Below are 144,179 nucleotides of genomic sequence, written 5' to 3'. Positions count from 1 at the left end.
TATCTACTGAACCACCTAACTACCCCCAATATTTTCTCTTGAAATCAACTTGTAGTCCTCTGATTAAAAGTATGAAATTAATAATTATTAATGCAATCTTTTTTTAAAAATCCTTATCAAAAAGGTCTAATTACTAAGATATATAAGGAACTAAATCAATTGTACAAAAAAATCAAGCCATTCCCCAATTGATAAATGGGCAAGGGACATGAATAAGCAATTTTCAGATAAGGAAATCAAAACTATCAATAAGCACATGAAAAAGTGTTCCAAATCTCTTATAACCAGAGAAATGCAAATCAAAACAACTCTGAGATACCACCTTACACCCGGCAGATTGGCTAACATGACCACAAAGGAAAGTAATAAATGTTGGAGGGGATGTGGCAAAATTAGGACACTAATACATTGCTGGTGGAGTTGTAAATTGGTCCAACCATTCTGGAAGGCAATTTGGAACTATGCCAAAAGGGTGCTAAAAGACAGCCTGGCCATACCACTGCTGGGTTTGTACCCCAAAGAGATAATAAGGAAAAAGACTTGTACAAAAATATTTATAGCTACACTCTGTGGTGGCAAAAAATTGGAAAATGAGGGGATGCCCTTCAGTTGGAGAATGACTGAACAAATTGTAGTATATGTTGGTGATGGAATACTATTGTGCTCAAAGGAATAATGAATGGGAGGAATTCCATGTGAACTTGAATGACCTCCAGGAATTGATGCAGAGCAAAAGGAGCAGAACCAGGAGAATATTATACAGAGACTGATACACTGTGGTACAATAAAAAATGATGGACTTCTCTACTAGCAACAATGCAATGATCCAAAACATTTCTGAGGGACTTATGAGAAAGAATGCTATCCACATCCAGAGAAAGAACTGTGGGAGCAGAAACACAGAAGAAAAACAACTGCTTGATCACATGGTTCCATGGGGACTGGGGATGTAGACTCTAAATGATCACCCTAGTGCAAATATCAATAATATGGAAATAGGTCGATCAATGACACATGTAAAACCCAGTGGAATTGAGATTGGCTATTGGAGAGGGATGGAAGGAGGGGAGGAAAAGAACATGAATCATGTAATCATGGAACAAATTTTCTTAATAAATTAAAAAAAATTTTAAAGCCTCATCAGAGTTCTCTCTTACAAGCAATACTATGTATTGGTTCCAAGGCAGAAGAGCAGTAAAGTCTAGGCAATGTGGGTTTAGAGACTTGCCCAGGATCACACAGCAAGGAAGTGCCTGAGGTCAGATTTGAATCCAGGTCCTCTTATTGTGAGGTCTGGCTCTCAGTTTACTGAGGCATCTAGCTGTCTGCATTAATGAAAGTTTAAGGGCGTTCAGAGTCCACAATGAGAGAAGTGATCATCTTTCCCTGTTCAGCGCGCACAATGATTATTGAGTTCACCTTGGGGCACTGAATTTTTTAAAAGATGTAGGTGACCAGTATGGTGAAGGACTTTGAGATCATGCCATGTGAGGACAGATTGCCTGAATTGGAGATGTTTAACTAGGGTGGAGAAGGGAATATATAGAAGAGATCTGTTACTGTCTTTATGTATTTGAAAGGTTGTCATGTGGAAAAGGGATTAGACTTGTTCTATGTGGCCCCAGGAGGCAGAATTAAGGAGCAGTGGGTGGAAGATGCAGTGAGGCATATTTGGCTCTGTGTCAGGTAAAACTTGCTGACGATCAGAGATGTGCAAAAGGGGAATGGGCTGCCTCCAGAGCTGGTAGGTCTCTCCATCCCCAGATATCTTCAGGCAGAGTCTGTGGGCACTTCCAAGGTCTACTGTAGAGATGATTTTTGATTGGGGTTAGGGATAGATAGCCTTGGAAGTCTGTAATTCTGGCAATAATACCAATTTGGCTTGAGTTTAAGAAGACTTGTAAAGCTCCCCTGGGTCTCCTTTCCACATGAAGCCTTCAGGCAAACTGGCATGTGGAGAAATCCATTTTCTGAGTTCATTGTGTCCTAACCTCACCTTTTTTCACTTAATGGGCTTTATGGGAAGAGGGACTCCACAAACATTTTACTCTCATGCTTCATTGTGGCATGGAGCTGACCATAGGTTCTTGATGGTTATGCTGGTGGAGAGGAGAACCCAGGGAATAGAATGAGTCTAGATTTCAAGGGCCAGCCTAGCTGTTCATGGAGGGGCACATCACCAATGGGCTGGCCACCTGATGATGAAATTTCTTTAGATATGGCAATTGATGAGAGAAGGAAAATGTTTTAAAATGGTTCGCCCATCCTTTATGACCCCCTTCAGCTTCTGCAGTGCCAATGACAAAATGGTCAGAAAGGGGACAGAAGGTGCCCTCACCATTCTAGATGTAAGATTCTTGTCCAATGAGTAATAAGTGAACGTATTGCTAGACAAGGAGGATTATATCAATTTTAGCTTCTTTTTATAAATGAAAGAAGCAAATTGAGGCTCAAGGGAAAGATGGCTCACAGGTACACTTCGGAGAAGCAAAAAAAAAGGTGTTGGAGGAGTAGGTATTGTTATATGCCCGCAAAGCTACAAGGAGTATTGTTTCAATGGATTGTCACATATAGGAGCACTCATGAGTAATTAAAATTAAATTGAAAATAATTGCAATTGATATATCAGCATCAATTGCTAAGAACAAATTGATAGAGAATGCAGTGAAGACCCTGAGATCCTCCAAAGCAAATCAGCAACCACTTTGAAATTTGGTATCTTCAATGAAGAGGTGGGAAACAAGAGGATGGGAAGAGATTTATTGGGAAATATATTTTCAAGGGCAGGGAGGAAATAATGAAACATAGAGGGAAAACTCTGGTAGGTTATATAGAAATGAAAATTGGTAGACACTGGATGATGAGCACTGATACCATCACAAGGATTGGCATTGACTACATTTTTAATGACATTATAGATGTGGGAGTTATCATTGCAATACCAACACTGACTCATCAGCTCTAAAATCAGAATTGATAACCGTAAAGAGAAAAGAATGTGACATACAATTAAGATTTAACCCTGAATTGTCTAAATACAATATAGGAGATAAAAAATAAAAAATGGACACCAGCAATTATATTGATACTAAGAATAATAATAATTACATCCAGAAGTTGAACCTAATATCAATTAATTGCTACAAGAAGGAGACCATAGGAGCTCAGAAAGTACCTTAGTCAGTGAATGTTGGATTTAACTTGCAAAAGGAGAGAAAGCTAGCTGCCAAAGGAAACAACAAGTTTGAATTTAAACTTATCAGTAAAATCTTCTGAACAAGAATGATGAACAATTATGAGCTTTGCTGTCTCATAAGGCAGGAAAAAAGTAGAGAAGGTAAAACCAGGCCAAAGAAAGCTTGGCAAGATATCTGTGCAAGCAGAGTCATCCCAAGGATAGTCAAGGCTAAAAACAGAAACAGGAGTATAAGCAGAAGAAAAATGGGGAAATATTTGCAAAAATTATTATACAGCAAACACTTTTCTCCCTCAAGCATTGTAGAACAATCACATTTGGATCCTCACATAGCATGACAGAGAACAAAGATAGAGAAAGTAGCCAGTTTGATGAGAGAGAGAGAGACAGAGATGGAGAAAGAGAACGAGAGAGAGAGAGACAGAGAGACAGAGAGACAGAGACAGAGAGAGAGACAGAGAGACAGAGAGAGAGAGACAGAGAGACAGAGAGAGACAGAGAGACACAGACAGAGAGAGACACAGACAGAGAGAGACACAGAGAGAGAGACAGAGAGAGAGAGAGAGACAGAGAGAGACAGAGACAGAGAGAGAGAGACAGAGAGAGAGAGAGAGACAGACAGAGAGAGAGATTTATGTTGAAGGAGATACAACTGTGAGACCATTGAAGAACCAATTTATAAAATGGATAATGAAGGAATTAGATTTTTTAAAAAAAACTTTGTGGAAAAAAATCTTGGACTTAATGGATTCTCCAAAAAAGTGACTAAGAAAACAATATTACCAATCAATATATGTATTCCTTCATTTATACAAAATCTTTATGAAGATCTTATGCACATAGATTGAGAGCATCTTTGATGAGTTTTTGGAACCAATATTCAACCACGGAAAATATCTTTATGATCACACAATGGACTAAAAGATAGAAAGACTACATTATGCTATTGTGCTTATTATTTGTTGATTACAAACTAGCATTCAACTGGGTAGAACAAAATGCTACCTCATGGACTCTTTTACAAGGTTCCTCAAATCCAATGGATCCATTTATCAGGCTCATTAAAGATGCTTTGGAAGATGTAACAACAGAAATAGTCCTGCTCAGTAATCCTATGATATTAAGTGAAGTATAAAACAGTGACATGGAGGCTCACCAAAAATATTCACATAATAATGAAGGAGACCCAGCACAAATTCTAGGACCAAGGGGGATCTTTTGTGGAAGATGAGGTCCTCCAGATGTTTCTCTTTGTAGACAATGTTGCATTGATTACATCAAACCCTGAAACACTGCAATGCCGCCTAGAAGAGAGTAATAATTATTCAAAGGAATTTGGGCTGTTCATCCACATAGCAAAGACCAAATGTATGAAAAATGTTTATTTTCCCAATTTTACATGCAACTGAATGAACACTATAGAATCTGTGTAACAGAAGAGAGGGCGAGCCAGAGCATACTATAGATATATAGACAGATATACATAGATATGCATCTACAAATATGTATACATATATAAATATCACATAGAGATGTTTAGAGAGAGAGAGAGAGAGATGTTTATATATCTATGACAGCAAATACAGATGGACAATGAAATGGGCTCAGAGTTGAATAAGATAAGGAAAGCTGGCTGGACTGGGAAATTGCAACAAATATTTATTAGTCCCAAGCTTCACATAATAGCAAAGATCCAGTCTGTCAATCTAAACATTTTTACTTTGGGTACACTATTGAATTTCAGTGAGACTTGGAACAGCCCTCCTTCTAAAGAATTAAATAAGATCATTACTTAGAAAAGAGTGGAAAGGAATCTGATGGTTATGAGTAGGTTGCAACATAGCCAATGAGGATACTGAAGAAGAGAAAATGATGCTACCAAAGAATTGTAGGAAAGAAAGAGAAGATGGACAGGTTCTTTGGTGGAAATGAGAGATATACGGACAGTCAGAGGGTTCCATTGGTGCTCTTCCAATGTCTGGAGAAAGTCCACAGTATCTCCAGGATGTTGAGTATACTCCCTATGGCAAACTTTTGGGAAGGCATAGATGAGGGCTATACATGCTGGACAAGCATAGATGGACTACAACTTTCTTTGGTGAAGATAATCTCCTGATGAGAACATGTATCCACTTGTGTATCTGAGTATTGGGAAGGAGGGAGTGGTCACAAGAGCACTAAATTTGAAATCATCAGGAGAACTAGATTCAAATTTTGGCACTGATATTTATTAGCTAAGGGACCATGGACAAATCACTTCACCTCCTGAATTTCAGCTTTCTCATCTATAAAATAACAATTTCTGCTCAATAAAACCCAAAGCACCTTCCACTGTTAAGATCCTATGATCCTAGAGACAGCTAAGTGGCTCAGTGGATTGAGAGCCAAACCTAGAGGCAGGAAGTCCTGGGTTCAAATTTGGTCTTAGATACTTCCTAGCTGTGTGATCTTGGGAAAGTTACTTAATCTTCATTGGCTAGTCCTTACTGCTCTTCTGCTTTGGAACCAATACACAGTATTGATTCTAAGACGTCTTATCTTCTAAGAAGGTAAGGATTTTAAAAAACAAGATCCAATGATCCCAAGTCAGGACCTACCAGACTGTCACAGATCCAGGTACCTAAGTTCCCAGACTAATGCTTTACCCTGATGAGATCTCCTTGGAAAAGTGGACATTACTTGATCCAGGGGCATCAGGCCTTCTCATTTCTGATCAGACATTTTAAGATGTCTGTCCAAATCAGGAAAGAGTATGCTTGTTTGCAGCCGAATATTTTCCCAACCACAGACTAAACTTAACCAGAGTTGCACATTCTTGGTTCTTGGCTTCTCCAATCATCTGTAAGTACTTGCCATGCTCCAATCTCCCAAGGAACAGTTCTCCAACTCCCCCTTTTCCCTCACCCTTCAATTCTTCCTTCTCTCATGGCTCCTTGGGGATGGATGGGGTTGTGTAGTCTCCCCAACCTAGTCTCATGCTTGCCCACACCCCATGGCTCCAATATGGAGTTCACCCAAGGCTCAAGTTTCTCAGAGTTGTGGCTTTCAACCTGGAACAGGATCTCTAGCCTTTTGGCATATCTTTAGCTGTCCAAATCTTAAAGGAGCGGCAAACTGTACTCTCTACTTTCTCAGACTCTTCTATTCTAGTTCAGATCCTTGTCACCTCTCTCCTGGATTCTGAAGAACTTTACTGTTTTTCATGCCTCCATTCATTCTCTTCTATCTCCAATCCATTCTTCATATAGTTGCTAGAACAGACTTCTGAAGGCAAAGATCTGACCATGTCACCCCCTCCCTTATTAAGAACATTAATGGCTCCACATACTATACAGAATAAAATACAAACCCCTTAATCTGGCAGGAATTTAAAGCCTTTTAAAATGTGTCTCTAGTCTGCCAGCTTTCTAGCCACTAGACAGGGGTGATCAAAGGTTGCTAATGTTGTCTAAAAGTGAGAATAGAATGGTCATTTGGTCTCTGTAACATAGAAATACCTGCTCTGTATTTCCCAAACTCATCCTCATCCTGCCATCACGCCCTCATCCCTCAGATAGGTTCTTTCCCTTCCATGAAGGACCAGCTGAGATATCATCTATTTCCTTCCAATCTTTAGCTATCTTTAAAGTGATAACACGTGTATTTGTGGCTGACTGCATAATCAGACCCAAAGAAGAATCAATATTCAATCAATGACTGTCCACATCAGGGATCGTTTGAGCCTTTAGAGCAGAAGACCAGATGTAATGACAACTTGGATCCTCCTTGAATGCCACAAGGTCATAAGATATAAGGCTATGAGAGCCTTTCAGAATCATAAAATACAAGTTCTTGTTTTTTAATTGCCAGAGGTTAAGTAATTTGCTTAAAATCACAAATATAGTAAGTCACCATTTGAATCCAGGGCCACTGACTCTAAATTCAGTGTTCTTTTATGACACTAAATCACATCTCCTGTGGTCTTCTCTATTACAAAAACAAAATGATAAGCCTACCTGCTAAGACCAGGACAAGAACCATATGAACACAATTACAAAACACTTCTCACACAAATACATTCAGACCTAAACATTTGAGAGAATGTTCATTGCTCATGAGTAGGCTGAATCAATATAATAAAAATGACAATTCTACCCCAATTAATTGCCTATGTAGTGCCCTACCAATCAAATTACCAAAATAATTTTATAGAACTAGAAAAAATAATGACAGAAGTCATCTGGAACAGTAAAAGATCAAGAATATCAAAGGAATCAATTAAAAAAAGGTTAAGGAAGGTGGCTTAGCTAGATTGGATCTCAAACTGTAGTAACAAAGCAATAATCATTAAAACAAGCTAGTACTGATGAAGAAATAGAATGACTGACCACTGTGAGATAAAACAGGTACACAATTCACAATATTAAATGGCCATAGTAATCTTGTGTTGAACAAACCCCAAAATCCAAGCTTTTGAGAAAACTCACTTTGTCAAAAAATTCTGGGAAAACTGGATTTGAACTCAAGTCTTCTGGACTCCAGGCCCATTGTTTTATCCATTACACCACCAGCTGCCCCTTATGGGTCACAATAAGTATTTCTAACTGAAGTAATTAAAACTTAAGTTGAACAAGTCTAACAATGGCCTTCCTATCATTTCTTGGTGCCAGAACTGAGTCCAGGTATATGGCCACCTTAGATACAAAAAGCAGAGGGCTTATTTAGGAATACTTAAAAACAAATTCTATTTCATGTTAGGAAATTATAGTCTTCAAGGGCCAGGCATATTTACTCTGCAACTATGTGACTCTCATGAGATACCCTGAAGCTCAAAACCTCCAGTAGATAGTAACACAGAAGGGTAGACTTTTCAAACCTTGCTCAAGGACTCAGATGAAATGCTTTGATCTAGTTCTATTCAGTACCACCAAGACAGATGGACAGCACCCAAGGCTGGTGGACAGTTCTCTACTTTAGGGAGATTAATTTGACAGTTGTTCTGGATAGATTGGAGGTGAAATTAGTGAAAAAAAGAGGAGATAGTAGAGGAGACCAGTTAGTAGAGGAGATTGGTTAGAAGTCTCTCTCAAGCCTGGAGGTATAAATTGAAATTAGATTAGGGAGAGCCTTGAATGCCATGCTGAGGAGTTAAGACATTATCTTATAGTCCATGAAGAGCCAAATAAAGGGTTTTTTAAACGTTTGAAGGAAAAGAGCATGATGTACAATATTGTGTTTTAAGAAGAATTCCATGGCACTGTATATAGGATGGATTGGAAAAAAGAGAGACATAGTGACATTTAGAAGCTATTGTGGCCATCTAAGCATGTGATGACCAATGGTCTATTCTATAGGAATGGCAGTGGGAATAAAAAGTGAAAGACAAACATGGAATATATTAGAAAATTACAGGCTCATTGATCTAGAATGGCAAGGGACCTTAGACACCATCTAGAACAATCTTTTCCATCTACATAGAAAGAGACTGAGGCCCAGATATATAAAATAACTTGCCCAAGGTCACACAGGTCAGAATTTGAACTCAGATCCTGTGACTACAGATTAAGTAGTCTGAGTTCAGTAGTCTTTCCTCTACCCTACAATATCTCTAAATCAGGAAAAGAGAAGTGATAAGATTCTCTCTGATTCACTAATGCATTATAGACATGAAATCACATATAAATTGAGTAGACTTGGCCACAATTGGATTTACAACTTATACTAATTTAAGATCAAGCCCCTCAGCTGGCCTGGGTCTCCTGTAGTTACACAGACATGCCTGATGTATTTTATTCAGGGAGTTTTCTTTTTTTTTTTATTTTTTAAGGCAAACATTTCTTGAATATTCAGTTGTAAAAGACTTATTTTAATTCATTAAACGAAAGAAACAAAAACCTAAACAAGGGGGCAACCAGGTGGCTGAGTGGATTAAAAGCCAAGCCTAGAGGCAGGAGGTCCTTGATTCAGATCTAGCTTCAGACACTTACTCACTGTGTAACCCAGGGCAAGTCACTTGACCCCAATTGCCTAGCCCTTATCACTCTTCTGCCTTGGAACTGATATGCTGTATTGATTGAAAGGTGAGGGTTAAAAAAACTTCACCAAATTTATCTTTTTCTTAATTAACAAATTTTATTTAAAGAAACATAAATTTTGAAGGTCTCCTTTTAATCAAACTTTTGGTTTTCCCCTAAAATACAGAGCAATCTTTTTAGCCATAAAGCATCTTTCCCTCTAGACCCAGCTCCCCACATAGGACTTGGCTTGAAACAGCAGCAGGGGTGGTTAAATCCCAAAGGTGCATCCTTTTAAAATAACAAATTGTTCCCCAATTGATAAATGGTCAAGGGACATGAACTGGCAATTTTCAGATAAAGAAATCAAAACTATTAATAAGCACATGAAAAAGTGCTCTAAATCTCTTATAGTCAGAGAGATGCAAATCAAAACAACTCTGAGGTATCACCTCACACCTAGCAGATTGGCTAACATGACAGCAACAGGAAGTAATGAATGCTGGAGGGGATGTGGCAAAGTTGGGACACTAATTCATTGCTGGTGGAGTTGTGAATTGATCCAACCATTCTGGAGGGCAATTTGGAACTATGTCCAAAGGGCACTAAAAGACTGTCTGCCCTTTGATCCAGCTGTAGCACTGCTGGGTTTGTACCCCAAAGAGGTAATAAGGAAAAAGACTTGTACAAGAATATTCATAGCTGCACTCTTTGTGGTGGCCAAAAATTGGAAAATTAGGGGATGCCCTTCAATTGGGGAATGGCTGAACAAATTGTGGTATATGTTGGTGATGGAATACTATTGTGCTCAAAGGAATAACAAAGTGGAGGAATTCCATGGAGACTGGAACAACCTCCAGGAAGTGATGCAAAACGAAAGGAGCAGAACCAGGAAAACATTGTACACCGAGACTGATACACTGTGGTACAATCAAATGTAATGAACTTCTCTACTAGTAGCAATGCAATGACCTAGAACTATTTGGAGGGACATATGAGAAGGAACACTATCCACATCCAGAGGAAGAACTGTGGGAGCAGAAACACAGAAGAAAAACAATTGCTTGATCACATGGGTCAATGGGGATATGATTGGGTATATGATTGGGGATGTAGACTCTAAACGATCACCTTAGTGCAAATATTAATAATATGGAAATAGGTCTTGACCTATAGGTCAATGATACATGTTGAACCCAGTGGAATTGTGCGTCAGACATGGGAGGGGGGGGAGGGAAAGAACACAAGGCTTGTAACCATGGGAAAATATCTTAAATCCTCTAATTAAATAAATCAACAAATTGTAACTTTTTTGTCTAATTAATTTTTCTCTGACTTAGTTGCAGGGGACTAGAATGCTTGGGGCAGTAGTTGGGGGAGAGAAGGGTGTTACTTAAGGCCAGACTGAGGGCCCTATTCTGCTATGGAGACACCTTTCCCACCAGATCCTAACACTCACAAAATCACAGAACACGAAAGTTGAAGTAGATCTCAGAACTCAGGTTGTTATTCACTCACATCAGACAGTTTGACCTGATTTGGGATATTCTTGGCAAAGATGTTAGCGTGGTTTACCATTTCCTTCTCTAGCTTAGCTGAGGAAATGAAACAAACAAGGTAAAATGACTTGCCCAGGGTCACATAGCTATTATGCATCTGAGGTCAGATTTTAACTCATGAAGGTGAGTCTTCCTGACTCTAATCCTGGTACTCTATCCCCTTTACCACACAGCTGCCCATGGTACTCTCAGCGACAACTGACAAGGACATCCTTCTGCTATATCATTGACAAGTGGTATTCCAGACTGTCAAAGAATGGGTAATTGGAGGCATCCCATTCTCCTTCTGAACAACTCAGATTCTTTGGAATTTCTTCCTCATATGCAGCTGAAATCTGCCTTTTTTGAAATTTCTACCCATTGCCTCTAGTTCTGCTCCCAGAGACTAAGCACAAAAAGGTCAAATATTCACCTTTCTTGTAAATACTATACTTCCCTGCTCATTCAGGATGACCATTCATTGTATTTCCTATAGATTCCAGCTACAGTTAAGAATCTAGAGCTGTGTTGGTGAACCTATGGCACAAGTGCCAGAGGGGACTGCTTTCCTCCCCCTCTCCACTGAGCCTGAGGGCATTTTTCAATTCACCTGACCCTCTGCCCAGCAGCCAATTGAGAGTGCTTCCTCCCTCCCATCTCTGGGATAAGGCAGCAGCTCACATGTGGCATGAAGGTGTAGTTTGGGCACTCAGTCTCTGAAAGGTTCACCATCATTGGTCTAGAGCATCAAGAAATGAAAGGAAATGTATAAATTTGCTGTTGTGTCTGAGATATGATGCTAATCCATTTTCAGGACTGTTTATACCACAGTTGGTTTCTTAACTATTGACTATTATTTATTCTTAGGCAATAAAGTTTATAGTATAGTGCAGTGGAGAGAGCCAGGGACAGAAAGTCAGGAAATCTGGATTCTTGACCCAACTCTGCCAATATTTTGCAGTGTAACCTTGAGCAAGTGACTTCCCTACCTTGCACTTCAATTACTTCCTCTTTAAAATGGAGGAAGGTGAAACTAAATAGTTCCTTTTAATAATTACATACTACCATTCTAAACTTGATTCCTCACCAGGAAGCCTCATGTCAGATTGCTATATCAAGGTCAAGAGATTGTATGACAAATACTGGTATTCAACTCACCTCTTTTGGGTGTGCGTGTGTTTGTGTGTGTGTGTGTGTGTGTTTAAACATATATATGTAGATAGATATACATATATATCACATAACATTATATGAAAAGAAGCTCTTTCTATAGCCCAATATCTAAGATTGATCTCCTCCATTGGACAAGCATTCTGACTGTCAGAAACTGTTTGTTCTTGGAACTAAGAGCATCATTCAGGAAAGCATTTTTGTGATCTCTGTAGCCAGTACCTCAGATCATCTCTAGGAAGGTCAATATTGACTATGAGAACATCAGGGGCCTGAGTTTTAAGCTTTGATTTCCCCTGTAGGGTCTTTTTTTTTTTTAACCCTTACCTTCTATCTTGGAATCAATACTGTGTATTGGTTCCAAGGCAGAAGAGTGGTAAGGGCTAGGCAATGGGAGTTAAGTGACTTGCCCAGGGTCACACAGCTAGGAAGTGTCTGAGGTCAGGTTTGAACCCAGGATCTCCCATCTCTAGGCCTGGCTCTCAATCCACTGAGCTACCCAGCTGCCCCCTGTAGGGTCTTTTATTGATCTGAAGAAGGCACCCTAGCTACCAAAAGATCTAGGCAGCTAGAGTCCTTAAAATTCGTTAGAAGCTAATAATTGAGTTCTATTGTGCCAATGTGAAGGACACCAGAGACCTAAGCTGGCCAGTGGGTAAACACAAAAGCCAGAAACACAAAGAAGGAAAATTGAGACTTTCCCTATGGTACTGAATTTAGAAGGTGTCAGATTTGGAGAATATGTGGAAGTACGAATAAAAGATTCAACAATGTAGAAACAAGAAAAGTTAGGACTTAGCAGAAATGAGCTAAATGAGTCTTACCTGGCACAAAGCTGATATGAACTCTTCCCACAACTTCCCTCCCTTCTCATTGCCATCTTGGGATCTGTCTCCCACTCACAAACTGGCATCCTGTTTCCAAGCACATTTTGTACTCTTTGTCCTGGATATGTTTGGTGGAGGGTCTTGACCCTGACCCAGACTGAAAAAACTCCTAGTTAGAGTTCTGGATAAACCCATTGACTGTTTACGCATTAAGAGCCTGTTTTTAGTAAGGGATCCATGCATTCGATGGTCCCCCAGGGCTCTAAAAGTATATGAGTCATGCCTGCTGCTCTTGTGTCTATTTTAATAACAATACCACTCAATATTTCTCTATTACTTCATGTTTTTTCAAGCACTTTTTTCTCTATTATCTCATTTGAAAACATTATTCTCATTTGATAGATCTATAGAAACTCATCCCAGAAAGGTAACTTGCCCAAGATCAATAGGTAGTAAATGTAACAGGGTGAGATTTTGAACACAGGTCCTCTGCACCAGATGGCATTGAAAACTTGAGATGCCCTGTGTGTGTGTGTGTGTGTGTGTGTGTGTGTGTGTGTGTGTGTGTCAGAGAGAGAGAGAGAGAGAGAGAGAGAGAGAGAGAGAGAGAGAGAGAGAGAGAGAGAGAGAGAGAAGGAGGGATGGGTGGGGAAAGGAGATGGAAAGGCCCAGAGGTGCTTAGGTTATATCAGTGCATCGGATGACAGTGCCAGGAGCCTGCAAGCTGCAGAGGCAAGACAGATGGTAAAACTTGGTGGTCCTCCCAGAATCTCACCAGAATGATGAGAGTTCCCATTCATTCATCCATTTCATCCAAGCTCTGTGAACAATCAAAAAACCCAAATCAGGATGAGATTGAAGGGGGAATGCTTGAAAGACCGGCCCCCATCCCAGTAAGGTAATATTGTTTTGTAGGGTAGTTTAGTCTTGGTTAGGAGCTTTTTACTTTAGCCTCTGAAAATGCCATATCATAGATTTTTTCTTTACTTTAGGGTAGTTGCTGCAAAGTCTCACATGATCCTAACTGTAGGTTCTTAGTACTTGAATATTGTTGGGGGTTTTTTTTTCTTACTGCTTGAAATCCTTTTTTCTTTGACATAAAATCTCTGGATTTTGGTTATGACATTCCGGAAGTTTTCATTTGGATTTTTTTTTCAGGAGTCGACCAGTGGAATCTTTCTATTTTCTTTGTGCCCTCTGGTTTTAACAGGTATAGGCAATTCTTTTATAAATTCTTTCAAGATCATGGCCAGATTTTTGTTCTGTTAAAGTTTTTAGTGAATTCTTTATTACTTAAATTATCTCTTCTTGACCTGTTTTCTTAGCCATGTTTTTAATCTTTTTAGTCTTTAGTTCACTTTTAAATTTTAAAAAAATGTAAACTGTTACCTTCTGTCTTAGAATTGATATAAGTGTCAGTTCCAAAGCAGAAGAGTGGTAAGGGCTAGGCAACTGGTGTTAAATGACTTGTCCAGGATCACACAGCTAGGAATTGTCCATAGTCATATTTGAACCCAGCATCTCCCATATCCAGACCTGGGTTTATATCCATTGAGCCACCTAGCTGCCACCTAGGTCGGTGATGGCGAGCCTTATAGAGACTAAGTGCCCAAATTGCAATTGTCATGCTGCATGTGAGCCCCCTGCCTTACCCTAGACAAGGGACAGAGGAAACACTGCCATTGGGCTGCTGGGCAGAGGGGTGGGTCATATGAAAAATGTCCTCAGGCACCCATGGAGATGGGGAAGGGAGAAGCTCTCTCTGGCATACTCTAGCACATGTACCATAGGTTTGTCAACATAACCTTAGCCCATATTTTTATTTATTTATTAATTATTCTTTCTTTCTTTATTTGTTTGTTTGTTTGTTTTGTTATTAAAACCCTTATCTTCCATCTGAGAATCAATTCTATATATTGGTTTAAAGTAGAAGAGCAGTAAGAGCTAGGTGATAAGAGTTAAGTGACTTGCCCAGGGTCACACAGCTAGGAAATATCTGAGGCCAGACTTGAACCCAGAACTTCCTGATTCTAGTCATGGCCCTCCATCTACTGAGCTCCCTAGCTGTCCCAGGTCATCTTTTTTTAAGGAAAGATATTTTATTTGAATATTTTTTTCTTTTCTCATGGGTGTAGATTATCGATCATTTCATTGGCATTTATTAAATGCATCTTCATCTAAATGGTAGAGTAGGTAGAGAGAGTGTTGGACTTAGAGTGAGGAAGACTCAGTTTGAATTCAGCCACAAACACTCACTTTTTAGTTATATAGCAAGAGGCTCTGATCTTTAGTCCCTCCATCTGTAGAACAGGTATAATGATAGCACCTACTTTAGAAGCTTAGTGTGAGGACTGAATGAGATAATGCCTAAAGTACTTTACACAACTGTGCACCATTTCGTGTTATTGTTACTATTATGATTAACCTACTATGTGCCTAATATCCTACTAGGTGCTGGAGATACAGACAAAAAACGAAATAGTCCCTACCCTCAAGGAGCTAGCATTTTATAGAGGGAGATGACACATACACTTATGCACATACATAATACACCTGTTATCTTTCCATGATAAATCCTTCCCAAGTGGCGTCCATTCTGTGTTCAGCTGCTAACTGGAAGGTCAGCACACTGTCCAAGGTTGGTCTCTCATTCTCAATATTAATGATTAAAACAAAAGTAGACTTTGGATTGAGGGGAGATGTTCTGCATTGCCTTCCTCAGCTGTTGTTTGGGGAGAAACTCACCCAACTGTCTGATCTCTTCCCTGGTCTGCTGACTTGATGTCCAAACAGAGTAGGTTTTTGGAGGCAGCCAACCATATCCTTTGTCCAAACTGTTTCCAAACTACAGCTATAAAGAGTTGGGGGGTTATTGGGGAAGGGGAAGTCAACTTTATAAGCTGCCACCTGAAGAGCGGGATTTTTTTTATAAGGGCATGGAGGAACCACATTCAGGAGGAAAGGGAATCATCATTCATCATTACCCCTTCCTTTATCCTTCTGATGATATTATTGATAGTAATTAACAACAAGTTGCATCCTAAAGTGTTTTATATATAATTTATACTAAGTAACATAGTGAATAGAGTACTAGGTCTGGAGGCAAGACAAACTAAGTTCAAATGTGGCCTCAGGTACTTCTAGCTCTGTGAACCTGGGAATGTCACTTAACCTGTTTGCCTCAGTTTCCTAATCTGTAAAAAGATCTGGAGAAGGAAATGGCAAACCACTCCAACATCTTCACCAGGAAAAACCCAAATGAAATCATGAAGAGTCAGACATGACTAAGAACAACTAAAAACCAGCAACACATGTGCATGTGTTTACATATTTATATACATATATGCACATATGTACACATATATATTCCATGTGTGTGTGTGCAATTTTTGCTTCTACTCTTCAAAGGAGATTTTTATTTCTGATTCGAAAGAAGAGGAGACACAAGGCAGGCCATTCTGTTCTCCTCTGACAGAAGGATAACCAACTAAAATGACTTCTATCTAAATATGTCTAAATATTTCTGCTTTAGGGGTATGATTTGGCTGAAAAGCAACAAAGTCTTCAGTTTCCCTGATTGCCATTCCTTAAAGGGGAAGGAGAAGACAAGGTTTTTCTTGGAGTCTTGATTCCTTCCCACCAAATGTTAGTTACACAAAAGGTCATCACAAATAGTGAAAAATGAGTAAATCTATTCATCTAAATGGTTAGCAAACAGAAATCAGAGAACTTCTATAGATTAGACTATGCCAAAAAATATACAAGAGCGAATGAGCTATTTAGATGGAACTGGTTCTCACCCAAGGGGAAATTGTTTTGAGAATAAGATGGCAAGCTGGAAATCAGGATACATTGAAGTGCCAACTCTTCTATCACCTGTGTGCTGTCTCCCAAGGTCTCTTTCCAAAGAGAACTGTGTGTGTGTGTGTATGTTTCTCTCCAAAAATAAAAATAAAAACAAAAACCAGAGAATATCCCTCTTCTAAAATTTCCAAACAAACCCTAGAACAAAATCTGGCATGTAGCAAGTTATCATTCTTTCCACCATTTCAAAGAATCTTAGGCTTAAAGGAATCTTAAAAGAGTGCAGTCTTAAAACCCAAGTTATACATAAAATATGAGAATTAGAAGGCAACTCAGAAATTGTTTGGTCCAACCCCTACTAAAACCATTGATTTCTTTCCACCGAAGTGATTTTTTTCATATAAGAACACCAAGAAAAAACCCACAGTCTACCTAGCCCAGAACTATTTCATTGACTCAGAGCTGGAAGCATCAGTTATACTGGTAAATGTTTAACAATTGACTCTCTAAGGGGAAAAAATGAAGGCACTGCATACTTTTAAATTTGACCTACATTATTAACATTTTATCCATCACTTTTAAAAATGTAGATGATCACCAAAACAGCACTCAGTTGTAGTTTACAAATTTCGGAAGTGTAAATACATTGAAAAGTTAACATCCATTTTGAAGAGCCATTTCAAACTGGATCTAGCACATCCCAAGCTGGAAGAAACCCTTCCCTAGTAATAGCTGCCATGTAACATTAAAGATTCCTTTTCTTCTGGGTACTAAAGGTCTTTTGACATCTCCAAACCTCCTCTGATAAATGTAAATATCCGGAGGAGGCTGATGGCTTAAGTTGCTCTCAGCACATTGCCTGCCTTCCACAATTCCCTTTAGCTAATGCCAGCTCTTCTGCCTCTTACTTGGTCCTAGGGTCAAATAAAATTCTTCCTGGGTCATGTCCCAAGGATGTTAAAGGAGATTCATTAGGGTTAGAAGAAACCTGGCTCCTTCTTCCCTAGTGAAGAATTTCTCTATAAATGGCCTGTTTTACAGCTTGTGTAAGAGAAGCCCTTCCAGGTGCTAGATCAGATAGAGCATAGGTCTGGAATTGGGAAAACCTGAGTTCAAAACTGACCCTGGGCATATTAGCTAATAATTAGTAAAGTGAAGATAATAGTAATATTGACCTTCCAGGGTTGTTGTAAAGATCAAATGAGATAATATTTGTAAAAGTTCTTAGTGCAATGCCTGGAATTCAATAAATACTTGTTTCCTCACTCTTCTTTAGGCATCCCGGGACTGAGGAAATGAGGAATAAAAAAGTACGTCTGAGTGAAATTGGTGATAGGATAGTGTAGAGAAGGGAAATTATCTATACGGATCATAGAACCACAGAATCACATGCTTAGAGCTAGAAGGAACCTTTCAAGTTATCTTATCCAACTTCCTCAGTTGACAAATAAGGAGAAACACCCAGAAATGAGAAGTAATTTATCCAACGTTGCACAGGTGGTGAGCAGAATGACTTGTAATTTCAACCAAGAGCATACAATCAACGATTTCGAGTTAGAAGGGAATTTAGAAACTGAGATTGAACCAACATCTACCAGGGTTTTGGTAACTAGTATGGCTTAAGCTAATTTTCCCATAAAAGGTAGCAAAACTGACTCTAGGACTTGACTGGCCAAGGTTCAAGCTGTGCCTCTGTTGATATATTATGGTGGGGACAGCTAGGTAGCACAGTGGATAGAGCACCAAGCTTGGAGTCAGGAGGACCTGGTTCAAATCTGGCTTCAGATACTTCCTAGCTATGTGACCCTGGGCAAGTCACTTAACCCTATATGCTTAACCTTTGCCTCTCTTCTCTCTTAGAAGACTTAAGGTAAAGGGCTTAAAAAGATACAGCATTATGGTAGCCTCTAGCCTTATTTTCCATAAAAAGTCCATCCAACAAAGCAGGACTGCTCTTATAAGAGTTGACATTTCCATAATGTTTTGAGGCTTACAAATCTCTTTTCCCTGCAATATCCCAAAGGCATTTTACAAATGAGGACTCTGAAAGGCAAGGAAGGAAAGGAACTTGCTTCAAGTCCCTTAAGTTGTGAGTAGTAGATTTGGACCCAGGTCTTTTGACCTCAGACTTAGTGTTCTTGCCACCAGTCCACAGCTGTTTCTATCTGTTTCACACCATTCCTGCCAGCTGTGAGGCTCATAGCCCACACAGTCTCTCCCTTTAGACATTTCTCTGTCCACAAGCTAACCCTATGACTAATAATAATAACCAACATTTCTATGTGGCTCTTTGTGAGTGGGTCTCATTTCATTTATTTAAATGCGACACATTTTACAGATGTGAGGAGGCTGAAGCAGAGGTTAGATGACTTTCTCAGAGACTCAGCTAGTAAGTATCTGTGAGTGATTGAACTTGGGCCTTCTCTATTGAAATGTCCTCTCAACTACACTGCTTATTGTGGATTATTTGCAATAACCTGTTAATGGGTCTGCCAGTCTCGGATCCCTCCCCACTCTAATCCATCCTCCATTAACCATCAAAGTGATTTTTTTTAAAGCATGTCTGACCATGTCACCTCCCCCCACCCAATAAAATCCAGTGGTTGTCTACTAGCTTCAGGATCAAATACAAAATGTTGGGTTTGGCATTCAAAGTCCTTTATTACCTAGCCCAATCCTACTTTTCCAGTCTTCTTATAACTTACTCCCCAACATATATTCTTTTGATCCAGTGATTCTGCTCTCCCTGATGTTCTATGAATAAGACTGTCCATCTCTCACCTTCAGGCCTTTTGTCTAGCTGCCGTCATGCCTGCAAGATTCTCCCTCCTCAATTCTATCTACTGACTTCCCTGGTTACCTTTAAGACTCAGCTAAAATCCCAACTTTTACAGGAAGCCTTTCCCAACCCCTCTTAATTCTAGTGCCTCTCCTCTCTAAATTATTTCCTATTAATCCTGCATATATGTATATATAATCCTTGCTTTACATAGATTTGTTTGCATGTTATCTCCCCAATTAGATTATAAATTCCCTGAAGGCAGGGAGAGTCTTTTGCCTCTCTTTGTAGCCCCTCTTTTTAACCCAGTGCCTAACACATAATAGACACTTAATAAATGCTGATTGATTGATTTCCTAAATCTTTTTTTTAGTTTTTTAGTTTTATTTATTTGATCAATTTAGAACATTATTCCTTGGTTACAAGAATCATATTCTTTCCCTCCCCTCTCCCCGCCCTCTCCCGACTTGCAATTCAACTGGGTTTTACATGTGTTTTTGGTCAAAACCTTTTTTCATGTTGTTGATGTTTGAACTAGGATGATCATATGGAGTCTACATCCCCAATCATATCCCCTCTGACCCATGTATTCAAGCAGTTGTTTTTCTTCGGTGTTTTTACTCCCACAGTGTTTCCTCTGAATGTGGATAGTGTTCTTTCTCATAGATCCCTCCAAGTTGTTCAGGATCACTGCATTGCCACTAATGGAGAAGTTCATTACATTCGATTGTACCACAGTGTATCAGTCTCTGTGTACAATGTTCTCCTGGCTCTGCTCCTCTCACTCTGCACTGATTCCCAGAGGTCATTCCAGTTCACACAGAATTCCTAAATCTTTCTTGGAAAAATCATGTGTCTTTTGAAGTGCTCTGGATAATTGTAGATCTAGACCTGAGGAGAGTCAAATACTCAACCATGAACACTTTAGCACAAATGATTAGCACCAAGCATGGCACCCTCCAATAGAGTGGCCACTAGGTAGACCTTTTAAGTTTCCAAATACTTTTATATATTCATCTGACTCTCAGCTGGTCCTGGTATCATACCTATGGTCTCTGCTGCTTAAGAAGGGATCCCTTGAGCCTGAGAGTTCTGAGCTGCAGGGCATTAAATCTGGCACCAGAATGATGATGTGCTCCTAGGAGGGGAAGACCAGCAGGCTACATAAGTGAATCAACTCAGGTTAGAAAAATGGAATAAGTGAAAGCTTCCATGTTGACCATTATTGGAATTAGATTGTGAGTGGCCACTGAGCTTCTAATGCAGTACCAAGATTGGAATGATAATAACAATAACATTTATATAACACCTACTATGTGCTAACTGTTACAAGCACTTTGAAAAAGTTACCTCATTTGATCCTCACTACAACCCTGGAAAAGGTGTCATCATTATTCTCATTTTATGAATGAGGTAAAGAGGCAACCAGGTTGAGTGACTTGCCCAGGATCACACAGTCAATAAGTATCTGAGGCTGGATTTAAGCTTAGTTATTCCTGACTCGATGCTAACTCTATCCCTTGTGCCACCTAGCTGCAACTAGGGAGAAACAAATTTTAATTATTTAATTAAGCACTTAATTTTGGAAGATTTTACTCTCAGGAAAACCCTATATCGTATGTTATCCCTGTTTTACAGAGGAATAAAGAGAGACTGGTGTAGAGTGGGTAGAGAGTGTATGAAGTAACTTGTCTATAGACACACAACTAGCAAACTCAGATTTAACCTTTATACCCAGCTCTCTTGCTCTCTCTCCATTAATTCATGTTGCCTCTTTATATATGGTAGGACCCACAACAATTTCAAGCCCCGGGTCCTGACTCTTAATAGTAGGCCATGTACTTGAATTAGAAAGGATGCAGACTTGTGAAGTGGTTGAGAGAAAGACTTGGCTGTCAACCAATAAAAAGTAGAGATTGTTCTACTGAAGCTGAATATGTAGGTCCAGCGGTGGCATGGAAGAGAAGATGGTCATCACAATCTTGAGGAACTTGGGAAAAAGAATGCTCTCTACCTCCAGAGGAAGAACTGTTGGAGTAGGAATGCAGGCGAAAACACAAGATTTATTACTTGACTATTTGGACATATGACTTGGGGTTTGGGTTTTACAAGATTTTTCACCTACCAAAATGACTAATATGGAAATGTGTTTTGCTTGATAACACATGTCTAACCCAGACTAATTGCTTGTCAACTCCAGGAGTGGGCAATAAAGAAGGGAGGGAGACAACATGAATCACATAACTTTGGAAAACTTATATGGAAATTTGTTATTAAAATAAAGGAAAGAAAGAATTTTTTTTTAAAGAATGGTCATCAGATTTGAGCAGGGTCAACCAGGGTAGGCTCCCTAGAAGAGATGACTTTAACCCAGGATTTTTGAGGGGGAAATATTATATGGTAGATGGGGCATTCAGCCTAGAGAAGAATGGTTTATAGAAACATGGCATTGGATTGAGCAATTATTCCTAGCTGTGTGGCCCTGGGCAAGTCATTTAACCCCTACTGTCTAGCCCTTATCACTCTTCTGTCTTAGAACCAATACATAGTATTAATTCAAATATGGAAGGTAAGGGGTTAAAAAAAAAGGGATGAGCCAGTACAAGGGATGATCCACTAATGACAGCTTTATAGATCCAAAGGTCTCTGAATGACAGAATAGCATAATTGGAAAGGAATCTTTGAAAATAAAATATTGGAACTGGAAGGGACCTTAGAAAATATGCTTATCAGAAGAAACTTTAGAATTAGAAACTCAGAGATGGAAAAGACCTTAAAACAACAACAAAATCACAATGGGAAAAAATCTTTGAACATAAAATATTATAGCTGGAAGGAATTTTAGGATAAAGATCTCTTTTTAAAAATAATTTTTGTTGTTATGAATTAGGCAAACTGATAACTTCTATATACACAAAAATAGAATAGAAAAATAGAAAAGAAGGATTGGGTATGAAATAGAGAGTCTCCATTACATCCAGTTTGCATGTCTTTTCAAAATGATATAATAGTTTCAACAGTTTAAATGCTATCCTACTTATCTGTGTTCTCTTCTGAACCTCCTATTCTTTCCTGCTCTTTAAAAAAAAATACTACAATACTTTCCCCCCCTTTTTATTTAGAAAATTTGTTCATGGTTACATAATTCATGATTCCCCTCCCCCTCTTTTCTCTCCCCCCCCCTCCCAAATTTAACAAGCAATTTCACTGGGTTATACATGAATCATTGTTCAAAACCTATTTTTCCATGCCACTCATATTTGCAGTAGAGTGATCTTTTAACATCAAAATCCTAATCATATCCCTACAAAACTAGGTGGTGGATCATATGTTTTTCTTCTGCATTTTTGCTCCCACAATTTTTCCTCTGAAAGTGGATAGCGTTCTTTCTCATAAGTTCCTCTGAATAGTTATGGATCATTGTATTGCTGCAAGCAGAGAAGTTCATTACATTTGATTGTGCCATAGTGTATTAGTCTCTGTGTATAATGTTCTCCTGGTTCTGCTCCTCTCACTCTGCATCAATTCCTAGAGGCCATTCCAGTTCACATGAAATTCCTCCAGTTCATTATTCCTTTTAGCACAATAGTATTCCATCCCCATCAGATACCACAATTTGTTCAGTCTTTCCCCAACCAAAGGGCATCTCCTCATTTTCCAATTTTTTGCCACCACAAAGAGCTCAGCTATGAATATTTTTGTATGAGTCTTTTTCCTTATTATCTCTTTGGGGTACAAACCCAACAGTGGTATGGCTGGGCCAAAGGGTAAGCATTCTTTTAAAGCCCTTTGGGCATAGTTCCAAATTGCCCTCCAGAATGACAATCACCCTTTTTTGATCCTCCTGTTTGCTGAACATAATTGATTCTCTCTCCTTCCTAAATTTCTCTCCCCAGTTAAAAACAAAACTCTTGTATCAAATACACAGAGCCAAACAAAATGAATCCACATGTCTGAAAATGTGTGCCTAGATGTGGTCCTCAACTCCTCACTCACACTCATCCCACCTATCCAATCTGTTTCTAGTCTTGATGTTTCTCTTTTCATAGTATCTCTCACTTTGGTCACTGGTTCCACATCTAGTACCCTAATTCACACCCTCATTGCCTGCAGCAAAGTCTATTAAAATGTCTTCTTAATTATTCTCCTAGCCTCAAGTCTTTGCCCCTGTCCTGTGTATTCTCCACTCAACTGCCAAATTGATCTCCCTAATGGGCAAGTCTGAGCCTGTCTGTCTCCTCCCCATACTCTCTCATTAAACTCAAGTGACTCCCTGTTACCGCCAGAATCCAATATAAAATGCTTCTGCTGGTTATTAAAAGCTCCTGCCCCTTTCCTGTCTTCTTAAGCTGCTTTTTCTTATCTTTCCAGTAGTCTTACACCCCTCCATTCCTTCTAAGATTCCAAGTCACCAGGGTATTGCAGCTCCTCACATCACACAGCTAGGAAGTGGCTGAGGCCAAATTTGAATCCAGGACCTCTAAGCCTGGCTCTCAATCCACTGAGCCACCCAGCTGCCCTGTAGCCATTATGACTCTTCTGCCTTAGAACCAATATAAAGTATTTCACTCTCCCCTAGGGTTTTCTGGTGTCTTGGATGGGAACTGGCAAAGGGTGGGGTAATTAGGTTCTCCACCAATAGCTCCAGCCTTCACTGAAAGAGTTCCTTCAGTTATAAAGGTATGGACCCTCACAACCCAGGTCCATTTAAACACTAATAGTTAGAGAGGGCAGCTAGGTAGATCAGTGGATTGACAGCTAGGCCTAGAGATGGGAGGTGTCCTGGGTTCAAATCTGGCCTCAGACACTTCCTAGCTGTGTGACCCTGGGCAAGTCACTTAACCCTCATTGCCTAGCCGTTACTACTCTTCTGCCTTGGAACCCAGTATTGATTCCAAGATGAAAGGTAAGGGTTTTAAAAAAACCCACTAATACTTAGAATAGTTTTTCAAAGAACTATCTATACCAAAAGTAGAATAAGAAATATACAGACATGATCCCAACACCGGGGCTTAGTCCCTTCTTCCCCATATCATGCCAATCTCTGGGGAGGAGAGGGGACTAGGACCATAGTCTGGCTACATAGCACCGTCTCAAGTTCCAGGTTCCAAGCCCCCTTTGAGCTTGAATCTCAGACACTCATTTCTCTGGGTTTCCCTGCCAGCCCAGCAACATCTCATATGCAGTCCTGGTTCTAATGTAGCCAGAGCTCAAAGTCCCAACTCAGGTGGGCTGGCCTGAAACTGAGGACAAGCAAAACAGGCCAGAAACAAATACCCGTGGTCCATAAGGAGTCAGATGAGGAGAACAGGAGAAGGAAGTCCTTTGCACCCTGCACTATGAGTGAATCAGGATCTTCAGTCACCTCCTGGACATAGTGGGAAAGAGCATGGACCAGGAAGAGCTCAATTATCTCACTCAGTCCCACTAGTTGTTTATTTCTTTCTTTATTTTTTAAACTCTTATCTTCTATCTTAGAGTCAATACTGTGTATTGGTTCCAAAGTAGAAAAGTAGTAACTTAGCCCTTTATAAAATAGGATGGGACCTGTAAGATTAAAAATTACTCAGAATCAGGACATAATGGAAAGGGATCCTGGGTAATGTAGTTCAAGGCTATAAAATTTCTATTTTACACAGACCTTAAAGATCATCTTTTTGCACTCCATCATTTTATAGAAGAAAAAAATGGAGTCATTTTGTAAGTAAGATGACTTACCCAAGGTCACACTGTATCAGCGGTAGGGTTAGAATCTATGGCACCTACCTCTGGACTTTCTTTTGTATAAACTGGGTGGGTAGAGGTTGGGAACAGTGGTTTGGTGGATATACAGATCCCCATCCCAAGTTGGAATTAGTCTTTGTCTGCAGTTTGCAAATTTCTCTTTTCTACACCATATGCTTAATCAAATGTAACATGAATGAGACAAAGAAAAGAAGGAAGACACCACCTTGTGGGCTTTGGTTTTCCCATCTCATTGTCCAAGACAGCCTCGCCTCCTTATTTCTGGGTCACGGGTATTGAAGGAGTTGCAGGATTTTCCATTTGGCCCAGCTTGTCAAGAGAAGCAGGGAGAGCCAAGGTAAGGACATGGTGTCCCTGTAGTGAAGCACGTTTCTAACATTTCTTGGATGCTTGTGGTGGGGCTCAGGAAAGGCGTCAACCATGGCTCTGCTGGAAGAGTTAGGGAGAGGGCGACTGAGGATGGCCCTTCCTTCTCTTCAGACAAATGCATGGGTGGCTTTTGCAGGGCCTTCCTGACAGGTTCAGGAAGAAGACTGTTAACATTAGTCCTTGGGTGGCCAGTGTGCAAGACAGAGAGGAACTGACTGAGGAAATCGGATCACAGACTAAAGCTAAAAGGTATCTCAAAGATCATCTAGTCCAATTATGCCTTTTTACCAGCTGATGAAGAAATAAATCCAAGGAAGGAAAAATAAATTGTCTAAGGTAGCACAACAAATAAGAGCTCTAGCTGGGATTGACCTCAAGTTCTCTAACTTCAAATCTAGAACTCCTTCCTCTGAATTCATAGGACCAGGATTTGGGCCACAAGAGGTAGACCATTATATGATCCAGTGAGACTAGATGGTGAGGTCATGCTTCCCATGGTGCTAAGGGTAGACCCAAGGTCAGAGTAAGGGGTCTCAGTCTGAGCTGGGAGATATGAGTGAGATTTGGAATCCAGGCATCTACCAATATCTCATTGTGGTGTGGAGAGTGAGTCGCCCTGGATTCTCAAAGGTGCTATCAGTAAAAAGGAAATTCTGGCCTTCGCAGAGGGCTTTTAAAGCCCCTTTAACCTTCAGCAAGGTTGAGGGTTGTAAGGGACCAAGAGAGAATAAAAGAGTGATGTCATTTCAAATATAAGTGAAGCATGTCCTAAGGCATTTGGTAGCTTAAATTCTGGCTTTAAATACATGGCTAAGGACACATGGGAACTGGGGACAGGAAAGGGAGAGCAGGAAGAACATGCAGGGGGGCAGAGACAAACAATACTGGAGGGAGGAAGGATAGAAGATAGAAACTTTGAGGGCTGGGCACTTGGATGGGTGGACAGTTGGGCAAAGGCCTCTCCTTTCTGCATCAGAGGTCTCAAGCCAAGCTCCTCATTCTGTGGCTATGTCTGCCCTGGTGGCAGTCTCTCCACTTGTCAGTTCTTCTGCTTTCACTTGGAGGGTTTTTTTTCAGGTTCTTTGTTTGTTGGCTTGTTTGTTTTTTGGTATATGGGTAAGAGACCATGGAACTAAGAGCCTAGAAGTAGGAGGGGAGAGAGAGAGAGAGAGAGAGAGAGAGAGAGAGAGAGAGAGAGAGAGAGAGAGAGAGAGAGAGAGAGAGAGAGAGAGAGAGAGAGAGAAAGAGAGAGAGAGAGAGAGAGAGAGAGGTCTGTACAGTAAAATTAACATGGGATTTTTAAAAATATGTATTTCTTTCAGAATGTTGTATTTAAAGTCAAATTTATTATATAGTTGGGCCCCTCATTTGTGGTTTTACTTTACATGGTTTCAGTTATCCAGGTCAACCAAAAGCAGTGGAAGTCTACCCTCAAAGTGCCAGAATTCTGAGTAGTAGCCTGCCTCCAGTTGCAATCTCGTTTGCTACCATTTTCACTTTTTTAGAGTGTGTTTTTTTTTTTTTGAGGGGGATAGGAGGCCATGAAAAGCCTCAGTTGAGAGTCAGGAGTGAGAAGAAAGAACACACACACACACACACACACACACACACACACACACACACACACACACACATATATATATATATATATATATATAGAGAGAGAGAGAGAGAGAGAGGTGAGCAGATATCTATCCACTTATATCTGAGGTTTCAGTCATTGCAGGTAGGTCTTCGAATGTATCCACCATGGAAATGGGACTCCTACTGTAATGTGAATTTATGTAAAGAAAGAATTGTCTGTAGTTGAATAGAAAGCCCTATAATTTTATTACTCCCTACCTTGGAAGTGACAAACTCAAAAGCCAAGGTCCTTAGGCAGCAGGATCTTTGTCTTTTTTGAAAGAACAAGTAGCAATCATCATCTTGGGAAGTGATTTCATGAGTTGCTTTATCCAAAACAAGTCATAATATGATAGTCAACCTCAGGATGATGAATCTTTCTGAATTTACATAGGCTGGTCCTAGAATGACAGACATAGAGTGTACCACTACCCCTGAATTCCCTCTCCCTATTTGCACTTATATGGGCAGATTGAGTTGACAGGGGAGCAACAAGTTCTAAGGATGTCGAGGCAGAGTCAAGATGGCAGCTTAGAAACAGCAAAAATTGATTCCTCTGTGAATACCCTTCTACACCAGTCAAAAACAAAGGGCATCAAGGGGGACAAAAAACCAAATCCAACAACAAGACAGAGATGTAGGACCCTCCTGCTCTATTCAAGTTCTAGGGATGGAAGACTATTTCTAATACTTTAATTCATGAGCCCCCAACAGTGTGTTTCCCCATGAACAAATAGCAAGTAAACTAAATTAGCTCTTAGAAAAGACATTTGTTTAGATTGCATAAGTTACATAGAATTCCTCCTCACCTACCAATAAAATTGGGCCACACTTTCCCACAAAGACACACAGAATCTATGCAGGGTCATAGAAAGTATACTTGAAGTACAATGATAATGAAGCATATGTATAAGGAACAGACATTGCCAGTAATGACTGATGGAAGAGGGTAGAAAAATCACTCCATTGTTCAGTTACTCATGTTCCTTGCAGAACATAGATGTCTACTGGCTGTGTTGTATAAGAGTTAAAATAGTTGTGGTCATAAACTGTAGTGATTAAAATAATGGATGATATAAATTATAGTAGATATAAGAGTGGATGAGAAAATTGTGACCGCAGAAAATATGTTTTCACTACAGTGTCTTGTTTTTAATTCAATATATAAGGTGGTCACCAGGGAAATATTCCCAATTATGAATATACCCAAGTCAACTGGGTTTTATAGCAATTTTAATTCATACAAATGTGGAATTAAGAAAATGAGAGAGAATAAGAAAGGGATAAGCATGAAGGGCCTTAGCCGAAAGGTCTAGACCTGAGTCTTAAGAGAGAGATCAGTCAGTCCTTAATCACTCACCATAAGATCTGTTCAAGCAAGGATTCAGAGGGACAGTCTCCTCAGAGGGAGTTTCAGCCAGAGTCAGCCTCCCTTCAGAGCCTCCTTAGATACCCTCTCTCAACAGCCTCCTTAGAGACTGGTTTTTTTTTCTCAGATTTCTCATCTCCTTATATAGGGAATTTTCTCCTATGTCACCTCCCCTAAGTTCTCCCATCTACCAATCACAGTAGACATTTTTCAAAGGACAGACCATTCTTAGTCCACACCTAAGAAGGTGTGGATTTTTGAGTAATTCACACCAGGAAAGCTCTGAGTAAGTTTCTCAGCTCTTTGTTCCTTGTAAATTCACAAGTTGCCTGACCTTTATAGGTACTTAGCTTAAGAACTTTTCCCCTTATTATAAGTATAGGTTTAAGTACTTTTCATTGTTCAGAAAAGAGTTTACAACTTTATCTTCCCCTAGGGCAGACTTAAGTAGGGGTGGAGTAGAGGTCTCACATTCCTGATCTAAGTAGAGTTCACTGCCCAAATGGGAAATGGTCTTAATCCAATCTTATGAAGTAGGGTCTGGGAATTTTTAAGGTTCACAATCCCCCCTGATGATCATTTAACATAATTATCTTGTAGTCCTAAATGCACTTCTAACTATACATATATGCAATATTCAATTTTCTAAGAGGAAATTAGAGTAGTGAGGGAGGAATAGAAAAGAAAGAAAGAAAAAACAATGTTTTGCTAGGCGCATTGACAGAAAGCCAAATTAGGGGCAGTCCCTTTTGGCATAAATGTGTATATTTACAATAAACATTCAATCAAACTTCAGTTCATTCTTGATCTTCTTGATGAAGTGTAGGGTTTTCTGTCATCTTTATGCAACAATTCATTCTCTGGATTTAGGAGTTTCAAGCTTCTTTCTTGAAGATCTTTTCTCGAACAAAATCAAAATTTTAGATTTTTATAAAAATACAATCTCAAACAAAAAATCAAAATTCTTAGATTTTAAATTAAAATACAGTTGGTTGTCTTCTCTTTAAATGGAAATTATTGGCTCCATTACCTCCAGCCTCAGGCATGGGTGGCTGTTGGATTCTAATCCACTCTGCTATTAGTTTGCATTTTATGGGTGAGTTCATTCCATTCACATTCAGAGTTATAATTACTAGCTGTGTATTTCCCAGCATTTTGATTTCTACTCCTGATCCTGTCTTTTCTTCTTTCACTATTTCCTTCTACATCAATGTTTGTTTTTAATCAGTCCCCCTAGTTCCCACCCTTATTTTACTTCTCTTTCTACTCCCTCCCTTCTTATTCTCCCCCTTATTTTCCCTGTAGTCTTTCTAAAATTGCCCCACCACCCTCTCCTTGTACTGCTTCCCTCCTCACCAGTCCATTTATTACCCTTCTACTCCCCTATAAGGCGCAAATCTATTCTCTGCTCCAATGGATGGGATTGTTCTTCCCTCTTTGGGTCAATTTCAAAGCACGTAAGAGTTGAGTATTTCCTATCTCCAACCTCTTTACCCTTCCAGTGTATTGATGTTCTCCCCCCTCCCACCATAAGCTTCTTTGTGACATATGAATTTACCCCCATTTGTTTGTTTCTTTTCCCATTTCTTTTAGTATTAACCTCTCTTTTTTAGCTATAGTTGTATATATATATATATGTATATATATATATACACACACATGTATATGTATTTATGCATGCATATATCTATATGTCCATTTATGTCTTGTCCTTTCATCCTATACAGTTTGTCACTGTTTCCTAGAAGTGTAATTCTTCTAGCTGCCCAGGTGATAACCACAGTTTTTAAGAGTTACCAATGACCTCTTTTCTTATAGTGATACATATCATTTTAACTTATTGAGTCTCTTAAATTTTTTTTGTTATGCTTTTCTTTTTTCCCTCTTTTTTAATTACATTTTGATGATTCTCTTGAGTTCTGTGCTTGGACATCAAATTTTCTGTTCAGGTATGATCTTTTCTTTGCAAATTCTTGGAATTCTTCTATTTTGTTGAATGACCATACTTTCCCTGTAAGAATATAGTCAGTTTTGCTGGGTAGTTAATTCTTGGTTGTAGACCTAGTTCCCTTGCTTTCCAGAATATCATATTCCATGCCTTTCGGTTTTTCAGTGTGGATGCAGCCAGATCCTGCGTTATCCTCACTGTGGTTTCATGGTATCTTCTTGGCAGCTTGTAATATCTTTTCTTTGGTCTGATAGTTCTTGAATTTGGCTATAAAATTCCTGGATGTTATCACTTGGGAATTAAGTACAAGAGGTAATCTGTGGATTCTTTCAATCTCCACTTTTCCCTCTTGTTCTAGAATGTCAGGGCAGTTTCCTTGAATAATTTCCTGTAGTATTGCATCCAGGCTTTTTCTTTTGTCATGGTCTTCTGATAGACCAATATTCTTAAATTGTCTCTCCTCAAATAATTTTCTAAATCCTCTGTTTTGTGAATGAGATGCTTCATATTTTCCTCAATTTTTTCATTCTTTTGGTTTTGTTTTATAGTGTCCTGCTGCCTTGTGAGGTCACTTAATTCTAGTTGTATTCTGGTTCTTAAAAACTGGATTTCATCCCTAGCTTTTTAGTCATCCTTCTCTTTTTGGTCTGATTTTCTATGGAGATAATATTTCATCCTCTTTACCTCATCTTTCATCTCCTTTGCCTCATTTTCCAGCTGATTAATTTTGGCTTTCAAGAAACTGTTTTCTGTTTCCAGATGACTTATCTTGCTGTTAAAGTTGTCTTCAGCCTCTATTAATTGTGCTTTGAATTACATTTTGAGTTCTTCCAAAGCTTGTATCCAATTCGCTGGGATTTCTGATTTATTGTTTGCTGATCCCTCCCCCTCTGTTCCATTCGCTGTATAGAAGCTATCTATTGTAATGTCTTTCTTCTTTTTCTGTTGTTTGCTCATATCCACCCCTTCTTTGCTCCCCGTATTTGTCTGTGCTCTTGCTCCTCTCATTTTTTTTTTGTTTTGGGGGCTTCTGTCAGTCTCTATTCTTGGATCTTTGACAGAAGATCTCTCGATGCAGTCTCTGGGGAAAGGTTGCTGGGGGTTTGAACTTCCCTGTCCTCTGGAGACTTTTTATTGGATTAAAATTCAACAGTCAATGAGGGAGGGGTGTGGAGCCTGCACTTCTGCACTTCTGAGTTCTGGAGACTTTTGAGGGATTAAGTTCAGTTTAGTTGGGCTGGGTGTGCTCTGAGGCCAACATCTCCTGTAAGGCTGGAGCAAATATGGAGGATCTCCACAGCTCTGACCAGGCTTCCAGTTCTATTCTCCTTCTCTAGCTCCTTCCCTGCCATCTGTGTTCGACACTCTGAGCTTGGCACAGCCCTGCCTGAAAGGTACACCCTCCAGACCAGCACCCTTGCCTGCCCAGAAGTTCCCTCTGCCTCTGGAGTCTCAGAGCTCTAGATGGGTGGGTGGGGGTAGGGGTGCTGGAACCTTCCTTCTGCCTTCCCCTTAAACCCAAGTGTTTTCAGATTCCAGCTGGGGGAGGGGGGAGAAACGTACCTTTTGAATTGAGTCCAGCAGGAGGGTTCCTTGGCTCTGTCTTGTTGTTAAGTTTGATTTTCAGTCCCCTAGGAGCATTCAGTTTGTGATCGGTAAGGAAGGGTATTCAGAGGTCTGAACTTCTGCTCCTTCTAGGCCTCCATCTTCCATGGGTGGCTGTTGGGTGCTACTGCCATTTCACCTAGAATGCTGCTATGATCTTTAAGCTTGGATTACTACTTGTTCCTTTAGAAAAGATAAAAGATGCTAATCACTCAGGGTCTCAGCTTTTGAGTTTTGAGCTCAGAGGCAGGAAGTATAGATTTCAGTATTCATCTACTTCTATTTCAGAGCTGGATTCCCTTACCCTAACTTGTAGTAACCATTCAATATATTTCTCAAATTCATGTTCAGATCTATAGAAATGAATAGCTGAAGAAAAAAGTTCTAAGGCAACTTGTGCCTTAGAGGTAAATACATTATCTTCTGAAAGCTGTATAGATGTAGTTTTGAATACCTCCCATTTCCTACTTGTGAAATGCTTCACTTATTTTTTTGTAAAGATTTTTTTTTATCAATTACATGTAATAACAAATTTCCACATTAGTTTTCCAAAGTTATAAGACCCAATTTGTCTCCCTCCCATCCTTCCCCCTTCTTGGAGCTGGCAAGAAATTTGATCTGGGTTATACATGTATTGTCATGAAATGCTTCATTTAGATCTGAAATGGCATCACCTTTACATTGTCTCTCTTTGTTCCTTACAACTCTAAACTTTATTGACGTTTAAAAGGATGAGGGGAGGGGAGAACCTTCACAAGCCCTTTGGGAATGCCAGAATTTCCACTCTACTGATATAGCCTTTGAGAATCCAAGGTCACTCACCTCCATGCCACAAAAAGACATTGGAAGATGATTTTGGTGGAAGCATTCCCTGGTTATATCCATTAAATTAGTCATTACAACAAATATTTTATTTATTTCCAAAAAGTCATTTCTTATCTAGTAGGAGTTTGGGAATTTCCCACATGTGTGCTGTTCCCTTCTAGAATTTTAGTTTCATAAGGTTATCAGGAGAAACTGATCAGCATGAAATTCATAGGCACTTGGACAACAGGAAGAGTCTGGAATTTTCTACCAAGATGTTCTGATCACATTCTGAGCTTGCTGATTTGTGTGGTTTGGGGTTTGTTTGTTTGGGGTTTGGTTTTTGTTTTTTGTTTTTTGCTCTGAACTGGGAAGCTGTAGCCAGGGAATTGGGGAATGTTGCATAAAGGAATTGTGGTTTGTGAATAAGGGGAGTAGCTGAGTTTCAATGAGCGAGATATGGACAGGAACACTGGGTGCTTGGTTTTCTTTCCCATCTGTTTCTTAAGAGTGCCCATCTAGGTTTCAAAAATTGATGGAATATCAGTAGAGAGGACTTCACAAGTCATCTTCAAACTAGACTTTATCCAGTTAGAGCTTTTGTCACATTTTTGAACGGCTCTCATAAGAAAAAGGAAATACTATTGTCCCACAGAATGGAAATAAGAGCAATGAGTAAAAGTTGCAGAGAAATAGATATAGATTTAATAAAAAAAAGAAAAATGCCTAGCCATTACAGCTATTCCAAAATAGAATGGGTTATCTCAAGTGGTGGTATATTACTCTCAGTGGAGGTATTCATGTAAAAATTGAATGGGTATTTGTTAGATACCTTGTAGAGGAGATTCTTGTTCAGATATGGATTGGATTAGATGGTCTCTGAGCTGTTTGAAATTCTGAAATTCTGTGATCCAGTCAATTTGATTTGACTCAGTTCAGCATCTATTTGCTCAGCTCTGACTTTCAGCTTCAAGGGAGTTATATCTATTCCCCATAAAACAAAACAGTGCGTTTTAGGTCAGCACGCCCATTAAGCTATGGCTGATTAAAAAGCCCCAAGGTCGCTAGGAGGAAATAACATGGAACATCCAGCACTCAAACTTAAGAGAAGGAGAGGTGAAAAAGAAAACAAGGTCCTACGTCTATTTCCTCATGATGACACGATGATAGCCTCTGAGCAGGAGGCAAGAAATTCCTAGAAGCTAGCTGGAGTGAAACATTTGGCCATAACTTGCCAACTCAACCATGAGTTTCATTTGCTGACTAGACAGTGACCTTCTTGGGGACTTTAAATGCAACAGAATTTGAGAATATTTGCTTTGTCCCAATTGGAACAATGATGGTGAACTTAAACTGTTTTCCAAATTCCTGGTTTTGAAGACATTCCAAATAGACTTGTTAAAGTTTGCCTACATCTGGGAGAAAGCACAAACACATAGCTTTCATGATAATTGTTTGAATATATATATTTCATTTATTTTCTTTTGCTTTTTTTGGTTATGAGTTAAGAAATTATACACAGTTAAACAGAGCTTAGTTTGATCAACTCTATTCTGTCATGCTCATCTCAGGGTCCATTGAATAGAAAGACAGCAAAAAAGATGTAGTTTTCCTAATGGGTGAGGCTCAAGCCAAGACTCTAATTGCATAAAACCACACAATTCACACTCCTAGACTAAAGAAGTAAGCTATGCCACACACAAAAGGGCAGGGCCGGGGAAGAAAGTTGACAGCTCTCTAAGAACCAGAGACAGAGCTTATTGTTTTCCCCAAGATCCCCTTAATATTGGGTGGAATGCAAAACTGCCTATGGGGCTGTGAGATTGTCTAGGATGTGATTCATACTGTATTTTTAAAAAAGCCCTTGCCTTCCATCTTAGAATATTGTGTATTGATTCCAGGGCAGAAGAGCGGTAAGGGTTAGACAATGGGGATTAAGTGACTTGCTGAGGGTCACACAGCTAGAAGTATCTGAGGCCAGATTTGAACCTAGGACCTTCCACCTCTAGGCCTGGCTCTCAATCCACTGAACCACCCAGCTTGGCCCCCTGATTCATATTGTTGAAGAGGAGCAAGACAGTCATTGACACTCTCACTCTATTCAAAACAGCAATAAGCAACGGAAGAATTAAAAAGCTTTTCTATCTATTGGATCCTGCCCTTAAGGAACTTCTAATCAGGTAGCATGAAGAGAACATAGAGGTCATCTATTCAAACTCCCTTCTTTTGGGAAAAAGAGGTTTGTAGAAATGAAGTGATTCATCCAAGATCACACTGTGAGTTAGTGGCAGAGCTGGGACTAGCATCCAATTTAGCTGTCTTCTAGCCCATTGTTCTTTGCACTTCATCAAGGACATGAAGTTAAAACTTCAGATCTTAAAGATGGAATTTCAGATACATGGAAAAAACATTTATAGTAAAAGAAAATTTTATCATATGATATGTTCCCTCCTCCTCCAGTTCTTCTCTAAGTTTTCCATATGGATTTCCAAAATTAATAAAAATGTATTCAGTAGTTTACAAACATTATGTAATTTCATTTTCTCAGCTATGAAATAAGTAGTATAAGTTGTACAAGTTCTGTCATTCTTACTTGACATTTGAGGAAAATGAGGTGTATATGAAATGAAATGTCCAAGGTCATACAGCTCTGTCAGTGACAGAGTTGGAACTCAAACCCATATGTTCTGTCTCAAGCATACTACTCCACATTTGCCCCTGCACATACTTGACATGCTATTGTAATTGCAAAATATACAAGAGAAGGAAGAGGATGTCCATTCCATATTCTCTTTGGGAATTACATCTCCCAGAACCCTGTGTGGAGCTCAGTAGCCTTTAGCATAGAGATGGTGAAACAGAAACAGGGGAGGAAATGCCATCTGATAGCTTGCCCTGATGTTCTTTTCATCTGGCAGCTGTGTTGAAGGACAGCACTCTGAGAATAACCTCTATTTTCAATTTTCATCTGAGTCCTGTGCCAAGGAGCCAGCACTCCTTTACATTGCTGTGCTAAATTGTGAGCAGAGAGACTGATGCTAAGACTGATCTTTAATCCCTGTGCTGTGAGTGAAACTGCTAGTATCCCTCTCCCATTGCACTAAAGATAAATAGTAGAATGACTTTTCAGTCTCTAATCCCTGGAGGTTTAGAGGATTGTAGCTTCAGGAAATAACAGACAGTCTGCTTGCTAATTGATTAAATTCAGAATTGGTTATCTTGCATTCTGTTTTAAAAGTCTTTTACTTTACTCTAATGTTATATTATTCTGGCATAACTGGGAGAAGTTTCACAGAAATGGGTCCTGGCGAGTTTTGTATCAGCCTTTGGCTGTTATGAACCCAAGACTGGCCAATAGGAGGCTATGCGAAGGAGTACAGGTAATACACAAATTGACCAGCGCATCTGCTCCCTTGGAGTATGAGAGTTTCCAGAATTTCAATAGCTGTAACGGAGGGAAGTAATACTGGGTTCTGTGCCTACTTATCTCACTAACTCACCATGTGACCTTTTGAGTCACTCCCACTCTCTAGGCTTCAGTTTTGTCCTATTTTAAATGAGGGAAAATAAATTTGATCATCACTAGACATCCCTTTCATCTCAGACGTTCTCTGTTCCGAGGCTACTTGTAGCTCCGATATTCTAGGTCCTAAATCGCCTTCCAGCACTGGCATCCTATGTTCTCAAGCCTTATGCAAACATAGGCATGTTCACAAAATATTGTCTAGGCCCACGTAAATGTCTCCAGAATTGGCATTTTGTGTCTAATTTTTAAGCTTGGATAATTTAAAAAATCAGTTGTTTTGATTTCTTTAGTCAGATAAATAACAATAATGTCCTTTATGACTGAATAGTCCACAATTTTTTTTAAATACCTAAAGACACCTTCGGTAATATTCTATGCTCTGAGACTTGTTCCAGCTCTGCCATTTTCTGTCCTGATGACGCTTCTGGTCCTGACATGCTATGTTTTAGGGTTTACCTGTCCAGCTCTGTGACTGAATGGACCATAGCTTTCTCCAGGTAGGCTGTAGCCTTGGGGCGACTCTGAGGCGGCTTCTGAGTGGCCTTGTCTGAAAGCTCCATGAAGAGATGAATCTTGCACAAAAATTCCAATCAGCAGCTAGCCTAAAAGAGGAGCAGTAATGAGAAAACAACATGGTATGTGGGCTATGGGGAGGAACCTAGTCAAATATGTGCTGAGGATTCTGCTGAGTGTTTTGGGTCAGCCAATACTATTTGCTTTTTTAAAAATAGGTGCCAGCCAATCATTCCAATGTGCTGTCCATTGTAAACATGATTTGAGCCCAGTGCATTGGGATATTAAAATCCAAAGGGGGCAGGAAAGTAAGGAGAGGGAATCTGTGCCAAGGCTTGGGTGATTGATTGCAGGGAGGGTTAGACTAGAGACTCTCGGACTGGAAGTCAAATTGAGGCTCCCAGGTATGGCCTGAGCACAGGCAAAGGGCCAGGATTAGGAGTTCAGCTCCTATTGGGAGGGGCATGGGAGGGGCAGGCAGGGGAGAGGGGCAGGCCGGAAGCTGATTCCAAGTAAACAGGCTGGGATCAGCCTTTGAGGCATCAGCCAAACCAAGCCAGGGGAAAAACAGGGAGCTGATTCTGAATAAACACGTGTGAGGAGCTCTGTATAGGGGTAAGATGGGGTTAGGGGGAGCCCCAGGCAGGGGAGTTGGTCTGGTGGTAGTGGGTACAAGTCTAGGCAGACAGATGGATTGGCTGCTCCAAAGGGTCTAGCAGAAGGTAGTAGGGGCCCAAATATGGTGTGAGGAAGCTTGAAAGCAAAGTGTATCTACACAGGGAAGCCAGAGGAGATGAAGCACTGGGCTAAGACCCCCCCCCCCCCCAAAAAAAAAAAAGTTCACTGAATTTGCAATAAGAGACTCTGGGTTCAAGTTTCAGCTTTGCAATCTGACAAGTAATGTTCCTTCTCTGGGCTTCAGGTTTCTCTTTTGTAAAACAAAAGAGTTAAAATAGATTAAAGATAAAGTTATACTTGATTCAAGGGATGTTTAACTTGGAGAAGAGAAAGTTTAGGGTAAAGGTGGGAAGGTCATGATGGCTGACTTCCAGTATTTTAAGGACTTTCCTACAGAACAGGGCTAGAACTTGTTCTAGATGACCCTGGAGTACAGGACCAGAATGATATAGACAGAAACAGATGATATAGAGGGGCAGATTCAAGCTTAACGTAAAGAAATCCATAGTAATGTTGTGGAGTATTTTCAATTGTGTCTGACTCTTTGTGACCCCATTTGGGGTTTTCTTGGCAAAGATCCTAAAGTGGTTTGCCATTTCCTTCTCCAGCTCATTTTACAGGGGCAGAAACTGAGTCAATCAGGGTCAAGTGACTTGCCAAGGTCACACAGCTAAGTATGTGGCTGAGGCTGGATTTGAATTCGGAAAAATGTCTTCCTGACTCCTGGCCCAGCCCATCTCCTACCCCCACTCTATCTATCTATCCATGGTGCCACCCCGCTGCCCTTAAACCATAGGAAAAGCTTCCTAAGGGGAGAGTAGGCTGCCCTGCCTCAGGAGGTCCTGCATTCCATCGCTGGAAATCTTCAGAGAGGTCCGAAAATCCCTTGTTGAAGATGCTGTGGTGGTTTGGGGTTTTGTTTTGTTCAATTTTATTGCATTTTCATGTTGTAAAAGATCATTCCTGGTTCAGGATGGGGTCAGACTAGATGGGGTGAAGTCTGAGCTTCACCCCAAATCCAAGATGTCTTTAGCCTTCTAGTAGCTCCTAAATTAGGATATTGAGACTAATGTGTCAGCCCATAATATGTCTCTAGAGCTCAGGAGTCTCCTTTTTTCCCCTTTATCAGATTGTAGACTAAGAACTAAGGAAGGAACAAAACATTTATGTGGTACTTAACAAATACAAACGCATAGACAATCCTTTGACCTCCTGGAGTCTACATACGAATGGAACTATTTTTTTTTGTTGTTTTGTTTTTCCTTAACCTGGTTTGTCTCTGAGGCCCCTTTGGCAGCCCAGGGAGGGAGGAAAAGAAGAATCTCCCTTGCTCTATAAAGGCCTGGGCCAATTCTACCTCAGTGCCCAGTTTGAGTGACAAGGATGTCCTGGAGTTTTTGAAAGCTTGATCTACATCATTCCCATCACTCCCTGCATCATTTTCTTAAATCTAAAACAAAAAATCACAAAAAAGCACACACACACACACACACACACACACTAAATGAAACTGAAATGTTGAGGATTTGCAGACTTCCAAAGTATAAACCCACCCAGAAGAAAGTTTAACCATCAGCTCTCACCAACCCAATGACACCAGCATGGGCTGGATTGAGTCCCTTCTCCTCCTGGAGATACCCCGTGACTCTCAACTCACAATATCTGTCTTTGGTAAATTTCCATGAATCAGAATCTCTAGTCTCTAATGAGAACACAGAGCCGATCCCTGCATTCTGAAAGGTTCTTTCCCATCTTCATTCTTCCCAAAAGGAGAGAGCCTTATCTCCCTCACCAGCCTGGGAGTTCCCTGAGGGCAGGATCAGGGACTAAGTGTTCTCTCTCTTTGCAGCCCTCAAGAGAAGAGGAGGAGGCCCAGCAAAACAAATTAAATCAGTAAGTTGAACTTTATGCAATGAATAGGCAGTGAGTAAGAAAAAACAACAATGAAATTTTTAAACATACAAACCTTCCGCTGAGTTGAACCAAAACTATAAGGTGGAATCGTGTATTCATTCCTTCCACAAACACTTAATTTTATTATGTTTAACTCAGCAAGAGCTGAATGAATTTCAACACACATTTTTGAATAAATAGGCTTTAAATGTGAACTTTATTGTTCTAAGACTGAATCAACCTTTTCTCTGAATTTCTACATGGGTGTATTTGCATATCTTTGGCCTGCTAGTCTCTGGACTTAAAGATTTTCTGTGAAATGGGAGAGGATAGTGAGTGGAGCCCAACTTGAAGTCAGAAAGTCCCAGTTCAAGTCTTGCCTCTGACCTAAAATGGCTTTGTAACCATGAGCAGGACGCTTAATCCCTAAATGCCCCTACATAGTTCTCAAAAACCATGAGCTACATAGGAATTGTTCACCTATACTGGCGAACGGAGTTTCAGAAAGATATTACAGGTTCAGATCTGTTCTGTCCAGAGTGTGCGTGCGCATGTAGTCTTGCAGGCTTCTTCCACTGAAATCTTCTTTGGCTCCCTCATCCAGGCAGGCAGATTCTCTGAAATCCTAGCAGACAGCACTAGTTTCACCTTGGCCATTGGGTGACCTCAGGCAAGGCAAATCTCTCTGGGTCTTGATTTTGTCATCTATAAAATGAAGGAGCTGGACTGTGTGATCCATCCCTAAAGTCCCTATTCTCTTCCTCCACTCTGGCTCCCCTTCTCTGTTTCCTTCATCGACAGAAGACACTTCAGCTTTGTCGTCTGTAAAATGGGGTACAAACAGGGCAGTGGTGATGCTCTGCTGCTGATTAGAACATATATTTCCTAATATAATATATTGATGATATATGATGATGATATATGATGATGAGCACGTAACACGAGCTCATCATTGCTAATCTTGCGGTCTAGTTTAATGTTCAGATTTATTGATGTTTACGTTTAGAAGAAAAAAATAATTTTAAAATGAAATGGGGATAACTATCCTTGCTGTACTTCTCTCCCTGGATAGCTGAAAAAAAAAAGGGAGGTGTTATGATTGTAATCTTTTTGAGATACAGCAAGTCAAAAATGCCAAAGCATGGGAGAGGGAAGCGTTGCCTTGGTTACCAGGCAGGCATCTCCAGGAACTCACCCCAACTGTGGGATCAAAGACCCAGGGGCGCCTCCACACTGTCTTTTGACACTTTGGGCTCATCTCTCCCTAATTTTGTTTGTCAAACACTTATTAAGGACCCACATGTATGTATGTCCATATACATGAAGTAAATATATAAAAGAGGGTTATTCTCTTCTCTTCTCCTACTAAACAAAGGAGATGAGGTGCTAGCAAAGTGTTAACTGGAGGTGATCCCTTCAGAATCTTTCACCCAAAGCAAAAAGCTTTCTCCCTAATGCATCAACAGGGGCCAGGCCTTTGGCCTGGCAGAAAGCAGCCTTGGGTCTGGGGATGGGGCAGCTTTCTTCTTCTCCCCTCCCCTCCTTTCAGGGCTCTAGCCATGGCATCTAGGGATCCACTCAAGAGAGAAAGAGAAGCCATGATTGAAGGAAGGTCCAGAACTAGACCAGAAGCTCTCTCCTAACAGCCCCAGATGCTTAGCTGAGGGCTCTTCTCCATAAGGAGAGAAAGGATGGCAAGGCATTATTCAGAAGTCTCGAGTTGCCTTGTCTATATGTGATCCCTACATGTATAAGTCACTATCATTATAGCCTGAGCCTACTGTCCCCATGGACAATATATGTGTGCGTATATGTGTGTGGGTATGTACACAGATGGTACACATGCATATAGGACCTTGGGCAAGTCACTTAACCCATTTGCTTGGGAGATAGCTAGATGTCTCAGTGGGCAGGGTGCTGGACCCAGAGTCAGGAAGACCTGAGTTCAAATCCAGGTTCAGATGCTTGCTAGCTGTGTGACCCTGAGTAAGTCACTTAACTTTGCCTCAGTTTCCTCATTTGTCAAATGAACTAGAGAAGAAAATGGCAAACCACTCCAGTATCTTTGCCAAGAAAACCCCATGGACAGCATTGGCATGATATGATCCATGGGGGTCACAGAAATCCAGATACAATTGAATGACTGAACAACAACAAATGCATATATACACATGCATATATACAAAAACAGATATATGGACATATATTTATACACACAGATATACATATGTATGTGCGTGTATTTGTTGTTCTTCAGTCATTCCGTCCTGCCTGACTCTTCATGACTCTACACCATATTGTCCATGGAGTTTTCTTAGCAAAAATACTAGAGGAGTTTGCCATTTTCTTCTCCAGTGGATGAAGGTAAACAAAGGTTAAATTACTTGCCCAGGGTCACATAGATAGCAAGCACCTTAGGCTGGATTTGAATTCAGGCTTTCCTGACTCAGGGTCTAGTACTCTTATCTACTGACCCACTTAGCTGTCTCCCTCTGCATGTATACATGTATAGAAAAAGATTATCTATATAAGTACATGTATCTATACATTTATATGTTTATATACAAAAAAGAAAGGGAGAAAGAAAGAGAGAGAAAAAAAAAGAAAGAAAGAGAGAGGGAGAGGGAGGGAGAGAGGGAGGGAAGGAAGGAAGGAAGGAAGGAAGGAAGGAAGGAAGGAAGGAAGGAAGGAAGGAAGGAAGGAAGGGAGGGAGGAAGGGAGGAAGGAAGGGAGGGAGGAGGGAGGGAGGGAGGGAGGAAGGAAGGAAGGAAGGGAAGGAAGAAGGAAAGAAGGAAGGAAGGAAGGAAGGAAGGAAGGAAGGAAGGAAGGAAGGAAGGAAGGAAGGAAGGAAGGGAGGGAGGGAGGGAGGGAGGAAGGGAGGGACAGAAGGACAAAAGGAGTGGGAGAAAGGAAGACTGGTTTAGAAGTGGATTGGTTTAAAACTACTGATTTCATTATGGTCTTCGTTCCACATATGACACTGGGCAAATACCGATCTCTCATTGCTCTAGATGATTCTCTCAGACTTGACGTGTTACAAAGATCAGGCCCTATGTCAATGAAATCCCAGGTCCAGGCTCAGTCCTATACTTTATAAATGTCTTTGCTCTAAGCTAACTATGAAAGTTAAGTTCTCTCATGGGAGTAGGAGGAATGAGTATATTCAATGAAGCTTCCTAAAATCCAAGGAGGTGAGAAAGAGTATCTGTTGGGTAGAAAGAGCCTCTGGAGAAGGGAATACAATAGATGGATAGAGTTTGGTGAATATACAATATGTGCTGAGAGAGTTGTAAAGTTCAATAACTCACAATTCCTGTCCTCTTGGAATGGAGGCATAGATCTCATTCTTTGGGGGCAGCTGGATGCCAAAATGAGTTTTCTTGAGTTCAAATATGGCCTTAGACACTTACTAGCTATACAACCCTAGCCAAGTCATTTAACTCTCCCTGTCTGCCTCAGATTTCTCATCTGTAAAATGAACTGGGGAAGGAATGGCCAACCACCCCAGTATCTTTGCCAGGAAAATCCCAAATGGATCATGAAGAGTCAAACATGACTGAAACAACTCAATAACAACAAATCTTTAGGAGCCTGACTCATTATATCTACCAAGATGACACTTATCTTATTTCATGGCCTCATAAAATGTTAGTAAAATTAAGTCAATTAGTACTTTTATTAATCACCTGCTATGTACCATTCACTGTGCAAGGCAGAGGGCAAAAAATTGGTTCCTGCTCTCAAGGAGCTCACAGTCTAACTGGGAAGACGTGTAAAACTATCTGTTGTTATTTAGTCAATTAGTCGAGTCTGACTCTTGGTGACTTCATTTGGGGTTTTCTTGGCAGAGAAACTGGAGTGGTCTGCCATTTTCTTCTCCAGCTCATTTTACAGATGAGAAAACTGAGGCAAGCAAGATTAAGTGACTTCCTCAGGGTCCCGTAGCTAGTAAGAAAAATTGGAGTTCATCTCAGAGGGAATGTAGGGCCTTACAAGCTAATACAAAGTCACAGAAAGTATTATTGGCAGATCTGGAAGAATCCAGGTCCCCCATTCCTCTAATAACCAGCAATTGTCCCTCCACCGGCACTTCCTCTTGCCAGTGTGCTCCATGCCCCACTACACACCCTACTCAATCTCCTGAGCTATTCTGACTACTCCCAGCAAGAACTTCTGCCTGTCATGCCTATCTATCTTTCAAGGCTCAGCTCAAATGCCCCTTCAGCTGTGAAACTCCCTGATCCCTCGTGTAGCTGGAAAGGCTCTCTCTTCCGTCTGAACCTCAATAACGCTTTCATATGTTATACCTGATTTGGGATTTATTTCTCTACATCTGTACATATCTTTTCTGACTTCCTCCCCATCCTTTACCCCCACAAAGAATGTAAAATGTTATATATATATATACATATATATATATATGTCCATATAATGTAAATTGGGTTTCTGTATATAAAATATATAAAAAAATATATATACATAAACATGTGTGACTATCTATATGTACATGGATATGTATACATTTGTATACATATGTATGGAAAGGTATGCTTCTGATTTATGGGAGCAGGGCATGGGGACTGGTTTATAGCTACTAGTTTTATTATATTACGCTTGTCCTACTTCTGACACATCCTAGCATGTGACCCTGAATGAATCCTAACTTCTCAGTGCTCTAGGCAATATGTGGCTTGTCATAAAGATTATATTCTATGTCACTTATGAGGTATTCCCAAGTCCCTTAAGACTCTGCAAATTCTCCCCAGGAAGGGTAAGACATTAAGTTGCATAGCAGGAAGGGACCCAGGAGAATATCTTAGTTCAATCTCCTCATTTTTCAAATGAAAGGGGTAAAAATAGCTAGCATTTATAGAGAATTTCATATTAAAGCCTCATGACAACCTGTGAAATGGGTTTCTATTATTATCCCTATTTTTAAAAATGAGGAAACTGAGGCTAAGAGACTTTAAGTGATTTGACCAGGATCACATAGCTAGTAAGTATCTGAGTCAGAACTGGAAGCCAAATTTTCCTTATTCTTATGTTTGGCACATTTCTATCCTAAGTACAGTATTCTATTCTATTCTATTCTATTCTATTCTATTCTATTCTATTCTATTCTATTCTATTCTATTCATCTTTCTCATTAACACATTCTGAACATCTAGACCAGTAATGGTGAACCTTTTAGAAGGGCAGACATGAGAAATGTCCTCAGGCATGCATGGAGAGGGGGAGGGGAGCAGCAGAGCTCTGCATCCCTTTAGCTTTCTAGTAATGAATTCTGGCAAATTCTGTGTTGGGGTGATGGTGCATGTGTCCACAGAGAGGGCTCTGAGTGCTCCCTCTGGCATAGACCTAGATGCCACCACGGCTAGACAATGGTTAAGAGCCAAGTCACTTCAACATTTGTTCAACCCAGTGAAATTGCTTGTTGGCTCTGGGAGGTGGGGAGGGAAAGGAGAGGGAAAGAAAATGAATAATAGAAACATAGAAAAATATTTTTTTAAATAAATAATTTTAATTAAAAAAAAGTTGTCAGTTACAAAACATCATTTAATCTAGTATCTGAGACATGATTCGAACTTCTTTCTTCCTGACTCTAGGGTTAAACCTCTATCTGGTGTCCTGTCTGGAAAATGAGAATTAAAGAAGTTAATCAAAATGCTCAAGGTCACATAGCTAGTCAGTAGCAGAGACAAGACTTTAAACCCAGTTGGGACTGTAAAAATTAATTTAATGTACAGCAATTTCAAATATTATATTTTGTAAGATTTATTAATGATCACTAGAAGTAAAAAAATAAAAAAGGTAGCAAAATAAAACCATATGCCCCTGGCTAGTCTACCTGTTCAAACAGCCTGTTCTACCAATGTCCCAATCCAGGAAGGAAAGAGGCCTAGACATGGAACTCCCCACAATTTATCTTCTGTCTATATCAGCATGTAATGACAGGAAGTCAGTGGGTCCCTGGGAAATGTAGTTCAAAGGCACAGGATTTCCAATTACAAAGGAGCTATCCTCAATGTGCCACCATGATCATTATTTAGACCTTAAGAAAGAACTTCAGGATGTACAATGGAAGAACATAGAATGGTAGTTCCAGAAGGGAAGTCTCTTGAAATCCATTCAGACTCTTTATAAATTGAATCCTATCAATGCCCAGAGACTGCATCAGGGGCAGATTGGAGTTGAGAATAAGAGAGAAGAGAGCTCTGCTCTTTTCACTCTCTTTAAGTCCTGTTAGTCTCTTTAGGTTCTTTAGTCATTTGAGGTACTTCATGTAGGGAATGGTAACCTTGCTATATCTTCATTTGAGGAAAAAATGAGGAAACTGAGACCCAGGGACAGAAGCATATCTGTCCAAGAGGGTGATTTCACATTCCATGTTTCTTACTGGATTCTCATAAGATCCCTGTAAGTTTTCAGTGGATCCCAGAGCAAGATCCTGTGGGAATGTTACATGTAAGAAGTACTAGAAGTAAGAGGCCAGGAGACAGCAGACTGGAAAAATGAAGAGACAAAATCCCTCTTCAGAATCATGGATCCCAAGAAAAGCAGAACTAAGACTGATGGAAGAAATGTAAGTTTCAGAGGCTGCTCCTTTTTTGGCTTCATATCTCTAACACAGTGCCTGGCTTAATAAATGATTACTTTATGGACAATTCCTTGTTGATTAATAAATTGATAAAAATTCTGGAAGAATACTTTGGAGGGAAAGTTGAGTTAACTTCCTTGAATTCTCCCTCAAACAATTACTATGTAGCCCATGAAGTCACTAAACCTTTATCAGCCTCAGTTTCCTCATCTGTAAGCTTGGCACACAGTAAGTGATTAATAGGCAGCTGGGTAGTAGGGTACATAGAGTGCTGAGTCTGGAGTCATAAAGCCTTACATTCAAATCCAGCCTCAAATACTTACTAGCTCTGTGATCCTATGATCCTGCCTCAGTTTCCTCATCTGCAAAATGGGGATTATAACAGCAACTACCTCACAAAATTGTGAAGATAAATTTGTAAAGCTCTTAAAGCAGTGCCTGGCACATAGTACACTATATGTAAATGATAACTGTTATTGTTGTTGTTGACTGACAGATAGTAGCCCCTAACTTCCAGGGGTGTTGTGATCATATTTATAAAGTTCTTAGTGCTATGCCTGGCACAGAGGGAACCATATATAAATGTTAATTATTATTGTTGTTGATAACTGTCTAACAAATAATAGCCCTACCTCTCTGGATTGTTGTCCAATCAAAGGAGATAATCTTATGCAAAGTGTTTTGCAAAAAGTTTTAGAGAAATATTAGTTGTTATTGTGTATTCCAAATGAGGAAAAATTCCCTAATAATTAAACCTGCCCCAAAGCAGAATAAGCTGCCTTGGGAGATGGTAAATTCTTCTTAGGCCTGAAATTTTCAAGTAGAGGCTGAAGGATACCCATCTGGAATGCTGTAGGAAAGATTTTTGTTCAGGCTCATCTTGGACTAGACCAAGGATTATTATCTGGGGATCTGTGATGAGCCTGGATGGGAAAAAGAACCCCACTTCCCCCTTTTTATTGATCTTTGGTTTTCTTTGTAATCTGCTGTATTTTATTTTAAACATTTAGAAACAACGCTGTGAGAAGGAATCTGGAAGGCTTCCCCAGAAAGAGTCCATGATCCAAAAAAAGGTTAAGAACCCTTGGCACCCGAAGGTCGCTCCATGAGCCTACTTTTAGCTCTGGAATTCTGTTCTTCTTGGAGGTGAAGAGGGGTGTATGGTAAGAGTCCACCCTTCCATTCCCCACAGTGGCCATTGGCCAGCCCCTAGAGCTGTAGTTCAGTCCCACAGGAGCCTAGTAGTCCATAACTCTCCTTCCTGTTAAGGATGGCTTAATACCTTAGCTGGGGGGCTTTGAAGCAAGCTGGCACAGGTGAACAGAAGTCAGAGCATACCAGACCGCTGAGAGAACCCTCTCCACTTGTACCCCTGCCCTCCTCCCCTACTTCCCACCAGAAAAACATCACCTACCACCCAAGGTAGTATTTCTCATTTGTTTTGCCTTTCCCCCCCTTTTTTATGGGAAAGAATGCCAATTGATCACCCTACCCTCCAGGCAATTGTGTCTGAGAGCAAGGAGGGAGCAAAGGTTTCTGGCTTTCAGTGATCAATCAGCTATTGAGTCTTGAGAGGGACCAGGCCTCAATAGGGAGAACTCTGACCTAAAACCCAGAGATTTGGGCTTCCAGGCTCAATCAGACACCATTTACTAGGTATGTGACCTTGGATAAATAATTTTTAACTTCCTGAGCATCAGTTTGCTTATCTGTAAAATGGAAATAATAGAAATCCCTGTTCTACCTCTATCACCAATAGGAGGTGGGATCAAAAAAGTCTTTTTAATTTTATTCCTATAAAGCAGTATAAGTATGAGCTATTAGTGAAGGCCCAGATCAACTCTGGCCTGTATTATTAAAATAGCTTCCTGGTTGGGTTCCCTGCTTCAAGCCCTGCCCTACTACACAGCCTGTCTACTACTCAGTTGCTAAAGTGATCTCCCTAAAGTGCAGGGCTCACCCAATGGCTCCCTATTACCTCTGGGATCAAATACAAATTCCTCTATCGGGCTTTGGAATTTTAATGCGTTTGTCACTTGGCTTCTTGCCACCTTTCTAGTCTTTTTACTCTTTACACCCCTCACACAGTGTGAGATGCTGTGATCTTCATTCTTCTCATATCCACCATCTTCTGACTGTTGGCTTTTCCTTGGCCTCCTTCAAGGCTCACCTCAAGTCCCACCTTCTACAAGAAGCCTTGTCCTGTCTCTCTATCTCCTTATCTCCTCCTTTCCCTCCCATACTGCTAGTCCCTTCCCTCTAAGATTACCTTCCATCCATCCTATAGATATCATGTGTATACATAGGTGTTTGTGTGACATCTCCCTCATTAGAATGGAAGCTCCTTGAGGGAAGAGACTGTCTTTAGCTTCCCTTTGTATCCTCTGTGTTAGCATAGTGCCTGGCACATAGTAGGCATTTACTTAATAAATACTTGTTGATGAAATCTCCTCAGAATATTGTTCAATCCATAAAAGAAAATGCAAAGAAAGGAAATCAAAGGTTAGTGGGGGAAATGCAGCATTTTTTTCCCATCCAAAGTCTCAGAACCACTGAATTCTATCCCCTGGATAGTCTCCACATGGCTTTTCTTTTTAAACTTTCTTGATCTTCCTGGCAAAGTGCTCTTCTCTCCACCAACCTTCTACAGAGGCAGGGAGTTATAACTGAGCTCTCTCACTAACCCCATATATCACTATATGTATATCTCCTGCCTTCGCTGGACTTCAGCTTGCTCATATGCCAAATGGGGATAATGTGTGCCTCCCCCACCTCCACTTTCCCAACCCCCCATAGAGGAATAAATGAAAGATTGTAGATAAGAGTGTTTAACGTTTTTGGTGGGGAAGCGAGGGAGGAAAGGCTGTCTCTATGTGTTCACACACATGAAGGAGAATCCTTTAAAAAGGCTCCAGTTGGGTCTGAAACCATGCCAGTTTTCTGTAAGATGGCTGAACAAGCATAGGAACTCCCTTGGCATAAGAAGCAGAGACAGTATCAGCCCCAGTGCTGGGCTATAGCTGTCCCATCTCTATGGGGGAGTTGGGAAAAGGCCATGTATTTCTGGGACATCTTGACATGTGAGGAAAGAGCAGTGAAAGAAGGAGGGAGGGAGGGGTTACAACAAGGCATTCTGCAAGAGGAAGGTGAGGTAGACAGTTGGCCCTGCTTGATGGCAACAGAAACCTTTCTGGTGGGTCACATGTCCAAACTAGAGGCAATATTGCACAGGAGCTTGGCAGGGCAAGGTGGGGCAGGAATAGGGAGGATGGACTATTGGGAAGAGCCTGACTCAGGCCTAGACTTAATGAGTGTTAGCAGGACCTCAAGTCTCATCCTGTTCAGTTTTCCTGGAATGACCTTTCTCCTTTCTTCCTCTCATCCAAAATTCACTCTATGCTTTAAGGTGTAGCTCATGCCTCTAACAGACCCACCTTTTCCCTAAAGCCTTTCTTGACGACCTATAGCTCACTGTAGCTAGCCAAAGTACCTCAAGGTCCTACTGTCTTCCTTTTCTTTTCTCTCTCAACTCTTTTGTTAGTTGAATTCATCAGCTGCCATGGAATCAATGACCATTTCTATGTTGTTGAATCCCAGTTCTTTAGATTCTTCCCTAGTCTCTCTCCAGAGCTTTAGTACCACATAACCAATGAGGTGACCAAGGAAGACTCGCATCACAGGTGGGAGGATTTGTTGAGCCTTTTTTAGGGCTGCTCATCCCCCTTTGGTATCTACGTTTCCACCTATCTCTCACCTGCGGTTCAAAGAAGCTGTAGTAGGAACAGTGGCCACACCCCAGTAAAACCACTTTGGCAGATGGGTTAACCCATGGTGAAGGTAACCAATAGCTTCAACCCCATTGGTCAGTTAGAGGGAAGTCTACCCCAAGTATGTGAAGACTTCTTTTGGCAGAAGGGTCTAGTGAGAGCAATTTGTTCCAATGGCCATAAAAGTGTTGAAGCGGGTGCTATGGAGTGCTTCTAACTTGATCAGACATCAAAGAAGTCAAGGTCATCCTAGGCCATCAGCTTTCATCTTGATTCTTGTTTTGTCATTGGACTTAGATGACTCTGGAAGAGAGAGAGTGAGGCTGACAACTTTGTGCAACTCTGCTTCACTTAAATCCAATTCAAGACGCAAGTCAAAACATCACCCCGTGATGTCATTGGTCCTCTTCCAAAATAAAGGACGAACAACAAACAACCAACTGCCTATTGAGCATTTTAAACTGGATATCCTCTAGGCATCTACAAAACAGAACTCATTGCCGCACCCCCCCTTCCTAAATGAACCCCTGTTCCAAACATCTTTATTATTGTTAAGGGCATCATCATCCATCCAGTCACTTGGTTAAAAACCTCAATGTTTTCCTAAGCTCCTCACTCTCACTCATCCCACATATCCAATCAGTTGCCAAATTTTATAATTTCTATCTCTACAGCATCTCTTTAGTACATTCTCTTCCATATTAATCATTTAGCCACCATGTTTGTTTAAGCCCCTATGACCTTTCACCTCTACAGTTGCAATAGCCTTATAATTAGTCTTTCCTACCTCAGTCCTCTCCTTAATCAGTCCTCAACATCCAGTCACCAAAGTAATTTTTTATTGTTTTTTTTCTTGTTTTCTTGGTCTTTTAATGAAAAACTAGCCTAACCTAGATGGCATTGACCATAGGAGATGTTCTTCCTTCCATAAGAGTGACATGGTTAGACCTACTACTCTATATGTTCACTTAATTTATTTATGATTTCACTCTTTATATTTCAGTCATTTACCAATTTTGAATTTATCTTGGTATAGGCTATGAAATATTGATCTAAACCTAATTTTTCCAATGCTTTTTCCCCAAATTTCCCAGTAGTTTTTGTCAAGTAGTGAGTTCTTGTCCCAAAAGCTGTGGTCTTTGGGTTTATCAAAAACTAACTTGCTGAGGTCATTTATCCCTCATTTATTCCATTGATCCACCCTTTTATCTCTTAGCCAGAACCATATTGTTTTGATGATTACTGCTTTATAGTACTGTTTAAGATCTGGTACTCCTAAGCCTCCATTCTTCACTTTTTTTTCATTATTTCCTTTGATATTCTTGATTTTTTGTTCTTCCAAATGAACTTTTTTATATACATGTTTTAATTCTATGAAAAAGGTTTTTTTGGTAGTTTGATAGGTATGGCATCCAATTGTTTAGATTTAGTTTTATTTGTGTGAAAAGTGTTTTGTAGTTGTGTTCATATAATTCTGAGTTTGTCTTGGCAGATAAATTCCCAAATATTTTATATTGTCTAGAATGTTTTAAATGGAGTTTCTCTTTCTAATTCTGGCAGCTGAGTTTTGTTGGAAATATATAGAAATGCTAACAATTTATGTGGGCTTATTTTGTATCCTGCAACTTTGCTAAAATTATTAATTATTTCCACTACCTTTTTAGCTGATTTTCTAGGATTCTTAAAGTATACTATCATATCATCTGCAAAGAGTGATAGTTTAGTTTCTTCATTGTCTGCTTTAATTCCTTCAATTTCTTTTTCTTCTCTAATTGCTACAGCTAGCATTTCTAGTACAATATTAAATAACAGCGGTGATGGTAGGCATCCTTACTTCACTTCTGATCTTATTGGGAAAACTTTTAACTTATCCCTATTTCAGATGATATTGCTGATGGTTTAAAATATGTCCTGTTTATTATTTTGAGGAAGGACTCAGCTATTCTTATACTTTCTAGTGTTTTTAATGGGAATGGATGTTATATTTTGTCAAAGGCTTTTTCTGCATCTATTGAGATAATATGATTTCTGTTGGTTTGGTTATTAATATAGTCAGTTATGTGGATAGTTTTCCTAATATTAAACCATCCTTATATTCCTGGTATAAATCCCACCTTGTCATAGTGAATAATCTTTGTATGCTGGAGTCTTTTTGCTAGTATTCTGTGTGAACTTGATTGTAGGTTGATGGTATTTTAATTGTTTCTTTCTGACTGCTTATAGTATTCTCTCCTTGGTTTGAGGGTTCTTGAATGTAGTTAGATATTATATTCCTGGAAGTTGTCATTTTGAGATTTCTTTCTGGAGTTGATCTGTGGATTCTTTCAATTTCTACTTTATTTTCTTGTTCAAGGATATTTGGGCAGTTTTCTGTGATAATTTCTTATATAATGATGTCCAAGCTTTTTTTTCTTTTTCTTTTTTCTTTTATTATGGCTTTCATGTAGTCCAATAATTCTTAAATTTTCTCTCCTGGATCTATTTTCCAGGCCAGTTGTTTTTTCAATGAGATATTTCCTTTTTCTTTTTTTCCCCCATTCTTTTGATTTTGTTTTATTGTTTCTTGATGTCTCATGAAATCATTAGGTTCTAGTTACTCATTTCTGTTTTTTAAGACCTGATTTTCCTCTGTCAGCTTTTGGGTCTTGTGAAGATTAAATTTAACTCTCCCCTGATTGTAAAAATTAAATTAACTCCCCTGCCCATTTTTAGATTTAATCACCAAAGGTGTAAACTTCTTATTCACACTTGAGTGGGGGAGCTATTCTCTCTCTGATTTTCTTCATTCTTTCTATATTTTTTAAATACATTGTAAATAAATCCCTTTGGAATAAATTAAATTCCTGGCAACACTATTTTAAATATAATCCAGTTAAGGACTAAACTCTCATGCCTGAGAAGTAAGCTTTTGGTCTCACTCTATGCTTGGTCAGGTCAGAGACTACTCAAATTCAAGCCTCGGGCTTACATATAAGCTTTTGGTCTCCTGTGGGATTGATCTTGTCAGGTACACCATAGATTGCCCTGTTTGGGGGTTCTACCATAAGCTTTTGGCAAGAGGATCAGGAACTCTGCCCCCAAAGCCCCACTTTGGGTCTACCAACTGCCCCAAACTGGGATCTATTTCCTTGCCACAGGCCCAGATTGGGACTCCTGGCTTTGCTCTGGGCCCACACAGATAAGGCTGCTCAACACAGACTACCCTGGGCTGGAGTTTCAGACTTCACTGCAGGTTGGAGAGTTTAAGGAGTATGGGTTCATTGGACCTCTATTTGCCCAGGCAGGGTCTCAGGGTCTAAATGTTGGCTTGGAAACCTGGAACAGCAAATGTGGGGTTTGGGGTGTGTGGCTTGCTCTTCACTGCTTACTGTAGCCTTTGCTGTCTATGCCCCCCAGATGTTCTCTGCCTATCTTTTAGGGTTTTCCCCTTCTTGGAAGTTGTTTCACTCTGTCTCCTTCTTGGTTTTTTTTTACTCCTATAGCATTATTTTAAGATTGATTGGAGAGGATTCTCATGTTGACTTTGAGCTTCTCTGCTTCTACTCCTCCATCTTGGCTCCACCTCTTCATCTTATATTTCTAACTAGGCTTGTCCCATGGCAAATGTGAAGGCATGGGAGCTCTGCCCAAATACATCAGTACTATAGCTTTGCTGACCATCTCTTCGATGCTACTGTTAAGTAAAACTCCTTTTCTTAAATGTCAGATAGTCTAATAGTATCTCATTTATATTAAATCTAAAACTGAATTTCTAGATAAACTTGAATTAGGTTCTATCTAAAACATTGGGCATTAGAAGGAATTCAGTATGACCTTGTGGTTGAAGCAGGGAAAAGACTATATGGAAGAAGGGAAATCCCTGAGGAATATGATCTCTTGGTTTAAGAGCCTTATACCTTGTGGCTTCATTTTCTTCCATATTTAGTTATTCATTTCTAGAACTGTCTCAATTGTTTATTGTCTATTTGCTGTTTGGTTTTTCTTTTTCTTTAACTTTTTCTTCCAGTGCTGTCTATGACAGACTTCTTATGCCCCTTAAATCAGGGTTATCTAGTAATCACCTTAGTACCATTTAAGTGGTAAAAGGGCTCAGCCTTTAAGGTCCTGTAGGACCTTGCCACCAAAGTGTGGGCTAAAGTAAAAACAATTCCTTTTAAAGTCTAGGCCATGAAGCCAGGCTAATTCTTCTTCCAAAAAAGAAAGAAACTGCCTGAGAGACTTAACCTGAACAGGAAATTAAGAATAAACCATTAATCTCAGTGGATTGAGAGCCAGGCCTAGAGATGAGATGTCCTAGTTTCAAATCTGGCCTCAGACACTTCCCAGCTGTGTGACCTTGGGCAAGCCACTTGACCCCTGTTGTCTAGCCCTTACCATTCTTCTGCCTTGGAACCAATACATAATATTGATTCCAAAATGGAAGGTAAGTGTTTAAAAAAAGATTAAGCCATTTCTGTAGTTTCTTTGTTGCTTAAGAACAAAATCCCAGCCCATGAGGAGTTGAGAGCACCTTAGATTTGATATATGCCTCTAATGGGTATACCAGCATTTCAAATGGGAAATCAGGAAAATTCCACCTAAATGCTTTGATGCTGTATCCTTAGCTGAAGATCCCTTCCATGCTATTGTTAGTAAATCTCCTTTTATTAAATGTCAGATGGTCTGTGACATTTCCTTATAGTCCTAAACCTGAACCACCAGATGGACCTGGATCATTGTTTGGCCCAGAATACAAACTCCATAGGTTCTCTTTTACCTCTCAGGGAAACTCCAGAGGCTCTCTTTTGCCTCTCAGGGTAAAGATAAACTTCTCTGTTTGATACAGTTCCAGCCTCAATCTATTCTTCAATTGCTGTGGTACTAAGGCAGTGATGGGAAACCTTTTGAGCTTGGTGTGTCAAAAAACCAAGTATAATTCAGGTGGTGTGTCACTTCGAGGAAAAAAAAAACAATTTTGTGATATGTATAGTTTAAATAACAAAAATGTTTAATTGTAATATATAACTGTATTTAATAAACCCAATACTAATTATGTAACTTACCTGCTTAGTGACTTCTTTGTTCATCTGTCAGTCAGTTTCTTTTATTGGTCTTGATATATTTAACTTGTGTGGGGTGCCATGAACTAAGGTAAGTGAGGGGGAGGGGGGATTCTTTAACTCACCTGCCTATTAGTGACTTTTTTGTTGCTGAATTTCATTGGCTAAATCTTCAATTGAAAGTTGGTATTTTGTACACTTCAAGTCCAAGCAAGAGCTACTAACTTCATCTGTCAATCTGTTTCTTTTGTTGGTTTTGATATTATTTAACATTGAGAATAAGGTCTCACAAAAGTACATAGAGGGGAAAATTGTGACTAAAGCCATTGCTATATTTTTCAGGGTGCTAAAAGTGTCTGGTAATGGGTTCCAGGCACTCCTCCATTGCATGTGGGCTGGAGTCCTGCCCCTCCCCATCCCTCCCCATCTGGCTGGCTCAGGGGCACTGTGAGAGCAGTGCCCACTCCTTCCACATGCTCTTCCCGTCCCCCCCCACCCCCAGGAAGCCCCATGTGCTCCAGCTGCCTGGCGCACATTGCCCACCTCTCACTCTGTAAAGAATAATTTTAGCATTGTGACTTAAAATCTAAAATTTAATTGTTTGCCAGGGAAAATCCCAAATAATAAAATACCCAAGTCAGCTGGAAATTTATGGTGATTTAATTAATATAGTGTAGGAGATTAAGAAGAAGGAAGAAGGCAAAAAAGTAAGATTTCTCCCACTTGTCTAGTACCGGGTGAGAAGATTAGGAGATCTAGAAAGTAAGGTTTTTGAAGAGTAAGGAGGAAAAGAATCTGCCTGACCTCCAAAGGGCTCAGCCAAGATGCCCAAACCTGAATCAGCTCAAGGGCAAACTCACTGCCAAACCCAGACAAATAACTGCCACCACTCCGAGATGTTGGAACACCTTGCATGCTTCCAGCCAGTCACCTCTCCAGGGAAAGAGAGTGAAGAGAACCAATGATGTGCCTCATATAGACAGTTTTGCGTAACTTTCCTGCATCACATTTGTACCAATGATAGCTTAGCTTGACTTAGGACCCCCCAAGGGTCTGTCCACTTTTTCTGCACATGTCTGTTCAAGGCCATTTTTCTCAGATACTTAATCCTTGAGTTTGGTGTAGACCTTTCTAATCTTGTTAAACTAAGGAGGGTGGAGAAATGTAGAGTTCCTAAGACCTGATTCTGTTAGTTCAAGTATCTCTATTATTATTGATCAGGAAATTGCTAAATCAGATCTTTTAAAGTTTGTTTTGATTAGGGTGGAATAGTTTTAGAATTCACAACTCCCCACCCCCGTGGCCAGTCAGTGGAGCAGCCTTCCCCCCTGGGTGGCTCCTTGGCCCCAAGTCAAGCTGAGCCTGCATGAGGTTGCATGTCATCAAAAATGGCTATGTGTGTCAGTGCTGACATGTGTATAATAGGTCCGCCTATATCACAGGAGTCCCTAAAATCAAATATCTCAAGATCTAACTCAGAGGGAGCTTCAACAATTAGAGCTCCTGTGATGTTCATTGGAACCTCTTACCTGTACCCTCTTTTAAGTACAGTCTGCATGGTTGGTCTTGGATCTCAGTTTAGTGATTCCAGTACCCTGCTAGACTTTTGAAAAGTCTAAAATTAATCTAAGCAGTTCTTACATTCTGCCGAGTATTAGAAGTTAACAACATATCAGAACCATGGTGTCTACTTTTTTATTTACACCGTGAACCTTAAAAATTCTCAGACCCTACTTCATAAGGTTGGATTGTGAACCTTAAAAATTCTCAGACCCTACTAAATAAGGTTGAGTTAAGACTATTCCCCATTTTAAACAATGAAGGAACTTAGATCAGGAATGTGAAGACCTCTACTCCACCCCTACTTAAGCCTGCTTTAGGGGAAGAAACTCCTTGCTGAACAATGAAAGATACTTAAACCCATACTTATAGTAAGACAAAAGTTCTTAAGCTGTGCCTATTTTTAGATATAATACAAAAGGGTGCTAAGTACCTATAAAGGTCAGGCAAATTGTGAACTTGCAAAAGGCAAAGAGGTGAGAACTTACTCAGGCGTGAATTACTCAAAAGTTTAGACTTCTTAGGTGTGAATTAAGAGTGGTCTGTCCTTTGGAAAACATCTACTGTGATTGGTAGATGTAAGAATTTAGGGGAGATGACATAGGAGAAAATTCCCTTTAAAAGGAACTCAGAAAGGGAGCTGAGGGACATTGATATTCAGATTCAGGATTGAGCTGGTGGAGTCAGCTGAGATGAAGCTGGCCTGGTGTCACTAGAATCCTTGCTTGAACCAATCTTGTGGTGAGTGATTAAGGACTGACTGATCTTTCTTTTAGGGCTTAGGCCTGGGTTGGCCAGGGCTGCCCTGGGCCGGCTTATCCTTTTCTCATTATTCCCCTTTTCTCTCTTTCTCTCCTTTTCTTTAATTCCACATTTGTATTCATTAAAATCTCTATAAAACCCAACTGACTTGGGTATATTTAATAATTGGGAATTCTTCCCTGGCGACCACCTTATATTTGATTTAAACAAGACACTGTTTTGAAAAACATATTTTCTGCTGTCACAATTTAAGCCATCCACTCTTATATCTACTACAATTTAAGTCTTCCACTATTTTAACTCTTACAACACCAGTAACTTCATTGGGAATTTTCAAATTCATATGGATGTAAACTAGGAATCAATACCACCCAAACTGCTAAGCCTAAGTCTTGTCATAGGCTTTGAAGGTCTTTTACCCAAATACTTGTTATAAAAATGATTTTAAAATGAAATTTAAAAAATTTTAAATTAAATTAAAAATCACTAGTTAACATAATTTTAATTTAATATTTTTAATTAATTTAATTAATTAATAACATATACTATAAATATTACATATAATATATAAATAAATAATTTAATTTAATTAATTAATTTAGCTTAATAATAGAAAATAAAATTAAAAAAAATTTAATGAAAAGCATTGATAATGATTGATAATAATATAACTGTCCTTGGGGCATGGGAAGACCTCCTATCTTGATCCTACTCTGGTTTTCCAAAGTTGAATTAGAAGATTCTAGCTTCTTCTTGACCAATGCTGCATTCTCTTTGCTGGTACATCCAACATGTGTGGCTATCTAATTCACAATTATAACTTCCTCTGATGATGATGATTACCTGATGAAAGTGTTCTTGTTTCAGCATTTTGTGCCTTTCATTTCCCTAGTTCTCCTCTCTCCAAGGAGAATAGGATCATGACCTGCTCTATATTGTACCTAATTGTTTCAAGTTTTGTGCTCACAGCTCAGCACTGGTGATGCTGAGGATTGCTTCATCCCCATGGCCGACACTAGGGAAAATCTCGACCCTTTTGAAGATGAGCCCTATGGGATTTTGATCCTTAAATTTCAGAAGTACCCATCTCAACTCAATCATTGTTGTCAAAGATTTCAGTATCTGAATAGATCTGGTAACATCAGATACACAAAGGCCATGTATCGAGCTCTGGAACATTCTGAAAGGTAATTTTTCCTGAATTCTCAGGATCAACAGTAATACCTCTCTGTATCAGACTCTCTACCTGTTGTTCCACCCTGAGAAGGATCTCAATAAGTTATTATCCTTTGCACTGAACAGTTGTTTTTGTTCAGTTGTTTCAGTCATATCCAACTCTTCATGACCCCATCTGGAGTTTTCTTGGCAAAGATATTGGAGTAGTTGCTGTTTCTTCCTCTAGCTCATTTTACACACAAAGAAAGTGAAGCCAATCTTGTTAAGTGACTTACCCAGGGTCATACAACTATTAGTGTTTGACTCACTCAATAGTAGTAGAGATAAAATTAACATGACGGTTTTGTGATCCAACCCTCTCAAACATCACAGCTAAATTTTAACTACATTCATGACAGGTAACATCTGGAATTGACTCTATGAGGTTATCCACTGTCCTTATAGATATCCTTCTTAGGGTGTCTGCTACTCTCTCATCACTTTGTCTGTCCTTCTGGTATCCCAGACATATTCTGCCTATCCTGCCCAAGTCTCCCAAGATTGATCTCCTGGACGGCATGGTTTGTGTCCAGAGAAGATGCCAATTTGGGCCCTCTGGTATCAGCCATGTTCATGGATGAAATAGAATTTCTGGATTTTATTGTGACATTCAGTCCCCTTGTAGATATGTCCCCTTTGGTTGGAGAGGTTCCTATTTCTTTAAGCAATTTTTTATCCTCAGACTGTGGATAAGTCTGGCATTCCCAAGATCTACTCTCTCTTGCTAATTCAGACATATCTCCCTGGTTAAAATTCTCAAGAAGTACTTAAATATTTCTTGAGTGGTTTCACCTGCCTTTTCCCCATTAGACTAAAAGCTTCTTGAGGGAGGGACTGTCTTTTGCCTCTTTTTGTATTCCTCATCCTTAGCACACTGCCTGCATATTTGTCATTGTTCAGTCATACTTGACTCTTCCTGGTCCCATTTAGGGTTTTCTTGGTGAAGATACTGAAGTGATTTGCCATTTCCTTCTCCAAAGCCCACACAACATAATAAGGGTTTAATATATACTCATTGGCTGACATAACAATAGTGACTTTAATTGTATATTCTTCCAATCCTTGTACTTCAACTGGCCAAGAAATAGCCTTCAAATGTCCTCCTGTTTTAACCTTGGATATATCTACTCCTTGCATTAAAAGACTTCTGGGCTTCTCAACAGCAAAAGCAAGGCTCTACCTTTCAATTATCTGAGCTCCCATCTTTTCTAGTAATGACTCCATAAGTGCCCACATCAACACCCAAATGCAGCAACAATGGTCTGCTTACTAGATTAACATATCATGCTTAATCATTACAGAAGACAAATTCAGATCATGACAACTGTACCAATGACTTTTTTATTCTTTACATATAGCAATTAATTATAATAGCTTTTAAGATATATAACATAGCAATAGGTTCGGCATTTGCATAACAGCATTTTTGTGCCAACTTGAGGTTAGGATGAAAATAAACCAGTTTGGATAAGTCTTATTATACTTCCAAAAAAATTAATAAAATGAGGGGCAGCTAGGTAACAGAGATAGAAAACCAGGCCTAGAGGCAGGAGGATCTGGGTTCAAATCTACACAGACACTTTCTAATTGTGTGATACTGGGCAACTTAACCCAGATTGCCTAGCCCTTGTTGCTCTTCTGTCTTAGAATTAATTTGAAGGCAGAAATTAAGAGTATAAAAAATAATAATAAAAACATAAGGTAAAACTTACATTTAACTTTTCTTATTATTTTCCTAATGAGACTGTGAACTCTTAAAGGTCAAGAAATATCTCTCATTTATCTTCAAATTACTTCCACAAGCCCTAGCTTGGGGCACAGTGGAGGTGCTTAGTAAATATTTGATTAAATGTATACAAACATAAGAAAGGGAAAGAAAAGATCACTGCATTATAGAATCAGAACCTTAAAAGTAACAGAGTAGGAAATAGTGTGGCTTTGGGAGTCAAAACAAGAAATTTTTCTGATTCTCCAGTTTTTAGTGTACCTCCCTCTCAAAAAATATTTTGTATTCATGTATCTGGGAGTCTATTCACTGCCCTCCTGCCCCCCAGCAGAATATGTTTCTTTATGGCAAAGAATTTTAAAAAAATTATTTTTGTCTTTGTGTCCTCACTAACTGGTAATCATAGGCATTTGGTAAGCACTTATTTGAGTAGTAAGATGGCACAGTGGATAAAGCACCAGGCCTGGAATTAGAAAGACTCATCTTCATGAGTTCAAAACTAGCCTCAGAGCCTGGGCAAATGTCATTTAACCCTGATTGCTTCAGTTTCCCCATCTGAAAAATGAACTGGAGAAGGAAATGGCAGACTGCTCCAATATCTTTGCCATGAAAACCCTGAGAGGTCAGGAAGACTTGAATAGAATGAACAACAAAATGTTTATCGAGTTTAATTTAATCGACCTAGATTTTAATCTTGGCTCTGCCTCAAATTGTGCAACCTCAAGCTACTCATTTAACCATAATCTTAACCCTTATTTGCCTTCCCTGAAAAATGAGAAGATAGAATTAGAGTCTCTAAGGTCCCTTCCAGCTCTGAGTCTTAGATGAGTGTGGTACAGTGGAAGGAGCATAATAAGATCTGAATTCAGAGGATCTGAAAGTGACACCTGACTTCTGTTTGAAGAGTTACATGACTTAAGGGCAGTCACTTCACTTCTCTCTGAAACCATTTCCTCCTCTATAAAATGAAAGGGTTGCGCTATATTCCCTGGGAACATTATTTAACCTCTCTGGAATTTGGAGTTCTTATAAAATGAGATTAGATCCTCTCTCAGGTTCCTTTTTGGTCTCAATCTAAGATCTTCTATAATCTCTTAAAACTAGAGTTGGGGACAATCATAGTGAGAGTTGATTTGATCTATGTCTTACAGGGAAGAATACATGGGCTTAGATAGGTGAAGTCACTGGCCCAGAGTCACCCAGCAAGTTAATGATTTCATCTCTCTATCCTCAGCTTACCCAACCCTTTGGCCACCCTTGAACTGTTAGCAGGGCGAATTCTGAGCAGGACTCTCTTGGTGTCAAGAGCATACCATTGCCCTGTTGAGAAAGAGTTCTTTTTGTTTCTTTATGGTTCCAATGGCAAACCTCATTCAGAGGCATCAAACTGATGACTCACCACCTCCATCCACCTATGGATTTCCCAGCAAATTTTTTCCATTCCTGCCCCTCCACCAAATACACAGGAAATATTGTCCAGGAAGCCCGCCATAACTTGTTTAGTTTTTTAGCCCTGTCAGACTCTTCAAGATTAATTTCTCAGGTTCATAGCACTGCAAATCATATAGCTGTGATTACCTTCTCACAGTTTATAACCTGGCCTCTAACACACCTACTTGGCTTTATTCCCTATCTGTAGACTTGGGGAAGTGCAGAATTTGCATTATCTTTTGTTTTGAATTATCCACACCTGTCTTATTCCCTACTATTAGGCCATAAACTGCTTGGGTTTGAAAACTCTTATTCATCCTTGGATCCCTTTCTTAAGGAGGAAAGCAATATGGAGCTGAAGGAAGTGTCTGGCTTTGGGCCCAAGGAAGTCTAGTGTGATCCCAGCCCTGTTCCTTATTACCTGTGTGATTTAGGGCAAGTCACTTTAATTCTTTGGGCCTCAGGGGTCTCCTCTTTTGGATCAGAATTTTGAGGTGACTTCCTGGAGCCTTTTCATTCTTTCAAGCGGCTGCCACATTTAAATGGTGGGTCATCCTATCCAGCCTGGCTGCAATAATAACAAAGGACAATAATAATCGCTGATATTTGTAGACATAGATATGTGCACCACAGTTAGAGTTTGCACCCAGGGGTTTGATTACATGAAGGCAAACAATTATCACACGCCTTCTCACAAAGGATATTTTTATTCAACAAACTCTAGATAGTAACATTTAACCAAGGACTTTAAAAACTAACAACAAAACTTATAAAATATAGTCCTACAAAAGCAGATTTGGGGGAGACAATAGAGTGGGCCTGGACATGTGATGGTAAGTGCAAAGCAGGTAAAGGTTTGCAAAGCCCTTTATGCATATAATCTCATTTGATCCTCACCATAACACTGTAAGTAGGTTCTACAGATTATGTCCTCCCCCTCTGGGGCTAATTTCCCCAATTTACTCACACTTGCATATTAGATCTTTAGCCTCCAGGCACTCTATGGATTCATACACCAATAAACTTTAGTTTCTATTAGTCTATTTGTTTCTATAAAACTATAACGTTATTATAGCCAGCAAGAGGATGCCATCAGATCAAAGCAAAGGCATTTACTGAAATGACATAGTGAGAACAGTAGCTATAAAATATTCCCTCATTAAATCTTGGGTTTTTCCACCAGAATACACAGCATCAGTGTGAAGAGTAGACACGCACACACATAAAATACTAAGTGAAGAGGCAGCTAGGTGACTCAGTGGATTGAGATGGGAAGTCTTTGGTTCAAATCTGATTTTAGATATTTCTTAGCTGTGTGACCCTGGGCAAGTCACTTAACCCCCATTGCCTAGCCCTTAGCACTCTTCTCTCTTGGAATCAATACAGTACAATATAATCAAAACAATAAAATGAATCCTAAAATCATATAAAGGAATCAAGTAAAAAAAGACCAGGGCTAGATTAAACAGTGATTGAGGAGAATTTCCAGTCACCTGCCCAGGTTACATAGTTAGAACTGCTCATGATCTAAGGTTTCTGGATAAGTAAGATATAACTAGAGAGAGACACTAAGGGAGTGCGAAGGAACATAAAGGAAAAAGTCCAAAGTAAACAAATACCCCTTCACAGCAGTTACTGAATCAAAGGCTATAATGTTGTCAGGCAGGAGACAAACTCTCCTCTTGGCTTCTTTAGTTATCATGTTACCTTGAAGGGAGGTTGAGGGTAGCCAGCCCCCACGTGAGCTGCCAGGCTGTTATTGGCCACCAGGGCATAGCAGGGGGGGTTGTTTGTTTGTGTGTGTGTGTATTTAAAATAAGAAGACACCAGGAAGTGGAGCTATGAAATTCCTGCTGTTTCAGCTGCTGCTCACAGCTGCTGGTCCAACCTCTGTTTCCCTTTCCACTGTGTTGGGCAGAGACTCCGAGCCCTACATCCTGAGCTGAACCACTTGTTCAGTACAATTATGGAATCCACTAATTAGCACACACACACAATGTATGGAGATCAATGAGGAGCATCTGACTCCTTTCTGGACTTGTCACTTGGAAGGAGGGCAGAATACGGGAATGAGAGTCAGTTATAAACTACAGGGAGAGGGACTGAGGCCGTCACATCCCTGTAATCAAGGGCTTGGATGGCTATCTCTAGACAGGGAACCAAAAGGCAATGAATGAGACTAACAGCCACATTTGGTCAAGGGGAGCTCTCCCAATTCCTAAAGGTAACAAGATGAGGATTCTCATTGGCTCACAGGACAGAACTACCCCTCACTGAGCCCTTTGGCACTCGAGAGTGTCAAAGGGTTCAGAAGGACCAACTTGGAACATCCTCCACCAAGAGTGTTCCAAGAACTCTACTAGAAACCTCTAAGATTCTATAACCTACCTTTATTTGTATTTATGATCACTTACTTCTGGTAAACCTTGTAACTATTGACTAAACCAGAGATTCTTTTTTTTCTTATTGTGAAGATATTTTATTTTACCAATTATGTGTAATGAAAAATTTCCACATAAGTTTTCCAAAGTTCTATGTCTCCCTCCCTCCCTTGCCGCTCTCCTCCCAGAGGTAGAGGCAATTCCATCTGAATTATACATGAATTATTATGCAAAACAGATTTCCATGTTGTTCATTGTTGTAAGAGAACAGCCCTATAAACCAAAGTCCTAAAATAAAGTGAAAAATCGCCTGCTTTGATCTACATTCCAACTCCACTATCGACTTAGAAAAAACACAGAACTATTAAATAGTCAGAAAAACCACTCTTTAATCAAGGAAAGGGGGTTCAATACGATAGTAGGCCTCCACACAGAGCTGTGCGCCACACGCCTTACAGAGTCCGAGGATTGAACTCTGGCTGCTCTGGACAATGACCCCTGGGAAAGCCAACCGTGCTAGATTGGGCAATTCCAAGGAGCCAAGTTGGGGAGCTTAAATACCTTTCTAGGTGAAACATGGGGGCTGAGGATGAGAGGGACAGTTGATTGACTTTACAATGGTAACAAAGGAAAATTAGGAGTTCCAGACAGGGATAACAATGAGGGGCTGATGCTTTGCAATGGACCCAAAAGGGAAAGACCCAGCCAAGGACTGGGCCACCTTGATAAAGAAGGGGAGAAACCATTGGGACAAAAGAGATACTTAACATCTGATGGGATTAGTTATTCCCACCCAAACTACCTAGAGGTCTGATTTAACCTGAATCTTGAGGAAAACCAAAAAAGTTAGGAGAGAAGTGAAAGTAGTTCAGACATAGGGAATAACCAACCAATAGGAAGATACAGAGTTGGAAATGGAATGCCCCATGCCAAGAGCAAGTAGAAGAAAACTGTTTCTAGATCCTAGATTTTGTTGGTAATGAATAAAGTCTAAGAAAACTGGAAAGATAGAAAAAGTTAAATTGTCAATTATTGGAGCAATGAGGTGTCTCAGAAGATAGAAATTTGGAAATTTGGACTGGAAATTTGAGGTCCTGGGTTCAAATTTGACCTCATATACTTTCTAATTGAGTGACCCTGGGCAAGTCACTTAACCCTAATCACCTAGCCCTTACCATTCCTCTGTCTTGGAACCAATTCTTAGTATTGATTGATTCTCAGATAGAAGGTAAGAGTTTTAAAAAAAAGATTGAAATGTACTGTAAATGACAAAGAGGATTCTATATTATTTTTTCCTTACTTTTATACAGGGTTTTATATATTTCAAAGCTTTTTTATAGTCTTTTAAAAGTCCTTTTAAAAGCCATATAAGGCACGTAGAGAAGAATGAGCCACCTCATTTTACAGATGAGGAAAGTAAGACCAACAGGGGCCTTCATTAGTGGACAAACAGAGAATAGATTTGAGATCTGACTCCAACTCCAGAACTCTTTCTATTTCCTCAGGACATTTCTCTGATAATGGAACTCTAGACAGTATATGTGGACCGTGAGAGAAGGAAGGAAGGGAATGGAAGCATTTGAAGGTAAAAGGCCTTTTCTTTGACCCTTAGCTCATACCATCAGAGATGCTCCATTTTTCTGCTCCATTTTTCAGGTAGGTCTAGAAGTCACACCATGTATATAGCCTTGCCCAGGACTTGCCCAATCAGCGAAGGAAGGACTCTTTCCCTCTATCTCAAAGCACATAAGGTTAGATGTGGATGACTCTCTGAGGCCTCAGTACTCCTCAAAACCCCATGCTGCAGTACGACAGAGTCATCGGACTTTTAGCTGTATAATCTGACTCAAATTGAGACAGCCACAGGGTAAAAATATTTGTTCCAGGGAAGGAAAGAGGGAAGAAGAATAAGGATGCCTCTGGCTGAGGCTGCCTTCTCTCGTTACCTTTCCCTTCCTTTTACAGCAGTCCAAAAGGCTTCCAGACATTTAAAATAATAGTCATAGAACAGTGGAAATGGACAGGACCTTAAAACATAGAATTAGAAAGAGCCTTAGAATGTAAAACATTAGTGCTAGGAGGGATGTCAGAGCATGAAATGTCAGAATGTATAGTACTAGAGCTGGAAAAAGGGACTTTAGAACACAGAATATTAGAACAGGAAGAATTTTAAAGCATAGAATGTTAGAACATACAGTGTTGGAACCAAGCTGGAACACAGAGACCATTTTAGTCAAACCTTTTTATTTTTGCAGATGATGAACCTGAGGCCTAAAGAAAGGAAATGACTTATTGAAGTTATTGCAAAATTCAAAGCTCCTGACTTTCAATACTTTCCTATACTCCTAATGCTTTGCCCTGTGTCCATGACTTTTGGTAAACCTGTGGACAGACAGTACTAGAAAAGTCTTTGAGCTCTAAGTATTTTAATATCTTCAACTCATGAGTCATATACAGAGTCTAAAATTCCTTCATTTAAAAGATAGAATCAGGAGGCAGCTGGGAAACTCAGTGGATCGAGAGCCAGGCCTAGAGATGAGAGGTGCTAGGTTCAAATCTGCCCTCAGATACCTCCCAGTTGTGTGACCCTGAGCAAGTCACTTGACCCCCATTGCCTAGCCCTTACCGCTCTTCTGCCTTGGAGCCCATACACAGTATTGACTCCAAGATGGAAGGTGAGGGTTTAAAAAATTATAAAATAAAATAAAAATGAAAGATAGAATCAAGTTTACCATAGAGCAGCTAGGTAGCACAATGGATAAAACATCAGTCCTATAGTCAGGAGGACCAGAATCCAAATCTGACCTCAGAAACATACTAGCTGTATGACCCTGGACAAGTTCCTTAACCCTGTTTGCCTCCATTTCCTAATTTGTAAAATGAACTGTAGAAGGAAATGGCAAACCACTCTAGTATCCTTGCCAAGAAAACTCCAAATGGAGTCATGGAGAGTCAGACATAACTAAATGACAATATTTTATCATAAAGTAGGGTTATATACCACTTCACACCTATCAGATTGGCCAATATTGCAGTAAATGAAAGTGATAAATGTTGAAGGGGATGTGACAAAATTGGGACACTAATGCATTGTTGGTGGAGTTGTGAACTGATCCAATCATTCTAGAGGGAAATTTGGAACTATGCCCAAAGGGTTATAAAAGTGTGCATACTCTTTAATCCGGTAATACTAATATTGTGTCTGTGTCTCAAAGAGACAATAAAAAAGGGAAAGGACCTACTTGTACATAAATATTTACTGCAGTTCTTTTAGTGCATTTGGCAAAGAATTGGAAACTGAGGAGATACCCATCATTTGGAGAATGGCTGAACAACTTGTGGTACATATTTGTAATGAAATACTATTGTGCTGTAAGAAACGATGAACAAGATAATTTCATAAATAGCTTGGAAAGATCTACAGGAATTGATGCAGAGAGAAATAAGCATAACTGGAAGAACATTGTATACAGTGACAGCAATATTGGATGATGATTATCTGTGAAAACTTGGCTCTTCTCAGCAATGAACTGATCTGGGACAGTCCTGAAAGACTTATGATAGGGAAGGCTCTCCACCTCCAGAGAAAGAGCTGTTGGACTTGTCTTTCACATCAGGGTATCTTTGGTTTTATTTTGGGGTTTGGGGTTATGTGTGACTTTGCTCTTACAACAATGATGAATATGGAATTGTGTTTTACCTGACAATAAAACTAAAATTAAAAAAAACAAGTTAGAGTTATGTCTCAAGATAAGAGAATTTGGAAATAGAATAAATCATGAGACAAAGTCTATTCCTGGCTTATTTTTACATTGGGACTCAATTATAACATCAGTTATTGGGCTAAACAAAAAAAGTGTTCAATTTTTAAAAAAGAATTTAATAAAACTATAAATTTCAGCCAGAGGGGGCTTTAGAGACCATAGCTCAATCTCATTACTTTGCAGCTGAGGAAAATGAGGTCCAAAGATAATAAATCACTTACTCAAGTTCACACAAACAGACCAAAATTGGAACCCAGTACATCTGACTACAAATCAAGTTTTTTTTCCAATGCTAAACTGTCTCAGTTTTGATGATCAGTTCCATAATTCTGCCTAGCTCTATGACAAAAATGAGAAGAGTTAGCCCTCAACCAGAGGTTGGTTTGATAAGATATGAGAGGTTATGATACAAGACAAACTGTCCTCATAGATGAAAATATCTCTTTCTTTCTCTAGTCTGCAAGAGGGTATGACCTGAGTTCCCCTCTCCCTGTAAAGAGTCATTTCTTAAAATATCAGATGCCCTTTAAAACTTTTATCGTCAAGAAAGAAGAAAAAAAAAACAGAACTCCATGTAGTTAAAACATTTAAAAGAAATCTATGTCCTTCCTATAAAAATGAAAGCAAATGTCAACAACAAGGAGAAGGGCAGAAAAAGAGATGAAACTGACATCTCTCTACTGTTCTGTCGAATATATACCGTGAAGAATGAAAGAAGCTCTCCCAGCTCTCTAAATCTAACTTTCTAAACTTGATTAAAGCCTTAGGAAACAGTTTAGTGCACCTGAAGGAATACCTATGAGAGAGTAATAGGTCTTGTATTCAAATCTGACATCATTGAATGATTATTGCCTGCTTGAGTGTGAGCAAGTCAGTTAAGTTCTTTGATGTCATTTGCCTCATGTATAAACTGAAGAAGGGGATTAAATGGCCTCACCACTTGATGTCATCTCCTGAATTGCTAGTAGGGTCTAACAAAAGGATGGTAGTAAAGTGCTCTGGAAATATTGATCACTATTAGTCAGGGTGGTAAGATTTATAGTTTCCCTAATTCATCTTGTAGTATTTTATAAGTCCCAGTGCCCCCCCCCCTTGTTCTTTAATCTTTTTCAGCCTCAGTTTCTTAATCTTTAAAATGGAGATAATAATAGTTATCTATTTCAATGGTCTCTTAAGATTGTCTTGCTGTATAAATGCTGGCTGGTATAATGGAGGTCTGGCATATGCAAAAACTCCTTCACTTTGCTACATAGAGGCAACTAAGTGACACAGTGGATAGATAGAGTACTAGGCCTAGAGCCAAGATAGAAGAACTGAGTTGAAATCTGACCTCAGACTTTTTTTCCTAGTTGTGCGATGCTGGGGGAAAGTCATTTTAATCTCCATTAGTCTAAGTTCCTTTTTTTTAAAATAATATTTTTATCATTTCCAAGCATTATTCATTAAAGACAAAGATAATTTTCTTTTCCTCCCCCCATCACCCATAACCAACGCATGATTCCACTGGGTATCACATGTGTTCTTGATTCGAACCCATTGCCATGTTGTTAGTATTTGCATTAGAGTGTTCGTTTAGAGTCTCTCCTCTGTCATGTCCCCTCAACCGCTGTAGTCAGGCAGTTGCTTTTTCTTGGTGTTTCTACTCCCAGTTTGTCTTCTGCTTATGAATAGTGCTTTTTTCTCCTAGATCCCTGCAGATTGTTCAGGGACATTGTACCGCCACTAATGGAGAAGTCCATTACATTCGATTATACCACAGTGTATTAGTCTGTGTACAATGTTCTCCTGGTTCTGCTCCTCTCGTTCTGCATCACTTCCTGGAGGTCGTTCCAGTCTCCATGGAATTCCTCCACTTTATTATTCCTTTTTGCACAATAATATTCCATCACCAACATATACCACAATTTGTTCAGCCATTCCCCAATTGATGGGCATCCCCTCGTTTTCCAATTTTTGGCTACCACAAAGAGTGCAGCTATGAATATTCTTGTACAAGTCTTTTTCCTTATTATCTCTTTGGGGTACAGACCCAGCAGTGCTATGGCTGGATCAAAGGGTAGACATTCTTTTATCGCCCTTTGTGCATAGTTCCAAATTGCCCTCCAGAATGGTTGGATCAGTTCACAACTCCACCAGCAATGAATTAATGTCCCTACTTTGCCACATCCCCTCCAGCATTCATTACTTTCCTTTGCTATCATGTTAGCCAATCTGCTAGGTGTGAGGTGATACCTCAGAGTTGTTTTGATTTGCATCTCTCTGATTATAAGAGATTTAGAACACTTCTTCATGTGCTTATTAATAGTTTTGATTTCTTTATCTGAGAACTGCCTATCCATGTCCCTTGCCCATTTATCAATTGGAGAATGGCTTGATTTGTTGTACAATTGATTTAGCTTTTTATAAATTTGAGTAATTAAGCCTTTGTCAGAGGTTTCTATGAAGATTTTTTCCCAATTTGTTGTTTCCCTTCTGATTTTAGTTACATTTGTTTTGTTTGTACAAAAGCTTTTTAATTTGATGTAGTTGAAATTATTTATTTTACATTTTGTGATTCTTTCTATTTTTTGCTTGGTTTTAAAGTCTTTGCCCTCCCAAAAGTCTGACATGTATACTATTCTGTGTTTACCCAATTTACTTATGGTTTTCTTCTTTATGTTTAAGTCATTCACCCATTTTGAATTTATCTTGGTGTAGGGTGTGAGGTGTTGATCCAAACCTAATCTCTCCCACACTGTCTTCCAGTTTTCCCAGCAGTTTTTATCGAATAGTGGATTTTTGTCCCAAAAGCTGGGATCTTTGGGTTTATCATATACTGTCTTACTGAGGTTGCTTGCCCCCAGTCTATTCCACTGATACTCCTTTCTGTCTCTTAGGCAGTACCAAATTGTTTTGATGACTGTTTCTTTGTAATATAGTTTGAGGTCTGGGACTGCAAGGCCCCCATCATTTGTGTTTTTTTTTTCATTATTTCCCTGGATATGCTTGATCTTTTGTTATTCCAAATGAACTTTGTTATGTTTTTTTTTCCAAATCAGTAAAGAACTTTTTTGGGAGTTCATTGGGTATGGCACTAAATAGATAAATAAGTTTGGGTAGGATGTTCATTTTTATTATATTGGCTCGTCCTATCCATGAGTAGTTAATGTTTTTCCAATTGCTCAAGTCTAGTTTTAGTTGTGTGGAGAGTGTTTTGTAGTTGTGTTCTGTAAACCTTAAAATTTCTCAGACTTATGAATGTTGGAAATTTCCCCATTGGGGAATCTTCTACTTAAAAAAATTCCCTAGCAGATAGTGAGAATTCTACTTGAATGTGAAAACTCCTTGCCTTGGGAATATCCCTATTTCACCCTACTTAAGACTGCTTTAGGACAGAAAACTCCTTGCTGAACAATGAAAGTGCTTTGACCCATGCTTATGGAAAGGACAGGAAGTTCTTTGAGTCATGCCTGTTTTTAAAATTGATCCAATGGGATGCTAGGTACCCATATAGGTGGGGCAACTTGTAAACTACTTAAACCTAAAAGGGTGATAACTTATTCAGAGGTTTTTTCTTAATGAAATTTGTCGACACAGCAGCATTTTTTTCTGACTTACTAAAGAGATTAAAACTACTCAGCTGTGAATTCAAAATGGGTGGTCCTTTAGAAACATCTACAGTGATTGGTAGATGTAAGGACTTAGGGGAGGTGACAGAGGAAATTTTTGCACTTAAAAATAAGAGCTTGGATCTCATTCAGGATTCTCGATTTCTGATTCTCATTCTGGAGGATCTCATTCTGAGAGACTCATTTCCTTGAAGACTGATGCTTGAGGGCTCTTTCCTTGGAGATAGATCTCTTTGAGGAGAAGTTCTCTTGGAGGAAATCTCATTCTGAAGGAGAGCTCCTTGAGGAGCTCTTCTGAGGGGCTCTGTCCCTCTGGGGTAGGAGCTCTGGAGGCTCTTGAGAGAGACCCTTTGAAACAATCTCTGGCTGGAAGACTCTTTGAGGAAGGACGCTGGCCTGGTGTCACTAGTATCCTTGTTTAGTCAGACCTTGTGGTGAGTGTTAAAAAACTGATTGATTTCTCTTTTAAGACTCAGGTCTAGGCCATATTGGCTTGAGGCCCTTCATACTTACTCCTTTCTTATTCTCTCTCTCTCTTTCTTTGATTACTCATTGTATTGTTAATTAAAATCTCTATAAAACCCAATTGACTTGGGTATTTGAATAATTGGGAATATTTCCCTGGCGACCACCTTATATTTGATTTTAAAACCCAAGACACTGTAGTGAAACATATTTCTGCGGTAAAATTTACTCACCCTCTCTTATATCTATCACAATTTATATCTTCCACTATTTTAATCACTACAGTTTAAGACCTCAACCATTTTAAATCTCACAGTTCATATAATTCCTGTGTTTGTCTTGGGAGATAGATTCCTAGGTATTTTATTTTGTCTAAGGTGATTTTGAATGGGATTTCTCTTTCTAGTTTTTGCTGCTGAGCTGTGTTGGAGATATATAGAAATGCTGATGACTTATGCGGATTTATTTTGTATCCTGCAACTTTGCTAAAGTTGTTGATTATTTCAATTAGCTTTTTGGTTGAATCTCTAGGATTCTTTAAGTAGACCATCATGTCATCTGCAAAGAGTGATAACTTGGTCTCCTCATTGCCTATTTTGATGCCTTCATTTTCTTTTTCTTCTCTAATTGCTACTGCTAGTGTTTCTAGTACAATGTCAAATAGTAGAGGTGATAATGGGCATCCTTGTTTCACTCCTGATCTTCTTGGAAATGCATCTAGTTTATCCCCATTGCAGATGATATTAGCTGATGGTTTTAGATATATACTGTTTATTATTTTTAGGAACAATCCTTCTATTCCTATGCTTTCTAGTAAATAGGAATGGATGTTGTATTTTATCAAAGTCTTTTTCTGTGTCTTTTGAGATAATCAAGTGGTTCTTGTTGGTTTGCTTGTTGATGTGGTCAATTATGTGGATGGTTTTCCTAATATTGAACCAGCCCTGCATCCCTGGTATAAATCCTACTTGATCATGGTGGATGACCCTTCTGATCACTTGCTGGAGTCTTTTTGCTAGTATCCTATTTAAGATGTTTGCATCTATATTCATTAGGGAGATTGGTCTGTAATTTTCTTTCTCTGTTTTTGACCTGCCTGGTTTTGGAATCAGTACCATGTTTGTGTCATAACCCTCTTTGCTTATTATGTCAAATAGTTTGTATAGTATTGGGATTAACTGTTCTCTGAATGTTTGATAGAATTCACTTGTGAATCCATCAGGCCCTGGGGATTTTTTCTTAGGGAGTTCTTTAATGGCCTGTTGGATTTCATTTTCTGATATGGGATTATTTAAGAATTCTATTTCTTCTGTTAGTCTAGGCAGTTTGTATTTTTGTATATATTCATCCATATCACCTAAATTGGTATATTTATTGCCATATAATTGGGCAAAGTAATTTTTAATGATTGTCTTAATTTTCTCTTCATCAGAGGTGATGTCCCCCTTTTCATCTTGGATGCTATTAATTTGCTTTTCTTTTTTCCTTTTTTTAATTAGATTGACCAATACTTTGTCTATTTTGTTTGTTTTTTCAAAGTACCAGCTTCTTGTCTTGTTTATTAAATCAATAGTTCTTTCACTTTTGATTTTATTAATTTCTCCCTTAATTTTTACAATTTCTAGTGTGGTTTTCTTCTGGGGGTTTTTAATTTGATCGCTTTTGAGTTTTTTTATTTGCATTTCCAATTGATTGATCTCTGCTCTCCCTAGTTTGTTAATATATGCACTCAGGGATATGAATTTACCTCTGATTACTGCTTTGGCTGCATCCCAAAAGGTTTGAAAGGATGTCTCCCTATTGTCATTTTCCTCGATGAAATTATTAATTGTTTCTATGATTTCTTCTCTAACTAAATGATTTTGGAGTGTGATATTGTTTAATTTCCAATTAGTTTTTGATTTGGTTTTCCATGTACCATTACTGATCATTATTTTTATTGCCTTGTGATCTGAAAAGGCTGCATTTATTATTTCTGCTTTTCTTCATTTGTATGCCATGTTTCTGTGACCTAATGTATGGTCAATCTTTGTGAATGTGCCATGTGGTGCTAAGAAGAAGGTGTATTACTTTTTGTCCCTATTTATTTTTCTCCATATGTCTATTAACTCTAATTTTTCTAAGATATCATTCACTTCTTTTACATCTTTATTATTTATTTTTTTATTTGATTTATCTAAATTTGATAATGGTTGGTTCAAGTCTCCCACTAATATGGTTTTACTATCTATTTCTTCCTTCAATTCTCCAAGTTTCTCCATTAGAAATTTGGGTGCTATATTATTTGGTGCATACATGTTGATTAGTGATATTTCCTCACTATCTAAAGTCCCTTTTAACAAAATATAATTACCTTCCCTATCCCTTTTGATCAGGTCTATTTTTGCTTTGGCTTTATCAGATATCATGATTACCACTCCTGCCTTCTTTCTGTCAGTTGAGGCCCAGAAGGTCTTACTCCATCCTTTAATTCTGACCTTGTGGGTGTCTACCTGCCTCATGTGTGTTTCTTGAAGACAATATATGGTAGGGTTTTGGATTCTAACCCATTCTGCTATTCATCTACGTTTTATGGGTGAATTCATCCCATTCACATTCAAAGTTATGACTGTCACTGGTGGACTCCCTGGCATTTTGATATCCTTCCCTAATTCTAACCTTTCTTCTTCCACTCTACCTTTTAATCCAGTGATTTACTTTAAATCAGTCCCCCTTGTCCCCTCCCTTGATATGTTACCCTTTCTAGTCCCTCCCTTTTTGTTCCCTCCCCCTCTTCTTCCCTCCCTTTTTTGTGTTCCCTCCTCCCAACCCCCCTTGGTTTTCCCTTCTCCCTTCCCTTGTTGGGTAAGATAGAATTCACGATCCCAATGGATCTGGATGTTCTTCCCTCTCAGAGTTGATTTCCCTGAGAGTAAGGTTTAAGTAAAAACTCTCTTCCTCTCCTTATAGGAGTTTTCTTCCCCTCCCCTTCCCGTGTGAATCTTTGTGTGAAAAAGATTATTCTATTTAGTTTTTCTTTTCCCCCTATTTACACATTACGTTTTCCCCACATGTTAATATACATAGATTGATATAAATGTAGTCCTTATAGAAGAGAGTTTGAGTAAAACAAAAAGATAACATTTTTCTCCTTTTCCCTTTCCTTCATATTTACCTTTTCAGGTATTCCATGCTCTTTGTTTTTTGATATCGAACTTTCCACAGTGCTCTGGTCTTTTCTTTGCAAAAACTTGGAAGTCTTCTATTTTGTTGAATTCCCATACTTTCCCTTGGAAGTATATAGTCAGTTTTGCTGGATAGCTGATTCTTGGTTGAAGGCTCAGCTCTCTTGCCTTTCTGAAAATCATGTTCCATGCCTTATGATCATTCAGAGTGGAACTTTCAAGGTCTTGTGTGACCCTGATTGGCATTCCTTTATATCTAAATTGTCTTTTTTCTGGCTTCTTGTAAGATTTTTTTCTTTTGCTTGAAAGCTTTGGAATTTGGCAATTACATTCCTGGGAGTTGTCTTTTGGGGATTTAGTGTAGAGGGTGTTCTGTGAACTCTTTCAGTGCCTGTATTGTCCTCTTGTTCTAGGATCTCTGGGCAATTTTCTTTGATTATATCTTGTATTACGATGTTGAGTTTGCTGTTTATTTCTGGCTTTTCTGGTAGTCCAATTATTCTTAAATTGTCTCTTCTCCCTCTATTTTCCAAGTCTATGACCTTGTTGGTGAGATATTTTATGTTCTCTTCTAATTTCTTGTTCTTTTGGCTTTGCTTTATTAATTCTTGCTTGTCTTCTAGTTGCCTAATTCTGACCTTTAAAGCCTGGTTTTCCTTTTCAGTTTGGTCAAACTGGTTTTGTAGATGCGTGAATTTCTTTTGCATTATTTCCCACTTTTCCTCCCAGAAGGCTTCCATCTTTTTGATAATTTCTGATTCAAATTCTTCATGGGATTGTGGAGAGTTTCCATTTCCTTTGGGAGGTTTTGGAGCATTTGCTTGTGTTTCCTCTTCTATCTCCTCTGTATTTTGTATTTTTGCTCCATAAAATGTGTCCAAAGTCGCCCCCTTCTTGTTTTTCTTTGAGCTTTGAGGCTTTTGTGCTTCTGTGCTCTTTGCCATCTCTATCTGACTGTGGAGGCCTAGCTTTTCTTATCTCTGTCTGCTGTTCAGAGGCTTTAGCCCTAGGCAAATTGTTCGTTCTATGCAGTTGTTGTTCTGTCTTCCCATGGAAGCCAGGAATTGCTGGTGTTTTGGTGTTACTGCCCTCCTCAGTTCCCTCCCGATGCTTCTCCTTTGCCTTACTTCCACACTCTGAGGCTGGCTTGGTACTCTCCTCGAGGTGTTTCTATGCCTTTGCTGGCTAAAAGACCCTGCACTCTGAGGGGGGAGGAGGGGGTGGGCCGCGGCTTCCCGGAGCTCAGAGGGCTCCTGATAGGATTAACTTCCACTGGGTTGAACTGAGTATGCCCTGAGGCAGGGACCTTCCATGAGACTCAGATGGAAGGATTCAGCCAGATGGCTATAGGCTCCCCCCGTCTCTCTCTGTTTCCTTGCTGTCTGTGTTGGGTGCTCCCGAGACTGAGTCAGGTTGTTTTCTGGAAGTGGCCTTTAGAATAGCCGGCCCTGAGGCTCTGAGGTTTCCTCTGCTGCCTTGGACTTAGAGCTCTGGGTTGGGGGGAATGGGTCCTGGGAACTTCCTTCTGCCTACCCCTTAGATCCGAGTGATCTCAGGTTCTGGCTTTTGGGGGGCCATACCTTTTGATCCAGGTCCAGGTCTAGGAGGAGGAGGGTTCCTGGGGTCTATTCTGTTGTTTGTTTTGAATTTCGGTCCCCTAGGAGCATATAGTTTGAGATCGGTAAGGAAGGGTTTCTGGAGGTCTGAACTTTAGCTTTCTCTAAGCCACCATCTTGACTGGAAGTGAGTCTAAGTTTCTTAATCTGTGAAGTGGGGATAATAACATCTACATGTTGGGGATTTTGTGAGTATAAATGAGGCAATATTTGTAAAAAGTGCTTAGCACAATGTCTAGCATGGAGTAGGTGCTAGATATATGCTTATTCTCCTCCCCTAAATAACATCTCCACATAGAAGATATATATGGTCCTACTTGAGAAAGAATTGTGATGATGGGTGAGACAAGGGAATAGATCATGGACAGGCATTCAGTAACTGGTTCTAGTGGGTCCATGATTGGGAGGAATTTTTTCTATTGACTACTACCTTGTAATTTTCTTCAAGAGGGCCTGACTTGGCTCTGACCAGTTCTTTGTTATCCTTAGTCTCAGTGGTGATAAAATACAAGGTAAGAAGATGGACATCTCATTTCCCACCTTATGGGAAGCCATCTGACCCTGGAGAAATAAGGTCTTCTGGGCCTTTGGGTGTTCATGGTACAAGGTGCAGAGAGTAGAGTCTCTGATCTGAGTTGAGAGTATAAGCCACAGGAATCTGGGAGTCAAAATCCACATTGGGACTGTTAGGGGTAAAATTAGGGTTGTTGACTGAACATATTATTTTAGTGGTCACCAGGGATTTAAATTCATTCCCAATAAAATACTCATCAGTTTGGGATTTTTATGGTGGTTTAATTACAATAGAAGAAGAATTAAATACAATAGAATTACAATTACAATAAGAAGAAGAGAGAGAGGAAAGGGTATAAGATTTCTCTCGCCTAGCCTAAGCCAAGGGAAGTTGTGAGGCCTCAGCCAAGGGACCTTCTCAGAAGATCAAATCTAGCTTGGCTTCCAGTCATGAGGTCTTCCCCAAGATGAGGGGCCATCCTCAGAGGATAGTGCCTTTAGGCAGTTAAGGAAAGGAGAAATCAGCAGCCACTTACCAAGGTTGCTCAGGGAAGATGCCTCACCTAAACCACACTACAAAGCTTCTCCCAGTAACCTCACCACCAAGCAGCAAAAGCCAAACCACCACCAGGAGCTCCCAACCTTGGAGCCCAACATAGCTGAGCTAGCCCAATGTCCCAGGGAGAGAGAGAGGGGGGGGGGGAGAGAGAGAGAGAGACAGACAGACAGACAGACAGATAGACAGACAGACAGACAGAGACAGAGACAGAGAGACAGAAAGAGACAGAGAGAAAGAGAGAGAGACAGACAGAGAGACAGACAGACAGACAGAGAGACAGAGACAGAGACAGAGACAGAGACAGAGACAGAGAGACAGAGAGGGAGGGAGGGAGGCTGGAGAGAGGAAGTGATGTGAAATATATAGGCTGTTTTTATATCATTTCCTGAGTCTCACATGTACCAATGATAGCTTAAGCTTGATTTAGGACAGCCCAGGAGGTCTGTCAGTTGTTCCTGATTTGTCACATACTAGCACATGTCAGTCATAGGCCATCATCCTCAACACTTAATCCTTAAGTAGGGGTGTATACATTCCTGTTGCTAGAATACTAAAGACTAAGCAGGGTGCAGTAAATCTAAAATTCACAGTACCTAAAAGAGTCAGGAATCAGGAGCCAGGAGCAATCTTCCAGAGTGACCTTTGACATCCCAGCTTGGTTAAAAGGACTCAGCTAGAAGCTCCATTACCTGTGGACAAGAATTTGGTGGGACCATTGCTATAGAGGAATTGAGCTAAATTAGATACTTCCCCAGATATGAAGATGTTGGGGGAAATGTTTGTTCTTTGTTCTTGCTGCAGATTTGAAGAGATTCCGTGATTAAATGGGCTTGGATGTTAGTTGTCAACATCCTGAAAAATGAGAGGAACACAGACCTGACTGATCAGACTGATAACTAGAGAAAAGAGATATCTGACAAATCTTTTTTTTTTTTTTGGCCTGGATTCTGAGGCAAGAGTGGCAAGCTGGCTGTGTGAAAGCATCATATGTTATATATACCATATTATTGTTATCATTGTTATTCCCCATATTTCTTCCAGTTTTAACCCATTTTTGTGAAATCATCCAGAGGAGGGCAAGCATGATGGTGAAAGGCCTCTGTGAGGAACATTTGAAGGAAATGAGGATAATTTAGCTTGGAGGAGAGATTTAAGGGAAATGCTGTGATAGCAATCAAACTTCAAGTACTTGAAGGGCTCTCATACTTAAGAGGTAATTCAGTAGATAGAGTGCTAGGTCTAGAATCAGGAAGACACATTTTCCTGAGTTCAAATCTGTCCTCACACACTTACTAGCTGGGGACCCTGAACAAATCATTTAACCCTGTTTGCCTCAGTTTCCTCATCTGTAAAATGAGCTGGAGAAGAGAGACAGTTAAGTGGCTCAGTAGATAGAGACCTAGACTTAGAGAAAGGAAGTTCTCAGTTCAAATCTGACCTTAGACACTTCCTAGCTGTGTGACCCTGGGCAAGTCACTTAACTCCAATTGCCTAGCCCTTATCAGTCTGCTGCCTTAGAACCAATACTTAGTCTTGAGTCTAAGATAGAAAGTAAGTGTTTGAAGAAAATGAGATGGAGAAGGAAATGGCAAACTATTACAACATCTTTGTCAAGAAAACCCTAAATGGATTTGTAAGAGTCAGACATAACTGAACACCAATACCAACAGATATAAGAGGGATTAGACCTATTTTCCTTGACTCCAGGCGAAATAGGCAAGAATAATGAGTGGCAATGTCTAAAAGGCAAATGTAGGTCTGATGCCAGGAAAAAACTTCCTAACAGTAAAAGTCATCCCCAAATGAAATGGGCTGCCTTGGGAAATAGTGAAAGGCTTCCTTGTTCTTGGAGGGTTTTTTTTTTTTTAACTCTTAGCTTCCGTCTTGGAATCAATACTGTGTATTGGTTCCAAGGCAGAAGATTGGTAAAGGCTAGACAATGGGGGTTAAGTGACTTGCCCAGTGTCACACATCTGGGAAGTGTCTGAGGGCAGATCTGAACCTAGGACCTCCCATCTCTAGACCTGGCTCTCAATTCACTGAGCTATCCAATTGCCCCTCTCCCCCCCCGGAGGTTTTTTAATAAAGGCCACATGATATATCACTTGCTTCTCCTTCTCCTCTTCCTCCTCGTCCTCGTCCTCCTCCTCCTCCTTCTCCTCCTCCTCCTCCTCCTCCTTCTCTTCCTCCTCCTCCTCTTCCTCTTCCTCCTCATCTTTCTCTTCCTGCTACTTCTCCTTATCTTCTTCCTCTTCTTTCTCCTTCAATTTCTTCTTTTCCTTCTTCTTTATGGAAAATTGAATAGCTGAGCAGAGTATGGGAGAAACATTAGGAAGAGTTCATCAAGTTAACTGACATGGTGGTGGTGAGGATCATGCTACATGAAGGACAGACAACAGACCATCTGAATTATAGATGGGATTCCATGGGACCATGAACAGCTAAGTGGAAAGCCTCAAATTTGGTGAGATGAGTCAATGACTCAGTTATATATGAACAGAGATAGATACCATCAATAGAACTCTGAGAAACACACTAGACTTGTAATTAGAGACCTTGGGTTCAAACCCCAGCTCTCCAAATTGTTTTCTGAATGACCTTGGTCAAATGATTTTAACCTCTTCTGTCTTCCATTACCTCATCAAAAAAAAAGGAGTGGTGCTGGATATTCCACAAGTACTCTTCCAGCTCTAAATCTATTTTTGAGTTACATGCAGATTAAACAAAATGTTTTGATATGCTTTCTAGCAGCCAGGATAATTCACAATAGAAACCCGATGAATAAGCATTGATTACTGATTATTGCTCTATTCCTTCGGTCAATCTTTATTGAGCCCTTAATATGGGATAGGGACTCTGGTTCTATGAGAGTTGAAGATGATGAATCAGGAATCATAGACCTAGAACTAGAAGGGATCTCAGAGATCATCTAGTCCAACTCCTGCCTTTAACAGCCAAGGAGAATGAGGTCCATGGAAATTAAATGGCTTGTCCTAGATCACATAGATAATAAGGAGTGGAACTGGGATATGAATCTAATTCCCTTGAGAATTGAGCCAGTGATCTTTCCACTGATCCTAAAACTGATATGTATATAGAGCTTGAAACATTTCAAAAGCCCTTTACATGCGTCATTTCTTTTAATCTTCATATTGGCTCTGGGAGGTAAGTACTACTATTATCCCCATTTGGTGTATGAGAAAATTGAGGCTCAAAGAACTGAAGTAATGTTAGCATTCAAAACCCTTCCTCACACACTCACAATTTTCCATTATTCTTACAACTTATGCCATCAATCTTCCAATATTCTTCAATTCAATGACACAAGCCTTCATGCTGTGTCATTCATGCTTGAACAAAATACTTCCATCTCCCACATCTGAAGATTTTTTCACTGGCTTTCCATGTTTGGAATTATCTCTCTCCTCACTTCTGCCTACTTGCTTTCCTTCTTTTAAATCTCAGCTAAATCTCATCTTTTACAAGGAATCTTTTGCAAATTCTTTTAATTCTAGTGCCTCCCCTATGCAGATTATCTCCAACTTTTCCTGTACATAGTTTGTCTGTACAGTTATTTTCATGTTGTCTCCATAAGACTGTGAGCTCCTTGAGAACAGAGACTGTTTTTAGCTTTTCTTTAGATCTCAGAGGCTTAAAACAGTGATTGGCACACAGTAGGTACTTAACAAATGTTTATTGACTGACTGATTTATAACTAGTAAATGTCAGAAGCAAGATTGCCACCCAGATCATCACTCTACTTAGAAGGAAATAGATTTGCTAATATGAAAAAAAATCAAGAAGAGGTAACAAAGGAAAAAAAACATTTTAAACGCACATAAGACAACAGCAGGAAGGTCAGCAGGTGAGAGAGAGAATCTGGACAGCTTGGAAAACATTGAATTTGTTAAATGTATACTTGGAGGGAGAAACAAGCTCTAAGTGATGCATATTCATAACTGTGCTTACACAATTCTCTGTTTTTGCTCTTCTTTGTCTAGGGAAATGCTCATCTTATCTGTTATTTGCTAAGTTCAGAATAAAAACAAGACACACCTCCCTTCCCCTGGCTAGAAGGTATAAAAAAAGCATGGCCCTAGTTCTCCAAGAATTTATAGCCCAGGAAGAGAAAATTTAAAGAAATAATTTCTTTTGTACTTAAGAACATCTGTATTTTAAGTAGTATAGCTGTTCCCACCACTGATGTGAATTGCCTTTCCTTTATCCTTTGAATAGGTGGTTTCATGTGTTGTCTATGGCTGAAAGAAAGAAAGAAAGAAAGAAAGAAAGAAAGAAAGAAAGAAAGAAAGAAAGAAAGATCATCACCTGGTGACCAATTTTCTGGCAATGACCCTCTCTAAATTTAGCAAGGTTGCTTCCTGGATGACAGTCACACACAGTTCATTCCTGGGCCTAGATTCAAAGTCTTTTAAGTTTACTAGGATCTGCCAGAACTTGTGCTCTGCTGGCATGGCCTTAAAAAAAAGCCCAGGGTCACCTCTATGTTTGAAGGAATGAAATAATAACCTTAAGAGTTGATAAAAATAAACAAAGTCTTTGCTTAGTTCAGAAGATGGAATGAGAACATACAATTAGAAGATCAGGGAAGACTTCAGGGAGAAGATGGTGTGTGAGTTGGGCCTTGAAGGATGAGTATAATTTTGACCGACCAAAAGGGAGGTTATTCACCTCCTCGTCACTAATGCCATTTATCTTCCTAAACACCAAACACAAATGTATAGTTAATAATTTTGCCCTTCCTCAAGGAAATGGACCCTATGCCAAGTAGTATGAAAGGAACCCTCAAACTTCTTAAAGATGAATTCATTAAAGACAGGATATCACCCAAGTTCTCCTGAATTCCCTTCCAAACAACTCTAAAATAAGGTCTCCAAACAAATTGTGGAGCAATAAAACCTATGAAAGGATAAAGTGAAAGAATTTCCCTGCCTAAGACAACAATTGGTAGGAAAAGTTTGTTCCAATTAGGATGAAAATGGAGTGTAGTCCAACGTAGGCAATACCTTGGGAAGGCATCAGCAGGCCTTGGGGACAAATGAATTTATATATATATGTATATATATATATATATATATATATATATATATATATATATATACATACACACACACACACACACACACACACACACACACACACACACACACACATATATATATATATATATCTATCAGTAGCTTCCTGACCTCTCAAATCACAAATAAGGCATCAGACAATTGATAAAAAGGATATTATAGGGGTCCCTTTGCAAGCACTGAGTGCATGACTATCACATTGCCCATATGCAGATCTAGGTCACAGGCCTCTGTCACAGTCCTAGGATCAGGAAGATCACTAACACACAAGAGCTTGTTTTTTTTTTTTATTTTATTAGTCAATTTAGAACATTTTTCCTTGGTTATAAGAATCATATTCTTTTCCTCCCCTCCTTCCACCCCTTTCCAAAGCCAATGTACAATTCCACTGGTTTTTACATATGTCCTTGATCAAGACCTATGTCCATGTTGTTGATGTTTGTATTAGGATGATCATTTAGAGTCTATATCCCCAGTCATATCCCCATTAACCCATATGATCAAGCAGTTGTTTTTCTTCTGTGTTTCTACTCCCATAGTTTTTCCTCTGAATGTGGATAGTGTTCTTTCTGATAAATCCCTCTGAATTGTTCTGGATCACTGCATTGCCACTAATGTAGAAGTCCATTACATTCAATTGTACCACAATGTATCAGTCACTGTATATAATGTTCTCCTGGTTGTGACACAAAAGGACTTGTGTAAACCTTAAAATTTCTTAGACTTATAAATGTTGGAAATTTCACCATTGGGAAATTTCATACTTGAAAAATTTCCTATTGATAGTGGGTCTTGGCTATTGGAATGTGAACCCCATTGGCATGGGAGGTTCCTCCTCCTCCCTTCTTAAGATTACTTTAGGACAGAAACCTTTTGCTAAACAATGGAAAGGGCTTTGACCTATGCTTAAGCATAGAACAGGAATTTCTTTGAGTCATGATTGATTTTAGAATTGATACAATGGAGATACTTGGAATGACAGAACCAAGTCTTGGAAATTGCAATCTCCACCCTACTCAGTCCTAACAGGATTTAGGAAGGGCTGCAGCATAGATCAAAATTTAATTATTCCAATCTCTACCCTACTCAGGGTAACAGGATTTAGGAAGGGCTGTAGCAAAAGATCAAGATTTAATTATTTGAGAATATGACCTTCAACAGACATGTGCAAAGCCACAGACCTCTGGGCGGTCCTGGGTTAGGCTAGAGCCACCATTGGCACAGGGAAAATGATGGACAGTGATTGGTAGATGTGAGAACTGAGGGGAGGGAACTTGGATGTTTTCCTTAAAGATAGAGGGGTCTGAGGACTGGGGTGGGTGGTTGGAGAGTTTTGGCTCTGAGTGGTTGGAGAGGTGCTCTGAGAAGCTTGCTCTGAAGGAAGCTGGAGGTGGGGGCCCTGAGACTGTTTCCCCATTTTGGTCACGTGAGTAATAGGGACTGATCTCCTTTCTTTGCCCCAGCTATCTAAGGGCTTGGGCCTTTTGGCCCAGCCTAAACAGAAGGGGTATTTAAGCCCTATTCCCTTCTCTCCCCTTTCTCTCTCCCTCTCTCTCTCTATCTCTAATTCCTTTCTTCCTCCTGTTTGTAATTAAACTCTATAAAAGGTTGACGGCTGACTTGAGTTTTCATTTAGGAATTACATAGCTGAATTCCTTGGTGACCTTAAATTAATATATATCAGTCTTTTAAAGTGATTTCCTTGTCACACTTGTGACCTCAGGAAAACAGGGACTCTGGTCACAGTTTTAGGGCAGAAAAGAATGTTTAAGGTTGCTCACAGACCAAAGCACAGGCCAGGAGAATAGTAAATAGATCTCTCCTTAGATTATACCATCTTAGTAGAACAGAAAATTTACAGACCCTTAGAACTAAAAATAACTGCACAAAAAATGTGACACATGGGACAGTACCCTTTCTACCCTGGGACCAGAGCCCAACTTTAACATAATAGGAAAAGTCAAGAAATAGACTGAAAGAAATAAGCAAACAATAACAAAAAAGAATCTGACCATAGAGATTTATTATGGTGAAAGGAAAGATCAAAACATGAACTCACAAGAAGAAAATAAAGTCAAAACTGCCATATACAAAGCCTCAAAGAAAAATGTGAATTGGTCTTAGGCAAAAAAGAATTCCTGGAAGAGGTCAAAAAAGATTTTAAAAATAAAATAGACAGAGGAAAAAACTGGAAAAAGAAATGAAAGTAATATAAGAAAAACATGAAAAAAGTAGACAGCTTCATAAAAGAGACACAAACATTACTAAAGAAAATAAGATCTTGAAAAAACAGAATAGTCCAAATGGTAAAAGGGACACAAAAAAATCTACTGAGAGAATTTCTTAAAAAGTAGAATTGGTCAAATTGAAAAGGAGGTACAAAAACTCATGGGAAATAATAATTTCTTAAAATTAAAATTTGGCAAGTAAAAGCTAATGATTCCCTAAGACACCAAGAAGCAATAAAACAAAATCAAAAGAATGAGAAAATAGAAGAAAATGTATAATGTTACATTGGAAAAACAACTGACCTGGAAAATAGATTGAGGATAGAGACTCTTAAAAGTAATGAACTATCAGATAGTCATTATAAAAAAAAGTACACATCATCTTTCAAGAAATCATAAAGGAAACTGCCCTGATATTCTACAACTGGAGAGTAAAATAGAAACCCATCAATCACCTCCTGAAAGAGATCCCCAAATGGGATATTATAGCCAAATTCCAGAGCTCCCAGGTCAAGGAGAAAATATTGCAAGCAGCCAGAAAGAAACAATTCAAATATCATGGAGCCATAGTCAAAATAACAAAAGATTTAGGGGCAGCTTGGTAGCTCAGTGGATTGAGAACCAGGCCTAGAGATGGAAGATCCTAGGTTCAAATATGGCCTCAGACCATATTAAACCCTTACCTTCCATCTTAGAATCAATACTGTGTATTGGTTCTAAGGCACAAGAGTGGTAAGGGATAGACAATGGGGATCAAGTGACTTTTTCCAGGGTCACACAGCAAGGAAGTGTCTGAGGCCAGATTTGAACCAGAACCTCCCATCTCTGGTCATGGCTCTCAATCCACTGAGACACTCAGCTGCCCCCTGGGATAATATCATTAAAAAATTAAATGGAGAGAAAAAGGAATACACTGGGAGAAGGAAAAAGGGAAAGGTAGGATATTATATTATGTTATATAAAGGAGGTACAAAGGAACTCTTATAGTGGAAGGGAAGATGAGGGAGGTGAAAGGGAGCACTTTGAATTTACTTTCATTGGAATTGCCTCAAAGAGGGAATAGCATACATATTTAGTTGGGCATAGAAATCTATCTTATCCTACCAGAAGGTAGAAGAGGAAGGGGATAAGAGAACAGGGTTGGGCTGATAGAAAGGAGGGTGAATTTGGTGATGAAATAAAAGCAAAACACTTTTGAGGATGGACAGGGTAAAAGGAGGAAGAGAGGCAAGGTGAAACATGATGGAGAGGAAAATACACAGTAATGATAACTGTGAAAAAATTTACAAATTTCTCTGATATCTCATTTCTCCAATGTATAGAGAACTGAGTTAAATTTATAAGAATACAAGTCATGGGGCAGCTAGGTGGTTTAATGGATTGAGAGCCAGGTTCACAGATGGGAAGTCCTGGGTTTACATCTGGCCACAGACACTTCCCAGCTGTATGACTCTGGACAAGTCACTTAACCCTTATTGCCTCTCCTTTACTGCTCTTCTGTCTTTAACCCAATACACAGTATTGTTTTAAGATGGAAGATAAGATTTTTTTTTAATAAAAGGAATACAAGTCTTTCCCCAAATTGATAAATGGCCAAAGGATATGAACAGGCAGTTTTCAGTCAAAGTAATTAGAGCTATCTAGTCATGTAAAAATGCTCTAATTCACTATCTTTAGATAAATGTAATTTTAAAAAGCTCTAAGATACTACTCCACACCCATTACATTGGCTAATATGACAGAAAGGAAATTGGTTGGAGAGGATGTGGGAAAACTGAGACATTAAGGCATTGTTGATGGAGTTGAGAACTGATACAACCATTCTGTAAAGCAATTTTGAACTATGCCCTAAAGGCTATCAAAACCATTCCTATCTTTTTATCCAGAAATAGCACTATTAGTTCTATATCCCAAAGAGATAAAAAACAAAAAGGACAAGAACCTATATTTACAAAAATATTTGTAGCAGCTCTTTTTGTGGCAGCAAAGTATTAGGAATTGAGGAGATGCTCATCAGTTGGAGAATGGTTGAAAACGTTCTGATACATAATTGCGATGGAATACTACTGTGTTATGAGAAATGACAAGCAAGATGCTCTCAGAAATCTGGAAAAATTTATATGAACTGATGCAAAATGAAATGAGCAGAACCAGGAAAGCATAATACCTAGTAAACAGTAATATTGATGATGACCAACTGTGAATGACTTGGCTATTGTGATCAATACAATGATCCAAGACAATTTGGAAGGACTTGTGATAAAAAACGCTACTCACCATCAGAGTCTGAAAGCAGATTAAAACATACTTTTAAAAACTTTTTTTATGGTTTGTATTTTCTTTCATCACATGATTAATTTGGAAATATGTTTTGATTACTGCATATGTATAATCTATATCAAATTGCTTCCTTCTCAAGGAGGGGAAAAGGGAGGAAAGAAAAAAATTGGAAAAGAATTAAAAAAAAATCCTTACCTTCTGTCTTGGAATTAATACTGTGTGTTGGTTCCAAGGCAGAAGAGTGGTAAGGGGTAGGCAATGGGGGATTAAGTGACTTGTCCAGGGTCACACAACTGGGAAGTATCTGAGGCCAGGTTTGAACTTAGGACCTCCCATCTCTAGGTCTGGCTTTCAATCCACTGAGCTACCCAGTTGCCCCCTCAAATTTTTTTAAATAAACTTTTAAAATTATTTTTATATGTAATTGGAAAAATATGTTAAATATTTTTAAAAGATGAATTAATTTGAAATTGGAGTATGGAGAAGACCATTGAGAAAGACTTGATCTTGGAACACAAAGTCTTATTAATGGAAAAAGAAATCAAAACAGTACCAAGAATTGAGACATTGTTATGGAGTTATATCTAGCTCTTTATGATCCTTTTTGTTTTGTTGGGGTTTTTTTTTTTTTTTGCAAAGATAATGGAATACTTGCCATATCCTTCTCCAGCTCATTTTATTGATGAAGAAAGAGGCAAACAGGATGAAATGACTTGCCCAGGGTCATATAGCTAGTATGTATCTCAGGCCAGATTTGAGCTCAGGAAGATGAGTCTTCCTTATTCCAGGCCTGGCACTCTATTTGATGCACCACCTAGTTACCCTAAGAAGGGAGACAGACACTTGAAAACACCAGCCCTTATTGTAGAAATTCTGAAGATTCCATCAGGTTATTCCTAGAGACTGACACTGGGGAGGTGGCAGAGTGTGAGGAGTTTAATTATTCTGACTAACATGGTTCCAAACTCTGTTAATTCTACCTGATAAAGGAGTAGGTAAAATTGCTATCAATATCAAGTAAACTTCATCAACTTGAGACTAAGCACCAGCTATTCTACCCTACTTACAGCTCTTTCAGACCTTCCATCTGAGTCTATAGTGCTTGCCTATTTCTCTGTTTTACTGACCTTTCTGAGCTTGATTTCACATTACCTATACCTAAAGCATAAAGTAGGGCAATAGATTCAGCAACAAAACTAGAAGACATCCCAGGTAAAAATTATAATGCTAATATTTGACATTTAAGATTTACAACAGTTCGTACACTAGACCATTTTGTCCCAATAGCAATTCTGTGAGGTAGGTGTTGGTCATTCAATCATTAAATTAATGAGCATTTATTAAGTTCCTTCTGTTATTAGGGGATGTTTAAGGGGAAGAAACAAGAGGTAAACATCTCAATATTTTGAGTTTATTGATGGGGAAATAGGATAGGAATCAGGGTAACAAGAAGGGAAATTTCTAAATCTTATCCCCCAAATTAATAACTATCCTATTGGCTAACTTCCTAAGCTAATTAAGTTAAGTCCCACATTAATAGTATCTCACAAAGTAGAGTCCAAGATGGACCAAAGTCCAAAAGGAAAGATCCTGGTCAAATAGATAAATCTTCCTTTTATTCTCCAGTCCAGCTAACCTGCAGTCTGGCTGAAGTAGTCTCTCTCCATAGCTGATGTCTTCCAAGGATCAGTGGTATCTTTTATAGTTGAAATTGTAGCTACCAGCCACACTTACTTCTGCTCCAGAAGGAAAACTGTTGTCAGTTGGGACAAACCTCCCCCATCCTCCTTGCTTGGAATCTTGACCCAGAGTCCCATGTGATTTTGGGTCACATGTCTCTGTCAATCAAAATTCAGTCTATTCCTTGCCTTAATACAGTCTCCCCCCCCCCCACTTTGCACAAAGCCTAAATCATGTTGAAAACACTATTTTGGCATTTGTGTACAACCCAAAATACTTACCAATTACCTAAACTAAGATATCTACCCAAAGTAACAAACAACCTATACTCAACTATCTTAATCTAACTAATACTAACCTATTCTAGGGAATTTAACAAGGAAAAAGGAAAAGGAATTAAATAATGAACAAGAACAAATACCAAAGAGAAGCAAAAGCAAAACAAATAAATCAAAACAAAAGATGAATATAACTTCCATGCAAAAATCAAACTCAAAATACTGTTATCAGCTAATACAGAACATTCAATGCTAAAATTATCTTTACAGTCCTACTATTGTAGTACATTAACATCAAACTTAGAGAAAATTTTTTTTGAAAATTACAATAAACACAACATTGCAAAAGTTTTACACTGAAAATCAAGACAAACATTAAACCAACTTATGCAAATACATGTAACAATAGATATAAATGAGCTATGTACATAATTTACACACACGTATCTTCATATAGTACAGACACACAACATATACATGTAAGCTATACACATGAACACATTTCATATTTACACATGTTACATACATGTTACATATATACATACACGATAATACAATTAATTTACAATCCTATTATACACGTTATATATATTTACATATGTATTTACAATTTTGTTTAATATGTGATGTCATATGTTATTTGTGTTGTGTAATATATGATGTAGTGAAAGTCAGTATCTAATTTTCTTATCTTAACTACTTAATCCTACTTAACTAAATCCTATCTTCAAAATTCTTGTCTAAATAGATTTCTATACTTAAACTAAATCTAAGTATTTAACTACGTTTTGTTAGTAACTAATTTATCTATAGCTAATTATAACAATATTAGTACCCTAACTATACATTGTTTCACTCATTTAAGTAGTGATTCAATGTAACCTAATCATGTTTATGTTTTGTGTTTGTGTTTTGTTATGTTGTTACTTTTGCTATGCTATGTTGTTTTGCTAGTGTAATGTCAGTGTTACTGTTATGTTAGTGTTATGTTACTGTTGCAAACAATATATACTTACTACTACTTTGGATCTTTCCTTCTCTTCTCATCTCCTCTTGCTTGAAGAATTCTTCTTCTGCAATTCCATAGTAGTAAATGTATTTGTGTTTGTGTGTGAATAAGTGTCTTGTTATTTTGTGCTATAATACATTACTCCCAAAGTATTAATTCATTAGTCCATTAATCCTGTAATCCTCTTCATTGCAAATTTCCCAAAGTCTTTAAATTTATAAGTTTTCAGTCTCTTAACAATGTCCATTAATTCCTGAATTCTCTTCATCTGCATTGTCTTCTTCTATACTCTTCCATAGAAATGGTCCTCTCCTTACTGATCTTTTTGACTGCAGACTCAATTTGCCTGATGATTATAACTTTCTACAATCTCTTCTTCATTTTCTTCTTTGATGATTTATACATTTTAATTATTAATACCATGTGCTAATTTTATACGTGAGTAATGATACTACGAATCTCTACCCAAAACTTTTACTGAAGATGGAGAAACTAAAACAACAGTGTAAGGACCTAACCAACTCTGTTGTGTTGCTGATAGTTTAGCAAAATTTTTGGCATATACCATATCTCTTGTAATTATGGAGAGAATAATCCAAAGGACCAGTTTGAATTAATACTCCCATATCATGTAATTTTTTGAGTCTTTGTTGTAAAGCACTTAAGTAAGAAGCAAGTTGACAATCTCCTCCTAAGAGAGATGTATAGATTGTCTTACAAGTTTTTGCCTGTAGTGGAGTATGTACAAAGAGCATTTCATAGGATGATATATGTAAATCTGCTCTTGGTCTCGTACATAGGTAAAAGCTATGGGAAGAATCTCTGGCCATTTGAGATGAGTTTCATCTCACAGCTTTCCCACCATAGTCTTGAGTTCCCAATTTACACACTCTATTTGACCTGAACTTTGTGGATGATAAGGAACATGATATTTTGGTGTTATTTCTAGATTCTCATAGATTCTTCTCAATATGTCTTAGGTGAAATGAGATTCCTTATCAGAGTCTGTAGTTAGTGGTACTCCAAATCTAGGTATAATTTCCTTAATCCACACTTTCACCACAAAGCTAGATGTATTTGCACTTAATGGAAAAGCTTCAGGCCATTTGGCCAATCTGTCAACAAATTACCAAACAAAACTTGTGTCTTCCAGCTTTTGGCATGCTGATGTACTTAATTTATAGACTCTCAAATGGACAATATGCTAAAGGTCTACCACATAAACCTTTCTGTCCGAATTCCCCTTGATTGAATTTTTGGCAAACAGAACAGCTTGAGTAGATCTTATTTGCAATAGTAGTTATTCCAGGAGCTACCGATTGTCTCTTTACAGGATCAATTATAGCTTGAGTACCAAAATGATCTTTTGTGTGGATGGCTTGACACAAATAGGTATACAGATCTTTTGGTAACAATACTGTGTATTGGTTCCAAGGCAGAAGAGTGTTAGGGCTAGGCAAAGGGAGTCAAGTGATTTGCCCAAGGTCACAAAGCTGGGAAGTGTCAGAGGCCAGATTTGAACCTTGGACCTTCAGTCTTTAGGCCTGACTCTCAATCCACTGAGCTACCCAGATGCCCTTACCATGTTCTTTTCTTGCTCCAAACTTCTCCTTCCGTTTTTGTATTTCTGAGTCTACATAAGCTTTTTCTAGATCATCAGATTCTATCGTTGATTAGTTCATGCCATACCCTGGAGCACTTATATCAGCAAATTTTGCAGTTACTTCAGCTCTATGATTTCCTTTAGAGACTGAATCTCTGCCCTAAGTGTGACTTCTATAATGGATTACCAATAGCTTTTTAGGCTTCTGGATAGCATCCAACAACTCAGTTATTATTTGTGCATGAGCAATGAGTTTTCCCAATGCAGTAATAAAACCTTGTTGTTTCTACATCTTTCCTGTAGCATGACAAATGGAAAAAGCATAACAAGAGTGTATAAATATTTGCACTTATACCATCAGCCAGAAGACATGCTTGCTTTAAAAAGACCAACTCTGCACCTTGAGCACTAAGGTATTATAGCACTAAGGTAATATAGATCATTACTAGGTAGTGATCCATACCACAATGTCTCAAATTCTGTGACAACTGCAGCACTTATACATTGAATTCCATTACACAAATATGAAGAACCATCTTTGAATAAAACCAAGTCTAGATTTTCAATTGGAGTGTCTTTTAAATCCATCATAGGCATATCCACTAGATCTACTACTTCTACACATTCATGTAATGGTTCACCATTCTTTGGCAAATCAGGAAGAAGTGTAGCTGAATTTAATACACTACACCTCCTCAACTTGATATTTTCACTACCTAGAAGTATAATTTCATACTTAGATATGAGTTGGTCAGAATATGCTTGAGTATGAAATTTCCTCATTAGTGCTTCTATTTGATGTGAACAATATACAGTCAATGGACATGCCAAAACTAAATCTGATGACTTCTGGACTAATACAGTTGCAGCTGCTACACCCCATAGAAAAGGAACAGTACCAGCAGCAATTGGATCTAGCTAACAACTCTAGTATCCAATTGGATGATAACTTTGTCCTAAAGTCTGTGTCAGTACACCAGAAGCAATTCCTTTGGTCTCATTCACAAATAATTAAAAAGGTTTAGTCTGGGATTCCAAGGGCTGGTGCAGATAAAATTGCTTCCTTAAATACAATTAAGGCTTGCAGATATTCATGTTTGAGTTTCAGAGGTTCTGGTTCTGTATGCCTGGTTAGATCTGTTAAACATTTTATAATTTCACTATATCCAGGTATCTATTGTCTACAGAAACTAGTTGTTCCACGAACAGCTCTGAGTTGCTTCTTGTTCTTAGGTGCACTCAGTTTCTGGATATCAGCTATTCTTTTCTGAGTGATACTTCTGGAACCCTCTGACAACACAAATCCAAGATATTCAATGTGATACAATACCCACTGTAATTTTGCCTTGGAGATTTTATGCCCATGTTTGTATAATTCAATCAAAAGAATCTTGCTATCCCTTAAACACACTTTAGCAGATGGTGATGCTAGGAGAATAACATCAACAAAATGCACTATTTTACTCTCCTTGAATGTTATTGTTTTAAGGTCTCTGTTCAAAACCCTGTGAGAATTGGCTTGGGCTATCAGGGAATCCCTGTGGAATATGAGTCCATGACTACTAAGTTTTCTCCCATGTAAAAGCAAAGATATTTTGAGAATACTCCTGAATCTGTATCGAGAAAAACGCTGAGCATAAATCTACCATGGTGAAATATCTTTCTTGACTTGGAATTGAAGAGATTATAGCAGCTGGGCTTGGTACTATAGAATGTGTCTTTATTACATGATCATTTACAGCTCCCAGATCTTGGATGAATCTGTAGACAATTTTGCCATTTTGATCTAACTTTAACTTTTTTTTTTTTGTATGCTATTTCTTACTAAAATATTTTATTTATTTATTTTTAAAATATATTTTATTTGATCATTTCCAAGCATTATTCGTTAAAGACATAGATAATTTTCTTTTCCTCCCCCCCCCACCCCCCATAGCCAACGCGTAAGTCCACTGGGCATTAGATGTTTTCTTGATTTGAACCCATTGCTTTGTTGATAGTATTTGCATTAGAGTGTTCATTTAGAGTCCATCCTCTGTCATGTCCCCTCAACCTCTGTATTCAGGCAGTTGCTTTTTCTCGGCGTTTCCACTCCCATAGTTTATCCTTTCCTTATGAATGGTGTTTTTTTCTCCTGGATCCCTGCAAGTTGTTCAGGGACATTACACCGCCACTAATGGAGAAGTCCATTACATTCAGTTGTACCACAGTGTGTCAGTCACTGTGTACAATGTTTTCCTGGTTCTGCTCCTTTCACTCTGCATCACTTCCTGGAGGTTGTTCCAGTCTCCATGGAATTCCTCCACTTTATTATTCCTTTTAGCACAATAGTATTCCATCACCAACATATACCACAGTTTGTTCAGCCATTCCCCAATTGATGGGCATCCCCTCGTTTTCCAGTTTTGGGCCACCACAAAGAGCGCAGCTATGAATATTTTTGTACAAGTCTTTGTGTCCATTATCTCTTTGGGGTACAGACCCAGCAGTGCTATGGCTGGGTCAAAGGGTAGATATTCTTTTGTTGCTCTTTGGGCATAGTTCCAAATTGCCCTCCAGAATGGTTGGATCATTTCACAGCTCCACCAGCAATGAATTAATGTCCCTATTTTGCCACATCCCCTCCAGCATTCATTACTTTCCTTTGCTGTTATGTTAGCCAATCTGCTAGGTGTGAGGTGATACCTCAGAGTTGTTTTGATTTGCATCTCTCTGATTATAAGAGATGTAGAACACTTCTTCATGTGCTTGTTAATAGTTTTGATTTCTTTATCTGAGAACTGCCTATCCATGTCCCTTGCCCATTTATCAATTGGAGAATGGCTTGATTTTTTGTACAATTGATTTAGCTCATTATAAATATGAGTAATTAAACCTTTGTCAGAGGTTTCTATGAAGATTTTTTCCCAATTTGTTGTTTCCCTTCTGATTTTAGTTACATTGGTTTTGTTTGTACAAAAGCTTTTTAGTTTGATGTAGTCAAAATTATTTATTTTACATTTTGTGATTCTTTCTATATCTTGCTTGGTTTTAAAGCCTTTCCCCTCCCAAAGGTCTGACATGTATACTATTCTGTGTTTACCCAATTTACTTATGGTTTTCTTCTTTATGTTTAAGTCACTCACCCATTTTGAATTTATCTTGGTGTAGGGTGTGAGGTGTTGATCTATTCCTAGTCTCTCCCACACTGTCTTCCAATTTTCCCAGCAGTTTTTATCGAATAGTGGATTTTTGTCCCAAAAGCTGGGATCTTTGGGTTTATCGTATACTGTCTTGCTGAGGTCGCTTTCCCCCAGTCTATTCCACTGATCTTCCTTTCTGTTTCTTAGCCAGTACCAAATTGTTTTGATGACTGCTGCTTTGTAATATAGTTTTAGGTCAGGGACTGCAAGGCCCCCATCATGTGTGTTTTTTTTCATTATTTCCCTGGATATCCTTGATCTTTTGTTCTTCCAAATGAACTTTGTTATAGTTTTTTCTAAATCAGTGAAGAAGTATTTTGGTAGTTCAATGGGTATGGCACTAAATAGATAAATAAGTTTGGGTAGGATGGTCATTTTTATTATATTGGCTCGTCCTATCCATGAGCAGTTAATGTTTTTCCATTTGTTCAAGTCTAGTTTTAGTTGTGTGGCGAGTGTTTTTAACTTTAACTTTTTTATTGGAAGTATAGGTATATTATACTCCAAGAATCATGGTATTATGATCCCTTGTTGAATTAGGGACTCAATGATAGGTCTGATACCTTCTATTGCTACTTTACTCGAGGGGTATTGAGGAACACAAGGAATTGGTCCTTCCTCGGTTTTCACTCTTACTGGAGTAGCTTATTTCAATAGACCTACATCTTTGGAAGACTTTGACCATAAATCTTCTGGGATATCCTCAGGAATAGGATAGATGGAATCCAACTCATTCTCTGTACTGACCGAATCTAAGAACAGCAATGGGAAAAGCTTTCAGAGATTCTTCTGGGAGTTGTAATGATATATCCCCAGTGCCATTACATTGAATTGTTGCTTGTAATTTACACAGTAAATTCCTACCAAGAAGGTTCATGGGGCATTCTGGCATACAAAGAAATGCATGCTCCACAGATAAAGGACCTAAAGTTATCATTTTAGGTTGGAATTTTGCTACTCTCTCTGGTTTTCCAGTAGCTCCAATCACTTCCATGGTAACAACAGCTTTACAATCTTTAGGAAGACTTTGAAAAACTGATTTACTGGCTCCAGTATCCACTAAAAGATCATATATTTGATCCTCTATAGTTATAGAAACATAGGGTTTCAAGAACTGGTGCAAGCACAGTAACATCAGTACAAAACTCAGTCATTTCCTGTCCATCCAAGATTACATCTGCTTGAATTACATGACTTTCCCAGGATTTTGTATCATCAGCTTTTATATTACTCTTATTGGTCCTTATATTCTCCATCTTAGTATCATTGTTGTCATTTACAATTTAATTATTATTATTCAATTTATATTCTTCAGTAATTTCTCCTATTTTGCATTCATTAGGATGTTCTATTAAACTTATATCACAATGTTCTTTCTCTGTACAATTATTTACAATAATTATATTATCTTTTTAATTAATTTATTCATTTGAATCACCATCAACCTTATTTTCATTACATTCAATTTTATTTATCCTCAACTCATTTTCATTTATACCACACTCATTATTTCCTGATTCATTTTCATATGGACAGGGTAAACCTTCATAAGCTACAAATCCCTTTACTCTGGTCACCTTTTACTACCTGGCTGTACTTTGGTCTAACCTCAGAATTTACCCATGATTGCATTGTCGTGAGATCTGGTGTTTGTTGGCCCTGGCAGCAGGCATTTTGACATTGATTGAAACCTCTATTCTGGTAGTTAGTGTTTTTATTCCATTTATTATTATTCAAGTTTCTATTACAACAGTTGTTATTATTGTATTGCCTATTGTATCCTCCATTCCTATTCATCTGCCTTCTAAATTGGTTTCTGAATCTGAAATCCTTGTACAAATGTCCAAACCTGTCACAAAGGAAACATCTCCTAGGACCTGATCTTCTTTCACTATGTCTATAGTTATTATTGTTATTTCTTGGCTGCACAGATCTCAAAGCAGCTACATCTTTTACCTCCTTAATCTCATTTTCCTTTACCTTTAATTCAGCTTCCCTCAATTTTCTTTTTAAATCCTCTACAATGGAGTCTCTTTCATCATTTTTCTCTTCAGGGTCATTGGTTAAATATGTAAATTTTCTCCTCAATTCTTCCAAATCTAGCTCTTTCTAATATTGGTAATTGGATTTAAAGAACTGCCTAATCTTGGGCACAGCATTCTTGACAAAAATATGCTTGATCTCAGCAATGGTGCCTTCATCAAGTGCATCCATTCCCAGGAGAATTTCAGCTGCCTCAGTTATCTTTTTGAGGAAAACTGCAGGTGCTTCTGATACTTTTTGTTTAATGACCTCAAACTTGGACCATGCATTAGGCCATTCTGCATATCACCCCCATTACCTCCAATATGGCATCCCTAGCTTTAATAAGCTCTTCATACCTCATCAACAGCTGTGTCAAGATTACAATTTTCTGGCCATGATTTCAAAAGAGGCTCTGATCTAGTTTCCTCTATAAACTTATTCTTCTCACTCTTTGTGAGTATTTCCTTCAAAAGGAGGGCAAAATCATTGAAATCTGGGTCATAGTGATAGCCCATCACATCTCCTTAATATCCTTGTTAGGTTCTTTGCTAAAATTTGGGGTTCTTTTCTTTGTTGATTAAAGGTCCTCCAGGGAAAATCTCTTATGGGTTCTTACTTTGTGTATTTCATTCTTTGTTACTATTGGTAGATTCCTAAGAGGACATATATTGACCTTTTCTATTGCTCCTTCTTGTTCTAGTCTGCTTATTGGTTTATTAATGTTGATATTGTTATTATCATTATTATTGTTGTTATCATTATTGTCAGAATTGTTTCCAAACCCCTGTTTTATATGTAAGTTCTTTATATAATGTTCCATATTGTCAAGTTGGTATCTCATATGGATTACCATGACCTTTAACTCAGAATCCTTAGTGAACCATATGATTATTACCTTTAGCCATTTCCCAAAAACAAACACATGTTCATAGGACTTATACAGGACAAAACAGCAGATCAAACTTAGGGGAACATGAGCAAAACCATCAATCAACTTGACTTCCATGACTGGTTTCATCCAATCAAACTCCAATAGGCTTGGGAAACCAACAAATATAACATAAGGGATATACAATGTGTACTCCCACATGTACAATAAAATTGTGCCTAACATGTCTGAGGACTTGTTTACATCAACCAGTAATGTAGAATTAATAACAGTATCAGTGGTATTACATTGTCCAAGAAACATACAATATATAAGATGTTACAAATTACACAAAATTACAAATTTTTTTTCAAAATGGCTGCTACAAGATGGCTGCCCCAAGAGTGAAGCTATGAATATTTTTGTACAAAGACATGTGACACAGAATTACATGGGACCTTGGGTCAATCAAAATGCAGTCTTTTCCTTTCCTTAATATACTTCTGAATGCATTTCTGAAGTGAACTTCATGTGGCAAAAGCTATATAGCAACTACTTTAAGTTTGAGTCTACTTTCTTGAGGGAACTAGGGTGGTAGTGGAGAGAGTGTCTAGTCCAGGGGTCCTTTTTTGGTTTTCATTTTGGTTCTTATCAAACTTTTTAAATGAATGGACCCTTTTAAAAGTTAATTGATACATATATATTTTAATAGCTAGTGTTTATATAGTTCTTTAGGTTTTGCAAAGCACTTTACAAATATCTCATTTTATCCTTTCAACAATGCTGGGAAATAAGTACAAATATTAGCTCCATTTAAAAAAAAAACATTTAATTTAGAATATTTTTCCATGGTTACATGATTTTTCCCTCCCCACTTCCCACCACCCTCCTAGAGCCAATGAGCAATTACACTGGGTTTTACATGTATCATTGATCAAAACCTATTTCCATATTATTAATATTTGTAATAGATTGATCATTTAGAGTCTACATCCCCAATCATATCCCCATTGACCCATGTGTTCAAGCAGTTGTTTTTCTTCTGTGTTTCTGCTCCCACAGTTCTTTCTGTGGATGTGGATAGTGTCTTTCTCATAAGTCCTTCAGAATTGTCCTAGATCATTGCATTGCTGCTAGTAGAGAAGTACATTACATTCAATTATACCAATGTATCCGGCTCTGTGTACAATGTTCTCCTGGTTCTGCTCCTCTCACTCTTCACCAATTCCTGGAGGTCATTCCAGTTCACATGGAATTCCTCCACTTTATTATTCCTTTGAGCACAATAGTATTCCATCACCAACATATGCCACAACTTGTTCAGCCATTCCCCAATTGATGGGCATCCCCTCGTTTTCCAGTTTTTTGCCACCACAAAGAACACAGATATGAATATTCTTGTACAAGTCTTTTTTTCTTATTATCTCTTTGGGGTTCAAACCCAGCAGTGGTATGGCTGGATCAAAGGACAGGCAAAGCTAATTAATATTAATTAGTTAAATGATCTTGGGGTGCTAATCTCTGGTATTTGGTATAAATAGTAAGCATCCCATCAGAATGGGAGCTCAAACCAATAACATGATAACTATCCCCACTGCTCCTCATAGGTAACCCTAGAACCCTCAGGAGTGATGTTGCCAGAAGCTCACTGGAGACCCAACTGCTAGACAATGTGGACTGGAAGAATAAGTCCAGAGTTTCCAAATATAGGAATCAGCAGGGGTGTACGGGAGTCAATTGCAGCTGGATCCAATTGTTAAATTTTCAGTGTGAGCATCTGTACCTCAGAAATTGTCAAAAGCTACAAATCAGAGCTTTATTGTTTTGTCAGTTGGCTAGCCTTAAGAAAGTTAGGGAGAAAATTTTAACAATGCAGATTCTGTTGAAAAATGTGTCATGGGTGCATTCCACTCCCTGCTCCTCCCCACAGCTGGTTGTTAAACATTTACCAGCACACCTCTGGCTAATGCAAAGATACAAAGACTACAGATAGTGTTGGGTTGGGTTCAGGAGTAAGTGATTCTTAATGACAAATGAAAAAGATTTTATAGTTCATCCTAGAGATCAGAGAAAGCCATTGGAGTTTAATGAGTAGAGTGGCAGGTTCAGACTCACATGTTGAGTGGGAGAGAGAGAGAGACAGACAGACAGACAGACAGACAGAAAGACAGAAAGACAGAGAGAGACAGAGAGACAGAGAGACAGAGAGACATAGAGAGAGGGAGAGACAAACAGAGAGAGAGAGTGAGCTCTAATGTGAAGTAATGTAAAGGTAGCGAATTCGAGTGTTCAAACTCTAGGCCTAGAGAAAACACTAGGCCTGGAGTCAGGAAGTCTGTATCCAAATACACACTCAGACACTAGCTGTGCAAGTGACTCTGGGTATCACTTAATTCCTGTCTGGTTCAATTTCCTCAACTACAAAATGGAGATAATAACTACCTCCCAAAGGTTGTTATGAAGATCAAGTAAGATAATATTCACAAAGCACTTAGCACAGTTCCTGATGCATAAGATACTTAATAAATGCTTCTCTCCTTCATTTATAAATGTGCTAGTAGAGAAGCTTTATAGGTTATTTTTATATATATATCATGGCATATATAACAGATATTTTTCATCCACTTGGTTTTTCTCCTGTGTAGATAGTTATTTTTGTTTTTTAATTTCTTAATTCCATGTTTTCCCAACATATTTCTCACCATCCTCCTTTGAACCCACTTTCCTATTAAAGTCACTCTGTATTTAGTTGTAATTGACTCAGTTAGGAAGATCTTATTAAATTCTGTGTTGAACTTCCATACTTCATTACACGCTCTAACGAATGATGGTACACGTACAGCCATTATTTTATGGCAATATTTTTAATCCTGTTTACTGTAGTGGCTACAATGGCGAAAGAAATGTTAAGACCCCATGAATTTATATTTCTAGTCTTTGTGTGTTCAATGAAACTGATTCCACCAATGTTTTTTCTTCACTTCTTTGGGAACCCGTGAGTCATAAAAGGTAATAAGGATCATTAATGTAAGCTTGGAAGGGACCGTCAAGATAATCTAGACCAATGTCCTCATTTTACTGAGGTGGAAACTAAATCTCTGAAATCCTAAAGACCTTACTCAAGCTGATTCAGCTGAATTGAATTGTCCACTCACAAAAATGATAGAACAGATACCATTAGGCAGTGTGTGATTAATTGCGACAAGAATAATTTAGATGATATGTTTCTTATGGTTAAGAAGGAACACTGGAACTGGAACTTGAGTTTTCTGTTTTCTAGTTCAGCGAGGATAATAATAGCACCTACTTTCCAGAGCTGTTGAGATAAAAATTTGTAAAGTGCTTTATAAAACCTTAAAGGGCTTTATAGTCACTAGCTATTATTATTTTGTCATATAGATGTAAAGGCATTTGCATTTGCACACACATTTATGGGATATGTACATCTATACTTTTCTCTCTCCATCACTTTTTTTTCTCTCTCTCTAGCTCTTCATATATATGTATGTATGTATGTGCACCCCCCAGTATGTCAAGTTTCCATGATTTGATCAGCAGGGGTACTCATTTCTTTCCCCGACACACAACCCAGCCTTCTCTAACTTCATAACCAGTAGCCAAACTTCAAGAACTAGTTGGGTAAAAAATTGCACGACCCTTTGACTACAAGTACTATACTTTATATCTTCTTGTTTCATTTATAAACATAGTTCTTAGCCTTGTGCGTGTCCATGACCCCTTTGGCAGACTGCTAAAACCTATGAACACTTCAGAATAATATTTAAATGCATAAGATGCAATCCATGAGGCTATAAAGAAAACCAATGTTTTGAAATACAGTTATCAAAATATTTTAAAAACAAGTTCTTGGAACCCAGGCGAAGAACTTGGTGTGAGATTACCATGAGAAGTCCCTATTAGTGTATCAATTTGTTGATCTTTGTGCAAAAACCACTCATTAAATGACCCAACAATTAAATTAATATGTTAAAATAATACCCTAAAAAGTGTATTCTTAGCACTCTCAGCTTTTCCCTACTGGGCCATAGACACTAGGGAAGAATGGAAATGAGATGGGACTTCCCTGGCCAGGGCCCTTTTGTGTCTGTATTTGTTTCAGGGTGGCACCAGGGCCAGATGATTCATCATTTATCGTCAGCCTCGTCAATATGACCTTGAATACTCAGCTAGGCTGGTCCTCACAGAGCAGGCACATCCTGTCACCAGAACTGTATTCAAAACCTTTTCAATTTAGGAGAGTCAACCCAAGCTTGGACACCGCAATCATAGCCTTGGGGAATCCTCAGTCTTGGGAAATCTAGGGTCACTCCAGGAATGAGCAGGCATCAGAGGAGGGCTCTGGCACATCTCTACCCCAGCTATGGTCATCGAAAGAGATGAGGGCACCCATAACTAAGTCCTGTGTATTCATTTCATATGTACTTTTGTGGATAGAGTTGTATATCCTATTCAGAAGGAAGTTCCTGAAGGCAGAGACTTTCCCTTTGGTTTTTGTGGTGATAATCCTGGTACATAGTATACACTTCATAAATGCTTGTTGACCTACTACTAGAGCACTGGATTCAAAAGACTGGTCTGAAATGGACTCTTCCACTATAGTGGTCACTTTGGATAAATTTCTTTTTACCAACCTCGGTTTCCAAATGTATGAAATGGGCATGATACTAATCCACACAGTTGGTTATTGGGAAGTTCAAAGGAGAGAAGATAAGTAGATCCATTATAACAACAACAACAAAACAAACCCAACTGCTTAAATATGGGTTACCTTTATTTCAGGGATTCTTAGATTGGAGCTTGTGAATTTTTAAAAAATATTTTAATTGCTTATCAGTATCTTGGTTTGCTTTGTAATTCTCTGGGTCTTATTGTAGGAAGGAGTCCATAGTCTTCTCCAGATGGTTAAAGGGGCCCAGCACACAGCAAGACCAAGCACCCCTTCCATAGGCAGTCAGCTCCTAAAGGCTGGGACAATTTCACCTAAGCATCCTAGATGCTTTCAAAATCTTTAGGATGGTACCTACTTGCCTACCGCTTGAAGCAAATGCTGCTGGGAACTTGGTAGTCTCCGAGTCCTAAATCCATGTGATTAGGGCCATCTTTCTCTCTTTCCACGTCCTTCCCATCGTCCAGAAAGGAGACACAACAGGCTCCAGCTAAACGTTTGCTGAATGAATGCATGAGGAGAGGGAGGGCTAGAAGTGGCAAAGCTGTTTCCTAGCAACCCAGGCAGCTCCGAATGCAAACAAGCTTTCCACCTTTTCAGTTTTGCCCATTTTAATAGACGTGACCTGAAGCCACTCCGACGAACAAGCAAAGGAAACCATTCTTCTAGCCCTTTTAGACATCTGACTCCCATGATAAGCAGAAGTTGCCAGTTAGGCATTGTTATTTGCTAGACTTCTTCATTTCCTTCTTCATTTTCAAGATGACCTAGCTCAAAGCTCCAGTGCACAAACACTGATTCCTGGGGGGTGGGGTGGGGAGATGATGGTGGTGATGGTGGTAGAGGGCCTCAGTTCAAATTCCACTTCAATCACTGCCTATTTCTTTTCCATTTTTTTTTAACCCTTACCTTCCGTCTTGGAGTCAATACTGTGTATTAGCTCCAAGGCAGAAGAGTGGTAAGGGCTAGGCAATGGGAGTTAAGTGACTTGCCCAGGGTCACACAGCTAGGAAGTGTCTGAGGTCAGATTTGAACCTAGGACCCCCCATCTCTAGGCCGGACTCTCAATCCACTGAGCCACCCAGCTGCCCTAATCACTGCCTATTTCTGAAACTTGGCTAAATCCATCGAGTTTCTGCAGGTCTCTTCCCTCATCGGTAGGATAAAGGGCTTGGTGGAGAGGCTCTCTAAGAGCCTTCCACCTCTTTATTGATGAGAGGGCGAATTGAAGCTAGTGGGTTCTAGGGTTTCCTGGGTCCTTCTAGAGACCTGGCTAGCATTGTCCTTCATTTTACAAAGGAGAAAAAGGAACATCCAAAAAGGGACATGATCTGCCCAGAGTCAAGCAGTGTCAGAGATGGAACTAGAATGTAGATCTCTGTTGCTCCACAGGCCCCCGTCAACTCTATTAGACTTTTCACCAGAGTCATTCAAGAGTTCTGTTTCACCAGCACCTGAGCCACCTGGAAGTCTGAGTACACTCTGGGATAATCAGTAGTGGGATACTGGGTGAGCATCCTCGGGAAAGATGTTTGTAAGCTTCAAGGATTCACTACCTTTGGGAGGAGGGGAGAAGGGGTGGGCATCTTGGGAACTGCAGCAGCCTCTGAGCTGTGGAAGGGCATGGTCCAAGGGAAGAGCACAGGACTATGGGAAACCTATTCTCTGCAATTGTCGGCTGCTGACGGTGGTTGGTGGATTGTTATAAAAAGAGCAAGACAGGGCTGAGTGTTTTTCCCGAGGCCTCTGGTTACTGATCCCTTAGCTTGCCCTTGCTCATGACGTAAGTACATGTTTGTGACATGAGCTGCTGCTCCTAACTGTGCCAGTAACAGCAGGCACCAAGAAAAGCCCAGTGACTGCTGCAAGCCTAGGGAGATAGGGGCCATCAACTCACTGAGGGTGACCTTGGAGGATTTCCCTAACCTCCCCTGGCCTCAATATCTCACTGGATAACAACCCACAGTCAGTCAAAGAGGCTTTATAGTGATGAAGACATAGGCTAGATCACCATGCAATTCAAGGGCTGAGTAATCACTTGGAGTAACAGTTTTTTCTGCCTGTCTATTTTTTTTAGTGAATAGAAAAATGAACAGCAAGGCAATATACACAGTGGTTTTGATAATGTAGAATAAGAAGAAGACAATCCCAACTGAACTCTATGAGATTGTAACAACAAGGGGGGGGGGAAGGAGGGAGGGAGAGAGAGAGAGAGAGAGAGAGAGAGAGAGAGAGAGAGAGAGAGAGAGAGAGAGAGAGAGAGAGAGAGAGAGAGAGAGAGAGAGAGAGACTGAGAGAGCATTCCTAAAAATGCAACAGGGTGTAAGAGAATGCTAGACTTGGCATCAGGAAGTCCTGGGTTTCATGTTCACTGCCCTATGTGGACATGCACAAGTCATTTCCTTTCTTTGAGTCTCATTTTCCTCATCTGTAAAATGAGAACAATAGTGCCCGTGGCACCTATTTATTTCATAGATGCAAAAGGGAACAATCCACTCTGTGTTTTAGCCAAGATTTAGCAGAGACAATTTATTGACACACAAACATTTTTGCTTGAAGAAAAATGGAGGAAAGCACAGTTCTTTCTGCCTAATCAGAATTCCCTCTTTGCCCAAGCAAATCCAACTTAAATTTTATAGTAACTATGCAAAAGAAAAAAGACTAAATTCCACAATAAAACAAAGATAGTTTGTTCATTTTTTTAATTTATCAAACATGACAATTAAAATGTCAGGAGACACAATCTGAGGAGAAAATATCTTCCAAAAAACTGTCAAAATTCAAGCATTGGGGACAGTTAGGATGCTCAATGGTTAGAGCATCAGGCCTGGAGACAAGAGGTCCTGATTTCAAATGTGGCCTCAGATACTTCCTAGCTGTGTGATCTTGGGCAAGTCATTGAAACCCCCATTGCCTTACAACTCTTCTGCCTTTGAACTGATACTTATGTTCATTCTAAGACAGAAGGTGAGGGTTTTTAAAAAGTTCAAATATTGCTTCTTTTGCTTAGATCTAGGGTAAACAAAAGGGTCACCTCTAAGGGTTTGGTCAATGATAAACTAAGTAGGCACTTCCTACTGTTAAAACAAGAGACATTACCCCTACCAAATTATTGGCTCTGACTTTCTTGGTGAATTATATACACTCTATTTTGATATGAAGTAGATACCTTATCTTGATATAGTTCCTGATTCAAAGGAGTTGTAAAAAATAGACTCGAATACAGGACTACAATCCCCACGAGCCTTTGCTCCACTTCCCCAGAATGCCTTGTAATCTCACCTGGGCCGAGATCAAGAAGGTATTTAAGCTGATTCAAAGGCTTTTGAGGGGCTCTCTCTCTTGGCTCTTTTTGGACTTCCGTTTTGGAGCAGGCGCGTCTCTTGCGTGATGTGAGGTTATTTTGTCTAGGCCTCTGGCCCAGGCACATGTTTCTTACTTGTATATTCTTTAATCTTTAACCTTTAATAAACCTCTAAAAAAATATAATACTTCTTGCAGAGAGAAACTAATTTCTACCTGCCTCAGATGCCTCAGTCTCCCCATATTCCCTAAATTTTAATCTTCACAGAGTCAAGGGAGATTAAGAATACCAAACTAAAGGTCCTGCTACAAGACAAATTCTTAATTTCTTTTTTATCAGCACAGAAAAGACCTAAGTAGGTCAGTTAAGTGGTGTAGTGGCTAGAGCACCAAGCTTCAAGTGAGGAAGGCATCTTCATGGGTTCAAATCTGGCCTTGGGCACTTACTAGTTATGTGACCCTGAGCAAGTCACTTAACCCTCTATGCCTCAGTTTCTTCATCTGTACAATGAGCTGGATAAGGAAATGGCAAACCACTCTACTATGTTTGCCAAGAAAACCCCAAATGGGGTCACAAAGAGTTGGGCATGGCTAAAATGACTGAATGACAACAAATGAGACCTTTAATGCTATTTGCTTCCAGATAGAATTCTTGTGGGACTCAAAAAAGACTATGTATGTAAAGGTCTTTTTGACCTTAGAGTGCTTATATAACTCTTATACTAATTATTCCAGTTGCCTTCCCAGCTCCATCTATGGCTGCCGCACTACATAATGAATATCTACGGTCTGAAAATTCTATTTTAGTTCTAAATGATATCATGTCTTGTATTCTTAAACTTTATGAATGTAAAGTCATGTTACATCAGTATACTACTCCATGGAAGCAAGACATGTCTTATACTTCTTATATTGTTAGGAAAGGAAACTGGGATATTTAGTCTCAAAAAGAAAAGATTCAAAGAAGACTAGATAATTGTCTTTGAAGACCAAGCAAAGGAATAAAGGATCTTCAATTTATCCCTAGCTAGGAATGGGTAAAAATTTCCCAGAAGCAGATTTTTACCCTAGGTAAGGAAATATTTCCAATAATTTTAAGCAGTTCAAAAGTAAAAAGGATTGTCTTGGGAGGTAGTAAGGTGCCCATCCCTAGAGGTATTTAAGCAAAAATCTGATTACCACCTTAATGGCACTGGGGAACATAATAGAAAGAATTCCTATTTAGATTAGATCTGATGATAGAATTCCAGATGAAATGGACTTGAGAGATCACCTAGTCAAGCTCTCTTCTTTTATACATGAGGAATGGAAAAATGAAATATCTTACTCATAAGGGTAGCTAGGTTTCTCAGTGGTTAGAGTGCCAGACTTGGAGTCAGGAGGACCTGGGTCCAAATCTGGCCTCAGAGAGCTCTAAACTGTACGACCCTGGGCAAATTACTTAACTCCATTTGCTAGCCCTTGTCCACCAGTCTTAGGGTTGTTTCAAAGACAGAGAGTAAGAATTGGAAGGAAAAAAAAAGTCTTGCCCATGGTAACATGAGTAACAAATAGGGTCAACCTGAAAAAACATGGAACTACCAAAAGAGTTATTAAGAGACACATTCAGTTGGGACAAGAGACAATGCTCATATGGTATCACATAGCTCTGGGAACTCTGTTTTGGGAAAGACACCAATAATGGGAATTCCCAATGAACTCAAGAACTTGGAGTTATATTTATACTTTAGGGAGTATAACCAGGAGGAACAATTAACTGATTACATAGAAGCTTGAGGGATAGGTTGTAGTCAAGACTAAAATACCTAGGAGAAAATGAGGGGCTGCTCTTTGATTGGGAAATGGCTGAACAGATTGTGGTATGTGTTGGTGATGGAATACTATTGTGCTCAAAGGAATAATAAAGTGGAGGAATTCCATGGGAACTGGAACAACCTCCAGGAAGTGATGCAGAACAGAGACTGATACACTGTGGTACAATCGAATGTAACAGACTTCTCCATTAGTGGCAATGCAGTGATCCTGAACAACTTGGAGAAATCTATGAGAAAAACCACTATCCACATTCACAGGAAAAACTGTGGGAGTAGAAACACAGAAGAAAAACAACTACTTGATTACATGGGTCGAAGGGATATGGTTGGGGATGTAGACTCTAAATGAACGTCCTAGTGCAAACAACAACATGGAAATAGGTTCTGATCAAGGACACAAGTAAAATACCCAATGAAATTGCATGTCAGCTGTGGGAAGGGTGGGTGGAGGGGAGGGAAGGAAATAAAGTGAGTGTGGTAATAAAAAAAATTAAAAAATAAAATACCTAGGAGAGGTCTAGATACAATAAGAGAAACTAAGAAAACAAAAAGGGTACTTAGTCCTATCTGGGATGCTCAACAGGTACTTGATTGTTTGTTGTTCAGTCTGGGACAAGAGTCTGTTAAGGGGTTTCTTTTTTAAAAATTTTTCTTTCTTTTATTTGGTCAATTTAGAACATTATTCCTTGGTTACCAGAATCATATTCTTTCCCTCCCTCTTTTTTTTAAACCCTTACTTTCCTTCTTGGAATCTGTATTGGTTCCAAGGCAGAAGAATGGTAAGGGCTAGGCAATGGGGGTCAAGTGACTTGCCCAGGGTCACACAGCTGGGAAGTGTCTATGGGCAGATTTGAACCTAGGACCTCCCATCTCTAGGCCTGATTCTCAATCCACTGAGCTACCCAGCTGCCCCCTAGGGAGTTTCTTGATGGCAAGTTCCCATGGAACAAAGGTCAATTTGGGGTGTCATAAAACAAAGAGAATCATAGTGATTTTCCCATTGATGATAGTAAGGGACAAGGACACTGCATCTAGGAGGGCCTGAGGGTGCCCCTCTATTACCAATAGTGGAAGGGAGAGAAGAGTCCAATGCATGGCCCATTGACTTCTGGGGGCACTATTTATTAACCGAGAATCATTGACAGTTAGCCAGAAGACTGGCACTCCACTTTGGCAAAGTCTTACAACAGAAAAAGCTACCCCATTTCCCAGTCTATGATGTCCTTCAAGTCTTGAGTGTCTGACTTCAATATCCTTCTTTGGTAGAAGTCTCCTTCACAATAGACAGGTTCTACCACAGTTTCATTGCTGGAAAACAAACAAACAAACAAGCATGGAAAATCTAAAACCAAATTCTCCAATAAGAACCAATTGACTCTGGATATTTGCTCATAAAAACATAAAGACCTAAATTACGCTATCAGTCACAGTAAACATTCAGTAATTTGGACTGATCGAAATGTTCTGAAGGTTCTTAAAAATTCTTTGGCATTGGTACTTAGGACATATTAACAAGTAACCTCATTAGCTAGCTTTTAACAGAATCTCATTACAATTCTATTAAAATCCACTTGTAGCAAGTAGAAATATATAAGCTATATTTGCAAAAAAAATGCATTTTGCCCAACATTGCCATACTAATTGCAAAGTACAAGCAACATTAAAAAATAGATACATTACTAACCTATGGAAATAAACATAAAAGGAAGGTTTATATACCTGGAAACGAACCTCAATCACCATTTATGGGAAGAAATAAAAAGGAATGCCCAGCTAATGCTAAATTAAAATTCTAATTGAATATCCTACTATAAAACCAAAACAATATTTTTAAAATGCCTTCTCAGGACCATATCAGATCACTGCTGCAAGATTTCAATGCTGAACATACTCACATGACAATTTCAGTTTCAAAACAATTTTTAAATTGAGTGAAAAATTCTCAAAATTAAATTCAAAAATTCAAAATTAAGTTTAAACTTCCCACTTCCCCTTCTGCAGAATGAGATGCTGAGCATCTAAAAACAACAACCTTTAACTGTTTATTTAACAACTAGAACTATGCTCAAATGAAGTGGACATTTCATCACATTAACCACTATTTTTAACACTTATTTTGGATCAGGATATGGACTCTCTATGCATATGCAAATGAATCCCAAATTGAAACACCACATCCAAGTGATTAGAAGTCTGTTTGAGGTAACATGATCACAGGTCATTCTTCTCTAGTGATAATTAGTTTAACCTAACTGAAATTTAAGTTCACTAGTCTCACTAAATAGATTTAAACCTTGGTCTCCCAAACTACTGCAACATTTCCTCATTATTCTTATAACCAAATATTAACAAAAGCCTCACGATGAGTGCCGGCTAGATGACAAACTCAGAATTGGGCTTGATGGTTTTGAATGACTAAAATTCTATATGGCTCCATCTTCAATACCTTGATGTTTCAGCATTAACTCGTCAAGAACTAAATGACCTTTCATGATTATAGAAAACTTGTTATAACAGAAAAAAAGAGGGGGACATCACTAAAATAAGGGAGAAGTGCTCCCCTAATTTGGAGTATTAACTAATGCCAGGAAGAAGTTGTCAAGGATGCGCAGCCATGTACAGAACTGGGTGAGAGAAATATTTAGGGGACCCCTAACTCAATCCATCTTGGAAAGACTCAATATAGGAGTCACAGAGTCATGTCTGAGAGCCTGGTGTTCCCCAGTGTCCCAGTATCAGCATCCTGATGCAGGCCTGGCATGGGGTCGAGTGATGTTTGAAAGCCATTGGCATATGGTCAGGAGCTAGGAGGAGCGTAGGTTTGAGAAGCCAGTTGGGGAAGCTCTCTTTCTCTGGACTGGCTGATCTCTGAACTAACAGTCTCTGGGCTTGCTCTTTCTTATGTTGTCTGGCATTCTCTGACAAGTCACTGACTGCAATGGGGGATCAGATTTTTACATAAGTTTAGAAAGGCTGAAACCTATTTCTCCCTATTTTTCTCTTCACTAATACATGCTTACAAATCTAGTAATAAGCCTCCAGATTAGCAGAACTATCTATGCGAAGACACTCCATTGCACATCTTGTCTCACTGACCAATTTGTTCCATAGCATTTCTGCTAATAACATTCCTATACAATGTGACCTCAAATGGCAGTTCTCTCCAATCATATTTCCTGTTGTTACAATTATAGCCACAAAAATGATCACATGATCACTTTTCTTTCCTAAATTCTTCTGACAACAGGTGGAGAAAAAAATGCATTCTGCAATTCTACGTAGATACCGAACACAGGATAATTTACACAAAACTAGGAAAGCACTCTGGAGAATTTGTTGTAATTCTTCAAATTATACTAACCATCATTACAAAAGAAAACACAGCTGCGTTGAAGCTTGCCTTCTTTAGTTAGCTGTAAGGACTAGCTTTTTCCTTTTCTGACTTTTCTAGTTCTCTGGTTAGAGCAATCGCCAGTCTTAAAAGGAAGCTCACTCAGGGGAGGTACCATTAGAATTCTCAGGGGAAATCAGCAAGGTCAAATTCTATAGAGATGTGCAGGCAGAAATGTAATGGACAACAGAAGAGGGAGCAAAAAGGATGCTTGGTCATATTTAGAGTCTCCTGAGATTTGGTGATGCTCTTCTCATTTGTCTTTAACATGTCCTTGAACAGGTGTCTTCTAGGGTCTCTTTCTTCAGGATCTAGCTGTAGGGTAACCTTGTCTGGGTTTTGGCTCCCTAGGAAATGACAGGGACAATAGCTAGGGCTCCAGGAGTTCTTTTTTAGTTCTCTTTTTAATCCACTTTCACCTGTGGCTCTAAGAAAAGATGGAATGTGTATAAACTACGTCCCAAACATCTCTCATTTGGTCTTAGGTGGAAGCCACTTCCAAGAGGAACTTGGCCTATTACCATTAGTCACAAAGTATTTCCCAAATATTTCTTGCCCGTTTGCAATAACCAGTCAGGTCTGCAGTTTACCAAGCCCCACTCAACCTCTTTTACACTCAAGCTGGTCATTAGAAAAGTCCTATGTTCTCTAGACAGAATAAACAATAGCTTAACATTTTTGAAACCACTGCAGTCAAATCAAAAGAATTAACACCTCAGATAAAAATGTATCTCATTACTAACATAAAAAACCCCGATCAACTGCTCTGGCTATATTTTCCACATTTGCCATGCCAAAAGCTATGAGGAAAATTCCCAAATAAAGAGTCATGAAGCCAGGACCTTGCCATTGGTTCCTGCTGGACATTCTGATACCCAGAGCACAAGTTTTGTATTCTCAGCTGTTGGGGAATCAACAGTTGGGACAATTTCAAACATCATTGACTACTGTTAAAACTGCAAGCATTTCAGGTGGTTGTTAGAGAAACCTCCATCGAAGAAATAGAATATACACAAAACCCAGAACATGTATAAAAACACATGTGTACATACACACACATAGCTATATACACACATACAATATCTTGTAGATACATATAGTTATATGTTTATATATACATACGTGTCTGTAGTACAGTGTGTGTATATACATAAACCTGTGTATATTTACCAATGTGTCTAAACCTTGTGAGGGTAGCCATCGGGTCCTCAACCCCTGGTGAACTAAGGCTTTGCTCACCCAGCATGTGAAGACTGCTTCGGCAGAACAGGCAGAAGAAACCAACAAGAAGGTTCAACGGCTGAGAGGGCGATACAGCAAAGCACTGTGGAGTGCTTAGGGTGTGTTGGAGCACAAAAGACAACATGGCCATCCAGTGCAGCTGAGGAAGTCTCCAGGTGTAACAACTTTTCGTGCCACTGGACCCAGGCTTCCAACGCCAAGAGAGTGGGACTGTCTCTGTGCACCGACTTTTCCACTTAAATCTCCTTCACGCACAAGTGTTTTTGTGCACACTCATCTATCCTAACCCCGTCCACCCTCTTCGAGAGGATACATCATAGATGAAAACGCACAAAGACAATTGTCATCCTCGGTTACCGAAGACTACTACTATAGGTATACACATATGTATATTTACATATATATATATATATATATACATATATATGTATATACACATACACACATATACACTTTAGCCTGCATACCTAACCTTATCTTCCTTTTTTATAAAATGAGGGGGGGAAGCAGTTGGATGGTTCAGTGGTTTGAGAGCCAGACCTAGAGATCCCAGGTTCAAATCTGGCCTTAGACACTTCCTAGATGTGTGACTTTGGGCAAGTCCCTCTCTATTGCCTAGCCCTTACTTCTCTCCTGCCTTAGAATATAGAGTATTGATTCTAAGATGGAAGATAAGGGTCATTAAAAAAATAAAATAAAATGAAGGGAAGTGAACTGCATGATCTCTAAAACCTTTTCTAGCTCTAATCTAATAGGTTTCCATTACTTCTTTCTCCCAGCTCTGGGAGCAACCTTTATTTCCCTTGTTTTCCCCTTTCAAACACTGACTTCCTAATTCCTCGACCTTCTTGCTTTCCAAGTACTTTGTCACCCACTGACCTCAACCACAAACAGGAGTGGCCATACCTTCGACCACACCCTCTCCACTGAACAATCAACTACATTTTCCTCAGATATTAGAATTCCTGAGCTCCTAGATTTAGAGCTGAAAGGGACCTTGAAGATCCTCAAATCAAATCCCCATCCCAACCCACCATTTTATAGATGAGGAAGTTAAGACTCAAAGAGGTTAAGTGATTTTTTTTCCCCTAAGAGCAGCAAGAAAGTGAGTGTTAGGGTAATATTTGAATCCAGCTCTTCCTTTTCTCTTTCCTTTACTCAAATTCCAATTCCTAGTTATGATTGTGATATTCTCTAATAAGTGTGGGGTATACTGGAAAGGATGCTGGAAGTGGGAAGTGTTTCAATCCTACCTTCCACATGCCTAAGTTTGAACTTTCTGAGCACCAGGTGTCCAAGCAATGATATTAGGCCAATAATATTTGTACTAATTACCTCAGAGGGTTGCTGTGAAGACAGTGTTTTGTCAAGTCCATGAGCAGTTATTAAATGCTTATTATTACATGCTTAAATGCTTATTACACTTTGCTAAGCACTGGAGAGACAAATGCAAATAAAATGAAAGTCCTTGGCCTCAAGGAACTTCCATTCCAATGGGGGAAGATATCACACAAAAGACAGCTGAAAGGTACAGAAGGTATGAGAACGGGGAGGAAGGGCCAGGTGTACATACACGGCGACATGTCAATAAAGTCTGGATGGTCAGGAGACTAATGAAGTATGGCTGTCCTGGATTCTTCCTCAAAATGGAGATTCTAGGAGGAACTCACTAATGGGAGAAGGCGCAGAGAGTGTCTGGAGTAAAGAGATCTTCCAGTGTGAGAAAGCCATTGGGACAAAGGGAACTTCCATGGTGAGAAGGCAGCTGGAGTGTGGTGAAAATGTCTGGAAGCAAAGTAGAAGCCAATCTAGGAGAAGAATGAAGAATGACTATCCTAGATTCTTCCTCAAAATGGAGGAAATCACCAATGTAAGAAATGAGAAACTTGCAGGGTGTATCAGAAGCAAAACTGGGAGAGGAAAATTTTCTCATTTCTAAAATGCTATAGAAATAGGAGAGAAAGAAAAAGAAAGAAAGAGTATTTGAGTCTCTCGAGATCAGTTCATCAAAGACAGTGGTACTTTTCATTAATTCATTCCAGATGGTAGATTGAGTACCGAAAAGGTCAAGTACCAAATGAATTTTTCCCATAAGGAATAATGTAAATTGAATTAATCCATTCCAGACACCTAGGAAAGCCAGATTTTATAAGGCATTATATGCATTAATGGAGTTATATTTTACTAAATAAACATTACTGATACAGATATAAATAATAAACATTAAATTAAATAAACTAATTTTAACTTAACTTTACCTGTGTTGAGAGGAGTTCGTGGATTAAGGGGATGGCAGGGAGGAGAAATGTAATTGTCTAGAAAAGGAGTCCCCTTCCATAATATCCATGGGTAGTGATGGTGAACCTTTGAGAGGAGTGCAGGGACCTTCCCCCACATCACCCCTCCCCTAGAACAAGTGCTGTTCCCCTCTCCCCAAACTGAGTGCCAGGGACACTCTGCCCTCACCCTCTTACCCCACACAAGGGAGGGAGAAAGCACTCCAATGGGCTGCTGGGCAGAAGTGTAAAGGTTAAAATTATAGTTGGACTAAGTGGTTGCCGAAATTAGTTTTCAAGTCAGAATGACTTTTATGGTAGTTTGTTTATAAAATTGAAAGAGAAAAAGTAAGGAAAAAGAGAGAAAGAGAGAGAGGGAGAGAGAATTACTCCAACCTAGTCCAAACCAGGCAGGGCTTCAGAGGCCCCAGCAATGCAGGGCCCAGAGGTAAACTAAACAAGGGTTCTAGCCATGAGGCCTTTTCCAAGGCCAGGGGCCTCTCCAGAGGTTAGTCAGCCTTTTCACCCACCCATGTGGCAGTCCAAAGGGAAACCTGAGGTCCCAAGCCAGAGCACCTCCAAGGCCAAGTTCAAAGGGGAAAAAGCTCATCACAGGAAGTTACCACCATTTTTAAAGAAAGTTCTTTGTGTCACTTCCTATGTCTTCTTTCCACTTTTATGTAGACCAAGGACAGCTTTAACTTTGTTTCAGACTGCCCAGGGGGCAATCAGTTGTCTTGATTTGTCACTTGCTAGCACATGTGGGTCATAGATCCCGCCCCCCTTAAGGATTAGGTCAGGGTGTATTCATTCCTGGTGGCTAAAATCTAAAGACTAAATAGAGGAGAGTTAATCCCATATTCACACAGGGGCAAGTGTAATGAAAAAAATGTGGTCAGGAATGGTGGAGAAGGGAAGGGGAGCAGCTCCATTCAAGCTCCTCTGACATTCTACTAACAAACTCTGTGGGGGTGGGGTGGGGTCGCTGAGTGCCCATAAAGAGCACTCTGCATGCCATCTTTGGCACCTGTGCCATAGGTTCACTATCACCATCCTAGGACAATTGCCCTTCTGGAGTTCTTTCTCTTTTCTGTCTCTTATCACCACTGAACCTTGCTTGAGATGTAATCTTCACAAGAAACCTATCCCATGGTATTTGTTGTCTGCATTTCAAAATTCCTCCAAAGTGGGAAATGGTCTGGTCATTTAACAAATTTACAATTCTGTTTGTTAAAGCTTTATCATGGTGATATTTTTCCACAAAGTATTGTACTTCCTCCCATTTTGCACACACTTCCTTAATTAATGAAGTGGGGACATCCTCCTTTGCCTTCTCCTCACCTGAAGAAAACTCCTTTGCCACCAGTTGTTGCTGCTCCCTTAGAAGTTCCTGCAGCTCCCCAGTATTGAGTTCTTTCTTAATAAAGCTCCTGAACTAATGCATGATCCTTTGTTTTGACTGGATGGGGCATGTGCTTTCTGAGATCAAGATGACAAGTTATAGCAAGTGTGTCGTGTGCCAAGCAAATGTCGACTCCTGAGACAATTTTTTCTCATCAAAATGTCCCAAATACAAATTCAATGAGTTCAAAACTATTGAGTACCAAGGCTGAACATATTTTTTAATAGTCTAGTAGGCGCAGAAGGTATGAGAAAACTTATCTCCTCTTTACTCCTCTCAGCCTCTAGCACCTGGTGTGGGCAAATTGTAGGTGCTCAGTTAATACATAATCAGTTCATTGATCGATAGATTGTCGTTTTTTTATAGATGGTCCCAGGAACAACCCAACTCTAATTTGTTTCTAAAGTGACTTCACATGTTCCTTGGGCAAGTTAGCTTTTTGTCCTACTTCACAACCAACATCCATTACTCAATCAAATGTATTTAGATACAACAGCAAGAAAGATTGATGTAGCTCTCTTATTTTCTCACTAAAGACACTTATTTTGCTGGTATCCCCAGAGGCTTTTGGCTATTCTTGATGAAAAGATAGCAGGTTGGAACAATGGCCCATGACTTCTTCCAGCTATTCCTAACATGGGACTCTGGAGAGCTTTGCCAAGTTAACTTTCTATCTCTATTTCTGGAAGATGTCCTTAGTATTCCCTGCTCACTACCATGGACCAGAAGTTCAGAGAACTTTGAGCTAGAGATTTTTAGAGATTGTTTTGTCCAACCCACTCATTTTACAGATGAGGAAAATGAGGTCCAGGGTGACAAAAACTTTGACTGAGGTTACAAAAGTAAAAGATAGCAAAATAGCATCTCAAAGTCAGGATTTCTGACTCCTGCCGGATATTTTAATTCATTTAGACCATCACTAAAGACTACTATTCACCTGGTGCCCTCAACATATTTCCATAATGTCCCACCCAGCCTACATGATCAGGTTTTCCCCTTGTCCATACTGCTTAGCCTCTGGGGACCAAGACCACTAAACAGGAGATTACACAAACCTGGGTCAAATGGGAATTGTCAACTTAGCTTAATATAAGATTTCATTGATAAAGTAGAATTCCAGTCTCTTTCTCTGAGATGATCAGACTTTGCATCAGCTGAACACCCTGGGAATTACAGCTTTGGAATCAGAGCACCTGGGTTCAAATCTCACCTATAATAGGTCTCTGTGGTCTCTTCCAACCTTAGACTTAGGACTCTTTATAATTCTCATTTCTACAACATTTTAAGATTTACAAGATACACAGCCCATACTAGAGCTGAAATTTGAACCCAAGTCTCCTGACTCTGAGACTCATGTTCCTCCTTCCATATAAGTCCACCTTGAGAACACTGACAAAAGCCACCCTTATCTCCATCCTTCCCAAAGAAGTCCTGTGATCTCCCCAGTTTAAGATTCATGGGAGGCAGCATGACATGAAGAAAAGGGTACCTCTTGGAGTTACATGATTAGGCCAATATCATATACTATCTATCATAATAAACTCAAAATGAATACATGGCTGAAAGCTTAAACTTAAAAAAGAGAGAGAGAGAGAGAGAGAGAGAGAGAGAGAGAGAGAGAGAGAGAGAGAGAGAGAGAGAGAGAGAGAGAGAGAGAGAGAGAGAGAGAGAGAGGAGAGAGAGAGGAGAGAGAGAGACAGGAGAGAGAGAGAGAAAAAAAAAGAAAGAAAGAAAGAAAGAAAGAAAGAAAGAAAGAAAGAAAGAAAGAAAGAAAGAAAGAAAGAAAGAAAGAAAGAAAGAAAGAAAGAAAGAAAGAAAGAAAGAAAGAAAGAAAGAAAGAAAGAAAGAAAGAAAGAAAGAAAGAAAGAAAGAAAGAAAGAAAGAGTAAAGGAACCAAGTGAGTTACATTTCACAGCAATAACTAGTAGGACCTCGCAGAGAAAGGAAATGACTTATCCATGATACTACAGGTTCAAGTAACAAATCTGGGACTCAACACAGATTGCCTCCCTTTAAACCCATTGCTTTCTCTACTGTCCAACATTGCCTCTCCTTTCTGTTTACAACTGAGTTCTTTGCTGCCTAGAATGGGTGGGTCTCTCGCACCATAGCAGAGGGTCACTTGTCCTGGAGACCAAAATAAACTGTGATCAGAGTTTGCTTATGTGTTTGATCCAATCAGCCCCCGTACTGGAAAAAAACTGAACCTGGGGATCATATTTCTCAGCCTGTTTGGCCCAAAGCAACCAGGGAAAATTACTGCCTTATGAGCCCCTTGAGCCAACTTCTGATACAAACAACCTTAAGAAATGTCTTGAGTAGGAGTGGGGCTGGCTCATTAAAGCTCAAACAGATCCCCTCCTTGGTTCAGTATTAACAAAGGAGCCAAGAAGCTAAGGGTCAGAGGTCACCAAGTCATTCCTACAAGTTCACTGAGATACTGAAATCCCAAATGAGGTGAGAAAAAACTTGGCTGACTCTTGGGCACCTGGCATGATGGTCCTGTTCTGTTCCCAGGTCACTAGAAAGAATCTCAGAGTCACAGAATTTCAGTTAAAATGGGACCTCAGGAGGCAGTTGGGTGGCTCACTGGTTTGAGAGTCAGGTCTAGAGATGGGAAGTCCTGGGTTCAAATCTGGCCTCAGATACTTCCTAGCTGTGTGACCCTAGGTAAGTCACTTCACCCCCATTGCCTAGCCCTTACTGCTCTTCTGCCTTAGAACCAATACAAAGTATTGGTTCTAAGGCAGAAGGTAAGCATTAAAAAAAAATGGGACCTCAGTGGCCAGCCCATTCCTAAAAAAAGATCCTCTTCGCCCTATGACATATTCTGTAAGTGGTCATCCAGCTTTTACTTGGTGACCTCCAGTAAGGGGGAAATCCCCTCAATATAACTAGCATTTATTCAACTCCTACTGTGAATAAGGCACTCAATCAATATACCAAGGAAGGACAAAAAATAGTCCCTGCCCTCAAGAAGGTTACACTCTGGTAGATGAATGGAACATGCCACATATAAAAGGAGTAGTTTGTCCTTGATGATTCGGGAAGGAAGCAGAAGGCCTAACAAGTAAAGGTGTCTGGAAAGGTTTCCCATAGACCATGGCATCTGAAACTTTGAAGGAGGCCAGAGATCCTAAGGGGTAGAAGTTGAGGCACTTGTAGTAAATTCCTGGAATGAAGGACAGATTGGGCAATGGTAGAGAGATTGGGGGGTGGGGTAAGAATCCTGACTAGGGGAATAGCAAAAAGGTCAGGTTGGCTGGAGAATAAAACTCTGCTGGAAAGTAATGTGCAGCAGCAGGTCTGGAGGCAGACCAGAGTGTCAGCAGCCTTTCGTACTGAGCTGAGCAGTTGGTATTTCATGCTAAAAGCAATAGGGAGTGACAGAAGTTTCTTGAGGAGGAGACTGTTATGGTTTGGTCCATGACCTAGGAAGATTATTTTTACAGAGTTGTGGAAGATATACCAAAGCAGGGAGAGACCAAGAAGACAGACGTTCAATAAGGAAGTTGGGGCAACAATCCAGACAAGAGAAGGGAGCCCTTTCTGCTTTGGGATAGCTCCAATCTGTAATCATCTGTCCTTAGACTATAGAGCCTCAATTTGTTTCTTTACTCTCATTACTCCTAGTTCTGCCTTGCTCTGCCCATACCCCAAAAGTCATTCTCCACTTATGCTGCCCCAACATTTCAGGTGATGGAGGACTGAGTGATCAGCCATACAGTGGGAAGAGAAATGTGCAAGTGTTTGGAGGAGTTGGCAAGCCTGTGGCCCAGAGTGCACCAGTGGGGGAAAAGGAAGATGGAGGAACAGAGGATCCAGCACTTCAACTGCTAGTGCTGCCACTAATTACTCCAATCTTGGGTAAGGCAGAGGGACAAAACAGAGGGGTCCCTGTTGGCTGAGAACCACAATGGGGAGACTCCCTCTCACTTTCTCCCTTGCTCTACTCACTCTGAGCCCATATTCTGTCTCTTTATCTAGCTTGTTTTCTCACAAGAAAGTGGTTTCTCTAAGATAGCTTTCATTGTACGGGTTTGTTTTGGGGGCAGGGAGGGAGTTAAGCACAGTAGAATGGAACGGAAGGCTATGGTCTCTCAAGGACACACACCCACACAGAAGAAAATCCCTCTCATTTCTGTGATTGCTAGTTAAGGGAGAGAGATGGACCAAATCGATTTTATTTATATGTACATGTATACCTATATTTATAGAATTATTACAAATGCTGGAGGAAGAAATGACTGACCACTCCGATATCTTTGCCGAGAAAACCCCAAATGGGGTCAGGAAGAGTCAGACATGACTGAAATGACTCAACAGCAACATTATTACAGCACCCCCCAAACAGGTAAAAGCTTGGATGAATCAGGACCATCCTAGACTCTCTGGAACAAAAGAGGAATCTACACTGTCCTGGTTGAGAGGAAGCTTAGGGAGTAGAAATAAGAGAAAGCCCCTTTGAGGCAGCCTTAGACAATTTTCTTTTTTCATTGTTTCTCCTAGACAGGTAGAGAGAACCCCATCATTCTTTCCCTGCCCCCATCCTCCCTAGAGTGGGGAAAGTAACTATAGAAAAAAATTATGTTCCTGGGAATGTGAGAAGAGAAGAATGCCTCAGTTTCACAAGAATGGGGGACCAGGAAGAAGGAGTATATTGCACTTCAGTCAAATAATTCCTAGCCCTAACCACTGTTAAATGTGTCTGGGGAATGGGGAAGCTAGGTAGCAATAAGATAGTTCAGTGGAGAAGGAACAAGATCTAGAGATGGGAGGTCCTGGATTCAAATCTGACCTCAAATCCATCCTAGCTGTGTGACCCTGGGCAAGAAAAATACTCTAACTAATCATTGCAAGAACACAACATTGTGTTTGTGGAATGAATGAATGAGCAAAGTCACTTAATCCTTCTCTCTTCCCTTTCATTTCTATGACCGACCAAAGAAAAGAATGTGTATGAATGTGTGTGTGTGTGTGTGTGTGTTGGTGGGGTGTTCAGGAAAACCACAGGGTTTCTGAACTGGATAATATTTAATTTGTTAAAAGCCCCTAAAAATGATATGACATGGATATATCCCTACAATCAAGAATTGATGTCAGTTAGACTTTCTCTTTTACAAAAAAATAAATTTCTATTGATATCTTTTATCTCTGCATCCCCCAAGTTTTCCCCAGCATCCCTCCTCTCTATCTTCCCAGAGAGCGATCTCATAGAACAATTTTTATTAACAAAGAAGAGGATAAAACAACAAAAACCATTGAATATATTAAAAATCTGCCAATATATGTAATATCCCACATTGATGGAGTCCCTATCCTTTTTATAGGAGTTGGGAAAGGTTTCATCTCACATCTCCTTTGGGGATAGGACTGTTCTTTATAAGTTGGTGGTGACAGATTGTTTTGATTGCTTTTCTTTCCAATTTTATTTGTTGCTTTTTTTTGGCTCTGTTTATTTCACTTTGCATCAATTCATTTAAATCTTTCAGTGCTTCTCTGTATTCATCGCATTTGTCATTTCTTACAGTAAAGTCCTATTCTATTACATTCATGTGCACAACTTTTTTAAGCCATTCTCCAACAGATGGTCATTTTTATTTCACAAAAAGAACTTTCAAACCTTAAATTGAATAGAAACTTAGAACAGAGATGTAATTCTCCATGAGTAAGAGAAAGTAGGTGCTAAGAAATACTTAATGCCTGTGGACTTCGCTTGGATATCTGGTTGTTTTCTATTCTAAAAGATCTTAATACCTGAAGACTTAGACTCTGCTTTGGGAAAGGACAAGTACAGTCAAGACCTCTCAGAATTAACAGACTCCCCTATTTATGAAAAGACAATAACTTAGAGTTTTCTCTTTGAGCTTATAAAAGGCATACCTCTCCTAAAAAGCTGAAGCTTAAGCCTCTAGGCTGCAACCTAAAAGGGATCTGGAAGAGACCACTCCTCTAATGGACAGAAGACAATACCTCAGAAGGACTTCAATTGAAGCCAAGAAGCTGATGGCTGGGAGAAGTTCTGGAATTAGACTCAGATATGCAATAGTTAGTAGAGAATATGGTATAAGTGACTGTAAGACCTAGATCCCTGTTGGTGAACATATGGCACTCATACTGGAGAGGGCTGCTTCCTTCACCCTTCCTACCATACCTGAGGACATTTCTCACATCATGTGCACCTCTGCCCAGCAGCCCAAAGGGAGTGCTTCCTCCTTCCCCTATCTGGGTTAAGATTGGGGGCTCACACATGCCTTGAGGGTACAGTTTGGGCACTCGGTGTCTAAAAGGTTTGCCATCACAACCTAGAGGCAGAAACCATAATAAGTTTATCTTAGACAACATTTGACTTGAAACCATGGAGGAGCATACCCAATGGGAGCAGTGCAGTGATACTACCAGAAGACATAAATAGCCCTGCAGTTATGGAAACATGACTTGCCCCTCCAAGAATGTGTGTGTTCATCCATGTGTGCACCCTCATCACAAATGTTCCTCATGCCTCATCATGTGTGCATCATCCATGTATGTTCTCTACATGTGTACCCTGCTGTGTACGTTCCCTAAGTGTTTTGACTTTTTATGTGAAAGTTATGTATATGTATGGGATGGTATGCCTCAGGTTTATGGGGAAGATATCTATTGCAATTTCACTACCTTGACTTTGTTTTGAATTAGTTGCATTCTCTGACTGACTAGTAAACGTAATCACATTGCTGGGGCCCCAAGAACCATGGTTTTGAATGGGAATATAGAAGAACATAGAAGAAGAATATGATCCTACGGAAATTTATCTGGGTGTACCACATGCAAAAGGGTAGTTTCCCAGGAGCTATATAAGTATTGTAGCTAAGTAGAATTTTTATTGAAACTCACTGTGATATAAATCAATAAACAAGCATTACATTGCAATTGTATGCATTGCTGCAATGTTTAAACAATATTCTAACTAATCATTGCAAGAACACAAAATGTGTTTGTGGAATGAATGAATGAGCAAATCAATAAATACCATCCAGACCTAACTTTTCTCCTGATCTCCAGTCTTGCAACACCAATTGCCTATTGTACATATCTGATTGGCTCTTCCAAAGGGATCTAAAATTCAACAGAACTAAAACATAATTGCCCTCAATGTGCTTCTGATCTAAAAGGAAAGACAATAACAAAGAAGATGGCAGAAAACATGGCGAAAATACCAGAGGGTACTCAGTGTGGCAGTTGTACTGGCGGCAGTGGTGGTGGAATGCATCTTATTCTATGGAGTTAAAACCAAGCAGAATAGCAGATACAGAGTGGAGTGAGCTGAGAGTCCAATTCCTGCCCTCTATTAAGAAAGGCATTGGGGGGGGGGGGGGTAGGTGGCTCAGTGAATTGAGAGTCAGGCCTAGAGATAGGAGGTCCTGGGTTCAAATATGACCTCAGAATCTTCCTAGCTGTGTGACCCTGGGCAAGTCACTTAACCCCATTGCCTAGCCATTACAGCTCTTTTGCCTTGGAACCAATACACAGTACTGATTCTAAGACAGAATATAAGGTTTTTTTAAAAAAGACAAAAAGAATATGAATAGTGAGGGCAGCTGGGTAGCTCAGTGGATTGAGAGCCAGGCCTAGATACGGGAGATCCTGAGTTCAAATCTGAACTCAGACCCTTCCCAGCTGTGTGACCCTGGGCAAGTCACTTCCCTCCCATTGCCTAGCCCTTACCACTCTTCTGCCATGGAACCAATACACAGTGTTGATTCCAAGACGGAAGGTGAGGGTTTATTTAAAAAAAAAAACAAAAAAAAGAATATGAATAGTGAGTAGTTTATACTCTTTATATGGTCCTTTCATCTTCACATTGGTGGTGATTTCTCAAGCTAGACTGTAAGTCCCCAGAGGTATACCTTATATAGCTTTGCATCTACATAGGATCTCATACATGGCAGGTGCTCAACACATATTTGTTAGATGAACACACATTTCTCAATGAGATCATATTTGTAAAACACTTAGCATTGTTCCTGACACACAGCAGGTACTTAATAAATAGGTGAACATCACCGTCCATTCTCAATGATTCCTTCCATCAGGTATCTTCCTCCCCCTCCTCAAATTCCCCCCACTTTCCCAGCTGTTAGGGGACCAGAGTGTTCTAGAATACTAGAGTAGGAAGGAACCTTAAAGATCATCTTGTCTGACCTCCTTACTTTTTTCAAAGGAAGAAATTGAAGCTAGACAAGTCAAGTGACTTGTCTAAGGTCACAAGGCAAGTCAGCAGCAGAACTGGGATGGAAAATTAGATCTATTGCCACCCAGCCCACAGTAGTTGGTGTACAAGCTCAGATAGCCCGTCCTATCCTTTCAGCAGGGCACTGGCTCCTCCCACTTCCTGCCCCAGAAATGGCTTTTATAACAAAATGGTGAGAGGTGGGGGGAGAAGGGGGAGACCGGGAGGAAGCTGAAAGGTTTGGGCTGCAATAATATTTTCATGATGCTCATGACCTTTAAGCACGGAACACAGAATGGCAGAGAGGAGTTTGGTGGAACTTTGGTGAAACTTAGTACAAAAGCGAGATGATAAACAATAGGCAAGCCCAGAGCTGGCAAGCTTTTTCCATCAGGCAGGGAGTAGGTTTGTGGGTGCTAAACCCTCCCCCACAGAATGAAGATCCTATCTTCTGTTGCTTCAGGCCAGGGCTGGGTCCGCTTCTCCTGCCGTTCAATGGGACAATCTCAACTCTGCTGAGACTGGGATAAACTGAAGCAGAGCTGCTTGGTTAGGACCTTCTAGCCCTGAATGCTGGAACGGGTGGAGGTTTTAGGGTAACAGAATGAATGTCAGAAACGAAAGGGGCCCTGGAGGTCAGCTAGTCCAATCCCCTGCTCTTCTTCAGACGAGCAAACTGAAGCCCAGAGAAATACCCAGAGTCATACCAGGGAGGAAGTGGCAAAACAGAGATTTGAACACAAGCCCTTTGACTCCAAATCCAGCATCCTTCTCATTGCACTATGCTTAGAATGCAAAATTCTAGGGTTACAAGGTCTCTAAGAATATAAGATGCTAGCATTCAAGGATCTCTTAGGACTTAGAATGTTACCACTACTTATATAATTTATACATTTTATGTATTTAAATTTATATAATGGTGGATTATATAGAATGTTACCACTATTTATATATTTATATATTAAATATATTTAAATTTATATAATGGTGGATTATATAGAGAGAATGTTACCACTATTTATATATTTATATATTAAATATATTTAAATTTATATAATGATGGATTATATATATAGAATAGAATGTTAACACTATATATTTATATATTTTAATTATATAATGGTGGATAATATATAGAATGTTACCACTATTTATATAATTTATACATTTTTATATTTTATATACTTAAATTTATATAATGGTAGATTATATATAGAGAATGTTAACACTATATATATATATATTTTAATTATATAATGGTGGATTATATAGAGAGCATGTTACCACTATTTATATAACTTATATATTTATATATATATTTTATATATTTAAATTTATATAATGGTGGATTATATATATAGAATAGAATGTTAACACTATTTATATATTTATATATTTTAATTATATAATGGTAGATTATGTATAGAATGTTACCACTATTTATATAATTTATACATTTTTATATTTTATATACTTAAATTTATATAATGGTAGATTATATAGAGAGAATGTTAACACTATTTATATATATATATATATTTGAATTATATAATGGTAGATTATATAGAGAGCATGTTACCACTATTTATATAACTTATATATTTATATATATATATTTTATATATTTAAATTTATATAATGGTGGATTATATAGAGAGAATGTTAACACTATTTATATATATATTTGAATTATATAATGGTGGATAATATAAAGAGCATGTTACCACTATTTATATAATTTATATATTTATATATTTTATATACTTAAATTTATAAAATGGTGGATTACATATATAGAATGTTACCACTATTTATATAATTTATATATTTAAATTTATATGATGGTGGATTACATATATATAGAATTTTAACACTATTTTTTAATTATATATATTTATATAATGGTGGATTAGCCAATGAGGGCCCAGTCTTCAGAGGGTATGATGTTCTGGTGGGTTATATAGAGCAGAGCTATTATTCTCTGCCTAGTTTCAAGCCAGCAGATAGAGGCTTGCAGAGTCTACTTTCTAGCCAGGAGTAACTAGGTGGCTGGTGGTAGGAAAAGTGATAAACAGGTTTCTAATTGGTTTAAGAACCAGAAGAACTAAGGATAAAGCCAGAACTTAATTTCAAGCCAAATCAATAAGCTCCATTACGTGCCAGCCAGTTGGGGATACAATTAGAAGTAAAAAAGAAAATCAGTCCCTGCCCCCAAGAAACACACTGTAATAGTGAAAACAAAAAGAACCAACCTGAAAAGTAGGGGAAGAATTCATATGGAGGCATGGTGGAGAAAGAAGTCAGGAGTAGGGGCTCTGAGAGGAAGGAAGGAGTGAAGGGGGCCCTTCCTTAAAATGAAGGCTCCAAGAAGAAATAACTGATCAAAAGAAGGGACCTCCCGGGCATAGGGATATTCCAGGAGGGGAAGACTGAAGGAGAATATGGAGGAAGAAGTCTAGAAAGAGTGAACAAAAGGTGTGTGTGTGTGTGTGTGTGTGTGTGTGTGTGTGTGTGTGCAACCAAGGGAGAGAGGGACCCCAGCTGACGTTTGGGTCCTGGAGAACAGTGTCTATTTCTTTTGTGTTTATTCTTTCCTGATGGTAGATGGATATCTGGAGATGGATTAGACCAGGCTACCACCTTTTGAGCTTTGAAAGGCTGGAAGGGCCACATGTGATTATCTCAGCAAGCTGATGTCAAGTGAGGAGCCGGAGAGTCTAAGCAATGGATCAAGTCATCCAATGGTTATGCTATACCCAGAAGGGCACTTGATGGTGAGCCCACAATGGAATAAAAGGACTCCCCAAGTCCAGGAAGAAACTCCACCTCCTCATGTGGGAAGGTTTCATGCCAACTACTTCAAGTTTGAGCTACTCTCCTCAAAGGAGAGGGAACGCTTTAGTCCAGGAGATATTTTCAGACTTCTGTCTTTGCAATACCTTCTTTGGTAAATATCTTTTTGTAATAGCTAATTAATATCAAATGGTTAATTAATATTGGGAAAATATGGGCTAGTTAGTTAATACAAAGGAGCATAGTAGTTTCTCATGTCAGAAACTCTACACCCATAGAATATACACATATATTCTACATAGAATGTACATATATATGTATATATATATATATGTATATATATATATATATATTTAAACCCTTTCCTTCTTAGAATTGATACTAAGTATTGGTTCCAAGGCAGAAGAGTGTTAAGGGCTAGGCAATAAGGGTTAAGTGACTTGCCCAGGGTCACACAGCTAGGAAGTTCACCCATAGGGAAATATATATATATATATATATGCACATGTGCATAAACTCTTATCTTCTTAGAATCAATACTGCATATTGGTTCCAAGGCAGAAGAGAAGTAAGAATTAGGCAATTAGGGTTACATGACTTGTCACAAAGCCAGGAAGTATCTGAGTCTAGATATCCATGGAGCCACCTAACTGCCCTCCCCCAGCAATAGCCAGTCACCATTTGGGGTCATACCTTGCCATTGCTAGTAATAAGTCCGTGTTTTGGGGGCAGGTAGGGTGGGAGACTGAGCTCATAAGGATGTTTGCATTGGTTAAGCAGCTCCTTATTATATTGACTGCTAGAGTTGGAAGAGACCATAGATCATTGATCAAGGAGGAACCTTAGAACACAATTAATTAATAAGCATTTATTAAATACTTAATTTTGTTCCTTTTGTTAGATGCTGAGGGGGAGGGAAGACCAAAAAAATTAATAAACATATATAGAAATAACAACAGCAATAACTTTTAAATAGAGTTTTAAGATTTGGCAAATGATCAGTCAATAAGCATTTATTAAACTACTAAGTACCAGGCACTGTGCTAAACACTAGGGTTATAAAAAGTAGCAAAAGACAGTTCCTGCCTGCAAGTAGCTTCTAGTCTAATGGGGGAGACAACAAGCAAACAAGTCTGTACATCAGGCTATATACAGGATAGATGGGAAATGATTAAGGGGAAGAAGGCATTCAAATTAAGAGGGGTTGGAAACTATTTCCCGTAGAAGACTGGATTTTAATTGGGACTTAAAGGAAGTCAGAGGAGTCAGTTGGTGGCGATGAAGAGCAAGAGGATTCTAGGCATGAGAAGAGCCAGAACAAATGCCCAGAGCTAAGAAATGGAACAGCAAGGAAGCCAGTATTGCTGGATAGAAAAATATATACATTTCATTTTATTCTTAAATCCCACGAGTAGTTTTTAATTTCCTTATTTTACAGATAAGGAAACTGAGAAAGGCTAGATATAAAATATAGAATATATATAAAGGAAAAATAAGGGCATTTCAGTGTTAGAGAAGTATTAGTTGAAGAAAGGCTGCTGAGTTGAACTTTGAAACAATTAAGGGATTCTGGAAGTGAGAAAAGAGAGAATCTGAGGCATGGACGATAGAGCCTATGCAGAGCCACCGAGGGTGGAATGCTGTGTACAAGGCAGCTGGTGACACAATGAATCCAGGGCTGGTCTTGAAGTCGAGAACAGAATTCATATCTGGCCACAGACTCAGTGATTCTGGGAATGCATGCCACTTAAGCACTATCTCCCTCAGTGTCTTCATCTGGAAAATGGGGATAATATTATACCACCTATCTCCCAGGGCTGTTGTAAGGACAAAATGAAATTCTATTTGTAAAGGACTTTGCAAACTGTAAAGAACTAAGTAAATACTAGTTATTATTAGCTATTACAGAGAACAGCAAGAAGGCTGATTTGGCTGGAGCAGAGACTGTGTGTGAGAAGTAATGTTTAACAAGTCTGGAGAGGAAGGCTGGAGCCAGGTTTCGAAAGGTTATAAATGCCAAATGGAGTTTGTATTTTGTCCTAGAGGCAATAGGGAGCTTAATAAGCATGGGAGTGACATGGTCTGACCTACAGTTTAGGAATATTATCTTGGCAACTGTGGAGAGAACGGATTAGAAGAGGGAGGAGACTAGTCATGGGGACCAATTAAGAGACTCTTGCGGGGGCAGCTGGGTAGCTCAGTGGATTGAGAGCCAGGCCTTGAGATGGGAGGTTCTAGGTTCAAATCTGACCTCAGACACTTCCTAGCTGTGTGACCCTGGGCAAGTCACTTAACCTCCATTGCCTAGCCCTTACCACTCTTCTGCCTTGGAGCCAATACACAGTATTGATTCTAAGGGCATTTCAGTGTAAGAGAAGTATTAGTTGAAGAAAGACCTGAGTTGAACTTTGAAAGAATTAAGGGACTCTAGAAGTGAGAAAAGAGAGAATCTGAGATATGGCGATAGAGCCTTCTAAGGTGGAAGGTAAGGGTTTAAAATATATCTTACCCAGAGGCCAAAAACAATGAGGACTGAGAACAGGACGCTGGGTTTTTGACAATTACGAGTTTAACCATCCCTGTTTCAGGGTGCGCAGTCTCAGTTGAGTGATGATGAGGTCAGAAGCTGGTTTTTAAGGGCTGAGATGTGAGACGGACACTATTGGCAGCTTTTTCTAGGAGTCTGAAAGTAGGATGATAGCTTGAGGAGATGGAAGGACCAAATGAAGAGAAGGGAAACAACCCTTTAAGTGCCCAATATGCTCCAGGAACTGTGCTGAATGCTTCACAAATGGTATCCAATTTGATCCTCACAACAACCCGAATAGGTGTTTTTTTTTTGTTATACCCATTTCACAGAAGACAAAACTGAGATAGATAGAGGTTGTGCCAGGGTTGCACAGTAGTACCTGAGGCCAAACTCAGGTCTTTTGAACTCTATGCCCAGCGCTCTAACCCCTGTGCTGCCTAACTGGGCAACTGGGAGAGGAAAACTGGGCAGGGTTTTAGGGAGCAGGAAATTAGGGAGAGATTGAAGATGAGATGATGGTGGGAGTTCTCTGCCAGAGGAGAAGGGAGAGGAGTAGAACAAGAGCATAATTGGGGGGAGGAGGTTTGAGCTTGGCGAGGAGAAAGGTTACCTCTTTATCAGACTGAAGGAAAGAAGGAAAAAATGAAGAATGATGCCAGGATATTTTCCTTTCTCTTTTTTTGTTCTAGAGTAAGGGAGAAGCTTTAGAACAGCAGGCTATGGGAACTAAGGAAGAGAAACAGTTAAGCAAGAATAAATTGCCTTGTGGCAGTGAGCATCCAGGTGATATTAGATAATAAATTTGTTATGGACCCAGTTGGCACCCTTGCGTGACTTCCTCTAATACCTTAAATAGCCCAGAGAGTTAGAAACAGAGGAGGTAGATGGTGGGTGTGATACAGATTCAGGCTTTTATAAGCATAGTGAACACCCTGGCCTCATTCTCCCAAAGAAAAGCCAACTTTAACACCCTTTCAAGGTTCTAGGGGGTACCCTTAAGGGGTTGGGATATCTCTTCTGGGATGATATTGGCGTGAACACCCCTTTTGGCATGGTTCCCCTTTTTGTTAACTACCCTACCTGTGACTTGCAGCCCAGTTCCATTTAACCAACATGAATTAGCTTTTATAAATGATATTTACTTGGAAGAAATAGCAATAACAGAACTACAAACATTTTCCCTCAGCACCTGGAGGTATACTCTCCCATCTACCACCATTGGTCTCTGGAGAGAGTGGGCTCAGACTTAATGAAATGTCTACATAGTGTTGGTCCCATCATGTTCACTTCCAACGTCAGCCTCATGGCTCGATGAGCATTGGAACCTCCGATACCATGGGGTTTTGATGTTGTCCAGTGTTTCATTCATCCATTCGTTGTGACCCCATTTGGGGTTTTCTTGGCAAAGAGGCTAAAGTTTGGCATTCTCTTCTCTAGCCCATTTTTACAGATGAGGAAACTAGAGCAAACAGAGTTAAGTGACTTGCCCAAGATCATACAGCTAGTAAGTATCTGAAGCCATATTTGAACCAATGAAGATGAGTCTTCCTCCCTTCTCATATGATCTCTTCACTTTTGTACTAGAATGTGGTAAGGCCACAAGGATATAGGCCATAAGAAAAAGAGGGCAGGTTCTATTTACCTAGTACCTTTGAATGCTGTTCAGGCTATCTGGCCAGTCAAAAAGTCTTTTCTTCATCTAGTGGCAAGCTTTCTGGCATCAGTTATGCTCTAAAGTCCATAAAGGGATTGCCTCAGAGGCACTGTGCACATGTTCCTGAGTACTGAATCCAATGGCCAGTCCCCAATTACTCAACATATGAGAACCAATATGACCAAAGGGCAAGGAATTTGTAAATAGAGAACAGTGTAAAGTTAGGGCCAGTTTACTAACTAGCTTCAGGCCTGGGAATGGAAGGAAATGTAATTCTAGCACAGATGATGATGGGGAAGAACCCCAAGGGATGGAGATGGTGGTGAGAATGATGAAAACTAGGTTTCAGAGCAAGGCATCGGAAGGAGTGGAAGGATAGGAGATGAGGGTAAGAGAGAAGAGTTCCAGAATTCTTGATTCCAAAAGTGGAACCCTTGCAAATGATGGTGAGAATGAGGAACTGATTGACCTAGAATGTTAGAAGTCAAAGGGCTTTGAGGACCCAGAGTATTCAAGCTAAAACTGAGAGTTCCCGTCCTCAGTCTCCTACTAATTTGCCGTGTGTGTTTAGACAACTCATATTGCTTATAATTTTTCCCTCTTGAACTCAGCGATCCCTCCATGTCCCTCTACTGGTATGATCCCATGACTTGTTCCCTTATTTCTTGCTTCTTGTTCTCTTATTTGCTTGTTTCTGATTTGCTATAGATTCAATTATATTCCTACTTTGTTCTCTACTTTTCCAATTATTACATGGGCATCTTTGATTCAGAAAATGACACAGAGCTCCTAGGCTGTAAAGTTCCCAGTGCTAAATTAGAACAAAAGTTCCCCCTAATGTTGACTTGACAATGGAATAATTTGAGTTCCCCTCCCCCATCCCCACCCATGTAATTCCTGAAAGGCAGAACCAGGGTGTTAATCACTTAGAGTCAGCTGGAGGGAGAAACTCATGGGTCTCAGGTCCAAAAGCAGAATTTGATAACAGGAAACTTTCTGTTCTAAACCAAAACACCCCAGGCAGGTATTTGACTTCTTGGCTTTCTATCCTCTCCATCAGTACAAGAGCAAAGGTCTTGTGCAGAGCCCAGAGATGAAAGGCAGTCTCCAAAGGGCCAAGGAACAGGCCTCATTCTTTCTAGGGTGCAGTAGGAAGTGGCTGGGGCTCATAACCAAACAGGTGCACAGACCCTTTCCAGCTCTTCATTGCTGACACAGGGTCTGGTTGAGTAACCAAAGTCAACATCTGGCTCCATTTTATTGTTCTCACATGAGCTCTGAAAAAGTCCTTATTTCCATTCTCTGGGTATGTTTTGAGCTCCATCTAAAGCCCCGGAGACAGGCAGGAACATACCTTTCTTTGGAAGACATCTAGGAAAGGAGATTCCTTTTCCCCTCCAACATGCTGTAGTAGATATTTTTCTGAATTAGAAATCGGAGAGTCCATGAGTCCCATCAAATCCCACCTCTGACATTTATTGGCTTTGGGACCCTGAGCAAGTCACCTAATGGCATTGTGCCTCAAGCACTAACCTGGTTCAGCATCTGCCAAGCCAGAGACTGATTTCAGTTTGTGGTGGTGATCCCTTGGGAATAATGACAACCTGTTCCACAGTCTAATTACTGCCAGAAGACCCTCTTTCATTTCTCACCCAACTCTCCAGCTGCAGTTTGGGCTCTGTCCAGCGTTCTGTGTCCTATATGGAGACTGAACAGCCAGAAATATTTCAGCCTCCTAAAATCAAGGATCACTGCTATGTTCCCCCAGTCTTGTATTTTCCAGTCTCACCTATCTTAGATGAGAAATGTTGGGGACAAAAAACAGGTGCACTAAGAAAATCTAAGGAGGGAGTTAACTCTTATCTTGGGAGAGGAGAGGAAATCAAGGAAGACTTCACAGAGGAGCAGGCACCTGAGCTGAGCCTTGAGAAAAGAGGAATTAGAAAGACAGAAATGAGGAGGCTTTGTATTCCAGTCAGGAGAGGAGTTGGAGATAGAATGTTAAGTCCAACTTGGTTAGATCATAGAGTGTGCAAAGGGGGGGGGGGGTAATAAAACATGGAAGCCACAATATTGGAGAATATTGGATGACAGGCTGAGACATTTTATTTTCTCCTAGAGCCAATAGGGAGGTACTCAAGGGTCTTAGTCAAGAGAAGAAGGTCAAGATTTGGTCAGGAAGATGAGTTTGGCATCTGTGTAAAGAATGGGAAAGACACTGGAGACAGGGAGAGCAAGAAGGAGGCTACTACAATCCAGGGAAGAGAGACTGAGCTAGGGTAATGGTAATGTGAGTGGAGAGAAGAGGATGGAAGTTGTGGATGTAGAACTCCTAGATGGTCAATTCACAGCTGATTGGGTATGAGACTGTAGATGGAGGATGTGATTTCCTTCTCAAGATTGTCTCAAGTTGCTCAGCCTCTCTGAGCCTTAGTCACTTTGAAGCAGTAAGGTGGCTCAGTGGATAGAGAATCAGACCCAGAGATGGGAGGTCATGGATACAAATATGACCTTAGACACTTTCTTGCTGTGTGACCCTGGGCAAGTCACTTAAACCCCCTTTGCCTACCCCTTAACATTATTCTGTTTTGAAATGATACATGCTATTAGGTAAATGCTAAAAAAAAAAAAAGAAAATGAGAGGATTATAATAGGTGGTCCCTAATCTCTTCCAGGGGGACATCTAGGTGGCACAATGGGTAGAGCACCCAGACTGGAGTAAAGAAATCTTCTCAAGTTCAAATCTGGCCCTAGTCACTTAGTAGCTGTTTGAGTCTGGGCAAGTCATTTAACCTTGTTTGCCTCAGTTTCCTTATCTGTAAAATGAGCTGGAGAAGGAAATGGCAAATTGTCTGTATAACCCTGAACAAATCTCTTAACCCCATTTGCCTCAGTTCCCTTATCTACAAAATGAGTTGAAGAAGGAAATGGCAAAATTCTTCTGTATCTTTCCTAAGAAAACCCCAAATGGAGTCATGAAGTCAGATACCACTGAAATGGCTCAATAACAGCAATAACAATCTCTTGCAGCTCTTAATCTATGACCTTACTACCCTACTCCATTGTTTCCTGGTCCTATACCTTTTATTACCTGGACTATACACTTGAGTTCCTAATCCCTTCCCCTTTTGTCTTGCCCTCCAGATTCTAGATTTTCAAGTCTAGAGCCTTCTGGTAAGTGGTATTCTTTTTTATTTCTTTTTATTCACAACCCTCCTCCCCACACACCAGAAAAAAAGACCCATGAACCTCTAGATACGCTAAACTTTCATTTTAGATTTTGCAAGGCAAAGGGGAGAACTGAGATCATTTTCTGGAACCTTGAGATACCCAGATAATTGAGACAAAACTTAATTTTTACCTTTGAATGAGGTCTATCATGACCTTGGGATAATAAATGTTTGTTGAATTATTAAATTGCAGTGATAGACACAGACACATTATAATGGTCATCTGATCTAGACAAAGAAATCCTAGAACCAGGAGATCATCTGGGCCAGAGGACAGAGGAAGACCCTGAAGACACAGAAGGGAAGTGCCTTGCTTGAGTCAGCTGCACAGTGCACTAGATAGAATACTGGGTCTGGGGACAGAAAGACTTTTTTGGTTCAAATCCAGCCTCAGGCATTTGTTAGCTATGTGACCCTCAGCAAATCATTTAACCCTGTTTGCCTCAGTTTCCTCATCTGTAAAATGAGCTGGAGGAGAAAATGGTAAACCATCCTAGCATTTTTGCCAAGAAAACCCCAAGTGGGGTCACGGAGAGTCAGACATGACTGAAAAAAATGACTGAACAACATTATTATTATCATTATCATTACCATCATCATCATCATCATCATCATCATTATTATTATTAAGGTTACATAACCATGTAGAAGTAGACCTGGTAACCCTTTAACAGCCTAGAGTTTTTCAATACAGAATAGCTCTCCTCACTTCCAATAAAGGGGAAGCAAACTTTACTACACCAGATTTTTTTCCCTGAATAATAACCCTATGGGATATGCATCTCCCCCAGACCCCTGTCATCCTCCCACATCAAAGTCTCTTGAGGGCATAGCATGCATCATTCAAAAAAATGACCAACATCAATTGTTTTTATATCCTAGTCATTCCAAATATACCCATCTCTGCCCCTACCTCCGCCCCAGTGAGGGAGGAAGAAGAAAGGGTGAGAGGGGACAGGCCAACACATGGACCACATCTAACCACATCTGCAGCAATATTCCAGAGGGAGGAGGATGGAGATGCTTTTTCCTTTCTCTTCTAGGCAGGGCTCAGATGGGTCACATGATTGTTCATTAAGACATGGCCAAGTTGGAAGACTCCTGGCCTCCCTGTCCCTCTCCTCTACCCCTCATCTCCATATACCCATCATATGAGACCCTTCCAAGTATTTGCAAAGAAGGTATTACAACTACACTATATAATGATCCTCCAAGACAGGCAAATTGTGTCCCCAATTGGTCACACCCTGACCTAGTTAAAAAGCTATAAAGAGCTCATTGACTAGGGTAAAAGATTCTAATACCCTATAGATCAGTCTCCTCATGGTTGCTGCCCTCCAGCCTATGTGATAGTTGTAGTTGAGTCATTTCAGTAGTGTCCAGTTCCTCATGATTCCATTTGGATTTTTCTTGGCAAAGATATAGGAGTAGTTTGCCATTTTCTTCTCCAGCTTATTTGACAGATGAGGAAACTGAGGTAAACAGGGTTAAATTACTTGCCCAGGGTCATACTATTAGTAAATATCTGAGGCTGGATTTGGACTCAGGTCTTCTTGACTCTAGGACTCTGATTCTATCCACTTTGCCAGCTTGGTGTTCTGAAGGAACTTTAAATATCATCTAGTTCTTTTCATAAAAGGGGAAACTGAGGTCCAACAAGACTGAGCTGCTTGAAGTCAAACAGCAATTCAGTAATAGAATCATACCCAAGGATCCACATGGTATAATGGAAAGGACAATGGATTTTGAGTCAAAAGACCTGGGGTTCAAATTCTACCTTTACTACTTAATTACCTCTATGACTTTGGAGAAATTGCCCAACTTATTTAAGCCTTAGTTTCCTCAACTGTAAAATGAGATGGTTGTACTAGGTGACTTCCAAGATATCTTCCAGCTCTTAATCTATGATCTTCTGACCTTAATTCAGTGTTTTCTACATTATTTCTTCTGTTACCTGGATTGTACACCTGAGTTCCTCACTGTCCTTTTCCCTTTGCCCATTTTGCCTTGCTCTCCAGTTCTTGGCTTCCAGTATGGTGTGACCCTGCCTCATCTCAATCTCTGATTCTTTTTTGGTCTTCTGGCTCTAGATTTTTGAGTCTAGAATGACCATTGGGCTCTATGACATTGCCAACACCTCTGTACTTTCCAATAAGTAATTGTATTCCTGCTCTCCCCAGCCTCTTCCTACTCTGTCTCTGCCATCTTAAGGTGTTAGGAGTGCCAGGGCTGAAACAGTCTACTTCAAAGAGAGAAGTGTCCATTCTTGCTAGAGGAATATACATGTAGGCAGGATGGTAGAGAAAGAATATTTGCCATTATCTCCCCCAACTCTCACCCTAATCAATATGCTAAGAATCACAATGAACTTTCTACCTACCCAGCCTCCTTTCCTACTGGGATAGTAGAAGGCAAAATCTCCATCTTGTTTTTATTGCCTGGGCCATTTTTGTTGTTGTTTAGTTGTTTCAGCCTTCTCTGACTCTCCATGAACCCATTTGGAGTTTTCTTGGCAAAGGTACTAGAGTGGTTTGCCATTTCCTTCTCCAGCTCATTTTGTAGGTGAGGAAACTGACGCAAACAGGATTAAGTGACTTGCACATATTAGGTGCTTAATAAATGATTGTGTATTGAGTCTTTGAATATTCAGTCTCTTAAAATGATGGACCTAGAGGCAGTTAGGGGCCCAGTGGATAGAGTGTCAGGTCTAGAATGGGGTGGACCTGAGTTCAAGTGTGGTCTTAGATGTTTCCTAGCTATGTGACCATGGGCAAGTCACTTGACCATTTGCCCCAATTGCCTAGCCCTTAACAATATCTTCTGCCTTAGAATTCAAGTATTGATTTGAATATTGAAGGTAAAGGTTAAAAAAAAAAAGATAGCCCTGGAGACTTCTCTGCTTGGTTGCCCAGGCAGGTGTATGATGATCTATGGCTCTCTTTTAATTTCTAATTGATATGATTTTATGAATCATTAAGAAGTATATGGCACAATTGCTTGGTTTTAATGGCAGAGTCAGTGGTTGGCAAAAACAGCTGCGATTTTTCTAAAAGTCTTGTGGTTCTTGTTCTTGAGAGAAGTGGGAAGGACTGAAGTCCTGAGTACTTGGCCTGTTTGGGAAGAGAGCTGTGATCTAACTCACCCCTAAAGCCAGGGTTCTTGGGAGAGTAGGAAACTACCTACATGGTATGAGTCACAGGATACCAGGAAGGTCACTGTCCCCAAATATCTCCTCTAACATCTGTCATGTGCCTGAAATTCGCCATTAGATATTGGGTTATGGAAATATCACCCAAGGTCCTTTTTAACTAGTTTGTTGGCTTATTTTTTGTTTGTTTAAAGAGAATGATTTCTTGTGTTTCCCAGGATAATACATGTAAAACCTAACTCTAATTGCTACCATCTTCAGGAGGGAGGAGAGAAGAGAGGAAGGGAAACAATTTGGATCTTATAATTTTGGAAAATGTATGTTGAAAATTGTTATTACACACAACTGGGAAAATAAAATACTTTTTTAAAAAAGGATGATTTCTACCTCCCGGTGTTAAGAGAGCAACCTCGGTTTGTCCTGAGTACATCCTGTTACACTGGGTAGCACTCCTCTAAATGTTAGCTTCTTCATCTGTAAGATGGAAGGGGTAAGAACAGATGATCTCTAAGGTCTGGTACAGAAGTAAGATTCTAAGTCAGCTGCATGGTTCAGTGTGTTGACAGTCTGGGTTCAAATCTGGCCTCAGAAACTTCCCATGTGACGCTAAGCCAGTCACTTAACCCATTGCTTGGCCCTTATTGCTCTTCTGATACTTAGTAATGATTCTAGGACAAAAGGTAAGGGTTTAAAAAATAACATTCTGTGATTTTTATCTAGAGTGGTTCTTCAGCTCTGGCTGGATTGATCACATCCAATCTTGGTTTCCCACTGGTTCTTTTAATGTGTAGGTTAAGATTGCCTTTCTGGCTCTCCCCAGGCCAGGTCACCTCTACTCAGGCTTTCTTACCTCCCTTCTCCCCACTGAAAACTTGCCCTGTACCCCTAGAGCACTCTGGACTCTTGGCTTTCATGTTATGATGTCTGGAACCAAGTCTTTGCCTCACTCATTGGTCGCCTCCAAACGAGTCCTGGTGTAGGTATCCCTGGACCCCCTTTTAGGCATCCCCCCATTACAATCCCTGAACATTTCACTAGTATTTTGTTTGTATCAGCTAACCTTAACACATTGTCTAAAACATAGCAAGTACTCAATAAATTCTTTGTCTGTCTTTTTGTCTGTTTGTCTATTGGTCTTCTCGTTGACTTACTTCATTCCCACACTCACTGACTACCATGTTTGGCAATGGGCTGGCAGGCTCTGGGATAGTGTTTGCCCTGGATAGAGAGGGCATCGATCAACAGATAGGATAAGGGCTGGCCCTGGGTACAACTTGGAACTCCATGGTTTGCCTTGGGTGCCTTCCATCCTGTCCTTTCTGGCCTTCCCCACCTTCCCCCTCTTTGCATCTCTAATCACTTTCCCAGATAATCAGTTTCCTTGTATGTCCAGATCCACATGGCAGTATTCCAAATCAGGCCTTTTCTAATTTTTTTTATTTGAAAACTTTTATTTAATTAATTGATTTAGAATATTTACCCATGGTTACATGAATCACGTTCTTTCCCTCCTCTCTCTCCCTTGGGAGGTCCTAGGTTTAAATCTGACCTCAGATATTTCCTAGCTGTGTGATCCTCGCAAGGCAAGTTACTTAACCCCCAATGTCTAGCCCTTACCACTCTTCTGTCATGAAACCAACACTTAGTATTGATTTTAAGACAGATGATGATATATATCTATATCTATATATTTCTGTGAGTCATTACCCAATTGATAAGTGGTCAAAAGATATGAACAAACAATTGTGGATGAGGAAATCAAAGCAACCTATAACTATAAGAAAAACTGCTTTAAATCATTATCAATTAGAGAAATGCAAATTAAAACAACTCTGAGATATCATCTCAACACCGACCAGATTGACTAAAATAAATGATAAAGTAATAAAAGGACAAAATGACAAATGTTTTGTTTCATACAAAGAAAGAATAGGAATTAGGAACTATAGGAATATGAAGGTTAAAGAAAAGGGATAAGAGAAGAAATAAGAAAGGAAAAGACAAGAAAACAAAAAGAAAGAGAAACATAAGTTTTTGGTTTTTTTAAGTTTTATTGATTTCATTGTTTTAATATTATGGTCATATCTGATTCTTGCCCATTCCCAATGTCATCTCAAAATCGAACACTCTCTTAAAACAAACAAAAACAGCTAAGGGAAAAAAATGACCAAGATAGTGATGATATCTAACAGTCTTTCAATATTATTAGCTAACATTTATATGATACATTAAGGTTTGCCAAGCACTTTAAAAATATTATCTCATTTTGTCCTCACAACAATTCTGGGAGGGAAGTACATTGTTATCCCCATTTTACAGATGATGAAACTGGGGCAGGCAGAGATTAAGTGCCTTGCCCAGGGACACAGAACTAGTAATTGTGTGAGGCAGAATTTGAATTCTGTTCTTCCTGACTCCAGGCCCAGGATGCTACAACATCTAGCTGCTTTATCTAATGTTTCTCTCCTTAGAATTAGTTCCTTGGAACAAATGTATGTTTCACTATTTTCTGGGGTCAGAATTCATTTGAAATAATTTATGACCAGATGCAAGATTTAGATGCAAGAGTTAGAAGGGGGCTTTGAGCTCATGGAATCCAACCCCCTCATTTTATTGAGGTCCAGAGAGGTAAATTGACCGGTGTAGTGTCACACAGTCAATATCTACAACAGAAATTGAAGCCAAGTCTTCCTAACTCTCAGCTGTCTACTCAAGCCACCTACTGTAAATACTGCAAAAGTTCCCTCTTTAGTTATCTCTTTGTTCACATTGTCGTTGGTTGGCATTATGTGAATTGTTGCTGTGAGTCTGATTATTTCATGCACATCTTCCCAGGTCTCTCTGAATTCCTCATACCTGCCATTTCTTGACACGTAATCCCATTTTGTTAAATTCACAAAACACAGTTTAAGCATTCCCCTCTTAGGGAAGAAAGGCATGGGTGAGAGGGGGAGGAAGAGGAAGGAGTAGGAAGGAGAGGAAAGGAAGATGGGAAGAAAGTAAGCCAGGCAGCCCAGGTGTGTTTTTAAAAACAAAAACAACCTTTTAAATCTCATGATGTGGGATCAGTTTACACCCTCTATTTGATTCCCAGCTCCCTCCCCTCACTAATCTGTTGGCTCTTTCATCTGTGAACAGTTCCCAACCAAAATGAGTTAGAGGAGAGAGAGACCGACAGACAGAGATAGAGACACAGAGACAGAGAGACAGAGAAAGGCAGACAGAGACAGAGAGAGATAGAGATAGAGACACAGAGACAGACAGAGACAGACAGAGATACAGAGAGATGGACAGAGATAGAGATAGACAGAGATAGCGAGTGAGAGGGGTGGAAGGGGACAGAGATAGAGACAGAGGAGAAGGAGGGGAAAAGGAGGAAGGAGAGATACAGAAACACTTCCTCTGAAGGTTGCCTAGTTCATCATTATGGACCAATAATGATTTGAATCATGTTTCAAAGATTTTCTGGGCCCAAGTATTTATTGAATGCCTTCTGTGTGCAAATGATGGGAAGAGAACAAAGGAAAGTGAGTGGAGTCCTCCAGCTTTAAGAATGTCTTTCCCAGAGACTTTCACTCATTTATCTTCCTGTGTCCTTTGTGGGCCTTAAGCCCTTATCACTCCCTCCCTTACAGAAACTTAAATAAATATGAACAGACTGGGGGCATTTTGAAGGGAAGGATTTATATCTTCCTTTGGCCTCTCTCCCCTCTCTTTACCTCCCAAGCAAAACTAAGCATCTTATTTCTCATCCAGCATCCTTGGGACTTCGGAATCTTCCAGGAAAACTAACAGATCAGGATTTCACTGAGAGGGTTCAAAAATGTGAAGGTCACAGATGCACTATGTCCCCCTTCCCTCCCCTTTGACTACGCCAGACACCCAGTAAAGCCCCTTCTGGGAAAGTCCAGTTTGAAAATGGGATCTTCTGGAAGTCAGGGACAACCCACCAAAGTAGAAGTCAGGAAAGTCTACCAGAGCCTCTAGCATCCCTCTTGTAAGACTCGAGCTTTATATGTTCACCAACAAGGAGATTCTTTGCTGTGATTTTCTGCCAAAATGCAGACTTGCAGACCTAAGACTGAGAGATGGCTACACGCACTGGGGGATAAACACAGAAGAGACAGAGAACTTTGTGTCCAAGGACTCTCCTGGTTGGACTGGAGTTCAACTGAGAATTCTGGAATGAAAAGAGATCTTAGGGATGGCAAAATTATGGATTTATGGTCAATGGAGCCTTATAGAGCATCTGTTCCGACTTCTTGTTTCCTATATGAGGAAACTGAGTGCCAGGGAGGTAAGTGGCTTATCCAAGGACCCCAATTTGTCCCCATATTACAGATGTGAAAACAGATGTGCAAGTCATCTGGACTTTCTGAACCTCAACGTCCTTATCTGCAAAATGTTCACAAAAATACACACAGAAATAAACAGCAGCACTGGGACACTCAGGTAGTGAGAGGGCCAGGATTTGAACCCAAGTCCTCCACTTCTAAAGCCAGCCCCCTCTCCACAGGGGCCCACTGCCTCCTTGGACTAATTCTTCTAGTTCCACCAGAGCCTGGACAAAACATTCATTTCTGTGCCCTCTAGACAAGGTTTTATAAATTGCGGCCCCTGCTGTGTTAGTGTTCAGCCTTGACTATAGCACAGGCGGCTGATTGATTACAAAATAAATACCTGGAGGCCATGAAGAGAATTTTATGGCTTTAAAAGTGTGTGTTGTCTTTATAATTCAGGACTTCAGTACTTGGAGGATTTGTCATTTCTATAGGGTGGGTCCTCCCCCAGGGATGCAGATCACAGCCCTTCAATAACTAAGTAAATGGTCTTTTGAGAGTAGCTGTGGCTGAATAATTCATCACTTTGCATCAGATCTGGTAATGTGCCTCTTTGGAATGGGGCTCAGCCAGTCTTTAGGGATCTGGTACTCAGCCCATCACTGGCTGGCACTCAAAGCCTCATGGTCTGCTGGCATATCCTTCAAGAGACCCAGGGTCACCTCCACAGAACGAGGAGACACCAGAGCCCGGCTTTGCTCAGGATGGACACTTCACTTCCAGTTGTGCATTTCTTAAAAAGCAATATTAAAACTCATCCTTCTTTCCACCCACATTTTTGCACTCTAGGCAGCTGCCCTGCTTGCCTAGACTCCATTGCAAAAGCAAAATTCTAATTTTTACAAATGAAGAAACTGAGGCTAAGGAAGTGACTGTGATTTTTCTCAAGGCACATAGGAGGGGGAGCAGAAGAGAGGATTTTCTCCAGGGGAGAGAAGGCTCAGATAACTATCAAAGGCTTCCTCCATTCTAGCCATTTTTAAAAATAGTTCCCCAGAGAAGGAAATCTTAGCATCTCTTTTGTAACCTCATCTTTATGGTAGCAGTGAAATGAGCCCTGCTTTCCAGTCAGGGAACCTGGGCTTAAATTCCAGCTCTTTGGCTGATAATATTATTGCACTTCTGAGTGGGCAGCTGGGTGCTCAGTGGATTGAGAGCCAGGGTTCAAAAGTGGCCTCAGACACTTCCTAGCTGTGTGACCCTGGTGGTGTCACTTAACCCCCATTGCCTAGCCCTTACCACTCTTCTGCCTTGGAACCAATATATAGTATTGCTTCTAAGATGTAAGGTAAAGGTGTAAATATATATATATATATATATATATATATATATATATATTATTGCACTTCTGAACAGAAGGATCAGAGTTCAAATTCTACTTACCTGTTTGATCCTAGGAAAGTTATCTTCTAGAGATCTAATTTTCTTCATCTATAAAATGGGAATAATAAAGCTTGTGCTACCTGAAAGCTAGAATTTCTACAAGGTTCTAAAGTTTCAAAGTGTTTTCCTCCCCAAAGCCCCATGAGGCAGGTGGCACAAGTCTTAGCCTGTTGTGGAGGGAGCCTGGCACAGTGGGTAGCTGGTTTAGATTTGGACTAGAATGTAGTCTCTGATACTTATTAGCTATGTGAATACAGCCAAATCATTCACTTTCTCAAAGCCTCAGTTTCCAAATCTGCAAAATAAGGGTCATGATATCAGCTACCTCACTGGGTTGTGCTGAGGCTCTGCTAGCCTAGTTCATCAGAGGATCTGGCACTAACTGAATTTTGGTTATTGTTGCAGAAGCCCCATCCTCTTATCACCCAGGTATTCATCATCAGAATCATTCTGGATTCATCCCTCTCTTTCCCTCCCCTCACCTAAATCCCATCAATCATCAAGGTACCCTCTCGAGATTGGCCACATTTTTTTGTCTCCATCCACCTGTCCATCCCCCTCCCCCTCCTGATTCTGGCCCTGGAATCACTGCTCTCCTGGATTATTGCCAGGCTCTCTCCATCATCCTCCCCACATCTCTGGGCAGCAGCCAAGATCATCTTCCTAAGTTCCTGGTCCAAATTTCTCCATGGCACTGAACCCTTCCAGCATTCCCTGTTGCCTCTAGGATAAAATCCTTCCTTCTCTTTCCATATTTAAAGCCCTTCACAACCAGATTCATTTCATTCACTCTGTTTAAAAATCTATTTTCAGTTCCAGTCAAATCCATTTACAAGCATTTAATGACTGTGTCCCTGACACTGCATTAAGTTGTCGTCTACTAGCTGTTTCTCGAACTCCTACCACCTATCTCCCACTTATATCTTCAAGGCAGGTAGGTAGTAGCATAGAGAACAAAGAGCCAGGCCTGGAGTCAG

General features: G+C 39.5%; 1 long non-coding RNA gene across 1 annotated transcript; it reads left to right on the top strand.

The window, feature by feature from the left end:
- Nucleotides 1-38,951: 38,951 nt before the first annotated feature.
- On the top strand, nucleotides 38,952-123,180 carry LOC103104083 (uncharacterized). The gene is made up of 3 exons (XR_008913435.1): nucleotides 38,952-39,380; nucleotides 119,609-119,779; nucleotides 120,130-123,180. It is a non-coding gene; the product is annotated as an uncharacterized LOC103104083 (long non-coding RNA).
- Nucleotides 123,181-144,179: the final 20,999 nt, after the last annotated feature.

This window comes from Monodelphis domestica, chromosome 7 (genome assembly GCF_027887165.1).
Source record: "Monodelphis domestica isolate mMonDom1 chromosome 7, mMonDom1.pri, whole genome shotgun sequence".
Taxonomy (NCBI): Eukaryota; Metazoa; Chordata; class Mammalia; order Didelphimorphia; family Didelphidae; genus Monodelphis; species Monodelphis domestica.
Note: the sequence above shows the minus strand (reverse complement) of the source record. Positions and strands in the feature narration are given on the sequence as shown.